Source organism: Cryptomeria japonica, chromosome 11 (genome assembly GCF_030272615.1).
Source record: "Cryptomeria japonica chromosome 11, Sugi_1.0, whole genome shotgun sequence".
Classification (NCBI taxonomy): Eukaryota; Viridiplantae; Streptophyta; class Pinopsida; order Cupressales; family Cupressaceae; genus Cryptomeria; species Cryptomeria japonica.
Genome location: NC_081415.1, coordinates 558135686 through 558279864, shown reverse-complemented (window position 1 = coordinate 558279864; position 144179 = coordinate 558135686).

Genomic DNA, 144179 nt, shown 5'->3' with positions numbered 1-144179 from the left:
AATTTAAAAATGGAAAATGCAAAATCATGAATAGAACTGGTTTGGAAATTGCAACCGGTAATCAGACTATAGGTAATATCTTTCATTTGAATAACAGTGAAAAGGCATGCTTAATTGCACATATAGATGAAAGTTGGCTATGGCATAAAAGACTATGTCATGTAAATTTTGATTGCATGGTAAAAATTAGTACTTCTAAGGGAGTTAGAGATCTACCTAAAATTGTGAAACCTCAGAATACAATTTGCAAGGAATGTCAATTTGGAAAACAAGTTAGAGCTAGTTTCAAAAGTATTCTAGAAAAAACCAATAATGCTCTTGATTTAATTCACATTGATTTATGTGGTCCAGCTAGAACTAAAAGCTTACAAGGTGATAGATATTTCATGCTAATTATTGATGATTATTCTAGAATGTGTTGGGTTACTTTTCTCAGAGAAAAATCAGAAGCACTTGGGAAGTTCAAACTATTCAAGACAATGGTTGAAAATGAAACCGGTAAGAAATTTAAATGTTTAAGATCAGATCAAGGAGGAGAATTCACAACTAGAGATTTTAATACATTATGTGAAGTGAATGGAATCAAAAGACAGTTATCAGCACCTCGAACACCACAATAGAATGGAGTTATTGAAAGGAAAAATAGAACTATTTTGGATGCAGCAAGAAGTAAGTCATCAGAAGCAAATCTACCACATGTGTACTGGAGAGAGGCAGTAAGCACTATTGTCTATACATTCAACAAAGTTCACATCAAAGGTGAAACCGGTAAGACCCCTCATGAACTATGGTTTGGTAATACTCCTACTCTTAAGTATTTTAGAATTTTTGGAAGTAAATGTTATATTAGAAGAGATGAGTATATTGGCAAGTTTGATCCTAGAAGTGATGAAGGAATATTTCTTAGTTATTCATCTAAGAGTAAAGCATACAGATGTTTTAATAAAAGATTACAGAAAATTGTTGAGAGTACAAATGTAAAGATTGATGAACAATTCAGAGGAACTTCAAGGTATATAGACTCTGAACCGGTAACTGAAATTATGACAAATGAACTGACAATAAATCCACCAGTACAGAATGATGATCCAGTTACTCCGGTATCATCAGAAGATTCCATAGTAAATGAAGAACAACAATAGACTAAGACACCCTAGTATGTAAGATTGAATCATTCTGAAGATCAGATAATTGGAAGCAAATTTAAAGGAGTCATGACAAGAGGAAGATTGGAAAATGAAGAGGTATGTCTTATTTCTCAAATTGAACCATTATCTGTCAATGAGGCATGTGAAGATAGATTTTGGATTAAAGCTATGCAAGAAGAATTAGGACAAATTGAGAAAAATAATACTTGGACATTAGTTCCCCGGCCTAAAAAAAAAAATGTAATTGGAACCAAATGGGTATTTAGAAACAAACTCAATGAAGATGGTAAGGTTGTCAGAAATAAAGCAAGACTAGTGTGTAAGGGATATTCTCAGACAGAAGGAGTTGATTACAATGAAACCTTTGCACCGGTAGCCAGAATTGAGGTAGTTGGATTATTCTTGGCCTTTGCAGCTCACAAGGATTACAAAGTTTATCAAATGGATATCAAATGTGCATTTTTGAATGGAGATCTTGAAGAGGAAGTCTATATTGAACAACTTGATAGAATTTCCTTGACAGATGACAATGATATGGTTTGCAGATTAAGAAAAGCTCTGTATGGATTAAAACAAGCTCCAAGAGCTTGGTATGCAAGATTGAATAAGTATCTTTTAAAGATTGGTTTTACTAAAGGAAATGCAGATAGCAATTTATATTACAAAGTAACTAATGATGACATCTTGATTATTAAAGTATTTGTTGATGATATAATCTTTGGAGGAGAAGATGAATTATGCAAAGAATTTTCTTTTAAAATGCAGCATGAATTTGAAATGTCTATGATAGAAGAAATAAAATTCTTTTTAGGATTGCAGATTTTATAGACTGATAAAGGCATATTTTTGAGTCAATCTAAGTACTTGAAAGAACTACTTAAGAAATTTGGGATGGAAAACTCTAAACCAGTAAGCACACCTATGACTACAAATGACAAATTATCTCAAAGGGATGAATCTACACCTGTCAATCCAACTAGATACAAATCTATGATAGGAGGTTTACTGTATTTGAAACAAACCAGACCTAATATTATGAATGTAGTATGTATAGTTTCTAGATTTTAGAGTAATCCTAGGGAAAATCATGAATCAACAGTAAAAAGGATTTTCCAGTACTTACAAGGCATAGCAAATCTTGGATTATGGTACCATAAAGATGAAAATTTTGATTTATATGCATATATAGATGCAAATTGGGCAGGAGATGTGGATGATAGAAAAAGCACCAATGGAGGAGCTTTCTTTCTTGGAAAGAGATTAGTTTCTTGGTTAAGTAAGAAATAGAGTTGTACATCTTTATCAATAGCAGAATCAGAATATGTTGCAGCAGCAACAAAGTGTACACAACTACTCTAGCTTAAGCAAATGTTGAAAGACATAAAGGTAAAATGCAAGGAACCTATTACAATATATTGTGATAACACTGTAGCAATTGATATATCCAAAAATTTAGTATTACATTCTAAAACAAAACATGTTTCTATCAAACTAAATTTTCTAAGGGAAAAAGTTGAAGAAAAGGAGATAAAACTAGTTTATGTGAATACTAAAGAACATCTTGCAGATATTTTCACAAAACCTTTGCCTAAGGAAACTTTTGAGTATCTCAGAGATCAGCTCAGAGTCTTACCTCCACCGGTAGAGACTTAGATAGTTGATGATTGTCATCAACCGGCAAAATTAAATGGACAAATCTTTTATTCTGGTATTTGATGAGGAAGCTACTTCTCAGGGGGAGTAGTTGGTATATTGAATTGGTTGGTATTTTGTATGAACTTGACCTTTTATGACTTTGGCATTTGATGTCAAAGGGGGAGAGATATATGGAAAAATATTGGGGAGAGATATATGAAAAACAATGGGGAGAGATTGGTATTGAAAATAAATCTTTGGATAAACACATGTTACTCCCAGGGGGAGAAATGGAGATTGTTGGTTTTTGTACTTGGCATTTCTATTTTGGCACTTTGATGGTTTTTTGATTTTGTGTCGCCATCAATGCCAAAGGGGGAGATTGTTGGTATTTTGGTATGGTTTTGTCATTGATGTCAACACCTACTAAATACACCTACTTTGGAGATCCAGCAACATTCACTGACAAATAGTAAACTATGAAACAATTACCAGTATATGGTTCACCGGTAGGATATAATGTTCACCGGTACCTGAAATGACATGGAAGACACTTGGTAATGTCAAAGACATCATGTGGACACTTTATTTTGAAGTAATAATCATTGGTATACTCTTATTTGCATATTTGCTTTTACCGGCAAATAAGTCCAGGTTATCTAGGGTTTCACCGGTAGGCTTATCTTTTCCAGATTAGCATGGCACGCTATGGAGATGATTTATTATTGTTGTAAATGCATTTAGCCGACATGTTCAATCGGTTATTGCATCGGATATTATATTATTTGTAAAATGTTTTTATTATAATATCTTGTAGAGCCGACCTACTAAAATTGGTCTTAGGGTATGGTATAAATGTAAGATCTTATTTGTAAGATCAAGTGTAGAATGCAAGAAAGAATTGTGTGAAGGTATATGCGAGATCAAGCAGAGGAATACACGAAGACATCATTCAAAGGTGAAGTTAGGTTTTTGAAGAAGCATATCAGCATTACACCGGTACTGAATCCAACATATGAAGATGTTATTTTGTGCAGTACATTCTTATTGGATTTAACCATCCAACTATAGTCAGTGTGACTCCCATTTGTGATTAAGTAGTGAGCTCTAGGCTATTGTCCTTTCTGCATGTGCAGACCCCTCTTTGTACACTTACTATCTGTAGTAGTATCATCTGATTGTGGGTAAGGTTTCCCACCATGGTTTTTCCCCTTACAGGGTTTCCACATACAAATATTGGTGTCATATGTTGTGGATGACTTTGTGCTTATGTTTCATGCATTAATTCTTACCAGTATAGCAATTTTCTGTTAACACTGTTTACCGACATACTTAACTGTCCACATGACATATACTCCCCCTTAGTTGTTGCATGCCATTACAAAAATTTGACTCTCTACTACTACTCCCCATTATGAATACAAATTTTTTTTGATTGACTCTTCAACTACTATTCCCCCTTGGACAACAATGCCAAACAAAGAAGTAAAAACATGAAAGATAAATACATATTACATCGAAATTGCATCCAAATTGCATAGCATATATATAGATGTAGGAGTTCAAAATGTTTTTACAATGCAATTTTGGAAAAATTTGTTAGGAACCGGGAAGGATAACTGAGAGGTGGGGGGGGTGAATCAGTTGTCAATAAGTTACAACCCAAAACCAATTATTCCAACTTAAAACTTAGTGCTAGTAAAATAAAATTAATGCCTGTAAAATAGATTAACACAGATTAAGAGTTATAGCAGTACCGGTATAACTTAATGCATGAAACAAAAAGAGAAACAACATCCACAACACATGACACAGAGATTTTGACGTGGAAACCCTGTAAGGGGAAAAACCATGGTGGGAAACCTTACCCACAATCAGATGATACTACTGTAGAGATAGTAAGTGAATACAATAATGGGGCCTACACATGCAAAAAGGCCAACCGCCTAGAGCTCACTGCTCAATCACAAAATGGGAGTCACATTGACTACAATTGGATGATTAAATCCAATAAACAATGTACTCCTTCAGTATAGCATCTACAATGCTGGATTCAGTACTGGTTTAAGCTCTGACCATGAGTGCCAAACACCTTCATAACCTTTCCTTCAACATTCAGATAATATCTGTGTGATTCGCACAAGGATTGTCTGTTACAATGATCCTCAATATTTGCACACACTCATTCACATATATGATCTTCAAATAAGATCTTACAATTATTTATACAAAACCCTAAGACCTTATGATGAGGTCAGCTCCCTAAAGATATTACATTTAAATCAATTACAAAATAAGTCTTGATGCGATACAATATGTCGGCTCAATACATTTACACATTATCCAATCAATAAACATTTCCAAGACGTGTCGTGCTGATCTAGAACATGATATCTTGTACCGATGCATAACCTGGACCTATCTATTGGTAGAGGCAAATATGTGAACCCAATCAGACCAATAAGAAAAACACCAAATCCAAACATCCAATCCATGTCTTCGACATAACCAAATGATCTCTAGATGATAACAAGTCATCGTGAACTTCCCGAGCTGCTGGTGAAACATATATCCTGTCGGTGAAGCATATGTCGGTGACTGTGCATAAGCCAATATCCATGCCAGGACCACAATATACCAGTTCAACAATAAACCAATATAACTAGAGTGCCAAATCAACAATGTGAACCTCCCAAAAGATAAGTGTTGACATCAATGACAAAACCAATACAACACATGACGAAGTCATCCATAATACCAACAATCTCCGCCTTTCGCATTGTTGGTTACACTAGATGGGAAAAACATCTAAGTGCCAAAAAGAGAATGCCAAATACCAACAATCTCCCAAAATAGATCAATACAAAGTTCTGTACCAAAAAACCAGAAACAATATAACCAAAACCAAAATACATCTCTCCCCAATCTTCAAAGTACAACAACGTTTTTCCATAAACATCTCTCCCCTTTGACATCAAATGCCAAAGTAGTCAAGAATCAAAAATCAGAACATACAACTAACTACTCCCCCTGAGCAATAGCTCTCCTTCATCAAAGCCAGAAAAAGATTTTTCTGTTAGTCCCTGTCGGTTTGATGCCAATCTTCATCATTCAAGTCTCTGCCGGTGGGGAAATTACCCCAAGCTGCTCTCTGAGATATTCAAATGTTTCCTTAGGAAAAGGCTTTGTAAAGATATCTACAATTTGCTCTTTAGTATTCACATAAACCAATCTCACTTCATTTGCTTCAACATTTTCTTTCAGAAAATTATACTTAATAGAAACATGTTTTGTTTTAGAGTGAAATACCAAATTCTTTAATATATCAATTGTTGCTGAGTTATGAGAGTAAATAATTACCAGTTCCTTGCATTTTACCTTTATATCCTTCAACATTTGCTTGATCCATAATACTTGAGTGCAATTAGTTGCTACTACAACATATTTTGCTTCTATTGTATATAATGATATACAAGTCTGCTTCCTATTGATCCATGAAATTAACCTTCTACCAAGAAAGAATGCTCCACCAGTGGTACTCTTTCTATCATCCACATCTCCTACCCAATTTGCATCTGTATATGCACATAACTCAAAATTGTCATTCTTAGGATACCATAAAACAAGATTTGTTGTGCCTTGTAGGTGCCGTAAAATCCTTTTTACTGCAGTTTCATGATTTTCTTTAGGATTTCTTTGAAATCTTGATACAATACACACTGCATTCATTATATCAGGTCCGGTTTGTGTCAAATACAGTAATCCTCTAATCATAGATTTGTACCTTGTCGGATTAATAGGAGTTGAATCATCCTTTAATGTCAATTTATCTGTTGTAGTCATAGGAGTGCTTACCAGTTTTGAGTTTTCCATACCAAATTTCTTCAAAAGTTCCGTCAAGTATTTTGTTTGACATATGAATATACCTTTATCTATTTGTGAAATCTGCAAACCTAGAAATTTTTTTATCTCTCCAATCATAGACATTTCAAACTCTTCCTGCATCTTGTTAGAAAAGTCTTTACATAACTCTTCTTCACCTCAAAAAATGATATCATCCACAAATAATTCAATAACCAAAATGTCATCATTGGTAACTTTGTAATACAAATTACTGTCAGCATTACCATTAGTATAACCAAGCTTTAAAAGATATTTATCCAGTCTAGCATACCAAGCTCTGGGAACTTGCTTCAATCCATATAAATCTTTCCTTAACCTGCAAGTCATATCCTTATCATCTGTTAATGAAAATCCATTAGGTTGTTCAGTGTAAACTTCTTCTTCAAGATCTCCATTCAACAATGCACATTTTACATCCATCTGATAAATCTTGTAGTTCTTATGAGCTGCAAATGTAGGAAATAGTCTAACTACTTCAATTCTGGCTACCGGTGCAAAAGTTTCATTATAATCAATTCCTTCTTTTTGAGAATAAACTTTACAAACTAATCTTGCTTTGTTTTTGATTACTTAACCATCCTAATTAAGTATATTTATAAATACCCATTTAGTTCAAATTACATTTTTGTCTTTAGGTCGGGGAACTAATGTCCAAGTATTATTCTTTTCAATCTGTTCTAATTCATCTTCCATTGTTTTTATCCAATGTTTATCTTGACAGGCTTCAACAACTGATGCTAGTTCAACTTGAGAAATTAAACATACCTCTTCATTTGCCAATTTTCGTCTTGTCATGACACCTTGATTTTTATTTCCAATTATCTGATTTTCTGAATGATTCAATCTTACATACCTGGGTTTATTCTGATTTCCATTCATAGGCTATTGATCTTTAGTCACAGTTGAGTTCTCTGATGATGCCAGTGTGATTGGTTCTTCACTCTATTCCAGTGCAATCTATGCTAGTTTATTTATAATCATTTCTACTACTGGTTCAAAACCTACAGATCTTTATTCTCCTCTAAAATGTTCATCTATCTTCACATTAGTACTCTCAATGATTTTCTACAATCTTTTCTTATAACATCTATATGCCCTGCTTTAGGTTGAATAACCAAGAAATATTCCTTCATCACTTCTAGGATCAAATTTTCCAATAGACTCATCTCTCCTAATATAGCATTTGCTTCCAAATATTCAGAAGTATTTAAGAGTAGGAGTATGACCGAAACATAGCACATAAGGGGTCTTACCGGTTTCACCTTTGATGTGAACTCTATTGAAAGTATAAACCATTGTATTCACTACTTCTCTCCAATATATATGAGGTAGATTTGCCTCCATCATCATGGTTCTTGTTGCATCTAGTAAAGTTCTATTCTTTCTTTCCACAACTTCATTCTGCTAAGGTGTCCGGTGTGCTGATAGTTGTCTTTTGATTCCATTCTCCTCACAAAATGCATTGAATTCCCTAGATGTAAATTCTCCTCCTTGATCAGATCTCAAACATTTGATTTTCTTGCCGATTTCATTCTCTACCATTGCCTTGTATATCTTGAATCTCCCAAAAGCTTCTGACTTCTCCTTGAGAAAAGTAACCCAACACATTCTAGAATAATCATCAATTATTAGCATAAAGTATTTATCAACTTGATGACTCCTTGTTCTTGCTGGACCACATAAATCAGTATGAATTAAATCAAGAATATAATTGGATTTCTCAGAAATACTCAAGATAAAAGTTGTTCTAACTTGCTTTCCCATTTGACATTCCTTACATACCAGATTATGAGGTTTCACAATCTTAGGTAAATCCCTTATTGCCTTGGTTGAACTAATCTTTACAATGCAATCAAAATTCACATGACAGATTCTTTTATGCCATAACCAACTTTCATCAATCTGTGTAATCAAACATGTCTTATCGCTGGTATTCAAATGAAAGATATTACCTTTAGTCTGATTACTGGTTGTAATCTCCAATCCAGTTCTATTTATGATTTTGCATTTTCCATTCTTGAATTGTAATTGAAATCCTTTTTCCGCCAACTGACCAATACTCAAAATATTATGCTTTAAACCTTCAACATAATAAACATTGTCAGTAGTGTGCTTACCATCCAAAGATATAGTGCCTCTTCCTTTGATTAAACATGCTTTGTCATCTCCAAATATTACTAGACCTCTATGAATTTCCTATAATGATAAGAATTTTCTTTTATCACCGGTCATATGATGCGACCAACCACTATCAATGATGCATTCATCATTTTCTTTAATTTTTGTTGCAAATGCCTGCTCTACCGGTTTGACAATAGGTGCTGGTTGATCTTCTTTTATTGCAAAAAATGCCCATCCACTACCTACTGGATCTTCATCGGAATCATCTGTTACACCTTCATCTGCATAGTAACATGACTTATCTCTGTTTTTCTTAAATCTATATCTCTGATATTCAAGGTTAGGCTTATATGTTCTCTTAGCTTCATCTCTTAGTCTTGCATGTCTATCAGGACACCTAGACACCATATGACCAACTTTATTGAAATTAAAACATTTGAAAGGTGCTTTACCTTCATACTTACTTCCTGTTGGACCTTTAGGCATCTTCCTTGCAAATAGTACTTCAAGTTCTTCAAGTTATTCATTTTCTCTTCTAATATCTTCAACTTCTTTTGCATAAAGTGCTTTCCAATAAGATTTGTCAGATGATGATGATGATGATGATGCGTTGAAAGCTATATCAATTTTGACTGTAGCAACAAGACCAAATTCTTCAAGCTCAAATGCTGAAAGTTTTCCAACCAAAGTATCTCTAGATACTGATGTATTAGGCATTGTTCTCAACTCATTAATAGCTATCACTTTCATTTTTTAAGCCGGTGGCAAAGCTCTTAAAACTTTAGAAACAATTTCATCTTTACTTAAAGATCCTCCACAACATTGTATTCCTAAAACAATTTCATTAACTCTTTCCATAAATGCAGAAATTCTTTCATCTTCTTCTATTTTTAAATTTTCATACCTAACCCGGTAGCATTCTAATTTTGCAATTTTGACAGTGGTATCTCCTTCATTCAATATTTCCAATTTATCCCAAATAGCTTTTGTAGTAGATCTGTCTGATAATCCCATGATTTGCTGATCAGATAATGTGCTTAGAAGTGCTTCTCTTGCTTTGCAATCATTCTTCAAGTCTTTAGCCAATGTTGGTGGATTAGGGTTATTCTGAGTAGGACCAACATAGCCATTCTTTGTAACATCCCATATATCTCTTCCAATGTAGTTCAGATGCATTTTCATTTTGATCTTCCATATACAGTAGTTAATTCCATCAAGTTTAGGACTCTCCTTCCTAAAGATATTTTCTGCCATAGGATCTCCTCAAGCTGTTAGGATTCTGCAAAAAGAGGACTAGGCTTTGATACCAATTGTTAGGGACCAGGAAGGACAACTGAGAGGGGGGGTGAATTAGTTGTTAATAAATTACAACCCAAAACCAATTATTCCAACTTAAATCTTAGTGTCGGTAAAACAAACATAATGCCGGTAAAAAATATTAACAATTATAGTAGTACTGGTATAACTTAATGCATGAAATAGAAAGAGAAACAACATCGACAACACATGACACATAGATTTTGATGTGGAAACCCTGTAAGGGGAAAAACCATGGTGGGAAACCTTACCCACAATTAGATGATACTTCTACAGATAGTAAGTGAATACAATAATGGGGTCTGCACATGCAAAAAGGCCAACTGCCTAGAGCTCACTGGTCACTAGTTTTCTTTCCTATATGTCATTGCTATTCTCAAATCCACGTCTATGGCAGATTGCATGGCTAGAGTTTCTATCTTTGGAGCCTATGTGTGGCTTATTAGAGGTTCAACTCTTGTTGTGAGTTTGTATTTTTTCCCCAAGCCTTTTTTTAACCTCCTCCTCCTTGCCTCTTACTCATCAATGTCATTGTTTTTGGGGGCGAGGGATCTAGGTTCTTAAGTAGTATTGATCTTTATGCTCTTTGCAATCTTCCATCTTACTAATTTTCCTATTGAGGTGAGGAGTTTTAGTTTTCACACTCCTTCAACCTTTGGTGGCCCCTTTGCGGTGGGCAAGGCTTGTCTCTTGGTTATGTATGGGCCTATAGAGGTGGTTCTTTTGGTTGTGTGTAGTATTTTTTGTGGTTGAGGGTCTTGTTGCTCTTCTTTTTGTGGGTTTTGGTGAGTTCTATTATTTTTTCTCTAGGGATTGGAGGGCTACTTGGTCACTTCTTTCGAACCTTCCTTTTGGTTTCCTTCAAAGGTTGAGTACCTTGTAGGTAAGACCTTTGATGCAGCCATAATTTTTTGTTTATGGTTTCTTATTTGAAGTGGTGTTTCATTAAAGAGGCTTTCTTTTCCCTTTCTATGTTCTTTTCTTTGGTCTCTCTTATTTAGGTAGACAGGATTTGGTCGAGTGGCTTGGTAATTTAGTTTCAGCATCGTTGATTTTCTTGAGATCTTCTTATAGAGGTGGTGCCATTTTCTATTGAGGTGAAGATGGATTTTGCTAGAGAAATCATGTGGTGTTGCTTGGGGGTGTTAGTGCCCTATTTTTGGCCTGTGAAGAAGTTGTTGCTGTAACTTTTTCTTCCATCTCTATTTTGTATCCTTTTGAGGTTGCATATTGAATGAAAAAGGGAGCTCCGTGTTATACTTTCTCAAGATTAAGGTTTTGGGGACCTTGTTAAAACCCACTAGTTAGATTGAGGGAGCCTAGAAAAACCCTACACTCATGTTTGTTTGAGTTGTCTATTATGTTGGCTTTGGCCTACTTGTTCTATAATCCATTCCTCAATATTTAATAGTTGTTGTTAGGTTGTGGTTGGACTATTAGTTTTTATTGCATCTTGTTGCAACTTTCTTTTCAATGGTTTCTAGATTCATGTAAAATCTGAGAGTTTTACGTCCCTTCAAAACCAAATGTAAAGGGTTTTAGGTCCCTTCAAAACCTATTTTATCCTTAATAAAAAAAACAACACAAAAATACTAAAAACCAGACCCCTAAAATACCATCCTAGCAAAGGAAACCAAAAAACCTAGTAGAGATTTTATAGGGATTCAATAACCTCAGCTTCCATCTAGTTAAGGTTCTAAGCCAAGTTTGTCAGATCATACAATTAATTGTTTGGTTTCTCTCTAGTCTTCTCTCTGTGCCCATGGGTTCACAACAATGGACCACCACTTTCACCCCTTATTAGCTTACCCTTATCTACCAAGTTGATATTAATAACAATAGTATCCCCAAAATTCATTCCCTAGACATTCTTCTAATGGTTCACAAGGTTTTTAATCCCCTCTACACTAGTGTTAATTGTTTGATAACTCATGTTAACCATATTAAATAAATTACCATTAATTCACTTCATCTTGGCTTCAAGAACCTCCAACCTACCTTCATAGTCAATTTTAAGGAGATCAACATCTTTGGCCATAGTTTCCAAGATAGACAGCATTCTTGTTTTCTCCTCATTAGAAATCACATTGTAAACAAGAGCCTCAGAGGCTACCTAACCATCTTCCTACTCCAAAGTAGCCATCTTTTAATGGACTAGATATTAATAGTAATTTAATTTAATTCAAGAAACAACCATTTAGAAATCCTAAATTGATACAATGTAGCATCAACATTGAGAAGATTTAGGGGGTTTTATTGGTAGATATAAAATTATGTATTTAAAAACATTTTATTGTTTTGCTAATCATTTTTATTAAGAAAAAAATAGGTTTTGAAGGGGGCCTAAAAAAATTACTACTGTGGAGGCAAAAAAAGCGAGATCGAGTGACTAGGACCTAATTCTACTTTTGCCAACACATTGGGAAATCAAAAGAGCCTAGATTGATAGATCACTTTGGATACTTCTTGTGAGAAAGAGAGAGCCAAGGATTACCTCTTAGGGTTTCTATTCCTCTTGTTGTAAATGATGAGAAAAATTATTGTTTGATTGATCAACTAGACTAGGAGATGAAGAATGAAGCATAAATGAACTTGAAATTGCACAAACTTGCAGATCTAAAAAAGAGATACTGAAAGCATAAAAGGGGGAGGATTTTGGATGTGTACCTGATGCTGCAAATTAAATAGAACTGACCAGGACTACAGTGCCACGCCACTATCCTTTTTCTATAGATAGAAGGCTACAACTGAGACCCTGCAAACTGAAGGTCCTGAGTCTACAACCTGTCAAATTTTATTGCAAAATGGAGGGACCAGGGTGCCATGCCCCTATCTTGGGCAAAACCAGAGTGCCACTACCCTTGTCCTTGAAATATTTATGCACTTTTGAGACTTCTGAGTGGTTCTGATGCCTTTTCCAGATTTGAAACTGCCTTTGGATGTCTATTTCTGCACCTGCAACCTAAAAGGGAAGGTTTGGGTAGCTATATGGGTGTTGCCTCAGTCAAACCCCTATGTTGGTGATTTCCACCTCCACAAATAACCAATGATGTACTAAAAATGTGTGCTAGAACCTTGTGTGTATGCAAGATCCTAAAATGATAAGAAACTAGAGCTACCCTACGCATGAGAGTAAACCCTAAATGTAAATGTGAATGTAAATGATAATGCCTCAAACCAAATATGCTCAATGATCTAGAGAATGAATGTAAATATGGAAATTGATGTAAATAAGCTCATACAAAGACATGAAAATAACATGAAATCATACCAATCTCCAAGCGAGAGATATTGCCACAAGATCTCCTATTACTCTTCAATGTCTTCAAGGCTCCTAATTGATGATGAATGCTTGATGAAATGTTGTTGAATATTGTTGAATATTGTTAAATGTTGTTGAAGACTCCACATAGGCTTCTCTTTCACTACATAGAAGGCTCCTTATGCTGTTTTTGCTAAAAGCTCCCTTAGATTAGATAGATTTTAGTTGCCTTCAAATGAAGAAAGAGAGCTCTTATGTATGAAACCCTAGATCTTAATTTTGAATTGATTCTGCCTTTAGGCTGACCTAGGAATTGAATTTCCCACCAATCTTTTGGGGTTAAGCATTATAATATCATAGGATTATGCTCCCTTAGATTAGATAGATATTAGTTGCCTTCAAATGAAGAAAGAGAGCTCTTATGTATGAAATCCTAGATCTTAATTTTGAATTTATTCTGCCTTTAGGCTAACCTAGGAATTGAATTTCCCGCCAATCTTTTGGGGTTAAGCATTATAATAGCATAGGATTATGCTCCTGAAATTTCAGGAAAATAGCCGAGGACCATATGCATTCCTACCATGGTCCAACCAACTTTTCACCAAATTTTCAAGGTCGTTAGATATGATGATATTAGAGTGAATCCCAAAGTTACAACTGATTTCGAGGCATTTTGATATGTGAAATCGAGCCTTAAAGGTCGAAATAGGACATAATTAGGGTTTATGATTAAATGATTTATTAGAGAAATAAAATAAAAAGGGGACACTTAGGATAAAGCGCCCAATTTTATGATGTGAGGAGTGATGAAATATGACTTTAGATTTAATTAAAATTAATTAATTATATGCTTACAGGCAAATAATAATGCAAGATGCAAACCCACTAAGGCAGGTACTATACTAAGTATGAAATTATACCACCCTAGCAAGGGTTTACAATTTATGACATTACAAGTACAATGAGATGCAAACAGAAAAAAACACAACCAACCCACAACTCAACAACAATACAAAAAAAAAAAGATAATAATTTTAATGGAGAGTGCACGTGGAGGAGGATCTAGGGTTGCAGGAGGGGATGCAGATGCTGGGGAAGATGGAGATCTAGATAGAGATGAGAATTCTCCCCATCGGGATTTTGTCATTTGTAGTATGTTCTAGGTTTTCCTATTTTAGGCCCTTGTTTAGTGGCTCTGGGTTTTTTTGTGCATGGGGTCTTTCTCTCATCTCTGGTCTCTAGTGATGATTCCCAAGGGTAGCCCTTTGTTGCACTGGTCGTGGTTTGGTTTCTTGTATATCATTGCTATTCTCAAATCGATGTCTGTCGCAGATTATATGGCTGGAGTTTTTGTCTTTAGAGCCTATGTGTGGCTTATTCGAGGTTCAAATCTTGGTGTGAGTCTCTATTTTTTCCCAAACCCTTTGTTTGACCTACTCCTCCTTGCCTCTTACTCATTGGTGTCATTGTTTTCGAGGGAGAGGGTTCTTGGTTATAAAGTAGTATCATTCTTTGTGCTCTTTAGGATGTGCTATCTTACTAATTTCCCTATTGAGGTGGGGTATTTTAGTTTTCACACTCCTTCGATCTTTGGTGACCCCTTTGTTGTGGGCATGACCTATCTCTTGGCTATTTATGGGCCTATAGAGGTGGTTTTGTTTCTTTTGAGTGTAGTATTTTTCATAGTTGAGGGTCTTGTTGCCCTTCTTTATGTGGGTTTTGGTGAGTTCTACTCTTTTTTCTCTAGGGTTTGGAGGACTTCTTGGTCATTTCTTTGGAAGCTTGCTTTGGGTTTCCTTTAGAGGCTGAGTGCCATACTTTAACATGTTTGCGTGACCTTCTTTTAGGGTTTTTGCATCTTATTGACATTTCCTCTATGTCACGCATTCGATCTTCATTGTTTGTCGACATTGCGTCTTCCCTCAACATTTCTTTCCAATTTAAGTCTAATCTCTCGCATTTTGAACTATGTGTTGTTGGTATCATTTATGAATTGCTATCATTGGTCGCGATCAATTTTGTCATGTCAATTGGACATTGTCAATCCTAATTTATGTTGAGTTATGATTTTGTTCTAGATTTCAATTAGTTTCAATCAATTTTCAATCATCTTCAATCAATTTTGATCATTTAGGATCCTCTTACAATTGTCAATTATCAGTCAATTTCGTCCATCTGTGATCAATTCATCATCAGTCTTTGTCAATCTGAGTATCATGTCAACCTTCATCAAGTCAACCTTTTATCAATCTTTGATCAATTCATCATCGATCTCAATCAGTCATCAATGTGCATCAATTTTAAATCGATTAGTCATTGATCCTTTATCAATTTTCATCTATCAATTTGATTCTTTTGTCAATCTTGATCAATTTGTCATTGATCTTCATCAGTCAATCAATATCGCTTTCTTTTCATTATCAAATCTTTGTCATTTATCCCTTTGATTCCAATCTTTATCATTTATTGGCTTCAATTTTGTCTTGACCTAATTTCATTTCTAAACTATCCATTGGGGTTTAATTATTTATTCATTTAATACTACTAAGTTTTCTCTTTAGGTTAAATGAATTATTTTCATTTATCCTAAGTCTCTCATGTCACAATTAAATGAATTATTTAATTGGCTAATTATTTCCCTTTTTATGAGTTAATTAATAAATGTGAATTTATTAATTAACGTCACCTAATTTGTTAATTTTTGAATTTTAATTTCCCACTAATTATTTTCCCCTAATTTCTCTTATTTTCATGCTTCATTTTTTCATAAGTTGAAAGTTAATTTCATGGCTAATTTTGTCATTAAGGGACATAGCAATTTGTCATAATTCTTGCATAGAAACATTTCATAATTTTTGACATAGAAATGTGTCAATAATTTGTCATAATCATGCCTCTTTCAAATCAATTTGCCAATTTCAAATGAGGTTGCTTCTTTCATCATCTTTCATGCTATTTTCATGATTTCATCAATTTCTCTATAAATTGGTCTCTTTCATCAATTATTTTCAGCCACACTTTGAGTTTCCTTATGCTGTGCAATTTGCTATGATTTTGTCATCAACTTGTTTTCATTTGCACTTGCAATGTGTGGAGCGAAACCGAATTGGGTTGCAATTGATTCCCATGACTTACGAATTCTTGATCGATGTTGCTTTATCCTTGTTCGATGTTCTCGAAGGACTGCATGAAGTTCTAAGCATTTTGGTGATGTTCTTGGTGATTTGGGCTGACGTGTTATAGTTTACATGCTTCATCATGAACCGGTTGCTCTTTGGCCAACTTGATCGAGTTGTTATTGCTTGCGGATGGTTTAAAGGAAAAGTTTAGTGATTCATCTAAGGAAAGAAGACAAAAGATAGAGGACAAAGCTTAGAGATCGAGTGAAGATGTAGATACTGGTTGGATTCTAGTCCGGTAGGGTTGAGGTCCGGTTTAGTGCAGAATAGTGGAAGCTATTACCAGATGATGATTTATTGAAAGGATGATTTGCGGATCTTAGATATAAGTTGTAAGAGTTGTTTGCAATCCTAGGCTATGGTCCAACATGTGGCATATATAATTCATTAAACTGATATGGGAATTATTCATTATATTTACTGGTTGTCTACATTGTGCTGTTACTGGTTGCTCTTTTTTTCTTTATTTGTGTTGTGTTATTGATTACCGGTATTTCTTGCATGATGTTTTTGTTTAGGCTGCAAGGCGGGGATGTCCCTCATTAGATCTCCCCATCTTGACTGCATCAAATGGGATTAGAGCTAGTTTGTGAACCTGTTGTTGGAGAGAGTGTTGATTGTGTATCAATTGGCTGGAAAGGAAGTTGAGGTAACTTGTGGACTTGTTCAGATCGCTGAACATGAGGCAAAGAAAGGCTTGCAGGTAGACCACCGAACCTAGAGCTTGAGCTTAAGGTAGTTCGTGGGTGGAGACTTGAACAGATTACCGATTGGGAAGGTTGCAGAGTGGACCGGTAGATCACCGTGGAGAGGCAACCAGAAGCTATAGTCAAATCACTGAATTCCTACGACAGTTGCAACTACCTACTGACCAATCATTAACCCAGATCAAGTGATGGGACTCACTTTTCAATTAACCCTGAGATTCTGATGAAGGAGCACCAGAGTAGTTCAAACTAGTTGGGGCAGTTAACTATGAAATTTCTTCGAGATCATGGCATTTTTTCATGTTTTAGAATTTTGTGTTGTGGATTAGGATTTATCACCTTGAGTTTGATGCCTTTATCATATTTGAGATTTTTGTCATTTGGATTTGATTCTAGTGAGATATCGATTTTGGTACTGGCTCAGTGTTGATATGTTCTTATTGCTTAGTCTTGTGGTGTGTGGAGCGAAACTGAATTGCATTGCAATTGATTCACATGACTTGTGGATCATTCATCGATGTTGCTTTAGCCTTGTCGGATGTTCCTAGAGGACCACGTGAAGTTCTAAGAATTTTGGTGATGTTCTTGGTGATTTGGGCTGATGTGTTATTGTTTACACATTTCATCATGTATCGATTGGTCTTTGGCTGACTTGATTGAGTTGTTATTTCTTGCGAATGGTATAAAGGGAAATTTTAGTGATTCATTTTAAGAGAGAAGATGGAAGATAGAGGACAAAGGTTAGAGTTTGAGCAAAGATGTAGATACCGGTTAGATTCTAGTCTGGTAGGACTGAGGTTCGAATCAGTGCAAATTAGTGGAAGTTGTTACTAGTTGATGATTTGTTGAGAGGATGATCTACGGATCATAGATCTAAGTTGTAAGAGTTGTTTTGTAATCTTGGGTTGCGGTCTAGCATGTGGTATATGTAATTCATTAAACTGTTATGGGAATTGTTCTTACTATTTACTGGTTGTGTACTCTATGATGTTACCAATTTCTCTTTCTACTTTATCTATGTTGTGTTACCGGTTACCGGCATATCTTACATGGTGTTTGTGTTTAGGCTACAAGGCAGGGATGTCATTTATTGGATCTCCCTACCTTGACTACATCAATAGTCACATTCTTTAAGATGGTCACTCTTTGTATTTCAATCTCAATAACTTGAGAATTTTATAAATGATGTCAGCTATACCAATGTTCAATGGTTAGAATTTCTTTAAACCACTTTACACATGCTTGTTATTGGAATACAATATACTTTGAAAGGGGTTAACTCTTTCTCTATTTAATATGTCATTCATTTATTCATGAACAACCAACCAACTAGTAAATAGGTAGTGATGAATACCAATGATGATGAAATTAAATCCTTTTAGTCAAGGTGAATATTATCATTATTTTGGTCCATCTAGAATTTAAAGTTTCCTAAATGAATACCCAAATTTCCATAGTAGAGATGAATATAGGACTAAATAGTAAATGATAACCATATATGAATTTTATAATCATAGCCTTCCCTTATAATGTGAATCCTCAAATGATAATGCATATAAAAGTGTGTAGCGTATGTAATCTTGCATTTGAAGTAAATATTTATGGAACCTACAATTTGTGATCATTCATATATGTCTTTTACATGAAATTTAGGATCCTACAATTTAAAGGAAAGTCATGCCATAAGGCATAAAATAAGAAATATCTTTACTGGATAAAAAATTAAGAAAAGATGAAACTAGTAAGGTTAAAAAATTCTAGTTATTGAAATAAAGGCAACGTTGTGATTGTTTCAAAGACCGTGTTAAGAAAAGGCATGTGAATTACATGGTATCATGTAATGATGATTTATCTTTTCATAATCATGATTCATTAAAGTTACTATCACTAGTTTAAATCTTATAAAGGATTCTTTTTTATAATATATATCCCCTCAATTTGGTTATAATGATAGCATGCAAGGAATTGAATTAGAGGGAAAATGTTAGGTGAATAATTATATAATATATATAGATATACATTTAAGCATGGATTCATGTAAACCGATAGTAATAATGGATACACGAGTAATAACCATGTAAACATATATAATGATAAAAAATGGCAAGCATATGTAGGATAGAGATATCACTAAAGAAAGTAGAGTCTCACCCTACATTTATAAGTAAATAAATAGTGATGTGGCTCTCAAAGAGAAAAAATGTACATGTTATTAGACAGATAAATAAATTAGCATATGACCTATAATGTCACCAAAGTGTATTGGTGGGTGAAAAATACGTGAATGAGAGATCAAGAGGAAAACTACCCTTTCCCTCCAAGGAGAGATGAGAGTTTCACTACAGATTTCCCTTCAAACACATTTCACCTAATTACATTGGAAGAGGAGAGGAAAATTCACTAGATTCAACCTCCCAAGAAGAAGATAGAATTTTGAATGAAATGGAAATGATAAGTTGATCCCCTCTTCCTATTTGAAATGGAAAGGAATTGATTGAATTATGTAGTGCAAAAGTGACAAAGAACTTATTATAACTTGAGATCAAAGTATGGGATGAAGTTGTGCACCTGGATCTTGTAGTAATATGTCAAGATGAAGTCGCCCTATGAATTTGAGGACAACTAAAAGTTGTCCAAACCATGGTTGGAATGTAAATGGTCCTCCGAAAAAATCCATGAAACGAAAAGGGTTTTTCCACCTTGGCAAATGGAGCCAGAATCCAAAAGTACAGTTGTGCACTTGCAACCTACACATAGAAAAGAGGGGAAAATGGGTTGGGAATGGGTGTTTTCCTTCAGGTCAAACCCCAGTTTTGGAATTAACCAAGTAATGAAAGAAAGTACTTGCAAGTGAATGTAAATGAAAGACTGAATTGTAAATCACCTCAAGGGAGGTCATAGATAGAATATTGATATATATGCTTATGTGTAATTGAATGTTGGAATCAATCTCCTCTTCAATGGTTGAATCCTTGACTTCAATGTAGCACCTAGCCTTGAAGGGAGACTTAAGAATGCTCAATGCTTGGAAAGAATGCTTCAATGCTTCAATGCATGATCTCATGTATCTATCTTATCTCTTAACCAAAACTTATGCAAATGAGATGGAAAATACAACTTAAATACTTGTCAATTAGGGTTTAATTGACAAATTTTCATCCCAAGCCAACATCGAGGAAGTTTCCAACCCAATGCCCAACCTACAATGTAGGCCTAGGAAGGATCCTGCCCCAAAATAGGGCAGGGACATGGGTGCCATGCCCTTGTCTTGGGAGGAAAAGGGCATCATGCCCCTATCCTAGGAGGGATAGGGGCACCATGCCACTATCCTAACCCTTTCTCTAGGGTAGAGTGAAGATAGGGTGGTGCAAAGGCCAAGGAAGAAGCAAATTCTGAGGGTTGAGCAATCTTTGGTCTCCAATCAGGTTAGAGGATTCGATCTCACATGCTTGAGGACCCTAATGCGGTTGAAAATTGCTAGGCTCACAATTTTATGACACTAAATTGAGCCCCCACTTTAGTGGGAGTATGAGCATATGCTAATATTGTCAGTAAAGTACAAGGAAACAAGATTGAAAAACTTTTACCATGTCAAGGAGGCAAGATGCACAAAGCCCCTAGTGGACTTAGGACCTTACTGTTGGGAAAAATGGTGTCTCAACCTTGCATTTATGTGAGGTTACTATTTATAGTAAGTTTTCATTTGAGCACGAAATGGTGCGAAACTCTCCCTGAAGCTTCTGGTTGGTTAGATAAGCATTCCGGTAAAGTTGCGTCGCAAGGTCACAGCTAGTTTTGAAGATATTAAAGTTTTCGTCTTGGAGGGGTGCAATAAAATGTTTAAACTTAATTTTGGGGACTTTAGAGGCTCCGAAATGCCCTGAAAAGTGGTCGTAACCGGCGAAGCCGGTTATGAGGTGATAGAGCACTTCGCGAGCTTTTCGGCGCTTCAAACGGTTCGTCAATCGGACACCCGATTCTCAAGTTATGGCCTCCGGAAGTTTGTACTCCTGAAATAGGAAAAATAATTTGTATCGAATACATAAATGAGCTGTAAAAAGGGAACGACACGTGTTGATGTGTGCTTTAACATGTCATAGGGCATCTAGAAGGGAGATAAGGTCGGCTACACCTTATTGGGTGGTTTTAGCCCATGGTTTTGTAATACCGTTTGACGGTTTCTTGTATTGTATCTCCTATTTATGAGGTGTGTGAGATAGAGGTTATGTGTAAGAGTCTTATGGCTATTGAGTTGCCTCTGAATCTCTGATTAATGGTACTCCTATGAAGAGCTTGCTCTGCAAGTATTTTGTAATCTATTTTTAATTGCTGAATAAAATATTGAGCTGCTTTTGGAGGGTGGGGTTTTTCTCCCGAAAGGGTTTTCCCCACATAAATCGCTATGTTGTGGTATGAATGCTATTATGTCTATTTCTATTTTCTGTAACTGTTGTAACAATCTGAAAAATTTTTGCATTACCCTCCTCTCAAGGTTAGTGTAGGAAGTTGTTTCCACTACTTTACTTCCTTACAAGTGGTATCAGAGCCTGATCACCTTTGGTTTCAATTGTGGGCAGTTGGGTTTTTTGAACTAATCCAGATTTGATTGGGAGCTTGTGCAGAAGACACTCTTTGATCTTGTTGCAGGAACAGATGGCGAGTTTGTCAGGGAGAATAGAGGTGGAGAAATTTAACGGAAGTAATTTTGAGATGTGGAAGCTGAAGATGGAAGATCTGCTAATAGATCGAGATCTTTGGGATGCTGTTGATGCGAATGTCCAAAGGCCCTCAGATCCTACTGCGGCAGCTCAGTATGATGTTATGGACTGAAAAGCCAAGGGACTAATCAGACTATGCCTGGCAGACTCTGTTCTAATCAATGTCCATGAAGAGAACTCTATAAAGAAGCTATGGACTAAGCTTGGTGAGATGTATCAAGTGAAATCTTTATTAAATCAAATTTTCTTAAGAAAGAAATTGTATTCCTTGAAGATGGAAGAGGGTGGACAAATTGCAGACCACCTAGAAGCATTCAATATGATTGTGGCTCAATTAGTATCCGTCGGTGTTAAGATGGACGAGGAGGAAAAATGTCAGATCTTGCTTTGCTCTTTGCCTGATTCGTGGGATTCTCTTGTTATGGCTATCGGTAGTACTTCTATTGTTTGAAATCTGAAGATGTGGTGGGTGCCCTACTCGGTGAAGAGATGCGAAGGAAGGTATCCATCAGTTCAAAGGAAGCCCTAACTGTTCGTGGAAGACCTAAGGAGAAAGGCAAGAAGAATGAGAAGCGCGGCAAGTCCAAATCCAAAGGGAGATCGAAATCTCCTGGAAAGTCCAAAGTCATTTGCTGGAATTGCGGTAAACTGGGTCACATCCGTAAGGACTGCAAAGAAGAAAAGAAGAAGAAAAAGAAAAAGTTCGATTCTGATTCTGAGTCCGACAAGGAAGATGGCGATGCATTTATTGCGGCTTTGGCGACTCATGCAGGTAATGATGCCTGGCTAATTGACTCAGGTGCATCTTTTCATATGACTTCCAATAGAGATTGGTTTTCTGAATATGAAGGATTTAATGGAGGTAAGGTGTACTTGGGTGATGATTCACATCTAGACATTGTTGGTCGAGGTAAAGTTAGAATCAGGTTTTCTGATGGTAGAATAAAAAGGATTAATGGTGTGCTGCATATCCCTGGATTAAAACGAAACCTGTTATCTGTGAGCAAACTGATAGATGTAGGTGTGCAGGTAGTCTTTTCTGAAGCAGGATGTAAGATGATTAAGGGTGCTATGGTAGTTGCTAGAGGTGTCAGGTTTGGCACTTTGTATAAGCTTGAAGCATACACTATTGAGTGTAATAGCACTTCTGTAAAAAGTAAATCTGCGGATACTTCACTGGAAGATTTGAAGGTTTCACCTTCAGCAGATGGAAATGGTTTTTGGGTACCTAAGGGTGCTCTTTCGTCTGAAGCAAAGTTACCTACAGAGAAGACTATGTTATGGCACCAGAGACTTGGCCACATTGGAGAAAAGGGTCTAAGGACCTTGAAAAATAAAAATCTTGTTGAAGGTTTGAATGACTGTAATCTTGACTTTGATTTCTGTGAGCATTGCATTTATGGAAAACAAAACCGCGTTCAGTTTTACTCGAGTTCTCATAAAACTTGTGGTGTTTTGGATCTTATCCATTCTGATGTGTTTGGTCCAGTAGATGTCTCTTCGATTGGAAAATCCACATATTATGTTTCATTTATTGATGATTTTAGTAGAAGGACATGGGTTTATTTTCTAAAGAGTAAATCTGAAGTTTTTAGTCGTTTTAAAGAATTTAAAGCAATGGTTGAGTTGCAGACTGGAAAGAAAATAAAATGTTTGAGAACTGATAATGGCGGTGAGTTTTGCTCTAATGATTTTGATAGATTCTGTAAAGACTGTGGAATTAACAGGCAGAAGACAACTCTGTATTCTCCACAGCAGAATGGAGTTGCAGAAAGAATGAACAAGACACTGATGGAGAAGGCTAGGAGTATGTTGAGTGGTGCTGGTCTTGAACAAAAGTTTTGGGCTGAAGCTGTTGCCACTGCTTGCTACCTGATTAACAGGTCTCCTACATCAGCTCTTGTTGATAAAATGCCTATGGAAGCATGGTCAGGTCACAAGCCTTCATTGAGACATCTTAGAGTTTTTGGTTGCGAGGCATATGCACATGTGCCAAAGGAGAAGCGAACAAAGTTGGAGAACAAGGCTGTGAAATGTATCTTCATCGGGTATAGTTATGGTGTGAAAGGATACAAGCTTTGGGACCCTGTTGCACAAAAGGTAATTCACAGTAGAAGTGTTATTTTTAGAGAAATTAAGTCTCCTTCTATTACATTGCAGCCAGAACAGACTAAAAAAGAAGATGTGATTCAACTTCCTTCTACACCTGAAAGAGTTGAATCGAGACCCCTAGATAGGCAAGAATTTGAGGAGAGCTCGTCTAGCTCTGAATCTTCAGAAGAGGAGGACGAACCTCCAACTCAGCTTGTTCGAAGGTCTACAGGACATAGACAACCACCTGAAAGGTATTCACCTGATGATTGGAGATGTATTTTTGCTCTGAATACTAGTGTGGATGAACCAAAATCTGTAGAAGAGGCATTAGGTATGAATGATGCAGAATCCTGGAAGATTGCTATGGAGGAAGAAATGGCAGCTTTGAAAAAGAATGATACATGGGATCTTGTACCATTGCCTGAAGGACGAAAACCTGTTGGTTGTAAATGGGTGTTCAAGAAAAAGATTGGTTCAGATGGAAGCATTGAGAAGTATAAAGCAAGGTTGGTTGCAAAAGGCTACTCTCAGGTTGAGGGTGTTGATTACGGTGAGATATTTTCTCCTGTTGCAAAAATGACGTCCATTAGATTTTTGCTTTCTATTGCTACTGCTTATGATTTAGAGGTTGAGCAAATGGATGTGAAAACTGCTTTCCTTCATGGTGATTTGGAGGAAGATATTTATATGACACAGCCAGAGCACTATGTGGTGAAAGGCAAAAGTAATTTGGTCTGTAAATTGAAGAAATCTTTGTATGGCCTCAAACAAAGTCCTAGGATGTGGTATCAAAAATTTGATACATATGTGTTGAGTTTGGGATTTGAGCGTTCTAAATTAGATCACTGTGTTTATTATAAATCTTATGGTGATCATTTCTTATTCATTGCATTGTATGTTGATGATATGTTATTCATTGGTAAAGGGAAAGGTATGATTTCAGAACTGAAGTCTCAGCTCGCTGCTAAATTTGAAATGAAAGATCTTGGTGCAGCAAAGCACATTCTTGGGATGGAAATTAGAAGAGATAGGGTGAACAGAAAGCTATGGCTAGGCCAGAGTAAGTATGTGAATTCAGTGTTACAGAGGTTCAACATGCAGAATTGTAGACCATTGAGTGTTCCTTTTACAGTTGGAATGAAACTATCTATTTCAAATTGTCCTACATCCCCATTGGAGATGGAAGACATGAGCAGAGTGCCTTACTAGAGTGCGGTTGGAAGCTTGATGTATGCTATGGTCTGTACTAGACCAGATATTGCCCAAGCAGTGGGAGTACTTTCTAGATATATGTCTAATCCTGGTAGAGTTCATTGGGATGCAGTCAAAAGAGTCTTCAGATATTTGAAGGGTACTTCAGAGTATTCTTTGTGTTATCATGGTAATTTAGTTGGAGACATGACTTCCCTTGATATCCATGGTTATGTGGATTCAGATTGGGCAGGTGATATTGATAGCAGAAGATCCACCAGTGCTTATGTGTTTACTTTGTTTGGTGGTGCAATTAGTTGGATGAGTAAGCGACAGGCTGTGGTTGCTTTATCCACTACTGAAGCAGAGTATATGGCAGCTACTCATGCTTGTAAAGAGGCCATTTGGCTTAAGAGACTGTGTTTGGATATTGGAATAAAACAAGGTACAGTGACAGTTTACTCTGACAGTCAGAGTGCAATTAGCCTAGCTAAGAACCCGACATTTCATGCCCGGACCAAACATATTGATGTTCAGTATCATTTTGTTAGAGATATGGTCGAAGATGGTAGGGTGAAGCTGGTTAAGGTGGAAACTTTGATGAATGTTGCAGATGCTTTAACTAAGGCTGTGAGCACAGAGAAGTTCAGATGGTGTTCAGATTCTATGGGCCTTATGGCCCCTAGCAATTGATTCATTGTGTTGGCATTCCCTTCCGCTCATGCAAGGTGTTCGACAAGTGGGAGATTTGTTGGGAAAAATGGTGTCTCAACCTTGCATTTATGTGAGGTTACTATTTATAGTAAGTTTTCATTTGAGCACAAAATGGTGCGAAACTCTCCTTGAAGCTTCTGGTTGGTTAGATAAGCATTCCGGTAAAGTTGCGTCGCAAGGTCACAACTAGTTTTGAAGATATTAAAGTTTTCGTCTTGGAGGGGTGCAATAAAATGTTTAAACTTAATTTTGGGGACTTTAGAGGCTCCAAAACGCCCTGAAAAATGGCCATAACCGGTGAAGCCGATTACGAGGTGATAGATCACTTCGCGAGCTTTCCGGCGCTTCAAACGGTTCGTCAATCGGACACCCGGTTCTCAAGTTATGGCCTCCGGAAGTTTGTACTCCTGAAATAGGAAAAATAATTTGTATCGAATACATAAATGAGCTATAAAAAGGGAGCGACACGTGTTGATGTGTGCTTTAACATGTCATAGGGCATCTAGAAGGGAGATAAGGTCGGCTACACCTTATTGGGTGGTTTTAGCCCATGGTTTTGTAATACCGTTTGACGGTTTCTTATATTGTATCTCCTATTTATGAGGTGTGTGAGATAGAGGTTATGTGTAAGAGTCTTATGGCTATTGAGTTGCCTCTGAATCTCTGATTAATGGTACTCCTGTGAAGAGCTTGCTCTGCAAGTATTTTGTAATCTGTTTTTGATTGCTGAATAAAATATTGAGCTGCTTTTGGAGGGTGGGGTTTTTCTCCCGAAAGGGTTTTCCCCACGTAAATCGCTGTGTAGGAAGTTTTGCATTACCCTCCTCTCAAGGTTAGTGTAGGAAGTTGTTTCCGCTACTTTACTTCCTTACACTTACGACTTTGACTGACAAAGTAAAAGAGAAGATCAAGAAGGGGAGAACCATGACTGCAAGTAGCAAAGTTCCCTTCACTATGAGTCATGAAAGCAAGGATACCAAAGATTACAAAACAACAAAGTTCACTAAGTCTAATTATCAAGAATAAAAATATGAGTAGAGTGTATGCCCCCATGTTAAAGTGATCACACATGCCTTATTGGGAGCGATTTCTTTTAGGTAGGATACACTCAAGAGAGATGGAAGAGAGGTAGCATGTTATCACAAGGATTTAGTCCCCAATCGAGGAATAAACCCAAGGATAATGAACATAAAACATGAGGTACGAGGTAGTTTCACTTTCCTCGGGGTCAGTGTGTTGTATGGTAACTCATGTATATCATATATGTATGTGCATATAATAATCATCATTCCCAAAAGAAAGGACACTACATGACCCTAATGTGATATCTAGGAGAATAACAAAGTAAAGTTGTAGTAAAGGAAATAGGTTTCTCATATATATAAGGAGGAAATAATAGTTGTGTGTGTGTATGTGTTGGCATCTGACACTCATCCGGTGATCTTTGATGCCTGACTTATGGATTAGGGTTGTCATTGATGGCAAATATTCTTGGAGATTTGATCTGGTGGTTGTGATTCATCTTATCCAGAAGCTAGAGTTAACCAATAGGCAGTTAATCGATAAAACAGGGTATCTCAATAATGTTTTGGTTCGGAATGATTTCTGATGATTGCAGTGTTTTTGGTGATTATCTTTGTGATATCAATGAATGGGAAGGTCTTTAGAAAGTGTGTGACTATAATCTTTTGGTCAGGTGCTATGTTTATGTTCGAGATTGAAGCCAACTTGAAGCTACACATTACACTTCTTTAAGGCGACTTGAAGGAGATTGCTTTTATGTTAAGATTGGATATATAAGATCGAATTGGTGATTGACATTTGGTGTATTAGTGTTGTGGTGATTAGTTTTGGTGTGATTGAGTGTAGTTTCACATTCGCACTTTGCTTTCAGACAATCTGGTAGCTAACTAAGATAGTAATAGTGTATTTAGCAAAGCAAAGACAGTCAGAGATTTAATGCTTAACCGAAACTTATTCTAGCATAGTCAGATTCTACTTGATAGTTCATTTTATTGTATTTTCTCATTGTAATCAAATTGTAAGTCAACGAGACTTCTGTGAAGGTTGTAGCCTTCTGGGAAACTGTATTTGAGTAGTGAGCTCTAGGCAGTGAGCTTGAATGCAAGTGCATTCCCCATCTATGTAATATGTATGTACTCTTGGCCATAGTATATGAATATTGTGGGTTCCAGCCCCACCATGGGTTTTCCCTTCCCGGGTTTGCACGTAAAAATTCCAATGTTATGGATTTGTGTATTCTTTGTTTCATGTTTATGTTCTTTTCTATTATGCATTGCTAACCAGTGGATAAAGAATAAGTTTGTGGATCTAGATTTTGGTAGATCACTGATTCACTGCTCTCTCAGTGATCTCTGATTCTAACAATTGTTATCAAAGCCTAGTTCCTTTGAGGTAGCTTAACCTCTTGAGGAAGATCTCGGATATTGATTCCATGGATTCCAGTTTTCAAAGACATCTCAATGTGGCACTTGAGGATCTTGATGCAACTAGAAATGAGATTTGTACCTTGAAGAAGAACTTGAGTGTTTCTAATGAATTCATTAGTGAGTTGAAGGATCAAGCAAGTATTTGTAGAGAAATGAGGAAGGAATTAATAGACAAGTTGAAGGAGAAAGAATATCAGATCATGAAATACTAACACAAAGCTGATGAGGCTGACAAGATTGAGAGAGAGAATGTTGCTTTGAAGAATCAGATGCAATCCATTGTGATTCAAGGCTAACTAAGGAAATAGAGGATCAGAAGAAGATTGAAGATAATCTCGCACAATCACTGAAGGAAAGAGCTGATGAATGCTTCAGGCTTACCTATGAGAATGATTGGTTGAAGCTTGAGTCGGCACAATCAAGGAATAATGGTCAAGAACTTGAAAGACAGATTGCTACCTTAAGGGATGAACTTGCAACTGCCAATTAATACAAAGAAAAATTCAAAGCTAGTTCAGTAAGGCTTGATGAGATGCTATAAAGTTAGAGACATGGAAAGGACATGCAAGGTCTAGGATTTGAGAAAGGTGAATCCTCTGGATCTAGACAAGGAAATACAAAACCTGTTAAGAAGAAGAGTAAGAATCATCCGGTAAGACAACCTAATGCTCATAAATTCAATGGTAGATGTTTTACTTGCAATAAATTTGGTCATATGGATAGTCAGTGTAGAAGTAGGATAAATAATGGAGTAAACAACATAAACAATGTTCCTACCTTTATCGATCAATGTTTCATATGCAATAATTTTGGACACAAGTCAAATGTGTGTAGAGAAGTAGTGAATAATTTTCAAAACAAGAGATGCTATGCTTGTGGAATGTTTGGACACATCTCTAATCAGTGCAGGACAAGACCCAATCAACTGAACTTCAGACCTATGCAAAATAATGTTGTTTACCGAGCATGCAACAAAATCGGTCACATTGCATAGTACTGTAGAAGCAAGAACAATGCTTTAGTAGACAAGAACAAATCAGATGAAAGAGAAAAAACAAAAGTAGAAGAGATAAAGGACAAGAATGAGAAGATGTGGGTGAGAAATGATGAATCAAGAGTTTACAATAGGTCTACACCCAAATCCGGTGCAGGATATTCAATAGGTAACTAGATCTTTATGCCTTAGGGGGAGATTTTCATGTAGATTCTAAGAACCCTTCTCTTCGATGGTCTGCAATCAATTTTGGAAGTTTGCAGAAGGACTGAATCAGATGTGTTGATGATATCTGGAAGTTTTTGAAGGATCTTGGGCTCCCTTATAAAATTTCATGAAGATCATGATAACCAGTTGCTGCATTTATTATAGTGAAAAATTAGGTTTTTGAAGGATAAAAGTGCATCTCAAGACTTCATTTGTCACAATGCGATCAAGCAAGTAACATTAGAGGAGAGAGCAAAGAAACTTGATGATCTCAACAACAATTTCAACAAATTCTAATTGTATTTTAGCACACATGTGTGAAGCAAAGTATTTTTTGCAAACCGAGGATTCTAAATGGCCTTAGTTTCTGGTATTATGACTCCTCTGGTAGTTAAAATTAAGTATAGGGCTCGTCCAATCTTTAAGAAACATCCATTTAAATTGATTTAGGATGATTTGGAAGGTGCATTCTCATCTGTGCCCTATGTGTGCTACACAATGAAGATATCAGGGCCTACATTCATTGTGACCTTAAAGAGCTTGTGAATGTAGACATGTTGGACCTATACAACAAGAATTTGGTCGACGGTTTGGGAAATCTCAAACCTGAATATAAAGTGTTGTAGGATAAGGGTTTCTCATAGTTTGTGCATTTTCTATTGTTCGGTGAGGTAGAATGGATCCGCTACATCCTTAGCCACATGCATGATGAGTTTATATGGTTTGATAGGCCTAACAAAATCACCAAGCAAGCAATCTATGCTGTAACTAGTTTAGCTGAAACCGGTGATGTGCCCAGTTTAAGAAAAGTATCAAATGACACCATCATAGCTAGCACTGGATCAAAATTTGATAGCAAAGCCATGACTATGAATGACATTTTGGAGAATGATGTGAATTTTTCTTCAATGGTAGTTGGATACAAGGTTTACCAGTCCAACCAATACAAATCTGTCATTGGTACTACTATCTACTCTGTGTACAAAATGCTCAAGGAAGATAAGAGGTATGGTCTGTGCACTGCACTTTTGAATGAATTATTGAGCAACCTGAAGAAGATTAAGTAGGATAAAAAACATACTTTTAAGTATGGTACACTCCCTATTTGACTAGCATTGTACTTCCTGAATGAGATACCGAGTATCAACGATAAGGTCCAATGGGCCTTTGATAGACCGGTGGCCATGCAGATCAAGGAAGGTCTATGTGGAGTTGGTGATGCAACCATGAGGATATTTGCTCTCTAGGGATATTTTAAAACCATCCAAGATGAAATGAAGAATAGGGAGAGGATTCCTAAGTTTTTAGTTGATAAATATGAGAAAACCATTTTCTTCATGGTCAATAAGGATCAGTGTTTGATGGAAGCAGTGGAGCCCCGGATAGTCTAGATCATGCCCATGGGGTATGAAGTTGACTCTGGTAAACTTGAGGCATATGCACAACACCTTCTGAGTCAGCTAGTGGATCCCAAGGAAGGGAGATTTGGCACATTCAAGGAGAAGGACCTTAGCTTACATATGCAGTTCACTGCTCCTACCCAGAAGAGAAAAGTCACTAAGATGGTAGAAGATGTAGCTGCTCAAATGGGTTTCACCAAGGAGGAGGTGAAGAAAGCAAGAGAAAAATATGCACAAAAGGAGGCCAAGGAGGCAACCAAGAAATCCAAGGTTGACCGGGTTCCCTCTAAGGAAAAACCTAAGGAAACTAAGTCTACTCCTGCTCTGGTGGCACATCCTACAAAACCTAGCCCATCCAGAAAAGGTGTGCTAAAATAGAAACAAAAACCCAAAAGAACCTATATTGTAGTATCTTTGGTGGCCTCAGAAACTAAATCTGAGGAAGAGGCATGAAGAGCTAAGAAAAAGGGAGATTTTTTCATATTAGTGAGAAAGCCTCAATCCAGTGGAGCACAACAAAGAAAATATACTGTCAGATCTTGCTCCTACTAGAAGATCCCAAAGAGGTACACAGGTCAAAAGTCAACTCGACAAAGACCTTGAATCTGACAACATACAAGGTAAGTACACAATCATTCCTCCACTATCAATAGATTAGTTGATAAATGAAATATTAGTGGATGGCAATTTGAAGAATCTTGAAGCAAATTTTGAGCATTTTGATGCTGGTGACCAAAGGAAAGTTGAGGAAGCAGTAGTGTTATACTTACATAATTTTAGTAAGACATTAATTGAATTAGAAAAGTTCATTCCAAATGACTTCTATAGTTTAATAGATGCTAGAAGAATGAATGAAAGTAAAATTGACAGAGAAATGAAGGAGAAAGAGCTAGTAAATGTATGTACTTGTACTACTCATGATAAAGCAAAGAGGCTAATAGAAGAGGCAAACAAAAAGGAATTCAAAAGTAAGAACAAAATCAACAAATTAATGATTGGGAATGTAGAGGAGGTGAGGAAAGAGACAAAGGAGATATGGAAAAATATTATTCAAAGTGACCCTCTGGATAAAGATGCATTTAGATCATCTTAGTCGGAAGATAAGCAAGGTGTCTTTGGAAGTCAGAATGTTGAGACCCAGTCTGAAGATCAACTAGAAGACCAAGGTAATACCAAAATTGATGTTGAGACTAGTGAAAATCCTCCAGTGATAGATAGCTCGACAACTCCTATGATTCAACAGACTAATATTGGGGACAAGGGAGAGAAGAAGGATATTGTACCAAGAGAAGCTGGGGTATCTAAGGTTGACAAAGGTAAAGGCATAGCTGATCTAGCAATTGCCACTCATCCAATTATAGGGATCCCACTTCAGATTATGATCAATTTTGATGGCTCAGTTGATCTTGGGAAAATGTCTCCCATGAAGAAGCATATGCTTGTTGCTGCAGTGTAAGCCCAAGCTAGTCAAGATCTGGTGAAATCAAAGAATGAAGACAAAAATATAATTTTAATGTGTATAGATGTTTTGTAGAAGGTGGCTTCCAATGTACAATTAGATTCAAATAACAGATCCTCTGGTAAATTATTACAGTTGATTAATAGTGTAAATACCAATTTTGATTCTTTGGAGAAGACAACTACTCATAAAGTTTTGGATAGGTTTACAGAAGTTAGAAAACAAACATTCCTGAAAATGATTGAAGATGATAAGATAACATCGAATAAGACATTGCAGACTATTTCTAATACATTGTCAGAACCCAGTAAATTGTATAAATCTTGCCTCATTTTGCCTAAGTTCAAGTTATTGATATTGATAAACAGATAGGTGTCTACTAGGGAAAGCTTGCTAGTATTTCTCAATCTTTTGACCCTAATGTAATATTAACCAAAAGTAATGAAGGACAAATTATAGCCTTAATTGATCAAATCTCAAGCCTTCAAGTAGATAAGGAGAAACATTTGAGGAAAGTGGATGAACTCTGGAACCTGATTGCCATCTGGTTAGATACTATGCTAAGTAATAAGGCAGACTGTATGAAGGAAATGGACTAGATATATACGATCTAATTGGTGATTGGTTTTCGATGTATTAGTGGTGTGGCAATCAGTTTTGGTGCGATCGAGCATAATTTCATGTGCGCACTTTGCTTTCAGACAATCTGGTAGCTGACTGAAATAGTAACAGAGTATTTAGCAGAGTGAATATAGTCAGGGATTCAGTGCTTAACCAGAACTCATTCTTGTATAGTCATATGCTACTTGAGAGTCCATTTTATTGTATTTTCTCATTGTAATCAGATTGGAAGTCAGTGAGACTACCCTAAAGGTTGTAGCCTTCCCGGAAACTATATTTGAGTAGTGAGCTCTAGGCAGTGAAGTTGAATGCAAGTGCATTCCCCATCTATGTAATATTTATGTACTCCTGGCCATAGTATATGAATATTATGGGTTCCAGCTCCACCATGGTTTCTCCATTTTTTGGGCTTCCACATAAAAATTTTGATGTTGTGGATTTGTGTATTCTTTGTTTCATGTTTATGTTCTTTTTAGTTGTGCATTGTTAATCAGTGGATAAAGAGTAAGTTTGTGGATCTAGATTCTAGTAGATCACTGATTCACCCCCCCTTCCAGGTGATCTCAGATTCTAATAGTATGTATGTATGTATGTATATATTGTTGAAAATATGGAGGAATTGATTATGTGTTGCATTGATGTTTGTCATTGATGTTAACACTAGCTTGTTTGGTTGTCTACCCAGTTCCGGTAGAGTGGTTGGATTGTGATGTTGATCTAGAGACCATCTTCGTTATTCTTTGGTACGTTTAGACTGGTGGAAATGGTTTGGTTCGGTCATTCATGTGGTTCAAATGCATGTTACATTTAGCTAGTCCAGGATTTGGTCATCTAAAAGCGATCATATGTTCTAGTAAGCCTTTTGGTTATAGGTAAGGGTTTTGCCAGCAGTTCTTTGTTGAAGATATTTTGATGGATTTGATAAGCATTATTGGTGAGGCTTCTAGAAGGTTCTTAGGATGTTGATGGTTATCATGTTCATGTTCTAGCTGATTAGTGGGTTACATTTGGCTTATGGCGACCTATTTTAGGTCCAGTGCTATTCTATGTTATTCTCCTAGGTTATGGACCAGTTTATGTAACAAGTTGGTGGATGCTCCCGATACATTACTGGTTGGATTTATTATTTGGTTAATTTTGTTTAGGTCTCTGGCCGAGTTGGGTTATCATTGGTTTGTGGGTTTATGTAATGGATTTATTGTATTATGTTTTAGGTGACTGACCTAATTGTTTAGGTCCCAGGTTTGTATAAATATGATGTAAGATCTCTTTGTAGATCATGGGTTATGGGATTATCTATGTGTGATTAAAGTTGTAATCATATGCAGAAGTTTTGGTCGATCATAGGTGATCACATTGGGTTTGAGTAAGAGGTTTAAGATCTCCAGTATTAAGCTTAACTAGAACTATACTCAAGCATAGGAGATGTTATTCTTACAGTTCAATCTTCTTTCTAGATTGTAGTTAGTGAGGCTCCTTTTTTGATGAGGAGTGCGCTCTGGGCAGTGTGCCTTCTTGCATGTGTAGGCCCCTTATTTGTAATATTTATTCATCTGATCAATGGATAGATATTGTGGGTCACCAATCCCACCGTGGTTTTTCCTCTTTGATGTTTTCCACGTATAAATCTTTTTGTTATGGTTTTGATCTTTGTGGTTGCATTATTACTTGATGTTATTTGCTTTTATGCATAACAGTTACTAAGTTGTTGTATTAATAAGGTTAAAATTAATCATACTAGGAGAACACTGATTCACTGCCCCTCTTAATGTTTTTGGCTTCCAATATGTGGAATTGAAGACCATTTGTACTAATAAATTCCTCACAAGTATCATAATTGTGGTAATGCTATTCACAAGGTCACTAGTTTCAGTAACAACTATGTCTGTATTTATAATTTTGAATAATTATAGAGGTGTAGTGATGATGGTTTTGATGTAAGTATTTTTATTAGTGGCTTGTGTAGTGTGAACTTTAGTGATTTTTTGCTAAGAACATGTCAAGACTTTAATATGTACCTCAAAGAAGTGTGCCAAGATTGTATAAGATAATAGTATATTATCGATTTATATCTTATTATTTATATTAGATGGCCTATTCTTATTATTCCTCAATGAGCTTTTGTTGGGTAGGTTTTGACCTAGTTCCCTTAGGGTAGCTTCTACTCAATCCTCTCTAATTCTAAGTTACTTGAGCATGAGAAGCTAAATGTGACCAAGGTCGAGATAATGTGAATGAGGAACCCTAGGGAATGTTGATTCACATTACCTTTGTCTAGTTGTAACATTTTGATCATTTTTCCAATTGAACATTTGTTTGTTCAAGTTTGAATGCAAAAAAATTGGTCTTGCCTTTTGATCATTTAACTCAATGTGAAGTCATATGGTGCTATACAATTGTTATATTTTTCTTTCTTTCAATATTATCTATTTATTGAATATTAATGAAATAGATATTGAACAAACTAAGCTAATATTGAATTAAAAACCAATTAATTAAACAAAATATTATTGATATATTATTTTGGTATATTTTATATTTGTATATCTTTCCAATAAAATTCATTGAAATAAATTAAATAAAATCCTATTTTTTTGTTTTATTTGTTTTATGTCCTTAGAAGAAAAAGAATGAAATAATGAACTATGACTATTTTAGGATTTTATGTTATAATCATTTCAAAGAATAAAAGATTGTAATATACTTCGATATTAAGCTACTTATAGGAATGGCACTAACAAGAATCTAAAGGTAATTCAATAGCTAAAGAACTCTTACACACAACCTCCATCTCATGTACCTAATATATAGGAGATACAATACATCAAACCATCAAACAACATTACAAAACAATGAAATAAAACCACAAAAAAGTGGTGTTCATCTTATCACCAATCCAAGATGCCAAATGATGTGCAAAAACACACACCAACATTTGTAACTACCCTTTATAGCTCATTTATGTGTCCAAAATATTTAATATTTCCCATTTAGGAGATCTAACTTCCAAAGGCCATAATTTTTTATTTGGGAGATTAATTAATCAACAATTTTAAGTATTAGACTTATCGTGAAGTTCTCTATCAACCTATAATTAGATACACATACTACTATACTTCTAGTTCTGTAAGACCAAGGAGAATTTCTCTATACAATAAGTAAGTATATAATTTTCTAACAATTGTGTTATTTTTTAACAAAAGTGCCCTCGTATTTATATGAAGAAATAACAAACTTCAAGGAAAAATTGGCATAATTTTTTGATGATGTGAATTTTTGGTCTTGAGAGAATATATGGCTATTTTAAACTAAAGGACAATACTAAAAAATAAAAGGTATTCATTTAAATTTAATAAGTAATTCTATCTAATGTAGTTGGAGGTTCTTAACTAATGGCTATCTTGGAGTACAGATTTGGATTTAGGAATAAAATAAGAACCAATACATCAATTGAATTTTAGATTACAGGGTTCTTAATTTTAATAAATTACATTATATTCTCAATAGTATCCAATTTTAAATTTTGTACTTTTTGTTCCATAGCATCTCATTCAAACCTTTATATCCTATTTAAATATATTTAATCCTCTGCTTTAGAAGATAAAAAAAATCAGATATACACCCTGCAAAGGATGTAGTACCCCCGCCCTAATCAATTTCTAATCTTGGTTTAATCTTGGTTAGTTTATCATAATATAATGATTATAGTCAGATGTGTTGATTTAGTGCATATATGTTAATGTGGTTTTTGCACTAGTTTGTATGCAAGTTGTTTAGTGTTCCTATTTTGTGGTATTAATATGGAGCTAACGCTTTCATTAAGTTAGATATGTATGCATGTCTGACTCTTGGTTGCAGGAGATTTCAGGTACAACGCCGCATGAGTGCGAGGTTCATCTTCACCTGGATTTGCATGTTTGAGTGTACCTCTTTAATCCTTAGAGCTAGATTAGGTGGTCGTAAGACCCTAGTTGACCATAGTCATGCTCAAGTAAGCATCGTCAGTTGTCGTCAGTATTCCCTTTTTGTTGGGGTTTGCGAGTCATCTATCTGGTTGACCTTCTTGGTTTGCATGTTTGGTGTGTATGGTTAAATTGATTAATTAGTCCGTAGTATTTAATTTGATTAAATATGTGTTTGTGCATTAAAGATTATGGACTAGTTTTAACAGGGTTTCGTTATGTGATTATCGTTAATATTGAATTGCTTGAGTCAGTTTTGGAGCAAGTTAAATTACATGGCTGATTTTAAATATTAAATGCATTTTGTATATGCTGTTGAAAAAGAAAGTTTTGAATTTTATTGCAATAGAATTAATTGTATTCTATTGGCTTTTTAAATTAGAAAGGTTAAATTGAATTCATTGAGAAAATCAATTTTAAATTTGAAAGGCAACTTTAATTTGTTGATATAGTTTAAAAGAATCATTTTTGTGAATTATTTTAAATAAAAAAAATTTTAATTCCAAAAATGAAATTTTTTTGGTCAACCTTTCCCATATAACCTAGACTTTTGGAAATATTGGGGAGGGAATTTTTGTTGGAAGAAAAAAAATATTTTGGAGGAATAATTTGGGGGTTTTGGGAGAAAGAAGGTTTTTGGAGCTTGCAGGTTGGGCTCTCCTTCAACTCTCTTCCAGGAATGCGTATGGAGGTAGGGAGTATCTTATTTGTCTTCCTTGTTGCCATAGAAATGGTCTGTTGGTTGAATGAAAAATGCTTGTCGTTAAAGATCCAATCTTTTAAAATTGATTTTAGATTTAATTTGGATATGTGATTTTAAAACTATGCATATGACTGGTGTTCTTGCAAAAATAGTTGAATGATTGTGTTAAAAAAATGGTTCTTTTTGCCCATATATGGATTTTTGTTAAAAAAAATTATTTGGGGTTTTGATATTCCTCAATTTGTTTTAGGTGTTTGAAACCCATTTGTGTTTGGAAGGAAGAATACCCATCAAAAAAAAATAAAAAATATGAAACCAAATCATATTTCATACCAAACTGTTTTTCATGGCAAATCAAAATTATGGTTTAAAAAAAAAAGCAAAAAAAACCAGTGTTATTTGTTTATTTTGAATTTTTAAATCAAAGTTTTTTAAACAAAAAAAATGTGGTTGGGGTTGGAGGGTGGGGAGTGGAGCTCCACTCGCCTCCTCCCCACGCACAGGTTGTAGCTCGCGGTGGCCGCAGGGCATCGCGGGACCTACATCCACTGCGGTGGCGCTGCCCGCGTTAGGGTTTTCGAGGCTGGGGTTTGGGTCGTCCAACCCTTGCGTTGGGAGGTGGGCTCGGCCTTCACCACTGTTGGTGTAAATAATTATTCATCATGGATATTATTACACTTACTTAAGTTTACTTAGGATAATGCATTTCATAGTAGTTTGGATATGAAACACTTGGGTGTTTGTGTCACATTGGGATAGTGTGTGTAAGAGAAATTCCACCTCCTATGGTGTTGATCTTGTTATTACACTATCATATCCACTTATTGTGGAGTGATAATTCCACCTTCGGTGGGTGATCCACCTCATGTGGAATATTATATTATTTCTCTTACCTACCCACACCTATTTCCTACCTACCCTTATTTCTTATTGAGCCACATGTCATGTTTGTGTGCTCATACATATCCCTAGCCTTGCCTATATAAGCAGGCTCATCTACATTGTATGTAACAACAGGTTGTTGATCATTTTCTATTGATGAGAATACAGTTTATTCTTGTCCCATATTATGTCTCTATCTTGTACATTTCAATGACTTCTTGATCTTGGCAAAATCCAACATGGTATCAGAGCTATTGGAGTCTCATTGATTCGTCTTGAAGAGGCATTATTGTGACGTCAAGAGGCATATCTGAGGAGCATCGTCATTTGGAGGCGTCCTAGACCAGATCCGACCTCGCCATTTCGTCCGGAAGGCCATTTCCATGAATTTTGGTTATAAAGTTGGCCTATTTTGGTGAGGAAAAATTTTTTCCCCAATTTTGCTAATCGTACGGATTTTTCGAATATTCATTATTTTTTCAAAAAAAAAAATTTCTGCATTTTGTTTTGAAAAATCAAAAATCAAAAAAATTGAAAAAAAATTCGAAAAAAAAAAAAGATCAAAAAAATTCTGAAAAGTGAAAAATCAAAAAAAAAAAAAAAAAAAATCATTTTTGGGGGGTCCGCAGACCCCCCCCTGCACTCGCCGTACCCGTTTTGCAAGTTGCGCCGCCGTCTGCAGACCTGTCTCCCGGCACGTCCATCGCCGCCAGTGCCGTACCCTGTCTGCGCGTTGAAGCCCGCGCCACGCTCCCGGCAGTCCTCCGAGCGCCTCCTTCCATCCCTGCTCCGCTCGACGGTGGCTGCACCCGCTCTGCCTCCCGTGCAGCTCTCGGCGTCCCCATCTGCCGCTCCGGCTGTGCCATCCCCTGCAGACAAACGTACTCTGCGCCCACGATCCCTCCTCCGCTTCGGCGCCATCCGCCCTCCATCCGCAGCTCCACCCGCGCTGCACCGGCAGCGCCTCCTCTCCTGCGCCACGTAAGCGAAGACAGGTGGACCACGCCCGCCACGTGGCAGGCGGCCACTAGCCCGTGGATAAACACATCCATACGACATGCAGATCACCGTACGCACAGTCAGCAGTACGGACAGCCAATCACCCTACATAGTCAGCAATTTCCGTACACTACGGAACGTACAGTCAGCTTGCCACGCAGTCTGTCCGTACGGTACGGACGCTCAGTCAGCCAGGCAGCGAAGTTTTGGTGACGATCATACGGCCATCAAATTTAACACAGTGTTTTGCTGATGTCAGTGCCACATCAGCAGGGTTTGAAAATTTTTTGACCCCCTCTCATTTGCATTTTTGATTTTGCAGTTCAACTTCAAATGGCGGCCATAACTTGCTCATTTTTGCTCCTTTTTGGGTGCAATTTTTTTTGAAATGGGCTATAATTTCGTGCTCTCCGCAGTGGTGAAAGAATTTTTTGATTTTGATGCACGGATTTTTCATAAAATGCAGTTTTTGGTGACTGTCCCTGAGTAATCCTAGTTTTTGCAACTTCGGAGGCTTCGTTTGGGGTCATCCGACCTCGTTTTCAGGTGCCGTTTTTTTTGAAAGTGCGTATTTTTTCATCTACTTTCACATGATGCTATCAGATTGATGTCATTGTAAGTAGAAATTGTACTTTTAGATTTAGGCCATTTTTGGCTCTCTTGGTACTTGTATATTTGCTTGAATCTCAGTTAGATTCATTGCACTATTGATTGAAGTCTCTTGTATCTCATTTGAGAAGTTGTAAAATTTGCATCATAAGCCCACTTTGCCTTGTTTTGCAAGTGGCTCATTGTAATCGCACTAAGTATAAAGTGCCAAAAATCATCACTTTTGGGGGGGTACTTTGATTGATTGAATTTGGGGGGTGTCTCTTGTGCTTTTGTGCTCTTGTGTTCTTTCCTTTTTGCTGCTATGGGTTCTTCTAAGTTTCCTCTCTTAACTCCACATAATTATGCTACTTGGAAAATTGATGCATGGAGTAAACTTATGGAAAAAGGACTCACTCATTACATTGATGGAACTATTGTTGCTCCAGCTGATCCTAAGGCTGATCCAGTTGGTCACTTAGATTGGCTCACTAAAAATATCATGGCAATTGGTACCTTAAGAAAGTATGTATCAAAGGATCTCATTTTTCATATTGAAAAATGCACTCTAATCAAAGATGCTTGGCAAAAGTTTCAAGACTTGTATGGTCAAGTTGATGAGATTAGGGGATATCAAATTGATAGTGATCTCACCATGTTAGATCCCAAGAACTTTGATACTATACAAGATTATGTCACTAAGGCAAATGAGTTGAGGGCACAACTCAAAGATTGTGGCATTGATAAAAAGGATACTCAATTGATATTCAACTTGATAGGGAAGCTTCCACAAGAATATGCAGCATTTGTTTCTAGTTTCCAAACTCATAGAATGACAATGGGTTCAAGCTACAAAATGCCTACATTTGATGCTTTCAATGAAATGTTGATGATGGAACAAACTAAGTTGATAAGCATGGGCATTCTTAAGGCTTCTTCTAAGTCTCAAGCATTAGTGGCAAATCAAGGAAACAAAGGAAATCAAGGAAAGGACAACTCAAACAAGAAGAAATGGCAATCAAAACCTAAAGACAAAGCATCATCTTCTCCACAACAAGGAGATTCATCTTCTTCCAAGAAAGATAATTCACCAAAGAGAGAGAGACCTACTTGTGCTTATTGTAAAAAGATTGGTCATGAGGAACATCGTTGCCATACTAAGAAGATTGATGAGCTCACACATATCATCAAAAAGCATAACATTGATTTGCCTAAAGTCTACAAGAAGGATGATTCATCAACTTCCACTTCCTCACATTCAAAAGGAAAAGGGCAAGCATTCATGGCTTCTACAAGTGGAAAGACTCACTCTTTTGGAACAAGAAAAGGAAAAGCTCTATGTGCTACAACAAATCATACTTCAGAGAGATGGCTTCTAGATTCAGGGGCTTCTCATCATATGGCATCTTCACAGTCTATGTTCTCTACATTTGAGCCTTGCACCATGCCTCAGATTTTGATGGGCAATCATACATACATGGATGTGATTGGGAAAGGATCTATTGACATTGGGGATAACTCCTTCAATGATGTGTTGTGTGTACCCCACTTGACAAACAATCTCCTTTCTATCTATCAAATCACACATGGCGCAACTAAGAGAGTTGTGGAGTTCACACCTGACTCAGTTTTTATTAGAGACATGGAGACTAGAGCTATCATTGCAATTGGGGTGGTTGATCATGCATCTCGGTTATACTCCTTTTCATATTTTGTTGATGATGATGATTTCACATTTAATGATTCTACACATGATGATCACACTTATTGTGATGATTCAGATTTTGAGGAGAACTTTGGACACTTGAACATGGGGATTCTCACATGTAACCCCGTTCTTGAGTCTTCTATTTCATCTCCTCATATTGATATCACATCACCTATTGTACCTGATGATTCAGATAGTGCGACAGTTTTGCCTTCATGTGATTCAGTGCAGCAGGATATACATTGTCTTCCAGCTTTAGATTCATGGGATGATTACATGACAGATATTGCAGGTTTGTTTGTGGAATCCTACATTGCAGATTTGGGAGACATCATTGATGACATACATCTTCTCTTTGATGAAGATGATCCTTCTTCGATTGTTGCGAGGGCACACTCTGACCCTCTTGTTCATTCTCTACATGATCATTCTTTCGAGGTTGACATGATTGTGGATACTTATGTACAGCAGTTGGAGGAGGTCTCTTTATGCTTTGAGGAGACACATGAGTCTTTGGACATTGTTCTACATCCATCTTCACTAGATGTTGGAGTTCCTTTTTCAGCAGTATGGCACAGTTTACCATCTTTGGCAGGGGTATCTTTCAGCATCGACATGGGGACACTTGAGCAGTTTTCAGAGATTCCTTTCATGATGAGTTTTCTTCATTCATCTTCCCTTCATGATTGCGGAGACTTCATGGATACACCTTTGGTTTTGTTTCTTCCTAAGGGGAGGAATGTTGTTCGACGTTCGTGGAGCAGTTTCTTCATACATCGAGCTTCTATCATTGGTGCAGATTCTTCATTGAGGGATGATCACAGTTTGACTTCTCTTCTTCTTTCATATGGGGGGGACTTTTTCCTCACATGGGGTTTTGTTCCTCACATACTTCTTTGAGAGTTCTTTTGTATAGCTTTCATCTCTCTTTTGGGGGAGGGTTTTTTCCCATTGGGTTTTTCTCTCTTTCCCCACTTTGTGAGAGATTTCATTGCATTGGTTTTGCATGCATTTGCATTTGTGCATGGGTACCTAACATGGCCTCGTAGCTGGGACCCATCTTGCATTGCTTAGTTGCATTGTAGACTTAAGTGCATTCCCCTAAGTTGCACTTAAGGGGGGGTGTTGGTGTAAATAATTATTCATCATGGATATTATTACACTTACTTAAGTTTACTTAGGATAATGCATTTCATAGTAGTTTGGATATGAGACACTTGGGTGTTTGTGTCACATTGGGATAGTGTGTGTAGGAGAAATTCCACCTTCTATGGTGTTGATCTTGTTATTACACTATCATATCCACTTATTGTGGAGTGATAATTCCACCTTCGGTGGGTGATCCACCTCATGTGGAATATTATATTATTTCTCCTACCTACCCACACCTATTTCCTACCTACCCTTGTTTCTTATTGAGCCACATGTCATGTTTGTGTGCTCATACATATCCCTAGCCTTGCCTATATAAGCAGGCTCATCTACATTGTATGTAACAACAGGTTGTTGATCATTTTCTATTGATGAGAATACAGTTTATTCTTGTCCCATATTATGTCTCTATCTTGTACATTTCAATGACTTCTTGATCTTGGCAAAATCCAACAACCACCCCCATATAAATTGTTGTTTTTTTTTAAAAGAAAATCATTTTTTTTAATATTTTTTTTATAAAAAATATATATATATATTATAATAAATTAATAATATTAAATGTAATTTTAAATTAAGTTTTTTTAATTATGTTTAATATTTTAATTAATTTTTTTGATTATTAATAAATATTGGCATTAAATAATAATTCAAGTATGATTTGTTATTAATTTATTGTATAATGTTAAAAAAAATACAATAATTAATATTCAAAACTCATGTTATTATTAATGCATATTTTGGTAATTAAATACTTAATTTGTTACTTTAGTATTAATTATTAATTTGTTATATTTAATTAATCGAGGATTAATAAATATATTCCTTAATTAATAGTTAATTTTAGTAATTTTCTTTATATGCTCAAGGAAACATTCTGTTAATCTGGGAATGGATTTTCTTTATTTGGCTTCCCTAAATATGTATATTTTCTTGATATGTATAGTGTAAATTGGTTCTGGAAAAGACATGTGTAGGATTTATTTTGAACTAGTACGCCAATGATGTTTTAATTGAAGATTAAATATCTTATTTAATTGGTTAATGGTTGTCTGATTATATTCATGTGAAATTGGTTTAAGAACTCATTATGGCTTATTATGTGTGTTCGATGCAATCAACCTTAGAGAGTTAGAAAACCAAGAACAACCTATACCTAGATGAGGTAGATAACTGCAATCTAATATAGATCATGTAGAAAACTTGATTGACTTTTAACGTTTAGATCAATTCGGAAAAGATTGTATCTACTGAATATTACCTATGCGAGTTTAATTTCTATATTCGCTTTTGCTTATGTAATGGCAAGTCATGCTTTGTTTGATAGGACCCTGTCGTATGGATTGATTTGGGGTACCTATTTCAGTCCTCAGTTCCGAGTTGACTGTTGTTTTGTGGTAGTGTCGTAATTGGTCATATCCTTTGTGTGGGTGTCGAATGATGATTCGTGGTTGACCATAGTTGGTCAGGTCTCTGGTTAGAGTACCGTCAGTAAGTGTACCTCTTTTGAGTCGCATTTGACCAAATGGATGTTCCCCTCCTTCTTAAACTTCGTTCGTCTGACCATGTCTATTTCCTTGGTTTTTGAGTTCGTCTGAGTATAGTCTAGTGTCATATGGGAAAGTGGCTTTCGATTGGGGGCCGCACCCAAAGTGGTTGCTAGGTAACCCATTGAAAGTGAGTCTAATAAGTGATAACCTAATAGTAGATTAGAATGTTAATCTCTAAGTAAGATAAATTTGCCTCACACATGGGATGAGTGCTAACATAGACTCGACATGCTGTGAAAAGGCCTAAAATGGCAAACCATCATTCTTGTCTTCATGAAAGGATGTGTGGGTCCACATGAGGCTTGGATGGGCTGGAGGCTCAGATTAGGTTGCCAGGGTAACCTAGTATATGGGGCCAGAGCCTATGAATACCTACCATGGTAACCGTACCAGGTTGTGTGATGACATTTGTCCCTACATTCGCTAGTGTGTTGTCATTTTGTCCTGTTAGGAGAACATTTGTGGGTCATCCTTTTGTCTATGCCCTTGTGAGTACCTGGTTTCATGTTAGACCTTGGGTGGTGATGACTCAGTTTTGTGGATACTCTAATGGACCTTTGTATTAGCTTTGATTATGTTTAGCTGGATCCTTTCCTTTTCAGGGATCATTTATGTATTTATTGACTGATGTGGTCATTTGTATATTAGTTATATTTTGCCTTGATGGCAGGATTGTAAATTATGAGAACCTCATGCATTCTTAACTTTATTAATTATCAGAGGGGTCTTGTAGTTCAGCAGACCCAGAGATGTAGCCCTTTAGGGGTGAACTCCGAGATCATTATGGTGTTATGTGATGTTCTTCTCTTATGTTTCCCTTATTCAATTTTATCATGTATGAATAGCTTATGTTAGAATATATAAGTGGATAAGATGGAATTAACTTTAAATGCTTATATGCAGTCCTTTCTTGAATGCAACATATTGGAATATGAAAGAATGTAGCTTAGGACAATGGATTATATTCAATCATTATTAAAGAAATTAAGTGTGTATAGAAGATCTCATATGTTTATGATGAAATTCTTGTGTGTTAGAATATTAGATGCATGGCTTTTATTTTAATGAAAAGTATGAATGAAGGATATAGATCAATCTCTATGGATGAACCTTATCTTGTGAATTATATATTTCCATCTTTTGAAAGAAATTATCTTGATTAAGAATTATCTCGTTATTAAGATAATTAGCTTATTGGATTAATTGTGTGAGTCAAGTGAATTGTGAAATTTAAGTAATCTCATTGGAAAACTCTTTAGGTGTTAGTTAATGTCTTCCGCTATGTAATCTAAATCTTTGATATCTTGATGTATCTTAATGTTGTGTATCTTTAAAAAAAAAAAAAAAAACTATTGCACTATATTCTTGTGTTATGGCTTAATCCCTTCGGGGTTTCCTGGCGGGGCATTACAAAGGACACATATATGAAATTAATAAAACTTTCTTATTAATTTTAATAGAGTTTGAATAAAATATTAAGGAGACAAGTTAATCATAAATTATATATTTGTTTTCTCATGTTTCTTAAAATTTGATCTACAACTATTATAAGAAAGACTAAAAATTCATCTATATTTCCTATAAATGACACCTTACAAAACTAGACCAAAACTCCTAAGACTTAGGCTTTAAATCCTTTGAAAAATGGCTTTGATTTCTTTTTTATAGAAACAAGAGAGAAACAAGCTTCAAGCCATGTACATGTGTCACATTTTAATCTAATAATCACTCACCTTGCAATATGAAAAAATATTTAAATGCCCACCAAAAGGAATGTTGGAGATAAAAAAAATGTTGATGAAGAGCTCGCGATTCAAGGAAGATATTCCACTATCTAAACTGAAAATAAATTGACATTAGTGACATTGAAACTGCAAAAAGAAGCACATGATTACAAGACTGATGATTTGGGAAAACTTGTCCTTGAGGATGAATGATTGAAATACAAGTCAATTTTGATTTTCTTCATTTATTTCAAATTTCAGAAGATCTCCATGGGTTGATGATGTAACAAGGCGGGCCTCTTTCTGATGGTTAAGTTGACATGAATATTGAACTTGCATAGCTCTTCATTTTAGAGTCCAAAAATATGATGATATGATGAAAGAATAAGTATCCAGTAGAATACTAAGAGGGGGGGGTGAATCAGTATACTAAAAAACTGATAGAAACTCCCAAACTCAAAATCAAACTCACAAAGTAAACTTTCACTTGTCAAGATCAATACTCAAAGATTATCAACATCAACTAGTTTGACTATTAGACCAACTTAAAAGGTAAATAACTTAAATCTTGTCAACATCTAAATGCTTAATAAAATATCAACATATTCCATCTCTCAATGCTTCCAGTTATGATGCCATATCAGAATAGTTAAGTAGTTAATCAAATCAACAAATAAGATCATAACCGCAAAATCATTCACCACTTGACACAAATATTTATACGTGGAAAACCCAAATAGGTAAAAACCATGGTGAGATGAGACTCGCAATGATAGCTATCTGAACTCTTCTGAAGTTTGCCTTGTTAGGAGCCAAGCCTATTAAAGCTTTTACAATAAGTCCTATTCAGAACTAATTTTGATTAGGAATCACCTGGATAAGGGATTTACAAATATGCCTTGATGAAAAGCAGAATACCCTATTAGGAGTAACCTTGTTGGAGGATTTGAGAATCCAAACTAATGGGCCACCTTGTTAGAGGATTCTATCAGTAACCAAGCTTGGTAGAGCTTACTCAATTAGGGGATTTCAATTCTACTATAATTGTTAGAAAACAATAGGTTTTCTTGATTTGTCTAAATAGAACTACATTTTCTTGATCAAATCCTTCTTAAGCTTCAATATGCCTTTACTCAAACTATAGATCCATTCACTGGTTTGCCAACCATACACTCAACTAGATTCTGCCAATTTTGCCAACTCTTTTTCAAACAACTTCATCGATCTCAAATAGAAATCAACTAGGTTGGTAACACAACAAAAACCTAATTCTCATCATCGAGATTACAAACAAGTCGATACAATCTTGACCGTTAAAAATCATAACAATCTCTTAACATTCTTCAAGAAAATTCTAACTGCTCCATGATCACCATTTCATCGAACTTGTAACTCATCACGTACTATGCATTTGATGCAATCCACTTTGGTCATTCCCAAGATAATCAAACATGCTAAAATAACTTGAGCTCATCCTCATACAATGATCACACGTGTCTCCATCTATACCACTCAACATTAGATCTTAAACCAACAAAGTTTGATTAGTTAGGATTTAACACAAAACAACTGCTAGGGTTTACCAGTTACATATCATAGAAATGTTTAACCTTATACACTGGTTCAACTTACAAACTACCATATTCTGGTTTATAACATCTTCCACAAAGTTTATTATACCAGTTACAACACAAAAGCAATATCAACAATAACATTAGCAATATCATGAATACCACTACCGGTTCAATTGACATCAATGACAACATAACATATCATTAATGCAATCTTCATGTAAGTGCCAAGAATCTCCCCCTTTGGCATTGATGGCAATACAAATATCAATGCCTTTGATTATTTTTGTGGATGGGTGAATAAGAATCCTAGTTTACATTACCAAGTATTCACCATGCTCTGTCTGTCTTTAGCCTGTTGTTGGATTCCCTTTGCTAGTCACATAATTCTTCTCATCAATGACATAATTCTTCTCCCCCTTTTACAGCAATTCCAAAATTAAAGTAAAACATGTGATGTTGAATTTTCACTGTGCATCAACAACATACTACAACTTGTAATTAAAGGACTGATGCAATCAACATCATGTTCAACTGACTTCATGAAGAGGGACAACCCCCAACTGACTTCTAAGATACTCAAAAGTGGTCTTACGCAGAGGTTTGGTAAAGATATCTGCAAGTTGCTCCTTGGTAGAAACATGCTCTAAGATAACATCTTTACTTTGAACTGTTTCCCTCAAAAAGTGATACTTTAATTCAATGTGCTTAGTCCTTGCATGCAAAACATGATTCTTACAAATATTTATGGCACTTGTATTATCATATAAAATCCTTATAGGTTCTGAGATCTTCATCTTTAAACCTTCCAAAATGTGCCTCATCCAAATATCTTGTGTGCAATTCATATAAGAGGCTACATACTCAGCTTTAGTAGTAGATTGTGAAGTACAACTCTACCTTTTACTACTCCATGAAACTAACCTTCCTCCTATAAAGGACGATCCTTCAGTAGTACTTTTTCGGTCATTAATATTTTCTGCCCAATCAACATCAGTGTATGCCTTCAAGTCAAAATTACCTCCATATACATACCATAATCCATAGTCAACTGTGCCTTTCAGATATCTAAAAATTCTCTTGGTTGCTATCAAATGTGCTTCCTTTGGATTTTTTTTGAAATCTAGCAACAATACCAACTACATGGGCAATATTTGGTCAACTGTGAACAACATAATGTAATTTCCCAATCATTGACCTGTACTCCTTCTCATCTATAGACTTAGATTCATCTTTCTTGGACAATTTACAACCTATAACCATTAGGGTTCCAACTGGTTTACAGTCACTTATGCAAAAAGTCTTCAAAACCTCTTTCACATACTTATATTAAGTAATGAAAGTACCATTCTTCATTTGTTGTATCTACAAGCCTATGAAATTTTTTATTTCCCCTACTAATGAAATTTAAAACTCATTCTTCATTTCATCTGCAAAATTGTTGCTCATGACATCATTACCTCCAAATATAATGTCATCAACAAATACTTCATTGACCAGTATTTCATTTCCCTCATACCTGAGATAAATGTTGCTTTGATCACATGTTCTTGAAAAGCCTATCTTCATCAGATTTGTATGAAGCCTTTCATACCATGCTCTGGGTGCTTGCTTTAATTCATATAAACCCTTATGCAATCTACATAGCATGTCTTCATTATCTGTCAATGCATAACCATCAGACTGCTCTATATAAACCTCTTCTTCAAATATCCCATTCAAAAATGAAGACTTAACATCTATCTGATATACCTTGAACTTCTTATGATCTACAAATACAAGTAATGTTCTAACTCCTTCCAGTCTTGCTATTGGTGCAAATGTTTCTCCATAATCCTCTACTTCTTCTTGTGCATATCCTTTGCAAACTAATCTTGGCTTATTGCAAACTACAACACCATCCACATTTAACTTATTTTTAAACACCCATTTAGTACTTATGACATTTTTGTTTACCTATCAGGGTACGAGGGTCCAAGTGTTGGTCTTCTCAATCAAATTCTTATTCAATTGCCTTAACCGAATGATCATCAATAAATGCCTCCTTAGCACTTCTAGGTTCAATGGTGGATATCATGCAAGAGTTCTATCTTATTCTCCTTCTAGTAAGTACTCCAGCATCCTCCGCAATAATCTACTCAGGACTGTGATTCAGTCTCACATATCTAGGAATAACATGATTATTCTCCTTAGGTTTAGCTTCTTCATTATCTTCTTCTTCTAAATTCATCTGTTCTAGTTCAACAAGTGCATCACAATTTGCTTTATTGGTTTCAGATTTAACTGTTTCAAGTTCCAAAAGCAAAATGCAAGGATCTTCATCCTTTTCCATGAACTAGTTTCTTCTAAAATTTTAGGACATTCATCTACTCGAACATTAGCACTCTCAACAATTTTATGTGTTTGATTGTTGAATCATTTGTAGGCCTTACTCTTGCTGGAATAGCCAAGAAATATGCCTTCATCAATTTTAGCTTCAAACTTGCTTACATAATCACCTCTTTTAATGAAACATTTAGTACCAAAGATCTTAAAATAACTAACATCCGGTGATGTTCCATACCAATATTCATAAGGTGTCTTTTCCTTACCTCTTTTCACTAGAACCCGGTTTATTGTGTAGACCATTGTACTTACAGCTTCTCTCCAAAATGTTTTTGCAACACCTCCTTATATCAACATATTTCTAGTTGCTTCAACCACTGACCATTTGTTTCTTTCAACTATACCATTCTATTGTGGTGTCCTTGGTGCAGACAGCTGCCGCTTGATACCATTCTCATCATAATACTTAGTGAACTCTGCAGAAGTGAATTCACCACCTTGATCTGTTCTCAAACATTTTATCTTTTTGCCACTCTCTTTCTCTACTAAGGCTCTAAATGCCTTGAATTTACCAAAAGCTTCATTCTTATCCTTCAAGAATGTGACCCACATCATCCTTGAATAGGCATCAATGAAGATCATGAAATATCTATCACCTGAAATGCTTCTAGTTCTTATTGGTCCACATAGATCTATATGAACCAAATCTAACAAGTGCTCTGCTGAGAAAGACTTTCTCTTGAAAGTTGAAGAAGTCATCTTTCCCAATTGACATTCTTTGCAAAGAGCATTAACCGGTTTGTCTATCTGAGCTAGACCTATTACTATCTTAGACTTACTCACTTTAACAATGTTGTAAAAGTTTATATGAAAAAATCTCCTATGGCAAAGCCAGCTATCATCTATTTTTGCAATCAAATAGTCGCTAACTTTAGGATTAAGATAAAATAGATTACCTCTGGTCTATTTACTGATTACAATCAATTCACCTTTATTGTTAAAGATTTTGCACATACCATTTCTAAACTCCAGTGGATATCCTTTGTCATTCAGTTGTGCCACACTCAAAAGATTATGCTTTAGACCTTCAACCCAATAGAAATCTTTAGTATTTCTCTTCCCATTCAGAGAAATAACTCCCTTTCCTTTAACAATATAGGGTGATTCATTACCAAATCTGACAACACCGCCATCAAATTCCTTCAGGGAAAGAAATTTGCTTCGATCACTAGTCATGTGGTGTGAACAACCACTATCAATGATCCAATCATCAAAGTTATCCATCTTAGACACTAGTACTTTCTGATCAGATATCTCTTCTTTAATAGCCACAAACATAATATCTTCACTAGTTTCATCATCAGATTCATCATCAATAATACCACTATGAACAGCTATAAGACAATCTCTTTTGCCTTTACTCTTATACTTCATAAATTTGTCTCTCTTGTATTCATTTTCACTATTAGGGCAATTTGCTGCTACATGACCAATCTTATTACTTGCAAAACATTTTAACAGTAGCTTACCTCTATATTTGCTAGTGCCTCTAGGTAGTCATTTTGCCAATAATGCTTCAAGCTCCACTAAACTGTCTTCATCATCAGCATCTCTATTGGATCTGGATTCATAGCTATGGCCAATATCTCTACTTCTTCTCACATATGGGTTAGAGACAGAAGCTCAAAATGTAGATTCGGATTTCTGTACACTACCATCATAGCCATTTAACTCAAAATTAGTAGGTTTGCCAATAATAGAGTCAAGAGTTACCTTAGTTTTGTCAATGAATTTCAGCTCCTGAATAGCTATGACTCGGATAGCATAGACCGGTAACAGGGTTCTCAGTACCTTACTAATCTCTGTGGCATCTTCCACTTTCCCTCCTGCACTCTTTATTTCACCAACTATCTCTTTTATCCTTTGACCATACTACTAGATATTCTCATCTTTAGACATTCTCATGTCATCAAACTTTCCTCTTAAACTCTCTTCTCTAGCAATCTTAACATGTTCATCACCACTATAAATCTCTTTAAGATTTTTCCATACTTCATATGTAGTTTCAAGACCATGAACATCTACATATTCAGCATCAGACAAGGAACTTATAATAGCCTCTAATGCTTGATGATTCTCTTGTTGTTCTTTCTTATGATCATCAGTCAGGATACTAGTAGGTGTAACATACTTAGTTTTTATATGATCCCAATACTGACTACCAAGACTCTTAATGTAAATCTTCATTTTGTCACTCCAGATTCTATAGCTCTCTTTGTTGAGCTTAGGACCTTCTTCCTTCATCATGATCTACAAGATCTTTTCCTCAAGCTATTAGGCTTTTAGGTAAAGAGGACCTGAGACGCTCTGATACCAATTGATGATATGATGAAAGAATAAGTATCAGGTAGAATACTTTGATGGGGGGTGAATCAGTATACTGAAAAACTGATACAAACTCCCAAACTCAAAATCAAACTCACAAAGTAAACTTTCACTTGTCAAGATCAATACTCAAAGATTATCAACACCAACCGGTTGACTGTTAAACTAAATTAACAGTAAACAACTTCAATCTTGTAAACATCTAAATGCTTAATCAAATATCAACATATTCCATCTCTCAATGCCTCCATTTATCATGCCATATCAGAATAGTTAAGTAGTTAATCAAATCAACAAATAAGATCATAACCACAAAAGTAATCACCACTTGATACAAATATTTATACGTGGAAAACCCAAATAGGTAAAAACCACAGTGACATGAGACTCACAAGGATAGCTATCTGAACTCTTCTGAAGTTCACCCTATTAGGAGACATGCTTGTTAAAGCTTTTACAATAAGTCCTGTTAAGAACTACTTCTAGTTAGGAATCACCTGACTAAGGGATTTACAGATATGCCTTGATGAAAAGCACAATACCCTGTTAGGAGTAACCTCACTGGAGGATTTCAGAATCCAAACTAATGGACCACCTTGTTAGAGGATTTAATCAGTAACCAAGCTTGTTAGAGGTTACCCTATTAGGGGATTTCAATTTTGTTGTAATTGTTAGAAAACAACAGGTTTTCTTCATCTATCTAAATAGCACTACATTTGTTTGATCAGATCCTTCTTAAGCTTCAATCTACCTTTACTCAAACTACAAATCCATTCACTGATTTGGCAACCATACACATAATTGGTTTTTACCAATTTTGCCAACTCTTTTTCAAACAGCTTCATCGACCTTAAATACAAATCGACTAGGTCAGTAACACAATAAAAACCTAATTCTCATCATCAAGATTACAAACAAGTTGGTACAATCTTGACCATTAGAAATCATAAAAATCTCTTCACATTCTTCAAGAAAATTCCAACTGCTCCATGATCACCACTTCATTGGACTTGTAACTCATCACGCGCTATGCATTTGATGCAATCCACTTTGGTCATTCCCAAGACAATCAAACATGCCAAAATAACTTGAAATTATCCTCATACAATGATCACATGTGTCTCCATCTATACCGCTCAACATTAGATCTTAAACCAACAAACTTTGATCGGTAAGGGTTTAACACAAAACAACAGGTAGGGTTTACTGGTTACATATCATGGAAATGTTTAATCTTATACACTAGTTCAACTTACAAATTACCATATACCGGTTTACAACATCTTCCACAAAGTTTATCATACCGGTTACAACACAAAAGCAATATCAACAATAACATCAGCAATCATAAATACCATTACCGGCTCAAATGATATCAATGACAACATAACATATCATTAATGCAATCTTCATTCAAATGCCAACAAATTGATTACTATATTTTTTATTAGGGGTAAAATAGGTTTTTTAAGGGACCCGAAACCTCTTACAAATAGATTTTGTAGGGGTTTGAAAATGATTAAGAATAATGTTTCACAAAGGTACCGCGCAGATGAATAGCAGGTAACCATCAACCACTCAACAAAAAGTAAGCATCAAAGAGAAAGTGTTTTTATTAAAATGTTGAAACCATTAGACAAGATAACTTAGAGACTCATTATCAAAGGGTTTTACAATGCGCCCATAACCTACAAGTACAATTGAAACAATCTTTGAATACTATATTTAGTCTCCACCTCAATAGAAGAGAAAAATAGATAAATAGAAAGAAATGTAGTAACAACCTTCTTACAACCAATAAACTGCTCATCAAGATCATCCTTAGGATTAGGAACAACTTCCTTTTACAACAGTTTGTCTCCTCTAACTATGAAAATCTCCAACTCCATAGGACATAACTCCACACCTATAGGAGAATTCGAAGAAGATGAAAGATGCATAATTAATGAAGCAACCCAATACACCAAAGAATTCCTCAACTCTATAGGAGACAATTGAGTTATGTCAAGAGAAAGGGCAATAAAAACTCTCTTATAGCTGCTCCAAATCTTAGTAAAAATTATATACATTAAGGCAACCCACCAAAGGAATAGAGTTACAAGATAATCTTTACTCATGCAAAACTCCACCCTAATAGGAGTCATAAGAGTATAAAAAGGACATACCCCTAACAAAAAATAAACACCAAAAAATGGCCCAAAATTATTAGAGGCCACATAAGTATAAACAATTGACAATTCCACAAAAACCCTACCAATAGAAATTCTTCAAAGCATATCACATGTAGAAGCAACATCTTGCCAAAAGCTATAAGAAATGTAAAAAAATAAAATAGGGAATAGAATGAAATGAGCATAAGAACACCATATCCAACATGTCCAGACTCCCAAACTAGGGAGATCTACCTAAAACCAGGAGAGAAATATCCACTCTAATAGAAGTAGCAAGAAAAAAACTTAGGGAATATAAGAGGGTATTGCAAGGTCTGTGCCCTTGGTTTGTGACATGTCTTAACTACCTCCTATGGATTCTATAAGTCTAGTGGTTGTATCAAGCATTAACAAGCCAATCTTTTGGCTTAACGACAACTACACTTATAAAAAGTGGTATGAGAGCTTGGTAATAGGTTCAAACCCCTTGCTTGAGCTAGGGAGGGATTGTTGCGAAGTGTTAGTCCTTGGTCTCCTTGTGTTGTGCAGTGCAACACTCAGGTTTGTGACATGGCTTAACCACCTCATGTGGATTCTATAGGTCTAGTGGTTGCATCAGGCATTAACAGGTCGATCTTTTGGTGCAACAACAACCGCACTTGTAATAGAGGGCTCGTAGACTAGAGAAAACACTATACACCACAACCAACCTCCTTCCTAGATCCATAGGGGACCCAACACCAACTCTAGTTAGTAAAATTAAAACCACAACCCTTATAACAATGGCCTGAAGCTCCCAAAGTAAATAAGTACCAAGATCACATCTACACAAAACATACATCCAAAAGCAACAAACCCCCATCACAGTAAAGAATAGAAACCCCCAAAGAAAAGCAAAGAAAATAGAGCCCAAGTCTGCAACTACTATGTTATTGACTATATTTGTTATTCTATTTTAGATTATACCTTCAAAACATGCGGGGTAAGTGTGTTAGACCCAATATGGAAAGCTAATGTACTGAGAGGGGGGGGGGGTGAATCAGTACTTCAAAACTTTTCTTCAACAATAACTTTACTTTTAAGCATAAACCAAAAACTATTGTAACATAATATAATGCTAAAACAAATAAATAACAATCATACATGATTCACTACATAACACATATATTTTGGTTACACAGTAAGTCTTGGTTAGAGAGAAAAACTGCGGTGGGGATGGCACCCACAACTTCACTACTACAATAATAAAGGTTGCTCGGTTAGAGCTACATGTTCAGCTATTTCTGATAGCTTACCCTATTAGGAGTATGAAGATCATTAGATCTACCTTGCTAAAGGATTTTACAACACTTATTCTAAATGCTACACCTAGTTAAAGGCTTTACAATTTATAGACTTTGTTAGAGTATTTTACCCTGTTAAAGGTTTCTCTTACAACTCAAAATATTACAATCAATATTACAAATATCTGCAACTTCACATCTGGAATGTTATAGCAGATTCTATGTGCTCAAAATGAGATTACCTTGCTTATAGAATACCTTGGTAATCCATAAAGTAACTTAGTAAACCCTTTTGTTTACTCCGTTCCTTGACTGTTCTTTGAAATCCTTCTCGATAACCTCTGTGTCTTTGAGAGTCACAATACTCAGTGCTTCCTTATGTCTTGCTTCACACACATATCTGTCCCTCTTTTTGATCCTCAATTCATGTTGTATAAATAGATCTCTTGTGTAAGTGATCTTGTTCATTGCTTCGATCTTACAAACATGATTCATTAAATGAATAACCATGCAAAATATTTCATTGGATAGATAACCTCAAAATCATACAAAATCTTTAAGGTACAATTTCCTAAGCGATAAAGATTCCCTGTTCCTCGATCTTGTAACATGTTTCCCATATGTGTCTAGGTTCAATGAATCTGGTAACACATTTCACTCGGTGTGGGTTAACTCGGTATATAATTTTTGCTGCTCAGTAGACATAGAGTGTTACTCGGTAGACATCTTGGTGTAAACTAGGCTCTGTGACTACTTTCTTCTATAACTGACTGCTCTATGCTTACCGACTGTTCTATTCTTACTGACTGAATGATTTGGTAGTAATAATCGACTAGAGTATATAGAATGACTTGAATCTAAAACTAATGACAACTTAGTAAATAGTAACAATCTCCCCTTTTGACATTAGTTGAGATGTTTGTGTTGGATTTTGCCAAGATCAAGAGGTCAATGAAATGTACAAGATAGAGACATAATAAGGGACAAGAATAAACTGTATTCTCATCAATAGAAAATGATCAATAATTGTTGTTCAATAGTTGTTGTTGTTACATACAATGTAGATGAGCCTACTTATATATGCAAGGCTAGGGATATGTATGAGCACACAAATATGACATGTGGCTCAATAAGAAACAAGGGTAGGTAGGAAATATGTGTGGGTAGGTAGGAGAAATAATATAATATTCCACATGAGGTGGATCACCCACCGAAGGTGGAATTATCACTCCACAATAAGTGGATATGATAGTGTAATAACAAGATCAACACCATAAGAGGTGGAATTTCTCCTACACACACTATCCCAATGTGGCACAAACACCCAAGTGTCTCATATCCAAACTACTATGAAATGCATTATCCTAAGTAAACTTAAGTAAGTGTAATGATATCCATGATGAATAATTATTTACACCAACACCCCCCCTTAAGTGCAACTTAGGGGAATGCACTTAAGTCTACAATGCAACTAAGCAATGCAAGATGTGTCCTGGCTACGAGGCCATGTTAGGTACCCATGCACAAATGCAAATGCATGCAAACCAATGCAATGAAATCTCTCACAAAGTGGGGAAAGAGAGAAAAACCCAATGGGAAAAAACCCTCCCCCAAAAGAGAGATGAAAAAAATAAAAGAGAACTCTCATAGAAGAATGGGAGGAACAAAACCCCATGTGAGGAAAAAGTCCCACCCATATGAGAGAAGAAGAGAAGTCAAACTGTGATCCTCCCTCAATGAAGAATCTGCACCAATGATAGAAGCTTGATGTATGAAGAAACTTCTCCATGAACGTCGAACAACATTCCTCCCCTTAGGAAGAAACAAAACCAAAGGTGTATCCATGAAGTCTCCCCAATCATGAAGGGAAGATGTATGAAGAAAACTCATGATGAAAGGAATCTCTAAAAACTGCTCAAGTATCCCCATGTCGATGCTGAAAGATACCCCCTCCAAAGGTGGTAAACTGTGCCACACTGCTGAAAAAGGCACTCCAATATCTAGTGGAGACGGATGTAGAACAATATCCAAAGACTCATGTGTCTCCTCAAAGAATAAAGAGACCTCCTCCAACTGTTGTACACAAGTATCCACAATCATGTCAACCTCGAAAGAATGATCATGTAGAGAATGAACAAGAGGGTCAGAGTGTGCCCTCGCAACAATCGAAGAAGAATCACCTTCATCAAAGAGAAGATGAATGTCATCAATGATGTCTCCCAAATCTGCAATGTAGGATTCCATAAACAAACCTGTAATATCTGTCATGTAATCATCCCATGAATCTGAAGCTGGAAGACAATGTATATCCTGCTGCACTGAATCACATGAAGGCAAAACTGTCGCACTATCTGCATCATCAGGTGCAATAGGTGATGTGATATCAATACGAGGAGATGAAATACAAGACTCAAGAACGGGGTCACGTGTGAGAATCCCCATGTTCAAGTGTCCAAAGTTCTCCTCAAAATCTGAATCATCACAATAAGTGTGATCAACATGTGTAGAATCATCAAATGTGAAATCATCATCATCAACAAAATCTGAAAAGGAGTATAACCGAGATGCATGATCAACCACCCCAGTTGCAATGATAGCTCTAGTCTCCATGTCTCTAATAAAAATTGAGTCAGGTGTGAACTCCACAACTCTCTTAGTTGCGCCATGTGTGATTTGATAGATAGAAAGGAGATTGTTTGTCAAGTGGGGTACACACAACACATCATTGAAGGAGTTATCCCCAATGTCAATAGATCCTTTCCCAATCACATCCATGTATGTATGATTGCCCATCAAAATCTGTGGCATGGTGCAAGGCTCAAATGTAGAGAACATAGATTGTGAAGATGCCATATGATGAGAAGCCCCTGAATCTAGAAGCCATCTCTCTGAAGTATGATTTGTTGTAGCACATAGAGCTTTTCCTTTTCTTGTTCTAAAAGAGTGAGTCTTTCCACTTGTAGAAGCCATGAATGCTTGCCCTTTTCCTTTTGAATGTGAGGAAGTGGAAGTTGATGAATCATCCTTCTTGTAGACTTTAGGCAAATCAATGTTATGCTTTTTGATGATATGTGTAAGCTCATCAATCTTCTTAGTATGGCAACGATGTTCCTCATGACCAATCTTTTTACAATAAGCACAAGTAGGTCTCTCTCTCTTTGGTGAATTATCTCTCTTGGAAGAGGATGAATCTCCTTGTTTTGGAGAAGATGGTGCTTTTTCCTTAGGCTTTGATTGCCATTTCTTCTTGTTTGAGTTGTCCTTTCCTTGATTTCCTTTGTTCCCTTGATTTGCCACTAATGCTTGAGACTTAGAAGAAGCCTTAAGAATGCCCATGCTTATCAACTTAGTTTGTTCCATCATCAACATTTCATTGAAAGCATCAAATGTAGGCATTTTGTAGCTTGAACCCATTGTCATCCTATGAGTTTGGAAACTAGAAACAAATGCTGCATATTCTTGTGGAAGCTTCCCTATCAAGTTGAATATCAATTGAGTATCCTTCTTATCAATGCCACAATCTTTGAGTTGTGCCCTCAACTCATTTGCCTTAGTGACATAATCTTGTATAGTATCAAAGTTCTTGGGATCTAACATGGTGAGATCACTATCAATTTGATATCCCCTAATCTCATCAACTTGACCATACAAGTCTTGAAACTTTTGCCAAGCGTCCTTGATTAGAGTACATTTCTCAATATGAAAAATGAGATCCTTTGATACATACTTTCTTAAGGTACCAATTGCCATGATATTTTTAGTGAGCCAATGTAAGTGACCAACTGGATCAGCCTTAGGATCAGCTGGAGCAACAATAGTTCCATCAATGTAATGAGTGAGTCCTTTTTCCATAAGTTTACTCCATGCATCAATTTTCCAAGTAGCATAGTTATGTGGAGTTAAGAGAGGAAACTTAGAAGAACCCATAGCAGCAAAAAGGAAAGAACACAAGAGCACAAAAGCACAAGAGACACCCCCCAAATTCAATCAATCAAAGTACCCCCCCTAAAGTGATGATTTTGGCACTTTATACTTAGTGCGATTACAATGAGCCACTTGCAAAACAAGGCAAAGTGGGCTTATGATGCAAATTTTACAACTTCTCAAATGAGACACAAGAGACTTCAATCAATAGTGCAATGAATCTAACTGAGATTCAAACAAATATACAAGTACCTAGAGAGCCAAAAATGGCCAAGATCTGAAAGTACAATTTCTACTTACAATAACAGCAATCTAATAGCATCATGTGAAATTAGATTAAAAAATACGCACTTTCAAAAAAAATGGCACCTAAAAAGGAGGTTGGATGACCCCAAACGAAGCCTCTGAAGTTGCAAAAACTGGGATTACTCAGGGACAGTCACCAAAAACTGAATTTTCTGAAAAATCCATGCATCAAAATCAAAAAGTTCTTTCACCACTGTGGAGAGCACGAAATTCTAGCCCATTTCAAAAAAAATTGCACCAAAAAAGGAGCAAAAATGAGCAAGTTATGGCCATTTGAAGTTGAACTGCAAAATCAAAAATGCAAATGAGAGGGGGTCCAAAAATTTTCAAACCCTGTTGATGTGGTGCTGACGTCAGAAAAACACTGTGTTAAATTTGACGACCGTATGACCGTCACCAAAACTTCGCCCTATCTGCTGACTGTGCGTCCGTACTGTACGGACAGACTGTGTGGTGTGCTGACTGTGTATTTCCTACTGTATGGAATATTGCTGACTAGACAGGCTGATGTGGCATAGGCTTCCTACGTGGCACTGTACGAAAGAGCTGACTGTATATGGTTTGTACCGCGGGCCAGTGGCCGCCTGCCACGTGGCGGGCGCGGTCCTCCGGTCTTCGTGACTGGACGAGGATCTGTGCTACGCCGGTGGCAGACGGAGCCGAGGCGGAGGCTGTGGTTTCCGGGTGGAGGAGCCGGCTAGGCTGGCAGAGACGAGCGGCGCGGCCCGGGAGGAGGCGGAGCTGGGTGCGGAGGATGCAGTGCGGCTGAGGGGATTCGCCGGCAGCGGCGCGGGCGCTGTCTTCGGTGGTGGATGCAGAGCAGAGTGCGGCTGCCGGATGTCTGCAGCGAGGGTACGGGTACAATGCGGCGAGGGTACAGGCGTCTGCAGTACGATCGTCTACCTGCGCGACCTGCAGGTACGGCAGGTCACGGGGGGGGGTCTGCGGACCCCCCCAAAAAAAAAAATTTTTTTTGATTTCTTTTCTTTTCAATTTTTTTCAAATTTTTTTTTATTTTTGATTTTTTTGAAAACAAATTTTCAAAAAAATGAAAATTTTTTTCGAAAAAAAATAATTATATTTGGAAAATCCGTACAAATAGGGCAAAAATGGAGAAAAAAATTTTCTCACCAAAATAGGCCAACTTTATAACCAAAATTCATGGAAATGGCCTTCCGGATGCAATGGAGAGGTCGGATCTGGTCTAGGACGCCTCCAAAAGATGTTGCTCCTCAAATCTGCCTCTTGACATCACAATAATGCCTCTTCAAGACAAATCAATGAAGCCCCAATAGCTCTAATACCATGTTGGATTTTGCCAAGATCAAGAGGTCAATGAAATGTACAAGATAGAGACATAATAAGGGACAAGAATAAACTGTATTCTCATCAATAGAAAATGATCAATAATTGTTGTTCAATAGTTGTTGTTGTTACATACAAAGTAGATGAGCCTGCTTATATAGGCAAGGCTAGGGATATGTATGAGCACACAAATATGACATGTGGCTCAATAAGAAACAAGGGTAGGTAGGAAATATGTGTGGGTAGGTAGGAGAAATAATATAATATTCCACTTGAGGTGGATCACCCACCGAAGGTGGAATTATCACTCCACAATAAGTGGATATGATAGTGTAATAACAAGATCAACACCATAAGAGGTGGAATTTCTCCTACACACACTATCCCAATGTGGCACAAACACCCAAGTGTCTCATATCCAAACTACTATGAAATGCATTATCCTAAGTAAACTTAAGTAAGTGTAATAATATCCATGATGAATAATTATTTACACCAACAATTTGACAGAACTTCTTTCAAAGTCATAACTCAAAAATCTATATACTTGCAAAATTTGACTGAACTAATAGTATATACAGTTGACAATAAAATAGTATACTTAGGTATACTCCCCTTATCAATATACCGTACAAAAATCTAAGTGTCCATGCGCTGTGATCAATATTATGTATTAACTACTCGATTGTCACTACTCGGTTGTCATTGCTCCCCCTGTCAAAATTATCTATATGTTGATCTGCTTATATACATTATACTCTTATGTACACTATATACTCCCCCTTTTTGACAAACATCAAAACTTAGTTACCATTCGGTGGAGGCAACTAGTCAAAAATGGATTTGTACTTTGTTCTGGCATCGATGAGAGCAGTAGAGATGGCATCCTTGACATTGTCCATGAGTGTGTTCTGAGCTGTAATGTCAGCTAAGAATGAAATTAGTCCATCTAAGGTGCTTCCCTCTGGCTGAGTGGATAGGGAGGTAGCCTTGTTGATCTGCTCTTGGACGAAGGACAAGTGTGGAATGAATAATGTTTGAAGTGTCATAATGTCCATCCTTATTTTGTGCTCTTCATTCCAAAGTTCCAATTGTTGAGCCATGAGCTTTTGTAGCTTGGTATAGTAATTCTGAATAGAATTTGGCTCGGTGGTCAACCGTTTAGAGAGATCGGTGATCTCTTTCTCAATCACTTCTATTTTATTCACGATGTCCTTAATAAGTAAAGAAAATGTATAGAGTTTCCGAAATAATGAAAGAATGTGCTTGAGTTGAGGGGACAACTCAGTAATAAATTTGACAAGTTTTACCTTGCCAATAGCAATTGCTTTTTGTACATCTTCAATCATTTTAGTAGTGAGCTCTTTGTCCTTCAATTTGCTCAAATATTTAGATGCATCTACTCCAGATGTCTCTATCTTAGTTAGGAGTTCATCCAGTTGAACATGGATGGCTGCATCTTGTGTCACTGTAGCTTCAGGTAGCATATCAGTTAAGAGTGCTTTCACCTTCTGAAGTACTCTATTTTTCTTTTGAATAGACATTTGTTTTTCCTATCCTGCTTTGGCCTTGCATAGTTCACCGAATTCATTGAGTGCTTGGCCTTTTAATTTGGAGATGTCTACATTCGGCAACACTATTGGTTTTGACAAATCTAATTTGAAACTATGCTTTTTTATTTTATTTTCTTTAGTTTTCACTGGTTGAACTAAGACAATGGCTTGGGAGGCTTGTTGACCCTCGATAGGTTTCTTGGTAGAGGCAACACTTTTGTCAATTTCTTGAACCTCTGATGTAGCCTTCGGTGAATCCTTTCTCGGGTCTCAGTTGTAACAATTTCAGTGCTAGAAGGTGCTTGTGAAGTCTGTTCCCCTATGGCCTAAGAAGTAGCTTCTCCTTTTGTAGACTTGTGATCCTCTGTTCCTTGTTCAGTATCCTGAGGGGCCTTAGTTGAAATAGGCTGAGTGACCGGAGGATAGGGATGAACTTGTTCCAAAAATGACTCACTTGAAACCAGTTGGGCATAAGCATTCCCTTCTATCATTTCCTGTTCTTGTGCCTCGGTGTCCATGATATCCTCATTAATTTGTATAGTGTTAGTAGGGTCTTGCGCAGTGATATCAGGCTCTTGCTCAGTGACATCAACTATTTCAACTTCAACTTGTTCACCAGCATTCTTGATTCGAAAGATTTCTTGCCACTTTTCTTTGGTCTCATTTTCTACATCCAGATAAAGGCCATTCATTAATTTCAAGGCTCTTTGCTTGACAAGGAAGTTTGCATGGTAGTTTTTCAGATGTTCATTGATCTCATCTACCGACATGTCTGAGAAGAGATGTACCAGACTTCTTTCTCTCATCTATTTCTCCAAGTCCATAGCATACTTCCACTTGTTATCAATGTGCATATACAATTCTTTTCAAAGAGAATTAGATACTTCCAATGGGACCAATCAGAATTTCAGAAGTGTGCAAATGATAGGTTCTTCTATTTGTCTCTTTTCATCATCATTCCTGGATTGATACTTAACAAATCTAAATGATCCAAATCCACCATATTGTTTCAGATTTGCATAGAAATTATCAACGCTATGTACATCTTTCTGTTTACTCTTAACAATCTAAAATTTGCTTGCACCTTCAGATTTGGTGTCACTGGACTCTTTAGCCAAAATGAGTCTCCAAGTAGATTTCTTATAAGTTTTGGTTACCTTTGGTGCGGCAACATTCTTCTGTTTCTTACTCGGTGATACTGCAGATGATCTTGTGTTTGGGTGCTTTACTGAAGGAGTCGTTGACACCTTTGATGTGTCTTGTTTCTTCCTTTTCAAAATTTTCCCTTTAGGCAACTCGATGCTCAATGTAATAGCTGCCTCTTGGGCTTTAGATTCCTCCTAGGTGATGAGTAGAGTGGCCTTGATAGGTGTGGAGGAAGAACCTTCTCCAAATTTCTATGTTAATGCCTTAATCATTTTTGTTGCTTTTCTTGTAGCCTTAGGTACTACAGTGCTAATCTTAACTTTCTCTTTAACTTCTTCATATGTACCATATCTTAGCTCGGTAGCATGCCTTGGAAGTGTAAGAAAAGCATCTATCTATTGTTGTGTAATGTCAAAATCAATCTCATAACCCATAGGTGGCAAAGATTGAGTTCTCAGTTCTACAACATTAACATAGCAGTAGTCAGTGTCTACTCCAAAGCATATGTCATCCTTGTACTTCTCTACTAGCTAGGGTGGAATTCTATGCCTGTTGTGCATCTTTTCCTAAAACTTGCTAAAGTAATCATCCATAATCTCTTAAAGTTATCACCTCGCTTCTTGATGAAGTCATTGATTTGATGGGTGATTGGTCAGTGTATCTCCCAAACTACTTTACCGACTGATGGAAAGAATTTCTCAAAATAGAAAAACATGCATACCAAAAGTGATCCAAGCTTCAGTGTATTTGTCGAGTTGTTCTTCTTTGGCTTCCTTATGGTATTGAGATTCTCAAACAGGTTTTTCATCAATACTTTGCATAAATCAATTTTCATGACTTTCTTCACAATTTTATATGCTAAATCGACAGCTACACAGGGTACATTGTTTTCCCTTGCCGATTGAAAGAGACAATAGCCTATAACTCTAATTGCAAACTTCAGCTCTGGATCTGTGACATTGTTTAGTTTTAGACCTCTGTAATCAGATTCTACTCCAGTTAAATTGATCAATTCCTTCTGTGATATCATTTTTTAAGCTCGGGCATTATCAAAAATAGGGTAATCGGTGATCAAATGGATGCTTTCCTTGGTGATCTTGAATGGTTGCTCCTCTAACTACATGAAGTCATCATGAACTCTACTCAAAACAAATTTAACCCACTGGGGTTTGAAGACTCGCGGGTAGGTTAGGGCTTCGCTCAATCCCTTGACTTTAATGTGTTCATACTTGCTATCCAGTTTCCCATTGGTACACAATTCATCATATGTGTCCTTGATTTCAACATGACCTAGTTCCTCAACATGACACTTAGTAAAGAATCTCACATCCTCAACTAATAAAACCCTATCTGGAATGAGTGAAAATGTAGTTTTATCATCTGGTTCAGATGCTACTTTGGGAGTGAGAGTATTTTAGTGAGGGCTTTTCAATGTTCTCAATAACAACAGGCTTTTAGATCTTAGGTGCCATTGCAAATTTCAGATAAACACTAAACAAAAGATCCTTAGGGTTTGGAAACTTTCAAACATCAGACGCTTTCTACTTAGCAAAAAATAACAACTTGATATGATCAGTAAACTATCTCGACAATGCATTGTGATTGATGTAAATACCTTTGAATTCGCTTCCGAAGAGATTTGATCACCTTTGAATCGCTTTTCTCTGCTTTCTGAAAACTTGGTAATTGTAAAATGACCATGTAAAAGCTTTAAGTACACAATTTTACCTTATCGGGCTCCATGCAGTTAGGTAAGAAAACATTAAATGCACTCGGTTCCACTTACTTTTTATGCTTTTACCGAGTAGCTAGACTTCCTACATTTACTGACTAGACAGGCTTCCAAAAGACTTGATAAAATTTTAGATTTTCTAATGCTTCTTTAGCTATGCAGATTTTGAATTAAGTACATCATAAAATAGGAACTGTTAAGATTTAACCTTTGAGAGAATGTAGTCCCTTCATACCTTTACCGACTAATTTGGAATAGGTGCACCTAACTCGGTATGTAAGGTGCTTTCTTCATTTGACACAATTTCCTTCTTTTTCCAAATCATATGTAATTTACCTTTCATTTCCTCAGTATCTCTTCTAGGTTGATCTCTACAATCTCTAGCCAAGTGTCCAACTTTGTGACAATGAAAACATGCCATACCAGGATTTCTCCATGATCTTCGGTTGTTCATTCCAAACCTTATAAAGTAGTTGGCACTTATATGTCCATATCTTCCACAACATTCACACCATATTTTTGTATTATAATCCCATGGTACTGCAGAATACTATCGGTTAGGATCTGTGTGAGTTCGGTAGCCTCTAGTATTTGCTTGGTGTGCAGACCACATATAGTTCTTCTGCTTAAACCAACACTTCTTTGTACTATGTCCATATCTATTGCAGTTTTTACAAAATCCTATTAATTTTACCTTCTGATAATTGCTAGCAAACTTTGTCCTACATTGGTTAGATGTGTGACCATATTTATTGCAATTGTAACAATAACCATTAGACCTAGTGACATTCGGTTTCTTACCTTTTCTGATTTGGCACATGTTAGTAGTATGACCTTGTTTTCCACAGTAGTTGTAAATAGGCTTCTTTCCTTTGATATTCTTCTTATTTCCAACTTGCTTTGATGTTTCTCCTCTCTCGGTAGTGTGGATTCCCTTCTCGGTAGAGTCTTTTCCTTTGTAACCGAGTCTTGCAACTTTGTTGGGTCTTTTTGTATTCAGTTACTCATCCAACATCTTTGATGCTTCATAACTCTTTTTCAGTGTTTCTTTGGATTTCTTCTTTGTTTCAAGTTCATCGGTCAACCTTGATACTTCAAGTTTCAATGCTTGATTCTCATCATCTTTTAGGTTTGCTTCACGATGTTCATAACCCAATTGATCTGACAGATTTTGTTGAATCCCAGTCAACCTTGTGATTTCATCACTCTTTTTGGATACTAATGCTTCAAGCTATTGTTTTTCTCTTTTTAGATCTCTTACTTTATCCTTGGCTATCCTCAATGCATCCAGATTTTTAGTCATCTGTGTGCTGAAATGTTCATGTCCTCTTTTCATTGCTTTTAGCTGACTAGTCAGTGCTTTGTTATTTTCTTTCAGTTCTTCAATCATTTCTTCAGTCTCTTCAGATATGTTGTTCTTAGATGATGTCTCAATTTGTTCCAATAACTCTTGAGAGTCCTACAAATCATCAGATAATCTTCTTCTAACTTTTAGAGATTTTTGCATTTGTTTCTGCATGTCAGCAATCACTTGATTAGCATGATCTAATTCATATTGAAGATTCACAATTCTTCGAGATTGTCTGTAGCCTTCCATTGATAAGATTTTTCTCTTTAGGCAATTAAACCTTTTTCCAAGATTCAAGCTCTAATACCAATTGTTAGGCCCAATATGGAAAGCTGATGTACTAAGAGGGGAGGGATGAATCAATACTTCAAAACTTTTCTTCAACAATAACTTTACTATTAAGCATAAACCAAAAACTGTTGTAACATAATATAATGCTAAAACAAATAAATAAAAATCATACATGATTCACTCCATAGCACATATATTTTGGTTATGTAATAAGTCTTGGTTAGAGAGAAAAACTGCAATGGAGATGGCACCCACAACTTCACTACTACAATAATAAAGGTTGCTCGGTTAGAGCTACATGTTCAGCTATTTTTGATAGCTTACCCTGTTAGGAGTATCAAGATCATTAGATCTACCTTGCTATAGGATTTTACAACACTTATTCTCAATGTTGCACCTGGTTAAAGGCTTTACAATTTATAGACTTTGTTAGAGTCTTTTACCCTGTTAAAGGTTTCTCTTACAACTCAAAATATTACAATCAATATTACAAATATCTGCAACTTCACATTTGGAATGTTATAGCAGATTCTATGTGCTCAAAATGAGATTACCTTGCTTATAGCATACCTCGGTAATCCATAAAGTAACTATGTAAACCCTTTTGTTTACTCTGTTCCTTGACTGCTCTCTGAAATCCTTCTCAGTAACCTCTATGTCTCTGATAGTCACAATACTCAGTGCTTCCTTATGTCTTGCTTCACACACATATCTATCTCTCTTTCTGATCCTCATTTTGTTGTATAAATAGATCTCTTATGTCTGTGATCTTGTTCATTGCTTCGATCTTACAAACATGATTCATTAAATGAATAACCATGCAAAATATTTCATTGGATAGATAACCTCAAAATCATACAAAATCTTTAAGGTACAATTTCCTAAGTGATAAAGATTCCCTGTTCCTCAATCTTGTAACACGTTTCCCATATGTGTCTAGATTCAATGAATCTTGTAACATGTTTCACTCGGTGTGTGTTAATGTAGTATATCATTTTTACTGCTTGGTAGACATAGAGTGTTACTCGGTAGACAGCTCGATGTAAACTAGGCTCTGTGACTACTTTCTTCTATAACCGACTACTCTGTGCTTACCGATTGAATGATTTGGTAGTAATAACCGCGTAGAGTATATAGAATGAATTGAACCTAAAACTAATGACAACTTAGTAAATAGTAACAAAGTGTTAATACATGGATGGTGCAATACTTTAATTAGAAGGCTATCTTATTTTGTTTGCTTGAATCAAAGGGACAAAATACAGAAGTAACTCTTGAAAAATTAATTTGTCTTTGAAGATTTATGGAAAACTTCAAACTGGATATGTGTAAAACTACACCTTACTATATGATAATTAAATTAATTTTATTCTTCTCAAAGAATATTATTTCTAAAAAAAAAAAGAACATTGAAGATCATAGTCACCTCAATAAAGTGAATAAATTTCTCTCTAGTTCTATCAAAAAAACACATTGATTATCATTGGTACATGCTATGTATTGGATTATTAGTCGTCACTTTCTAAAGCCTCTATGCATTGATTGACTTTTAGGTGATGCCATTTAGGGGGAATGTACATGATACCATCTAGTGGCTAAATCCTTGATTTACGATCTGAAAGACATAATATAAGAACTTTACGCATTATATGCTTTGAATTCAATTTAATACTTGGCCACAAGGAATTATCATTGAGGGAGAGTATGCAAAATAAAGGCACCTCTAGACATAATAACCCAAGCATAAAATAAGATCCATGGGCATATTAACACTTAAGGATGGCTAAGTCCTTTGTTTCGAGTCCCATGAGCATATTTTATTGTCCTACAGGCACATCTTTTAATTCCTACAAGCATTTTTTCAATTCTTCTCCTTGTAAATATTCCACTTGTAAAAATAATGTATTAAGTCTCGTAGGCATCTTATATTAAGACCTACAAGCTCTATGTAATGAACTTAGGGAGAGTAAAATTTAATATGAATGTAGCTCCAATATAATATGCTGTAAGACCTCATGGTAATATTTTTAAAACATTATGGGGTGGTGAAAGATAACTCGGGTTTAGGTAGTTGAGGGAGAGTTTTGAGGGATGAATATGGTGGGTTTATTTTGATGGTGGTGCTTCCTTTGTGAAGTTAGAAAAATCACCTAGCTGAAGCTATTGCTGCCTACCATGTTTTGAGCCTAGCCTCTCAATTGAATTACAAAAGGTCTAGCTTGAAGATGATTATAATAATACAATTTGATATCTTAAGGGGTCTCAATGTACCTCTTAGACTATCCAAAGTTGAATAAGGGGTGCTATCAAAATTACTAATTTATTTTATAGTTGTGTCATTTTTTGTGCTTATAGGGAGGCCAATTGTGTTGTTGACTATTTTTCTAACATGGTAGTCCAAAGCAATGCTAAAAAATTATGGGCTAAAGAGGATATGTTACCATTAAATGTCTTGAATTTGATGGCATATGAAATACTACACACTCATGTATGGAGCATTTATTAATCATTATAATGAACTCTTTGCATCATGCTTGTCATGCCATGTTGCCCAACTCCCATGATTTTTGGGTGTTTTTCTTGCTTTCAAGGACTTGGATTCTTTTTTTTCCTGGGTCTCTAGTTGCTGGTATGTGGTGCAGGGTCTCTAAAATGTGGAGTGAAAGGATCTATTTGGAGCCAATTAACTATGAAGGGGTGAAGAAGAATGCCACTATCTAGCAGATTCTATAAAAAGGGGATGCTACTCCTTACTAGGAAAGGCTACATGGTTATGGTCATAGATTATCCAAACTTGTTGTCAATGGGCTGGAAGGAGACTTATGTCTTAGTGTATTGAAAGAATGTAGACCTCATAGAATATCTCATTTATGAGATTACAACAATGCTGATGGATGGGAAGGTCTTTAGAGACAAAAAGAATTTGAAAGAAGTGGCCTAGAAATTACCCAAAGGTAAAGAAAGGAAGTGTCTAGTTAAGAAGCAGTTTGGTTGAATATCGTGTATATTGTAGATGAGCTAATGCAAATTAAAGGGTTTCTGGTATGTTGTCTGTAGATGATCCATTCCTATTTTCAATGGTCCATGTGATGTTCTGATTGAGTAATGAGATCCAATACTAAGATTGATATTCAGTTTTTCACGTTATTCTTTATTCTAGTTTGTCCTCCGAATTGCTCCAGAATTTCTATATCTTTAGTTGCATATGTATGGGATGTATAGATGTTGATGTGTATCCTCAGTTCAATTGGCTCTAGTGGAGAGATGATGATGGTTCTAATATTTTGAGTTGTTGCGGTTGTTGTGGTCAAATCCATGTTGCTTGTGAATATCTCTAGATCATGTTCTATGCGTATTTGTGGTCTGCATTGATTGTTTTGTGCATTATTGAAGATTTATTTGGTTCGGTTATGTTCTTAGTGTTATGTGACATTCTTGGTGATTGAGGCATAACTGTTGGAGGTGTTACATGTTTGTGGTGTTGGTTTGGGTCCAAACTATGTCTTATTTGACATTGTTTTGGTCCGCATATGTAGTTGTATCTTGTGAGGTTATTATTTTTAAATTTGTATTGAGGGTTTAGTCAACCTTGAAATATAGGTTGATATCTTGTATAAATAAATGTAATAATCATGTAAGATGTAAGTTCTGTGATCCTTGAGTAATTGTATGATTGATTTGTATGTGCAAACAAGTAATTTCATCTTTCAAATGTGTAAAGAATAGAAGAGAAGTGTTTCACATTAGACTGTGTGCTTAACCGAAACTATATCCAGGAATATGGAGATGTTATTTGCACAATTCGTGTAATCCAGATTGTTGTTTGAATGCTTTTGTAAGTCAATGAGAATTTCTTTAAGTCAGTGAGCCTTCCCTTAAGGTGATAAACTTATAAGACACTAAGAGGGGGGGTGAATCAATGCAAACAAAAATAATATGAATCTAATCACCAACTTAAAAAACTTAAAACTTAACAACCATTAGAGGAATATCACCACATAATCTAATGCCTAATAAAATAGATTCCACATAAGACAAGAGATTTATATGTGGAAACCCAAAGGGGAAAAACCACGGTGGGAGTTAAAACCTACAAGATTCATTATCTACATAATAGAAATCTTGACTGGTTAAGGTCTCACAAATATGCCCTGTTAGGAGAAGACCCAATAAGGAGTCACCTGGTTAAGGGAATTAAATGATGAGCCCTGCTAAGAGCTTTGACCTATTAGGATCAACCTCACAAGAGTATTCAAGACTCTAATATAGAGCTACCCTGTTAAGGGATTTACAATGTAAGGCCTGTCATGACCTACTCAATTAAGGGATTTTGCTTTTGTAACTATTAGGATAGCAACAATTCAAATGATCTTCATATAACACCTCTGTGTCTGGTAAGATCTACTTTAGATCCTCAAAACCTCAACAACACATGAATATAGAGATTCACTAATCACCGCACAATCAGAATCTCAATATTCACCTTTGATCTCATTAACATACGCATATCTATCTCATAACTCATCACATTTTTTATAGACATCAACTTAGTTGGCTATAACCTTGGAACAATTTCCTAGGTTCAATGAATCTAGCCAAACTAACATTACACACCAAACTTATGTAGGCCACCGACATAACAAACTAAAAATATGCCAAAACTTGTGTCGATTTATCGATTTAAGTGATTGTATCACTACCGGTTAAGTGTTCATCAGAATACCTACTCTGTACATCAAATCTTGCTTGTTTGGTTGAATCTACCAATGTGGTCACTAACATAGCTCTAAATACCTATCTCCATCACTCCTATAAAACTGCATCATTCAACTCTTCATCAATCACCTGTACTAGTTTCATGAATACAAATATGTTCCTATTTACCAGTTGAGGATGTAATTGTCGCTTCACTGGTAAATTGTCATCTTTGTTGGTTAAGATTTACTGGTTGGCTTACAAGACTTAGATGACTACAAAATTTTTTTTTCCATCAATGACAACAAAAGACTTACTCATCAAACATGAATCTCAATCTCTTCATCACATTCACCAATCAATCATTTACCAGTTCAGTCAAAATCCAACATTCTCCCCCTTTGGCATTGATGGCAACACTTACGAAAAAAAATTTCAACTAAGTGTGCAAACTAAAAATTGACTACATGACATATACTCCCCCTTAGTTGTTGCATGTTATTACAAAAATTTGACTCTCTACTACTACTCCCCATTATGAATACAATTTTTTTTTGATTGACTCTTCAACTACTATTCCCTCTTTGACAACAATGCCAAACAAAGAAGTAAAAACATGAAAGATAAATACATGTTACATCTAAATTGCATCCAAATTGCATAGCATATATATAGATGTAGGAGTTCAAAATGTTTTTACAATGCAATTTTGGAAAAAGTTGTTAGGAACCAGGAAGGATAACTGAGAGGGGGGGGGAGGGGGGCGGGGGCTTAGTGCCGGTAAAATAAAATTAATTCCTATAAAATAGATTAACAGTTATAGTAGTACCGGTATAAATTAATGCATGAAACAAAAAGAGAAACAACATCCACAACACATGACACAGAGATTTTGATGTGGAAACCCTGTAAGGGAAAAAACCATGGTGGGAAACCTTACCCACAATCAGATGATACTACTGCATATAGTAAGTGAATACAATAATGGGGCCTACACATGCAAAAAGTCCAACCACCTAGAGCTCACTGCTCAATCACAAAATGGGAGTGACATTGACTACAATTGGATGATTAAATCCAATAAACAATGTACTCCTTCAGTATAGCATCTACAATGCTAGATTCAGTACTGGTTTAAGCTCTGACCATGAGTGCCAAACACTTTCATAACCTTTCCTTCAACCTTCTGATAATATCTGCATGATTTGCACAAGGATCTTTTGTTACAATGATCCTCAATATTCGCACACACTCATACACATATATGATCTTCAAATAAGATCTTATAATTATTTATACAAAACCCTAAGACCTTATGATGAGGTTAGCTCCCTAAAGATATTACATTTAAATCAGTTACAAAATAAGTCTTGATGCGATACAATATGTCGGCTCAATACATTTACACATTATCCAATCAATAAACCATTTCCAAGACATGTCGTGCTGATCTAGAACATGATATCTTGTATCGGTGCATAACCTAGACCTATTTGTCGGTAAAGGCAAATATGTGAACCCAATCAGACCAATAAGAAAAACACCAAATCCAAACATCCAATCCATGTCTTCGACATAACCAAATGATCTCCAGATGATAACAAGTCATCATCAACTTCCTGAGCTACTGGTGAAACATATATCCTGTCGGTGTAATGTTCATATTACCAAGAAATATTCCTTCATCGCTTCTAGGATCAAATTTCCCAATAGACTCATCTCTCCTAATATAGCATTTGCTTCCAAATATTCAGAAGTAATTAAGAGTAGGAGTATGATCGAACCATAGCACATAAGGGGTCTTACTGGTTTCACCTTTGATGTGAACTTTGTTGAAAGTATAAATCATTGTATTTATACTTTGTTGAAAGTATAAATTGTTGTATTCACTACTTCAAAATGTTTTTACAATGCAATTTTGGAAAAAGTTGTTAGGAACCGGGAAGGATAACTGAGAGGGGGGGGGGGGGGGCAGGGGCTTAGTGCCGGTAAAATAAAATTAATTCCTATAAAAGAGATTAACAGTTATAGTAGTACCGGTATAACTTAATGCATGAAACAAAAAGAGAAACAACATCCACAACACATGACACAGAGATTTTGATGTGGAAACCCTGTAAGGGAAAAAACCATGGTGGGAAACCTTACCCACAATCAGATGATACTACTGCATATAGTAAGTGAATACAATAATGGGGCCTACACATGCAAAAAGGCCAACCACCTAGAGCTCACTGCTCAATCACAAAATGGGAGTGACATTGACTACAATTGGATGATTAAATCCAATAAACAATGTAATCCTTCAGTATAGCATCTACAATGCTAGATTCAGTACTGGTTTAAGCTCTGACCATGAGTGCCAGACACTTTCATAACCTTTCCTTCAACCTTCTGATAATATCTGCATGATTTGCACAAGGATCTTCTGTTACAATGATCCTCAATATTCGCACACACTCATACACATATATGATCTTCAAATAAGATCTTATAATTATTTATACAAAACCCTAAGACCTTATGATGAGGTCAGCTCCCTAAAGATATTACATTTAAATCAGTTACAAAATAAGTCTTGATGCGATACAATATGTCGGCTCAATACATTTACACATTATCCAATCAATAAACCATTTCCAAGACATGTCGTGCTGATCTAGAACATGATAGCTTGTATCGGTGCATAACCTAGACCTATTTGTCGGTAAAGGCAAATATGTGAACCCAATCAGACCAATAAGAAAAACACCAAATCCAAACATCCAATCCATGTCTTCGACATAACCAAATGATCTCCAGATGATAACAAGTCATCATCAACTTCCTGAGCTACTGGTGAAACATATATCCTGTCGGTGTAATGTTCATATTACCAAGAAATATTCCTTCATCACTTCTAGGATCAAATTTCCCAATAGACTCATCTCTCCTTATATAGCATTTGCTTCCAAATATTCAGAAGTAATTAAGAGTAGGAGTATGATCGAACCATAGCACATAAGGGGTCTTACCGGTTTCACCTTTGATGTGAACTTTGTTGAAAGTATAAATCGTTGTATTTATACTTTGTTGAAAGTATAAATCGTTGTATTCACTACTTCAAAATGTTTTTACAATGCAATTTTGGAAAAAGTTGTTAGGAACCAGGAAGGATAACCGAGAGGGGGGGGGGGGGGCGGGGGCTTAGTGCCGGTAAAATAAAATTAATTCCTATAAAATAGATTAACAGTTATAGTAGTACCGGTATAACTTAATGCATGAAACAAAAAGAGAAACAACATCCACAACACATGACACAGAGCTTTTGATGTGGAAACCCTGTAAGGGAAAAAACCATGGTGGGAAACCTTACCCACAATCAGATGATACTACTGCATATAGTAAGTGAATACAATAATGGGGCCTACACATGCAAAAAGGCAAACCACCTAGAGCTCACTGCTCAATCACAAAATGGGAGTGACATTGACTACAATTGGATGATTAAATCCAATAAACAATGTACTCCTTCAGTATAGCATCTACAATGCTAGATTCAGTACTAGTTTAAGCTTTGACCATGAGTGCCAAACACTTTCATAACCTTTCCTTCAACCTTCTAATAATATCTGTGTGATTTGCACAAGGATCTTCTGTTACAATGATCCTCAATATTCGCACACACTCATACACATATATGATCTTCAAATAAGATCTTATAATTATTTATACAAAACCCTAAGACCTTATGATGAGGTTAGCTCCCTAAAGATATTACATTTAAATCAGTTACAAAATAAGTCTTGATGCGATACAATATGTCGGCTCAATACATTTACACATTATCCAATCAATAAACCATTTCCAAGACATGTCGTGCTGATCTAGAACATGATATCTTGTATCGGTGCATAACCTAGACCTATTTGTCAATAAAGGCAAATATGTGAACCCAATCAGACCAATAAGAAAAACACCAAATCCAAACATCCAATCCATGTCTTCGACATAACCAAATGATCTCTAGATGATAACAAGTCACCATCAACTTCCTGAGCTACTGGTGAAACATATATCCTGGTGGTGTAATGTTCATATTACCAAGAAATATTCCTTCATCACTTCTAGGATCAAATTTCCCAATAGACTCATCTCTCCTAATATAGCATTTGCTTCCAAATATTCAGAAGTAATTAAGAGTAGGAGTATGATCGAACCATAGCACATAAGGGGTCTTACCGGTTTCACCTTTGATGTGAACTTTGTTGAAAGTATAAATCGTTGTATTCACTACTTCTCTGCAGTGTATATGAGGTAGATTTGCTTCCATCATCATGGTTCTTGCTGCATCCAGTAAAGTTTTGTTCTTTCTTTCCACAACTCCATTCTGCTGAGGTGTCTAGGGTGCTGATAGTTGTCTTTTGATTCCATTCTCCTCACAAAATGCATTGAATTCCCTAGATGTAAATTCTCCTCCTTGATCAGATCTCAAACATTTTATTTTCTTGTCAATTTCATTCTCTACCATTCCCTTGTATATCTTGAATCTCCCAAAAGCTTATGATTTCTCCCTGAGAAAAGTAACCCAACACATTCTAGAATAATCATCAATTATTAGCATAAAGTATTTATCACCCTGATGACTCCTTGTTCTTGCTAGACCACATAAATCAGTATGAATTAAATCAAGAATATAATTGGATTTCTCAGAAATGCTCAAGATAAAAGTTGTTCTAACTTGCTTTCCCATTTGACATTCCTTACATACCAGATTATGGGGTTTCACAATCTTAGGTAAATCACTTACTACCTTGGTTGAACTAATCTTTACAATGCAATCAAAATTCACATGACAGATTCTTTTGTGCCATAACCAACTTTCATCAATCTGTGCAATCAAACATGTCTCATCGCTGGTATTCAAATCAAAGACATTACCTTTAGTCTGATTATCGGTTGCAATGTCCAATCTAGTTCTATTTATGATTTTGCATTTTCCATTCTTGAATTGTAATTGAAATCCTTTTTCCGCTAACTGACCAATACTCAAAATATTATGCTTTAAACCTTCAACATAATAAACATTGTCAGTAGTGTGCTTACCATCCAAAGATATAGTGCCTCTTCCTTTGACTAAACAAGCTTTGTCATCTCCAAATATTACTAGACCTCTATGAATTTCCTGTAATGATAAGAATTTTCTTTTATCACCAGTCATATGATGCGACCAACCACTATCAATGATCCATTCATCATTTTCTTCAATTTTTGTTGCTAATGCCTACTCTACCAGCTTGACAATAGGTGCCAGTTGATCTTCTTTTATTGCAAAAAATGCCCATCCACTACCTACTGGATCTTCATCTGAATCATCTGTAACACCTTCATCTGCATAGTAACATGACTTATCTCTATTTTTCTTAAATCTATATCTCTGATATTCAGGGTTAGGCTTATATGTTCTCTTAGCTTCATCTCTTAGTCTTGCATGTCTATCAGGACACCTAGACACCATATGACCAACTTTATTGAAATTAAAACATTTGAAAGGTGCTTTACCTTCATACTTACTTCCTACTGGACCTTTAGGCATCTTCCTTGCAAATAGTGCTTCAAGTTCTTCATTTTCTCTTCTAATATCTTCAAGTTCTTTTGCATAAAGTGCTTTCCAATCAGATTTGTTAGATGATGATGATGATGATGATGATGATGATGATGATGATGATGATGATGATGATGATGATGATGATGCTGCTTTCAAAGCTATATCAATTTCGACTGTAGCAACAAGACCAAATTCTTCAAGCTCAAATGCTGAAAGTTTTCCAACCAAAGTATCTCTAGATACTGATGTATTAGGCATTTTTCTCAACTCATTAATAGCTATCACTTTCATTTTGTAAGCTGGTGGTAAAGCTCTTAAAAATTTAGAAACAATTTCATCTTTACTTAAAGATCCTCCACAACATTGTATTCTTGAAACAATTTCATTACCTCTTTCCATAAATGCAGAAATTCTTTCATCTTCTTCTATTTTTAAATTTTCATACCTAACCCAGTAACATTCCAATTGTGCAATTTTGACAGTGGTATCTCCTTCTTTCAATATTTCCAATTTATCCCAAATAGCTTTTGTAGTAGATCTATCTGATAATCCCATGATTTGCTAATCAGATAATGCTCTTAGAAGTTCTTCTCTTGCTTTGCAATCATTCTTCAAGTCTTTAGCCAATGTCGGTGGATTAGGGTTATTCTGAGTAGGACCAACATAGACAATCTTTGTAACATCCCATATATCTCTTCCAATGTAGTTCAGATGTCTTTTCATTTTGATCTTCCATATACCATAGTTAGTTCCATCAAGTTTAAGACTGTCCTTCCTAAAGATATTTTCTGCCATAGGATCTCCTCAAGCTGTTAGGATTTTGCAAAAAGAGGACTAGGCTCTGATACCAATTGTTAGGAACTGGGAAGGATAACTGAGAGGGGGGGTGAATTAGTTGTTAATAAATTACAACCCAAAACCAATTATTCCAACTTAAATCTTAGTGTCTGTAAAACAAACTTAATGCCGGTAAAAAATATTAACAATTATAGCAGTACTGGTATAACTTAATGCATGAAACAGAAAGAGAAATAACATCGACAACACATGACATATAGATTTTGATGTGGAAACCCTGTAAGGGGAAAAAACATGGTGGGAAACCTTACCCACAATTAGATGATACTACTACAGATAGTAAGTGAATACAATAATGGTGTCTACACATGCAAAAAGGCCAACCGCCTAGAGCTCATTGCTCAATCACAAAATAGGAGTCACACTGACTACAATTGGATGGTTAAATCCAATAAACAATGTACTCCTTTTGTATAGCATCTATAATGCTAGATTCAGTACTGGTTTAAGCTCTAACCATGAGTGCCAAACACCTTCATAACCTTTCCTTCAACCTTCAGATAATATCTGTGTGATTCGCACAAGGATCTTCTCTTACAATGATCCTCAATATTCACACACACTCATACACATATATGATCTTCAAATAAGATCTTACAATTATTTATACAAAACCCTAAGACCTTATGATGAGGTCGGCTCCCTAAAGATATTACATTTAAATCAATTACAAAATAAGTCTCTATGCGATAGAATATGTCGGCTCAATACATTTACACATTATCCAATCAATAAACCATTTCCAAGACATGACATGCTGATCTAGAACATGATATCTTGTACCAGTGCATAACCTAGACCTATCTGTCAGTAAAGGCAAACATGTGAACCCAATTAGACCAATAAGAAAAACACCAAATCCAAACATCCAATCCATGTCTTTGACATAACCAAATGATCTCCAGATGATAACAAGTTATCATCAACTTCCCGATCTGCTGGTGAAACATATATCCTGTCGATGAAGCATATGTCGATGATTGTGCATATGCCAATATCCATGTTGGGACCACAATATGCCAGTTCAACAATAAACCAATATAACCAGAGTGCCAAATCAACAATGTAAACCTCCAGAAAGATAAGTGTTGACATCATTGACAAAACCAATGCATCACATGATGAAGCCATCCATAATACCAACAAAAGCATCACTAAAATGTGATTTAAACTACATCAAATCATTATGTCATGTCTCCAGAATACTGTCGGTTATCTCAACATGTATCTTTATCTTCCAAGAAAACTCCTCCATGGCATCTACGGTACTCATCTCCTATGTTGCAAGGATGGCTTTAGTTTCTTTATAAGCTCTCTACAAGATTTCCACCTTTGATACCAGTTGTGTCTGTAATTCCTGCAGTGATATGATCCTCTTAACTTGTTCATTTTCATAAGCTTTCAGCTTATGCTGAAGCTGAACAACCGATCTTCTAAACTTGATGGTAGAATCATTAAGGGGCTTGAATGACTCACTAAGAACTTCAAGTTCTTTCTCAGCTTCCTCCTTCTTCTTAAAATCATCACAAAATAATGAAAATTTAGAAACACTTGAGAGTATTTTACCTCCGGTCTCATGTCCTTCTTTCAAATAGTCCTTATTTACAATAAGAGCAACTTTCCCTTTATCAATTTTAGTCATTAAGTGCTCTGTTCAATTCTTATTGTAATGTTTCTCAAGAGTGACGTAAGTTGCATTCTCAAAAGATTTCATCTGTTATCCAACATCATTAATAAGTTGACCAAGCTTGTGAATAGGAGTAACAACATTATCAGTATCAATCTCCGATAGGAGACTTGACAAAATCTCAACAACATTCTTTATTGTTTCTGCCTCCTTCTATTGTTCTATCATCCTCTTCTTCTTGGCCTAGGATTGCATGGAAGTTGCAATCTCCATCAACTCAGTTGAGCTCAAATTATCCATGTCTAGGGGTCCTTTGATTCTTATAGCATCATCATCATCTTCATGAATAATTTTCTTTTCAGAATCAAGTGACAAAGGTGTCACTTTAGGTTCAATCTTCTCTGACTTCTTCTCCTCTATTTTCTCTATCTTTAGTTTTCTCCTCTTCCTTGTTCTTTTCTTTTTCTTATATATTCTTCTCTTTATCTTCAAGCTTATCTTTTGTTACTTCCTCTTTCTTTTCACTTTCCTCATCCTTCTTTTCTTCTTCATATTTCTTTTCTTCCTGTCCTTGTTCATGTTCATGTAGCTCAGACATTTGAACATCAACATCCTATACATTTACATTGCTAGTAGCACCAACATCATCATTATTACCAGTATCATCATCATCAAGGATAATCACAGGTTCAGTTTGTATGTTCACCAATTGATCTCCCATCACTATTTCATTTTGCTCAAAATTAGTTATCTTGACACCTTCATGAAGATCTTCAGCCTCAAACCTTTCTGGTTCATCTTCCTTAACTTCTTCCTCTTCATCCAAAATCAGACCCATTACCTTCTTCAAAATTTCTTTAGTCTCCTCATGGACTGATTGGGTCTCACCAATTAACATTCTTGTCAACCTTTTCTTTGACCTAAAAGATGACTTTGCCTTAGCAAAAATTTCATCTAGCTTTTCCCTAGTAGCTTTAGGTAGCAAATTTTTCAAAAAATATTCAATGATTTCTCTATCTTGTCTCATGGCCGCCTGCCATCTAGCATCAATTATATTATACAATGAATTTGGAATTTTTCCTTGCAATTTAATAAGGTCCTTGTTGTATTTATTCATCATATAAACAATTTCATCGTCTATCTACCTTTGTTCATGTTTACTATACTTATCATAGAGTTTCTTCGCACCAGTCAATAAACCATACTCTTTAATGTTTATTATTAAATTTTCAAGAGGTGTGAACTTGGTTACTGGTTTCTTTGAAGATTTCACAGTTGAAGTACTAGCACCCTTTGACCTTTTTCCACTAGCCCTTAGGGATTTCTTTTCTCCTTCGGACTTAGTCTCTACTTCATCAACATCTACCAGTTTCTATGCTTGTTGGTTTTTCATTTTCCCAGTCTTAACCAATGCAGTAGGTGGTTCAACAATATTACCTTTTCTTTGGAACTGAATCTTTGATGGTTTTTCCTTCTTTTTTGCTACTAGTTTCTCCTTCTTAAAAACTATTGGTTTTTCTTTCTCTGCAGCTTTCTGCTTTCTAGCTCTAGTCTTTACACCAGTGGGGGTACCGGTTGGTGCACTTGATGTTTTGGCCTATTGAGTAGCATGCTTTGCTCTTGCTTCAACAATGACTACCTTTGTGAATCTTGCTTTCTCTACAAATGCTTCAACTTCCTTTCTAACTTTCTTTGCTATTACCGGTTTGTTAAGTTCTGAATGCACTTGAAGGGATTTCTACTTGTAAGTTCCAAAACATTTTGTTGTTGTATCGATCGGTTGGGAAAGAAAATGATCAGCATATGCAATTAGAAGATCCTTGTCCACTTCATATCCCATGGGAATAACCCATGTAGTCCAGGGCACAATTTACTTGATCATGCAAGTATATGTATCAACCATAAAGAAAATTTTGTTTTCATACCGATTGAAAACCTCTGTAGGTATCCTTTCCCTTCCATGCATTTTCTTTTGAAAATCTTTAAAATATCTCCATGAAATATTGTCAAAACCATTACCCAACATTCTAATTTTGTTCTTCATTTGCACCAATGTTGGAGTCCCATCTATCCATTGGATATCACCAATACTGGGGAAATAATTCTGAAAGTGAAAGAATAAACCAAGAATTAATTGACCAAATTTGAACCTTAACATCTTATCCTTCTTGACGGATTCTAGGTTTAACATCAATTGACTCCTCAATGCCTCTAACAAGTCATAATCAACATCCTCTTTTATCATCCGGTTGGCAGTGTGAATAGCAGCACCAGGGATGTTGTTCATCCTACTAGAGTAATAGATCTGGTAACTGATAACCATTGAGGCATATTTTACGACCATATCATTGATATTAACCACCATCATTGCTCTTCCATCCCATATAGATCCTATTATATTTCCTACATCATTATTAGGAATGGATCTGAATACTAGAAACTCACCAGTGGCACAAAGTCTGGTGACTGCATGAATAGATTCCTTAGAAATCTTATGTGGTCGGTCGAGCCACATATATTGGTCATGAATTCTGCTAAGCACATATCTCACAAGTTCATCATCAAAATCATTAATGAAATTCAGGGCATGGTGAAACCCTTTCTCGATAACCCTTTTGAATTGTTCCTTTATCACTCTGTTCTTATCACAGAATGCTTTATACTGATAAAAAATAACAACAATACCAAGATCCTCCAGTTTACAATGATAAAACAATCTAACATCTTCAATATGTAAGACACCATAAGGAACTATGGATAGGGCTCCAGTGGGATCAATTGCTTCAGACTTAAATGGGCCCTTCTTAAATTCAGGAGGGGATCTATCGATAACATCAAATAGATGTGGGGTTTCCATCTTCAATGCTTTAGAAAGGTAAGTAGATAAAAAGATTTCTGGGTAAATACCTTTTGTCACTTCTGCACTAGGGTTCCAAAACACCAACAAAGCTTTCCAACCGATTGTCGATTGTGAATCACACCAAATCACTTCAAATATCTATCAATACTACAAACACAAACTCTGCTCTGCTCTATTCTCTCTCCATGTGCTCAAAAGAATGCAATGTGACAAATAAAATTTAAAAAGTTCCTTTTATTTTCCCATCATCTACCGCATTAAATGTCATTACCAGTAAAACCCTAAAATATCTTATAACATACTACCAGTTCTCATAACACATCAAACCTACCCGTTTCATCACAAAAACACTTCACAATATCATAATACAACAAAGTATGCAGATTTAACATACCTTATGGTCTGTCAGGGGGTTCTGAAATAGATCTTACATTAAGATCCCCTTAATCTTTTTAACAACATAGTTTGTCGGTGAAGGGATCCCCACACTAGATGAAGGAATAGGATCTTCATATGGTTTGTCTTCGATTTTCTCATCATCCTTCTTTTTCCAGATTCTATTCATTTTAGCTCTAGTCTCCTCCACATCAACTTTCATCTTTCTTTTCTAGTCAGTAGATTGATTTATCAATTGGTTCACCTTAGCTCTACAAAACTTTGCAATATGTCAAGCATTGCCTCTACCAGTCCTTCTTCTATGGTTCATAGCTACATGACCGTAGTTATGATAGATTGTGCAAACCACATTCATCCTCTTTTCCATCTCATAGGGACTAAATGAGTTAGCATAGGGTCTTTTCCAGTTAGGACTTCTTCGGTCATTGAAGGTTCTTTGCCAACCACCACCAGACCTCTGACACATGTGAGGTGTAGGATTATTTTCTCCATACCTGTACTCAATATCTCTATGTCCATGGATGTTGCAAGTGAAACAATAACCATTAAAGGTTCTAGGCTTATACCCTTGATAAGTATTAGGTCTATAACCATTAGTAACATCAGATCTTCTTCTACAAACATTAGAAGTATGTCTTGGTTTATGACAATTGAAACAAACAGGCTTATAGGATTTCTTACTAGTGGGTTTCTGAATCTTAGGCACAAATTTACCTTCATGCATGTTGTCCTTTATACTAGAAGGCTCCTGTTTCTCAAATATATTGTAACCCAATCCAGTTGTATCACCGTTCATCCATTGAGATTGGATTTGTTTATCAAGCATGGTAGAACTTTTGTTAAATTTTGCAAGCTTCTCATTAGCATAAGCAAGTTCTTTTGAAAGGTCTTCATTCCTTTTCATAAGAGTCTCTCTAAGAGACATTGCCATATCTAGTTCTGCCTTTATTTCTTCTTTTTCTTCTTTCTCCTCATGCCAATGTGCATATAGAGTGTTACTTTCTTGATTTATTGTAAAGATCTCATGTTCTTTCTCTTTGATCTTGTCTTCTATTTCCCTCCTTGCTATAAGTTCCTTACTCATCCAGATAGTTAGGGCTTCTAGCTCTCTCCTCAAGTTAGTCTTCTCATCATTCAGTTTCTCCACCTCATCAACCAATGCACCTATATTTTCTTCATTAGAAGAACTGCTCTCAGAAACATCCAATAGTTGTTCATTTAGCACTCTTCTCTTAGCAAGTGAAGCTTTATACTTGCCTCTCAATGTTTCTAGATCTTCCTCAGTTTCTGCAACTTTATTAGACATCTCTCTATAACTCATGTCCCCCATGTCTGCCTTAGGAATCCTTCTCAAGCGGGGGGGGGGGGGGGGGGTTGAACCAGTGCAAATAAAAATAATATGAATCTGATTACCAACTTAAACAACTTAAAACATAACCAACATAAGAGAAATATCACCACGTAAGCTAATAGCCAATAAAATAAATTCCACATAACACAAGAGATTTATATGTGGAAACCCAAAAGAGAAAAACCATGGTGGGAGTTAATACCCACAAGATTCACTATCTTCAAAATAGAAATCTTGACCGGTTAAGGTCTTACAAATATGCCCTATTAGGAGAAAACGTGGTTAGGAGTCACCCAGTTAAGGGATTTAAATGATGAGCCCTATTAGGAGCTTTGACCTATTAGGATCAACCTTGCAAGAGGATTTAAGACTCTGATATAGAGCTACCCTTTTAAGGGATTTACAATATAAGGCCTGTCATGACCTAACCAGTTAAGGGATTTTGTTGCTATAACTATTAGGATAACAACAGTTCAAATGATCTTCATATAACACCTCTAGTCTGATAAGATCCTCTTCAGATCCCCAAAAATTCAACAACACATCAATACAAAGCTTCACTAATCACCGCACAATCAGAATCTCAATATTCGCCTTCGATCTCATTAACATACACATATCTATCTCATAACTCATCACATTTTTTATACACATAAACTTAGTGGGCTAAAACCTTGGAACAATTTTCTAGGTTTAATTAATCTAAAGAAATAAAAATAAACCAAAACCTGTGTCGGTTTGTCAATTTAAGTGACTGTATCACTAACAGTTAAGTATTCATCATAATAGCTACTTTGTCCATCAAATCTCGCTTGTCCGGTTGAATCTGCCAATGCAGTCATGAACATAGCTCCAAATACCTATCTCCATCACTCCTGTAAAACAACATCATTCAACTCCTCATCAATTGCCTATACCGGTTGCATGAATGCAACTTTATTCCTATTTACTAGTTGAAGACCTAATTGCTAGTTCACTGGTAAACTATTATCTCTGTTAGTTAAACTTTACCAGTTGGCTTACAAGACTTAGATGACTACAAAAACATTATTGCCATCAATGAAAAGACAAGACTTAGTCATCAACCATGAATCTCAATCTCTTCATCACATTCACCAATCAATCATTTACCAGTTCAATCAAATGCCAACATAAGGTTGTAGCATTTATGGGTTTCTTGTTTGAGCAGTGAGCTCTAGCCAATGTGCTTGAATGCATGTGCATTCCCCATTCTAATATTTCTTTTAATCCTAACCAGGTATTATCTCATTGTGGGTAGATTCCCACTGTGGTTTTTCCCTTAACCAGGTTTTCCACGTCAAAAATCTTGGTGTTATGTGTGATATTGATGTGGTGCTATTTCATGTTTTAATTGTTAATCATCATATTTGATTTGTGGTATAAGTTGCAGAATGTTTTTGTGCAAACCGATTCACCCCCCCTCTCAGTTTGCTAATTGTTGCCAACACCCTTTTGTTTCCCAAAACACCTATGAGCTTTCTCCACCACTCACCATAATTTTCCACATACCTAGACCCTAAAGTCCTTTCCAATTGACCATAAAATTCAAAATTTTCAATAACCATTTAAATTATTGACACTATCATTAAACAATTATTATAAAAAATATCTTATTATAACAACAATTAGCCAACAGAAGCCAAACACAATCCCAATGAACTCTTCCTTCATGTTGCACAAATAGCTTCCCACAACACATACAAGCACCACACTTTAAGAAATACAATGGGGAAGGTGATCATAACACTCATGTGGAGACATTTACTACATTATGGGTTGATTTCATTCTTGAAGATGCCCTTGTTTACAAAAACTATCCGAGATCCTTAATTTTTTTTTCTTTGGATGAGTTTTTCTCTTTACCTAACAACCTTATTAATATTTTGTCACACTTAATTAGTCAATTTTTACACCATTTCCAAAATAATATTGTTGTACATCAAATATTGATTGTTTTTGTGCATTGTAAACAATCTGTGATATAGAAAGTGGCTGGTTTTACTAGTAGATATCAAACTATATTTAAAAAAACTTGTTGTATTGCTAATCTTTTTTCTTAGGAAAAAAATAGGTTTTGAAGGGGCCTTGAAAAAATAAGTACAATGAGCTACAAATATAAAAACACACAACCAAACAATAACTCAACAACAATAGAAAAAAAAATGATAATAATTTGAATGGAGCATGCACGTGGAGGAGGATCTAGGGTTGCAGGAGGGAATGCAGATGCTGGGGAAGATGGAGATATAAATAGAGATGAGGATTCTCTCTATTGGGATTTTGTCATGTATATTATGTTCTAGGTTTCCTTATTTTAGGCCCTTGTTTAGTTGTGCTTGGTTTTGCTATGCATGGGGTTTTCTCTCTTCTCTTATCTCTGGTGATGATTCCTAAGGGTGGCCCTTTGTTGCACTAGTCATGGTTTTCTTTCTTGTATGCCATTGCTATTCTCAAATCCACGTCTATGGCAGATTGCATGGCTAGAGTTTCTATCTTTGGAGCCTGTGCGTGGCTTATTAGAGGTTCAACTCTTGCTGTGAGTTTGTATTTTTTCCCCAAGCCTTTTTTTAACCTCCTCCTCCTTGCCTCTTACTCATCAGTGTCATTAGTTTTGGGGGCAAGGGTTCTAGGTTCTGAAGTAGTATTGATCTTTATGCTCTTTGGGATGTGCTATCTTACTAATTTTCCTATTGAGGTGGGGAGTTTTAGTTTTCACACTCCTTCAACCTTTGGTGACCCCTTTGTGGTGGGCAAGGCTTGTCTCCTAGTTATGCATGGGCCTATAGAGGTGGTTATTTTGCTTGTGTGTAGTATTTTTCGTGGTTGAGGGTCTTGTTGCTCTTCTTTTTGTGGGTTTTGGTGAGTTCTGTTATTTTTTCTCTAGGGATTGGAAGGCTACTTGGTCACTTCTTTCGAACCTTCTTTTTGGTTTCCTTTAGAGGTTGAGTACCTTGTGGGTAAGACCTTTGATGCACCCATAGTTTTTTGTTTATGGTTTCTTATTTGAAGTGGTGTTTCATTAAAGAGGCATTATTTTCCCTTTCTATGTTCTTTTCTTTGGTCTCTCTTATTTAGGTAGAGAGGATTTGGTCGAGTGGCTTGGTAATTTAGTTTCAGCATCGTTGATTTTCTCCAAATCTTCTTATAGAGGTGGTGCCATTTTCTGTTGAGGTGAAGATGGATTGTGCTAGAGAAATCATGTGTTGTTGCTTGGGGGTTGTCAGTGCCCTATTTTTGGCCTGCGAGGAAGTTGTTGCTATCACTTTTTCTTCCATCTCTATTTTGTATCCTTTTGAGGTTGTATATTGAATTAAAAAGGGAGCTCCATGTTATACTTTCTCAAGATTAAGGTTTTGGGAACCTTGTTAAAACCCACTAGTTAGATTGAGGGAGCCTAGAAAAACCCTACACTCATGTTTGTTTGAGTTGTCTATTATGTTGGTTTTGGCCTAATTGTTCTATAGTTAATTCCTCAATATTTAATATTTGTTGTTAGGTTGTGGTTGGACTATTAGTTTTTATTGCATCTTGTTGCAACTTTCTTTTCAATGGTTTCTAGATTCATGTAAAATCTGAGAGTTTTACATCCCTTCAAAACCTACTGTAAAGGGTTCTAGGTCCCTTCAAAACCTATTTTATCCTTAATAAAAAAAACAACACAAAAATACTAAGCCAAGTTAAGGTTCATCTGGTTAAGGTTCTAAGCAAAGTTTGTTAGATAATGCAATTAATTGTTTGGTTTCTCTCTAGTCTTCTCTATGTGCCCATGGGTTGACAACAATGGACCACCACTTTCACCCCTTATTAGCTTACCCTTATCTACCAAGTTCATATTAATAACAATAGTATCCCCAAAATTCATTGCCTAAACATTCTTCCAATGGTTCACAAGGGTTTTAACCCCCTCTGCACTGGTGTTAATTGTTTGATAACTCATGTTAACCATATTAAATGAATTACCATTAATTTGCTTCATCTTGGCTTCAAGAACCTACAACCTACCTTCATAGTCAATTTTAAGGAGACAAACATCTTTGGCCATAGTTTCCAAGATAGAGAGCATTCTTGTTTTCTCCTCATTAGAAATCACATTGTAAACAAGAGCCTCAGAGGCTACCTAACCATCCTCCTACTCAAAAGTAGCCATCTTTTAATGGACTAGATATTAACATTAATTTAATTTAATTCAAGAAAGAAACCATTTAGAAATCCTAAATTGATACAATGCAGCATCCACATTGAGAAGATTTAGGGGGTTTTTCTGGTAGATATAAAATTATGTGTTTAAAACAATTTATTGTATTGCTAATCTTTTTTATTATGAAAAAAATAGGCTTTGAAGGGGGCTTGAAAAAATTAGTACTGTGGAGGCAGAAAAAGCGAGATCAAGTGACTAGGACCTAATTCTACTTTTGCCAACACATTGGGAATACGAAAGAGCCTAGAGTGATCGATCACTTTGGATACTTCTTGTGAGAAAGAGAGAGCCAAGGATTACCTCTTAGGTTTTCTATTCCTCTTATTGTAAATGATGAGAAAAATTATGGTTTGATTGATCAACTAGACTAGGAGATGAAGAATGAAGCATAAATGAACTTGAAATTGCACAAACTTGTAGATCTGAAAAAGAGATACTGAAAGCATAAAAGGGGGAGGATTTTGGATATGTACCTCATGCTGCAAATTAAACAAAACCGACCAAGACTACGAAAAAGGGGGTTGGAGGTCCTGAGTGTGCAAAACTATCAAATTTTACTACAAAATGGAGGGACCAGGGTGCCATGCCCCTATCCTAGGCAAGACCAGAGCACCATTGCCCTTGTCATTGAAGTATTTATGCACTTTTGAGACTTCTGAGTGGTTCTGATGCATTTTCCAGATTTGAAATTGCCTCTGGATGTTTGTTTCTGCACCTGCAACTAAAAAGGGAAGCTCTAGCTGGCTATATAGGGTGTTGCCTCAGTCAAACCCCTTTGTTGGTGATTTCCACCTCCACAAATAACCAATAATGTACTAAAAATGTGTGTGCTAGAACCTTGTGTGTATGCAAGATCCTAAAATGATAAGAAACTAGAGCTACACTACACATGAGAGTAAACCCTAAATGTAAATGTGAATGTAAATGATAATGCCTCAAACCAAATATGCTCAATGATCTAGAGCATGAATGTAAATATGCAAATTGATGTAAATAAGCTCATACAAAGACATGAAAATAACATGAAATCATACCAATCTCCAAGGGAGAGATATTGCCACAAGATCTCCTATTACTCTTCAATGTCTTCAAGGCTCCTAATTGATGATGAAAGCTTGATGAAATGTTGTTGAATATTGTTGAATATTGTTAAATGTTGTTGAAGACTCCACACAGGCTTCTCTTTCACTACATAGAAGGCTCCTTATGCTTGTTTTGCTAAAAGCTCCCTTAGATTAGATAGATCTTAGTTGCCTTCAAATGAAGAAAGAGAGCTCTTATGTATGAAACCCTAGATCTTAATTTCAAATTGATTCTGCCTTTAGGCTGACCTAGGAAGTGAATTTCCTGCCAATCTTTTGGGGTTAAGCAATATAATATCATAGGATTATGCTCCCAAAATTTTGGGAAAATAGCCGAGGACCATGTGCATTCCTGCCATGGTCCATCCAACTTTTCACCAAATTTTCAAGGTCGTTAGATATGATGATATTAGAGTGAATCCCAAAGTTACAACTAATTTCAAGGCATTTTGATATGCGAAATCGAGCCTTAAAGGTCGAAATAGGACATAATTAGGGTTTATGATTAAATTATTTATTAGAGAAATAAAATAAAAAGGGCACACTTAGGGTAAAGGGCCCAATTTTATGATGTGAGGAGTGATGAAATATGACTTTAGATTTAATTAAATTAATTAATTATATGCTTACAGGGAAATAATAATGCAAGATGCAAACCCACTAAGGAAGGTACTAAACTAAGTATGAAATTATACCACCCTAGCAAGGGTTTACAATTTATGACATTACAAGTACAATGAGATGCAAATAGGAAAAAACACAACCAACCCACAACTCAACAACAATACAAAAAACAAAAGATAATAATTTTAATGGAGCATGCATGTGGAGGAGGATCTAGGGTTGCAGGAGGGGATGCAGATGCTAGGGAAGATGGAGATCTAGATACAGAGGAGAATTCTCCCCATTGGGCTTTTGTCATTTGTAGTATGTTCTAGGTTTCCCTATTTTAGGCCCTTGCTTAGTGGCTCTTGATTTCTCTATGCATGGGGTCTTTCTCTCATCTTTGGTCTCTTGTGATGATTCCTAAGGGTGGCCCTTTGTTGCACTGGTTGTGGTTTGCTTTCTTGTATATCATTACTATTCTCAAATCCATGTCTATCATAGATTACATGGCTGGAGTTTTTGTCTATGGAGCCTGTGCATGGCTTATTAGAATTTCAAATCTTGGTGTGAGTCTTTGTTTTTTCCCAAACCCTTTGTTTGACCTCCTCCTCCTTGCCTCTTACTCATTGGTGTCATTGTTTTCGAGGGAGAGGGTTCTTGGTTATAAAGTAGTATCATTCTTTGTGCTCTTTAGGATGTGCTATCTTACTAATTTCCCTATTGAGGTGGGGTATTTTAGTTTTCACACTCCTTCGACCTTTGGTGACCCCTTTGTTGTGGGCATGACCTATCTCTTGGCTATTTGTGGGCCTATAGAGGTGGTTTTGTTTCTTTTGAGTGTAGTATTTTTGATAGTTGAGGGTCTTGTTGCCCTTCTTAATGTGGGGTTTGGTGAGTTCTACTCTTTTTTCTCTAGGGCTTGGAGGACTTCTTGTTCATTTCTTTGGAAGCTTGCTTTAGGTTTCCTTTAGAGGCTGAGTGCCTTGTGGGTATGACCATTGGTGTACCCATAGTTTTTTGGTTATGGTTTCTTATTTGAAATGGTGTTGCATTAAGGGGGCTTTATTTTCCCTTTCTATCCTCTTTTCTCTGGTCTCTCTTATTGACGTAGAGAGTATTTGGTCAAGTGGCTTGGTAATTTAGTTACAACATCACTGATTTTCTTCAAATCTTCCTATAGAGGTGGTGCCATTTTCTATTGAGGTGAACATGGATTGTGCTGGAGAAATTATGTGATGCTGCTTGGGGGCTATAAGTACCCTATTTTGGCCTGGGAGGAAGTTTTTCTTGTCAATTTTTCTTCCCTCTCTCTTTTGTATCCTTTTGAGGTTGAGATCTTGAATGAAAAAGGGAGCTCCGTGTTGTACTTTCTCAAGATGAAGGTTGTGGGAACCTTGTTAAAACTCACTAGTAAGATTGAGGGAGCCAAAAAAACCCTACACTCATGTTTGTTTGAGTTGTCTGTAATGTTGGCTTTGGCCTACTTGTTTTAGAGTCCATTCCTCAATGTTTAATATTTATTGCTAGGTTGTGGTTAGACTATTGTTTGTTATTTCATCTTGTTACAATTTTCTTTTCTATAGTTTCTAGATTATTGTAAAATCTAAGAGTTTTAGGTCCCTTCAAAACATGTACTATAAAGGGTTTTAGGTTCCCTCAAAACCTATTTGATCCTTAATAAGAAAACAACACAAAAACACTAAAAACTAGACCCCTAAAATAGCATGCTAGCAAATTAGAAAAAGAAAACCTAGCAGAGATTTTATAGGGATTCAACAACCTTAGCTTCCATTTGGTTAAGGTTCTAATCCAATTTTGTCAAATTATGCAATTCAATCTTTGGTTTTTCTCTAGTCTTCTCTATGTGCCCATGGGTTTACAACAATGGACCACCACTTTCACCCCTTATTAGCTTAGCCTTCTCTACCAAGTCCATATTAATAACAATAGTATCCCCTTAATTCATTGCCTACACATTTTTCCAATGGTTCGCAAGGCTTTTAACCCCCTCCACATTGGTGTGAATTTTGTGAGAACTCATGTTAACCATATTAGATGACTTACCATTTATTCGCTTCATCTTGTCTTCAAGAACCCCCAACCTACCTTCATAGTCAATTTTAACGAGATCAACATCTTTAGCCATATTTTCCAGGATAGAGAGCATTCTTGTTTTCTCCTCATTAGAAATCATATTGTCAACAAGAGCCTCAGAGGCTACCTAACCATCTTCCTACTCCAAATTAGCCATCTTACTTTTAATCACCTAGATATTAACTTTAATTTGTTTCAAGAAACAACCATTTAGAAACCTTAAATTGGTCCAAGGTAGCAACCCCTGCAACACCGAGAAGATTAAGGGGGTTCTTGGGATCACACTTGAGGAAGGTGGAATCCCTAACTAAATCCTCGAGAAAGGGAGTGCTATTAGCTATATCCTCATTAGTAAGATTAGATAATGGAGGGGAAGGGGCTTCTCCCAAGGATCCTTCCCTTCACCCATAAGGTTTGCTTGTTCATCCATACAAGTTTGCCATTTCACATTCTAATTATCACTAGTCTCCTCAGTATTCAACTCCACATCAGCTTGACTAGAACACACCTGCATCACTTTCTTTCTCTTCACAAATCTCCTTTTCTCATCCCTAAGAGGGTGGTTTTCATTTTTTCCTCCTTCGAGACAAATTTTTTCTCTGGAATGAAGCCACATCCTCTATTTCCTAGTCATCATCCTTTAAAACATCCTTTCCCTCCCCAAAATCCATCCCCATAAGATTGATGTTGATGTTCAAATATTTTTTATTACAAATTTACAACCACAACTTAGAGATAAGATTTTTTTCATGACTTTTAGATTTCCATCATTCATATACTTGTGTACAACAATTCGTGGTTATCAACTTTTTATTAGTCAATATGAAGGCCCTTCATCTATCACTCTTGTTTAAAAATATGACGAGTCTCCTCAAACTTAACAACATTTAAGAAACAAAATAATAACTTTATTAAGACAAATACATATTCTTCCAATAACATCAAAACTCAAGTTGCAACTACAACACCTTTTATTGTATCTCACTATTCTTGTAGACCAAATGATCAACACTTTATATAGGTTTTTGAGGACCCCTACATTCAATTATGCTTCTATTGCTAAAAAATAAATGATTATGCTTCCTCCCATCCATCTTGCAGATACTTCCAAATTTTTAGATTTTTTTAATCTGAATGCCTTTTGTCAATATCATCTTTCTCCTAGACATGATACTAAGTGATGTATGTGTTTAAAACATGATGTCCAAGACCTCACTAAATCTAATATCATTTAGGTGGATGACGTAGATGAAAGAGGGAATAAATTTGTATCACCTCCTAATCAGAACATAATTTTTCACTAATCCTCTTTCTTCCCATTCCACATATTTTGTTTACCCTAGTTCTAGTTGCATACACATGGATTATCAAACCAACCAAGCTAAACATCTAGTGAATATAATCCCTAAACAAGTGAAAACTAAACTCAACCTTACACCTAGTATCACCTTTAGCTATTGGGATAATTCAATGCATGCACACATGATGGACCACTATAAATTATTGCTAGAATTAATGACAAACCCACACATGTGGTGCTTATTGATCAAGTATGTATTGCAGAGAGTCATTAATTGTACTTCTTAATTATGAACCCAATCTCAAGGTCTCCTTAGCTAAACTACCATACACAATTTTTGGTGGCATTTTGAGTTTGTTTGGAATTTTGCATAGAGATTGCATTAATGATATGTTGTCATTGATATCAATTGAACCAGTAAATGCTATTCATGTTATTGCTGATATTGTTGCTTTTGATATTGGCTAGTAACCGGTAAGAAGAGAGTTGTAGAAGATGTTGTAATCGATGTATGTAAAGTTTGTAAGTTGAACCGGTGAACCGATGTAAAGGGTTAAACCTTTCTATGAAATGTAACTGATAAACCCTATCAGCTGTTATACCCTAACCGATCAAGTTTGTTGGTTTATTATCTGATGAGCGGTAATGATGGAGACACATGTGATCATTGTATAAGGATAAATTCAAATTGGTTTGGCGCATTTGCTTATTATCTAGGGAAGGAGCAAAGTGGATTGCATTTAATGCATAGCATGTGATGAGTTACAAAGTCCAATGGAGCGGTTGGAATTGTCTTGAAGAATGTGAAGAGATTGTCATGATTTCTAATGGTCAAGATTGAACCGACTTGTTTGTAATCTCGATGATGAGAATTAGGTTTTTGCTATGTTACTGACCTAGTTGATTTGTATTTAAGGTTGATGAAGTTGTTTGTAAAGGTTGTTGGCAAGGTTGATAGAAAACCTATTGTGTGTGTGGTTGCCCAACTAGTGAATGGATCTACACTTTGAGTGAAGGTAGATTGAAGCTTAGAACAATCTGATCAAGCAAAAATAGTGCTACTTAGACAGATCAAGAAAACTTGTTGTTTTCTAACAATTACAGGAGATGTAAAATCCCTTAACCGGGTAAGCTCTAACAAGCTTGGTTACTCATTAAATCCTCTAACAAGGTGGTCCATTAGCTTGGATTCTTAAATCCTCCAGTGAGGTTACTCCTAATAGGTTATTGTGCTTCTAACAAGGCATATTTGTAAATCTCTTAATTGGGTGATTCCTAATCGGAATTAGTTCTTAACAGGACTTATTGTAAATCTCTAACAGGCTTTGGCTCCTAACAAGGCAAAATTTGAAAGAGTTTAGATAGCTATCCTTGTGAGTCCCCTGTCACCGTGGTTTTTACCTATTTGGGTTTTCCATGTATAAATATTTGTGTCAAGCGGTGAATGCTTTTGTGGCTATGATCTTATTTGTTGATTTGATTAACTTCTGATAAGGCATGTTAAGTATAAGCATTGAGAGATGAATATGTTGAGTTATGATTAAGCATTGTTGATGTTTACAATATTGAAGGTGTTTACTGTTAAAGTTGTCATAACAATTAAACTGGTTAATGTCAAGTATTCCTATGAATATTGATCTTCACTGAGATATGTTTACTTTGTTTAACTTAGTTTGAGTTTGGGAACTTTGTATCAGTTTTTCAATATACTGATTCACTCCCCCTCTCAGTATTCTACTAGATACTTATTATTTCATCATACCATCAATTTTAGGATCATTTTTAGCCTTCAATCCCAACTCAAGGAGATGTGTCCTATTCCATTTTAAATTTTAATTATGACTGTATTACTATTATTAAAGATTTTTGCAGGGATTGTAGGTGAGGCTACCCCACTATTGTTCTTTTCTTTCATTTCTTTACCACGATGACGTAGATTATTTGACTCCATTTATTAAATTTCTGAAGTCTAGTACGATAAAATAATGAACTCCTTAATAAGTGACAGAAAGAGAAAGAAATAAGATGTTGCTAGATTCGATTATCTAGGAATTGATGTTAAAAAAAATCTAAAAGCAGCACATTTTTGTGGAGTACGAAAATTTGATAGCGTTAAAAGCATATGAGTTTTTTCATGCTATTCAAGATATTTTTTGTCAAAGATATTTTTGGTTGATCATCTAGTGTTTTTAACTACTCTTTACTAAGATAATGAGTCGATAATTTGGAAACTATAAAAGGTAAATAAAAATGTGTTTTCCATGAACTTTCAACATTTTTTTTCAATTAATATTGTGATTTCTTGTTAATTGAATACCTCAATTTTGCGATGATCATGTGTGTTGCTATTGATTGACTTTGGTAGTCTATGTAGATCCATGATCATAGATTCATCCTCCTGATTAGGAATTAGACTCTCTCAATATATTGTCCAACTATATTGTTTGTGTAATAAATCTTTTTTGGCTTTGGTTTTTTTGTTAATTTCAAGATTGGTGGAATCAGCAAAATATACAAAAAGATAAGAAAATAATAGTATCATTATTGATAATTAAAAATATATGTTGTTAATTATATAAGAAGAGAGAAGGGCCTAAACCTATGAAATAACAAGATCACCAAACAACAACATTATCCCACATTTTACTCATCAAGATTTTGATAATTAAAAATATATTTTACTGATCAAGATTTTAGAATTTTTTTAATGATATAACATGTGACTTATTAGTATAGGTATCTAAAAATGGTCCACTTGTGGTGCCATACTTTAACATGTCTGCGTGACCTACTTTTAGGGTTTTCGCATCTTATTGACATTTCATCTATGTCACGCATTCGATCTTCATTGTTTGTTGACATTGCGTCTTCCCTCAGCATTTCTTTCCAATTTAAGTCTAATCTCTCACATTTTGAACTATGTCTTGTTCCTATCATTTATGAACTGCAATCATTGGTCATGATCAATTTTGTCATGTCAATTGGACATTGTCAATCCTAATTTATGTCGAATTATGGTTTTGTTCTAGATTTCAATTACTTTCAATCAATTTTCAATCATCTTCAATCAATTTCGATCATTTAGGATCTTCTTTCAATTGTCAATTATCAGTCAATTTTGTCCATTTGTGATCAATTCATCATAGGTCTTTGTCAATCTGAGTATCATGTCAACCTTCATCAAGTCAACCTTTTATCAATCTTTGATCGATTCATCATCGATCTCAATCAATCATCAATGTTCGTCAATTTTAAATTGATTAGTCATTGATCCTTTATCAATTTTCATCTATCAATTTGATTCTTTTGTCAATCTTGATCAATTTGTCATTGATCTTCATCAGTCAATCAATATCGGTTTCTTGTCATTATCAAATCTTTGTCATTTGTCCCTTTGATTGCAATCTTTATCATTTGTTGGCTTCAATTTTGTCTTGACCTAATTTCATTTCTAAACTATCCATTGGGGTTTAACTATTTATTCATTTAATACTACTAAGATTTCTCTTTAGGTTAAATGAATTAATTTCATTTATCCTAAGTCTCTCATGTCACAATTAAATGAATTATTTAATTGGCTAATTGTTTCCCTTTTTATGAGTTATTTAATAAATATGAATTTATTAATTAATGTCACCTAATTTGTTAATTTTTGAATTTTAATTTCCCACTAATTATTTTCCCCTAATTTCTCTTATTTTCATGCTTCATTTTTTCATAAGTTGAAAGTTAATTTCATGGATAATTTTATCATTAAGGGACATAGCAATTTGTCATAATTCTTGCATAGAAACATTTCATAATTTTTGACATAGAAATGTGTCAATAATTTGTGATAATCATGCCTCTTTCAAATCAGTTTGCCAATTTCGAATGAGGTTGCTTCTTTCATCATCTTTCATGCTTTGGTAGACAAGAATAAATAAGATGAGAGAGAAAAAACAAAAGTAGAAGAGATCAAGGATAAGAATGAGAAGATGTGGGTGAGAAATGATGATTCTAGAGCTGACAATAGGTCTGCATCCGAATCTGGTGCAGGATCTTCAATAGGTAAGTAGGTCTTTATGCCTTAGGGGGAGATTTTCATGTAGATTCTAAGAACCCTTCCCTTCGATGGTCTGCAATCGATTCTGGAAGTTTGTAGAAGGACTAAATCATATGTGTCGATGATATCTGGAAGTTTCTGAAGGATCTTGGGCTCCCTTATAAAATTTCATGAAGATCATGATAACCAGTTGCTGCATTTATTATAGTGAAAAATTAGGTTTTTGAAGGAGAAAAGTGCATCTCAAGACTTCATTTGTCACAATGCGATCAAGCAAGTAATAATAGAGGAGAGAGAAAAGAAGCTTGATGATCTCAACAACAATTTCAACAACTTCTAATTGTATTTTAGCGCACAGTTGTGAAGCAAGGTATTTTTTGCAAACCCTAGGATTCTAAATGGCCTTAGTTTCTGGTATTATGACTCCTCTGGTAGTTAAAATTAAGGATAGGGCTCATCTAATCTTTAAGAAACATCCATTTAAATTGATCGAGGATGATTTGGAAGGTGCATTCTCATCTGTGCCCTACGATGTGCTACAGAATGAAGATATCAGGGCCTACATTCATTGTGACCTTAAAGAGCTTATGAATGCAAACATGTTGGACCTATACAACAAGAATTTGGTCAACGGTTTGGGAAATCTCAAACCTGAATATAAAGTGTTGTAGGATAAGGGTTTCTCACAGTTTGTGCATTTTCTATTGTTGGGTGTGGCAGAATGGATCCGCTACATCCTTAGCCACATGCATGATGAGTTTATATGGCTTGATAGGCCTCACAAAAACACCAAGCAAGCAATCTATGTTGTAACTAGTTTAGCTGAAACCGGTGATGTGCCCAGTTTAAGAAAAGTATAAATGACACCATCATAACTACCACTGGATCCAAATTTGATAGCAGAGCCGTGACTATGAATGACATTTTGGAGAATGATGTGAATTTTTCTTCAATGGTAGTCAGATACAAGGTTTACTAGTCCAACTAGTACAAATCTATCTTTGGTACTACTATCTACTCTGCATACAAAATGCTCAAGGAAGATAAGAGGTATGGTCTGTGCACTGCACTTCTGAATGAATTATTGAGCAACCCGAAGAAGATTAAGCAGGATAAAAAACATACTTTTAAATATGGTACACTCCCTATTTGACTAGCATTGTACTTCCTGAATGAGATAGCGAGTATCAACGGTAAGGTCCAATGGGCCTTTGATAGACCGGTGGCCATGCAGATCAAGGAAGGTCTATGTGGAGTTGGTGATGCAACCATGAGGATATCTACTCTCTAGGGATGTTTTAAAACCTTCCAAGATGCAATGAAGAATAGGGAGAGGATTCCTAAGGAGGTAGTTGATAAATATGAGAAAACCATTTTCTTCATGGTCGATAAGGATCAGTGTTTGATGGAAGCAGTGGAGCCCTAGATAGTCTGGATCATGCCCATGGGGTATGAAGTTGACTCTGGTACACTTGAGGTATATGTACAACACCTTTTGAGTCAACTGGTGGATCCCAAGGAAGGGAGATTTGGCACATTCAAGGAGAAGAACCTTAGTTTACATATGCAATTCACTGCTCCTGCCTAGAAGAGAAAAGTCACTAAGATGGTAGAAGATGTAGCTGCTCAAATGGGTTTCACCAAGGAGGAGGTGAAGAAAGAAAGAGAAAAATATGTACAAAAGGAGGCCAAGGAGGCAACCAAGAAATCCAAGGTTGATCGGGTTCCCTCTAAGGAAAAACCTAAGGAAACTAAGTCTACTCCTACTCTAGTGGCACATACTGCAAAACCCAGCCCATCCAGAAAAGGTGTGCTGAAATAGAAAGAAAAACCCAACAGAACCTATATTGCAGTATCTCTGGTGGCCTCAAAAACTAAATCTGAGGAAGAGGCATGAAGAGCTAAGAAAAAGGGAGAGTTTTTCATATTAGTGAGAAAGCCTCAATCCAGTGGAGCACAACAAAGAAAATATACTGTCAGATCTTGCTCCTACTAGAAGATCCCAAAGAGGTATGCAAGTCAAAAGTCAACTTGACAAAGACCTTGAGTCTGACAACATACAAGGTAAGTACACAATCATTCCTCCACTATCAATAGACTAGTTGATAAATGAAATATTAGTGGATGGCAATTTGAAGAATCTTGAAGCAAATTTTGAGCATTTTGATGATGGTGACCAAAGGAAAGTTGAGGAAGCAGTAGTATTATACCTACATAATTTTAGTAAGACATTAATTGAATTAGAAAAGTTCATTCCAAATGACTTCTACAATTTAATAGATGCTAGAAGAATGAATGCAAGTAAAATTAATAGAGAAATGAAGGAGAAAGAGCTAGTAAATGTATGTACTTGTACTACTCATGATAAAGCAAAGAGGCTAATAGAAGAGGCAAACAAAAAGGAATTCAAAAGTAAGAACAAATCAACAAATTAATGATTGGGAATGTAGAGGAGGTGAGGAAAGAGACAAAGGAGATATGGAAAAATATTATTCAAAGTGACCCTTTGTATAAAGATGCATTTAGATCATCTTAGTCAGAAGATAAGCAAGGTGCCTCTGGAAGTTAGAATGTTGAGACCTAGTTTGAAGATCAACCAGAAGACCAAGGTAATACCACAATTGATGCTGAGACTGGTAACAATCCTTCGGTGATAGATAGCTCGACAACTCCTATGATTCAACAGACTAATATTGGGGACAAGGGAGAGAAGAAGGATACTGTACCAGGAGAGGTTGGGGTAGCTGAGGTTGACAAAGGCATAGCTGATCTAGCAATTGCCACTCATCTAGTTACGGGGATCCTACTTCAGATTACGGTCAATTTTGATGGCTCAGTTGATCTTGGGAAAATGTCTCCTGTCAAGAAGCATATTCTTGCTGCTGCAGTGTAAGCCCAAGCTAGTCAAGATCTGGTGAAATCAAAGAATAAACACCAAAATATAATTTTAATGTGTATAGATGTTTTGTAGAAGGTGGCTTCCAATGTACAGTTAGATTCAAATAACAGATCCTCTCGTAAATTATTACAGTTGATTAATAGTGTAAATACCAATTTTGATTCTTTGGAGAAGACAACTACTCAAAAAATTTTGGATAGGTTTACAGAAGTTAGAAAACAAACATTCCTAAAAATGATTGAAGATGATAAGGTAACATTGAATAAGAGATTGCAGACTATTTCTGACACATTGTCAGAAGCCAGTAAATTGTATAAATCTTGCCTCATTTTGCCTAAGTTCAAGTTATTGATATTGATAAACAGATAGGTGTCTACTAGGGAAATCTTGCTAGTATTTCTCAATCTTTTGACCCTAATGTAATATTAACCAGAAGTAATGAAGGACAAATTATAGCCTTAATTGATCAAATCTCAAGCCTTCAAGTAGATAAGGAGAAACATTTGAGGAAAGTGGATGAACTCTGGAACTTGATTGCCATCTGGTTAGATACTATGCTAAGTAATAAGGCAGACTATATGAAGGAAATGGCCTAGCCTGTATCATTAGATTTGAGAGAATTATAAATTCATGCTACTATACTTAATGCATTTATCACAATTTTGGATAACCTAAAGAGTGGGTGGGATACTCAATTGGGATTTTTTTAGACTCTTTATGCTGACCTTTTCAAATATTTGTAAAATGATTGTCATTTGTATATCAATTTTGGGCAGCACCCTATCTTTGGCATTTTTGTCAAAGCGGGAGAGCTAAGGTGAAAAATGTATAGACTAACTGTGTATAGAGTGTACAATTTGGTGATGCATATTTTGGGATTGTTGATCTAAGGGGGAGCCTTAGAATTCTTTCATTCTCGATCTGATGTACAAGTTTCACAAGTTTCTACACTTAGTCATTTTTAACAGGTGTTGCCATCAATGCCAAAGGGTGAGATTGTTAGCAATTGGTACTCATCTGGTGATCTTTGATGCTTGATTTATGGTTTAGGGTTGTCATGTTAATGGCAACTTTTCTAGGAGATTTGATCCTATAGTCATGATTCATCTTATCTAGAAGCTAGAGTTAATCCGTAAACCAAGGTATCTCGGTAATGTTTTGGTCTAAAATGATTTATGATGATTGCAGTGTTTTTGGTGATTATTTTTGTGATCTTGGTGAATGGGAAGATCATTATGAAGCGTGTGATTATAATATTTTGGTCCGGTGCTATGTCTATGTTTGAGATTGAAGCCGACTTGAAGCTACACATTACACTTCTTGAAGCCAACTTGAAGGAGATTTCATTTATGTTAAGACTAGATATATACGATCTAATTGGTGATTGAATTTCGATGTATTAGTGGTGTGGCAATCAGTTTTGGTGCGATTGAGCATAATTTCATGTGCGCACTTTGCTTTCAGACAATCCGATAGCTGACTGAAACAGTAACAGAGTATTTAGCAGAGCGAAGATAGTAAGGGATTCAGTGCTTAACCGAAACTCATTCTTATATAGTCATATGCTACTTGAGAGTCCATTTTATTGTATTTTGTCATTGTAATCAGATTGGAAGTTAGTGAGACTACCCTAAAGGTTGTAGCCTTCTAGGAAACTATATTTGAGCAATGAGCTCTAGGGAGTGAAGCTGAATGCAAGTGCATTCCCCATCTATGTAACATTTATGTACTCCTAGCCATAGTATATGAATATTATGGGTTCCAGCCCCACCATGGTTTTTCCATTTTTTGGGCTTCCACGTAAAAAATTTGATGTTGTGGATTTGTGTATTCTTTGTTTCATGTTTATGTTCTTTTCAGTTCTGCATTGTTAATCAGTGGATAAAGAGTAAGTTTGTGGATTTGGATTCTGGTAGATCACTTATTCACCCCCCCCCCCTCTTAGTGATCTCTGATTCTAATAGTATGTATGCATGTATGTATGTATATATTGTTGAAAATATGGAGGAATTGATTATGTGTTGCATTGATGTTTGTCATTGATGTTAACACTAGCTTGTTTGGTTGTCTACCAAATTCTGGTAGAGTGGTTGGATTGTGATGTTGATCTGGAGACCATCTTTGTTATTGTCGGGTATGTTCAGATTGGTGGAAATGGTTTGGTTCGATCATTCATGTGGTTCAAATGTGTGTTACATTTAGTTGGTTCAGGATTTGGTCATCTGAAAGCAATCATATGTTCTAGTAAGCCTTTTGGTTATAGGTAAGGGTTTTGCTGCAGTTCTTTGCTGAAGATCTTTTGATGGATTTGATAAGCGTTGTTGGTGCAGCTTCTAGAAGGTTCTTAGGATGTTGATGGTTATCATGTTCATGTTCCAGCTGATCAGTGGGTTACATTTCTCTTATGGAGACCTATTTTAGGTCCAGTGCTATTCTATGTTATTCTCCTAGGTTATGGACCAGTTTATGTAACATGTTGGTGGATGCTCCCGATACATTATTGGTTGGATTTATTATTTGGTTAATGTTGTTTAGGTCTCTGGCCAACTTGGGTTATCATTGGTATGTGGATTTATGTAATGGATTTATTGTATTATGTTTTAGGTGACTGACCTAATTGTTTAGGTCCCAGGTTTGTATAAATATGATGTAATATCTCTTTGTAGATCATGGGTTATGGAATTATCTATGTGTGATTAAAGTTGTAATCATATGCAGAGGTTTTGGTCAATCATAGGTGATCAAATTGGGTTTGAGTAAGAGGTTTAAGACCTCCGGTATTAAGCTTAACTAGAACTATACTCAGGCATAGGAGATGTTATTCTTATAGTTCAATCTTCTTTCTGGATTGTAGTCAGTGAGGCTCCTTTTCTGATGAGCAGTGCGCTCTAGGTAGTGTGCCTTCCTGCATGTACAGGCCCCTTATTTGTAATATTTATTCATCTGTTCAATGGATAGATATTGTGGGTCACCAATCCCACTGTGGTTTTTCCTCTTTGAGGTTTTCCAAGTATAAATCTTTGTGTTATGGTGTTGATCTTTGTGGTTGCATTATTACTTGATGTTATTTTCTTTTATGCATAACAGTTACTAAGTTGTTGTGCTAATAAGGTTAAAATTAATCATACCGGGAGAACACTGATTCACCCCCCCTCTTAAAGTTTTTGGATTCCAACATATATGTGGAATTGAAGACCATTTGTACTAATAAATTCCTCACAAGTATCATAATTATGGTAATGCTATTCACAAGGTCACTAGTTTTAGTAACAACTATGTCTGTATTTATAATTTTGAATAATTATAGAGGTGTAGTGATGATGGTTTTGATGTAAGTATTTTTATTAGTGGCTTGTGTAGTGTGAACTTTAGTGATTTTTTGCTAAGAACATGTCAAGACTTTAATATGTACCTCAAAGAAGTGTGCCAAGATTGTATAAGATAATAGTATATTATCAATTTATATCTTATTATTTATATCAGATGGCCTATTCTTATTATTCCTCAATGAGCTTTTGTTGGGTAGGTTTTGACCTAGTTCCCTTAGAGTAGCTTCTACTCAATCCTCTCTAATTCTAAGTTACTTGAGCATGAGAAGCTAAATGTGACCAAGGTTGAGATAATGTGAATGGGGAACCCTAGGGAATGTTGATTCACATTACTTTGGTCTAGTTGTAACATTTTGATAATTTTTCTAGTTGAACATTTGTTTGTTCAAGTTTGAGTGCAAAAAAGTTGGTCTTGCCTTTTGATCATTTAACTCAATGTGAAGTCATATGGTGCTATACAATTGTTATGTTTTTTCTTTGTTTCAATATTATCAATTTATTGAATATTAACGAAATAGATATTGAACAAACTAAGCTAATATTGAATTAAAAACCAATTAATTAAACAAAATATTATTGATATATTATTTTGGTATATTTTATATTTGTATCTCTTTCCAATAAAATTCATTGAAATAAATTAAATAAACTACTATTTTTTTGTTTTATTTGTTTTGTGTCCTTAGAAAAAAAAGAATGAAATAATGAACTATGACTATTTTAGGATTCTATGTTATAATCATTTCAAAGAATAAAAGATTGTAATATACTTCGATATTAAGCTACTTATAGGAATGGCACTAACAAGAATCTAGAGGTAATTCAATAGCTATAGAACTCTTACACACAACCTCCATCTCATGTACCTAATATATAGGAGATACAATACATCAAACCATCAAACAACATTACAGAACAATGAAATAAAACCACAAAAAAGTGGTGTTCATCTTATCACCAATCCAAGATGCCAAATGATGTGCAAAAACACACACCAACATTTGTAACTACCCTTTATAGCTCATTCATGTGTCCAACATATTTAATATTTCCCATTTAGGAGATCCAACTTCCAAAGGCCATAATTTTTTATTTGGGAGATTAATTAATGAACCATTTTAAGTATTAGACTTATCGTGAAGTTCTCTATCAACCTATAATTAGATACACATAATACTATACTTCTAGTTCTATAAGACCAAGGAGAATTTCTCTATACAATAAGTAAGTATATAATTTTCTAACAATTATGTTATTTTTTAACAAAAGTGCCCTCGTATTTACATGAAGAAATAACAAACTTCAAGGAAAAATTGGCATAATTTTTTGATGATGTGAATTTTTGGTCTTGAGAGAATATATGGCTATTTTAAACTAAAGGACAATACTAAAAAATAAAAGGTATTCATTTAAATTTAATAAGTAATTCTATCTAATGTAGTTGGAGGTTCTTAACTGATGGCTATCTTGGAGTACAGATTTGGATTTAGGAATAAAATAAGAACCAATACATCAATTGAATTTTAGATTATAGGGTTCTTAATTTTAATAAATTACATTATATTCTCAATTGTATCCAATTTTAAATTTTGTACTTTTTGTTCCATAGCATCTCATTCAATCCTTTATATCCTATTTAAATATATTTAATCCTCTGCTTTAGAAGATTAAAAAAAATAGATATACACCCTGCAAAGGACACATATATGAAATTAATAAAACTTTCTTATTAATTTTAATAGAGTTTGAATAAAATATTAAGGAGACAAGTTAATCATAAATTATATATTTGTTTTCTCATGTTTCTTAAAATTTGATCTACAACTATTATAAGAAAGACTAAAAATTCATCTATATTTCCTATAAATGACACCTTACAAAACTAGACCAAAACTCCTAAGACTTAGACTTTAAATCCTTTGAAAAATGGCTTTGATTTCTTTTTTATAGAAACAAGAGAGAAACAAGCTTCAAGCCATGTACATGTGTCACATTTTAATCTAATAATCACTCACCTTGCAATATGAAAAAATATTTAAATGCCCACCAAAAGGAATGTTGGAGATAAAAAAAAGGTTGATGAAGAGCTCCCGATTCAAGGAAGATATTCCACTATCTAAACTGAAAATAAATTGACATTAGTGACATTGAAACTGCATAAAGAAGCACATGATTACAAGACTGATGATTTGGGAAAACTTGTCCTTGAGGATGAATGATTGAAATACAAGTCAATTTTGATTTTCTTCATTTATTTAAAATTTCAGAAGATCTCCATGTGTTGATGATGTAACAAGGCGGGCCTCTTTCTGATGGTTAAGTTGACATGAATATTGAACATGCATAGCTCTTCATTTTAGAGTCCAAAAATATAATCCATTATAATGCAATTGACTAGTGCCAGATTCTTGTGGAATTGATCTCGGAATAGTTTACCTCTAATAGTGGTGATAAAAATCATTCCTTGATCAAGTTGATATAATTTATCAAGATAAGATATTAACTTTTTAAAACTTGCTTCCTCATCAACATTAATTCCTATAAATATTGTAAAAATAATATATGTAAAAAGTGCCTTATATTCTATATTGTATTTCAAGTATCCATCTTCTTTGCATCGAACAAACATATGGTAGATAATAATTTCTTCAAATGCAAACAATTCCCTTCTAATCATTTGTTTATAAGTACCATGGACATTAAGCAATTGTACCATCTTCTCATATTTGTGGTGCATATCACACATGTCTTGTTATGTTACATTTTCCACATCCACATTTTCCATTGGAACATAAAAATCCTCAATTCTTGGCCTTAAATACTTCTCAACACATTGAAGATGAATTCTAACCCTAGCATGGTTTCTATAAATTCCTTTAATGGTATTGTACGACTGCCATGCTTTATCTACATGTCCTAAGAGTGAATTAATCTATTTCCATAGAATGAGTCAACTATATCATCTCTTATTTTTGTTTTCATTTATTTTGTTTCTTCTCCTCTCTTCACACTTTTTTAAAAATATTTTGTAGATTTATGTCTTTTTTTTTTGTCATCTCTAACTCTTCCCTTAACTGTATTATTTATTCTAGTGTGAGAACTTATTAAGGAGGAAGGAGAAAAGATATTGAGTTGTAATTTTTTCTCTGAATAATTAATTTTCCTCTATTACCTTATCCATATTTACTTCATGTCTTTAAGTAGGAGATTCTATAAACATGGTTGAATGTGAGGTCAATTGTGTAGCCTGAGAAACTATGGTGTTAGTAAGCCTCCTAATAAACAAATGGTAACATAGTTCATTTTTGTCTTTTATCATGTGAGGATTATCTATTAAAAATAAAAATGACCAAATAGCTAAGACATCATGTCTTCAGTCAAATCTTGACCCAAAATAGAAAGCTTTTGCATTTTCTTTTTTTTTTTAGCTTCAATTCTCTCTTGCTTTCCTAAAGAATAAAAATTAATGTTATAGTAAATGTACCAACCTTCAAGTAGTAAGATACCACTTTATTTAACTATCTATCTTAGTTACCCAAGGCTCATTTCATTCATTTCCTCCCTCACCATATTCTATGCTTCTTCAACAATTTATTTTCTATTCTCATCTAGCATATATTGTATTTTTCCTTCCCTATTATACTTCTCTCCTCTATCTTTTATGATAATTTTTTTAAGAAAAATTTATCTATATGAAGCTTTGATCATCCATGAACAAAGTGCAAGCCAATTCTCTAATATCATTAACAATCTCCCCTCCTTATCTATAAGTAACCATTTTTTTGTCTACATGGGAAACCTTTTTGTGAACCTTCTTATGAGTGTTAAATTCATTATTTTTATCTTGGCCAACTGTGTTGATGTCAAATCCACTTTTGAGGAAGTTTATTGTAGGATTTTTCCCAGGAGACAGTTTGTGAATTGGAATCATTGGTCTAGGACTCTCTAGGATTTATACTTGTGATGATGATTATGGGTGTGGTGATGAAGGCACTAAAGTAGAAGAAGTTGATGGGGCACAAGGTGCAACTGAAGTTCTTGATGCCAAGATTAGAAGCTTGATCCTATCCAAATCATATTGATAGACATTGAGAATCATTTTCATTCTTAAGAGAGAATATTTTCTTTCCACCCATGATCCACTATATGCAATATTTTACCCCTTTATCTCTCCCACAACATATTTATCCTTTAGCCACTCTTCTCTTCTCTTTGTGACTTTTTCTTAAGGTTGACAGTTCTTTATTACATCTTTCGATTCTTTATAATGATGGGAAAAGGTTAGCATCTTGTATGAGGCTCTCACCTCTCTAATTCAATACTTGGGATCAAAAGGCCAAGGAAAATCTTATTTCAATATATATGGTGTTAATATATTCATTATAAGTTCAAGGACCTCTTTAGCTAGTATTTTGAAAATCTAAAAAGTATAATATAACATGTAAAAATGAACCTTCCTTTAAATTGTTTCTAGTGGTGAGTTTTACTTACCTCAGTCATGTGCCAAATAATCTCAAGAAAAAGTAATTTTGTTAAGAATAAATTTTGGGATCATGTGCGGTCCCACTAGTGACCTTTAAACCTAGATTATTATAGAATATTTATATAAAAAACTAGTCTCCCTAGTTATGAGTGGTCTTTGATTTGGGTACAAGCGCCTTAGGTTTCAAAAGAATTCTAATATTTTATGACGACCTCCAATCTACCTACTCAATAAGATGGTGTATCATTTTCTTGACAACATTTTCTTCGAATAGTACATAATCTTGGGATGGATGAAAATGGGATCGTGTACACTAAGACCTAATCACACTCTCATTCACACATTTGAATATGAAATAGCCTAATGAAATGATTCACTTTGACTTTCTCTTATAAAAGAGAATCAAGGAATATCTTTAGGGTTTATATTCCTTTGCTACTAATAAGTCAAATGTAAACAATAAATTAAGTAAACTAGAGAGATGAATAGAAATGACTAGATATAAATTACAATAATAGAGAGATACAGATTACAAAACAATAAATGAAATCCATATGTACACATGTCTCCCAAAACTCATCCTAATAGAGCCAAACTAGGGCGTCGAGCACTCTTGTATCCGTTATTCTACTAAGTTGAATGACTAAAATCTACAAATTCAAGATCTTTAAGCCTGAACTACCAAAGTCTAATAGAAAATGAAAAGGACCTGGGTGTTGGGTGCCTTGGTCCTAGGCATCTGGGGCCTTCCTATGAATCTAGGCATTTGTCTATGACTTCTATGTTCCTAAAAGATCACAACTTCGTCGAAAACATGTACCTACACTTGCAACTTCAAAAGTGGTGTTTAGGTGGCTATATAGGGTTTTTCCTTCGTCATACCCCTTATCTTGGTGATTCCACCTCCAAAAATAGCTGATGCAATATTGAAAAGTTTGTGCACCCTATAATCTCATGTGTTTGTAAGATCCTAAATGAGCTAGAATACAAATTAAGAGTTCTACCCTATGTTTTGAGTAAAAATCCTATATGAATATAATGTAAATGTTAATGCTTCAAGTCACAAATGCAATATGGATCAAAAGTAATAATTTAAATCTAAAAATGATTGAGGTGAAGCTCACATAGAGATATGAAAAGAACATGAAACCATACGAAACCCTAAGAGAGAGGTACAAGCTAATCAACACTCGATGATGTCCTTATTATTATTCATATCTACAAAGATTCAATAGATGATACAAAGGTTGATAAAGACTTGATAAATGCTTGGTTTGTTGATTGTGCACTTCACATAAACCTATACTTTCACTTCACAAGAGGCTCTTCAATTGCTAAAGTCATTGGATCCTTCAAATGAGGAAAGCAAAGGCTATATATGAAATCCTAGCTTTATTTTTTATGATAGGCCAACCTAGAATGGATATATTTTCAAATAAAGAAAGATTTAAACATTGTAATAATGCCACAACATGTTCCTAAATTGTAAGGGGAAAAAGTTGGGACCAAATTTTTTCCAAATTTTTAGGGATGCAAGATTTCATGATTACAAAGCTAATCCTAGCTCGATGCGACAATGCAAGGTGTTTAGATATGCAAAATTGGGCCTTGAAAGTTGAAATAGGACATGATCAAAACTTAATGATTAATTGATTAAAGAAGATTAAATAAAAAGTGGCACACTTATGGTTAAGAGTCCAATTTTTATATTATGTGGAATGATAAGGGAGGACTTTAGGTTTAATTAAATTAATAATTAAATTCCTAAAGGAATATTGAAAATGAAAAATGCAACACACTAAAGCGAGTGCCAACCTAAGCGTGGAATTGTACAACCCTAATTAGGGGTGTACAATTTGTGAGACTACAAATGTAAGGCATCATGGTGAATATTATATGATCTTTGACAAATAAAAACTACATAATGTTATGTTTCTTCATTGAAACAAGAATAAATTTTAATTGTGATGATATGATGAAAGAATAAGTATCCGGTAGAATACTGAGAGGGGGTGGGTGAATCAGTATACTAAAAAACTGATAGAAACTCCCAAACTCAAAATCAAACTCACAAAGTAAACTTTCACTTGTCAAGATCAATACTCAAAGATTATCAACATCAACCGGTTTGACTATTAGACCAACTTAAAAGGTAAATAACTTCAATCTTTTCAACATCTAAATGCTTAATAAAATATCAACACATTCCATCTCTCAATGCTTCCAGTTATGATGCCATATCAGAATAGTTAAGTAGTAAATCAAATCAACAAATAAGATCATAACTGCAAAATCATTCACCACATGACACAAATATTTATATGTGGAAAACCCAAATAGGTAAAAACAATGGTGAGATGATTAGGAATCACCCGGTTAAGGGATTTACAAATATGCCTTGATGAAAAGCACAATACCCTGTTAGGAGTAACCTCGCTGGAGGATTTGAGAATCCAAATTAATAGGCCACCTTTTTAGAGGATTTAATCAGTAACCAAGCTTGGTAGAGCTTACTCAATTAGGGGATTTCAATTCTACTGTAATTGTTAGAAAACAATAGGTTTTCTTGATCTGTCTGAATAGAACTACATTTTCTTGATCAAATCCTTCTTAAGCTTCAATATGCCAATTTTGCCAATTTTGCGAACTCTTTTTCAATCAACTTCATTGACCTCAAATAGAAATCAACTAGGTTGATAACACAACAAAAACCTAATTCTCATCATTGAGATTACAAACAAGTCGATACAATCTTAACCGTTAAAAATCATAACAATCTCTTCACATTCTTCAAGAAAATTCCAACCACTCCATGATCACCATTTCATCGGACTTGTAACTCATCACATACTATGCATTTGATGCAATCCACTTTGGTCATTTGCAGGATAATCAAACATGCCAAAATAACTTGAACTTATCCTCATACAATGATCATACGTGTCTCCATCTATACCACTCAACATTAGATCTTAAACCAACAAACTTTGATCGGTTAGGGTTTAACAAAAAACAACTGCTAGGGTTTACCAGTTAAATATCATAGAAATGTTTAACCTTATACACTGGTTCAACTTACAAACAACCATATTCTGGTTTATAACATCCTCCACAAAGTTTATTATACCAGTTACAACACAAAAGCAATATCAACAATAACATTAGCAATATCATGAATACCACTACCGGTTCAATTGACATCAATGAGAACATAACATATCATTAATGAAATCTTCATGCAAGTGCCAAGAATATCCCCCTTTGGCATTGATGGCAATACAAATATCAATGCCTCTGATTATTGTTGTGGATGGGTGAATAAGAATCCTAGTTTACATTGCCAAGTATTCACCATGCTCTGTCTGTCTTCAGCCTGCCGTTGGATTCCCTTTGCCAGTCACATAATTCTTCTCATCAATGACATAATTCTTCTCCCCCTTTCACAACAATTCCAAAATTAAAGTAAAACATGTGATGTTGAATTTTCACTGTGCATCAATAACATACTACAACTTGTAATTCAAGGACTGATGCAATCAACATCATGTTCAACTGACTTCATGAAGAGGGACAACCCCCAATTGACTTCTAAGATACTCAAAAGTGGTCTTACGCAGAGGTTTGGTAAAGATATCTGGAAGTTGCTCCTTGGTAGAAACATGCTCTAAGATAACATCTTTACTTTGAACTTTTTCCCTCAAAAAGTGATACTTTAATTCAATGTGCTTAGTCCTTGCATGCAAAACATGATTCTTTGAAATATTTATGGCACTCGTATTATCATATAAAATCTTTATAGGTTCTGAGATCTTCATCTTTAAACCTTCCAAAATGTGCCTCATCCAAATATCTTGTGTGCAATTCATATAAGCTGGTACATACTCAACGTTAGTAGTAGATTGTGAAGTACAACTCTGCCTTTTACTACTCCATGAAACTAACCTTCCTCCTATAAAGAATGATCCTTCAGTAGTACTTTTTCGGTCATCAATATTTATTTCCCAATCAGCATCAGTGTATGCCTTCAAGTCAAAATTTCCTCCATATAGATACCATAATCCATAGTCAACTGTGCCTTTCAGATATCTAAAAATTCTCTTGGTTGCTATCAAATGTGCTTCCTTTGGATTTTTTTTGAAATCTAGCAACAATACCAACTACATGGGCAATATCTGGTCAACTGTGAACAACATAATGTAATTTCCCAATCATTGACCTGTACTCCTTCTCATCTACAGACTTAGATTCATCTTCCTTGGACAATTTACAACCTTTAACCATTGGGGTTCCAACTGGTTTACAGTCACTCATGCCAAAAGTCTTCAAAACCTCTTTCACATACTTAGATTGAGTAATGAAAATACCATTCTTCATTTGTTGTATCTACAAGCCTATGAAATTTTTTATTTCCGCTACTAATGAAATTTGAAACTCATTCTTCATTTCATCTGCAAAATTGTTGATCATGACATCATTACCTCCAAATATAATGTCATCAACAAATACTTCATTAACCAGTATTTCATCTCCCTCATACTTGAGATAAATGTTGCTTTCATCACTGGTTCTTGCAAAGCCTATGTTCATCAGATGTGTATGAAGCCTTTCATACCATGCTCTAGGTGCCTACTTTAATTCATATAAAGCCTTATGCAATCTACATACCATGTCTTCATTATCTGTCAATGCATAACCATCAGACTGCTCTATATAAAACTCTTCTTCAAATATCCCATTCAAAAATGAAGACTTAACATCCATCTAATATACCTTGAACTTCTTATGAGCTGCAAATACAAGTAATGTTCTAACTCCTTCCAGTCTTGCTACTAGTGCAAATGTTTCTCCATAATCCTCTCCTTCTTCTTGTGCATATCCTTTGCAAACTAATCTTGGCTTATTGCGAACTACAACACCATCCTCATTTAACTTATTTCTAAACACCCATTTAGTACCTATGACATTTTTGTTTACCTATCGGGGTACGAAGGTCCAAGTGTTGGTCTTCTCAATCCAATTCTTATTCAATTGCCTTAACCCAATGATCATCACCAAATGCCTCCTTAGCACTTCTAGGTTCAATGGTGGATATCATGCAAGAGTTCTCTCTTATTCTCCTTCTAGTAAGTACTCCAGCATCCTTCTCCCCAATAATCTACTCAGGACTATGATTCAGTCTCACATATCTAGGAATAACTTGATTATTCTCCTCAGGTTCAGCTTCTTCATTATCTTCTTCTTCTAAATTCATCTGTTCTGGTTCAACAAGTGCATCACAATTTGCTTTACTGGTTTCAGATTTAACTATTTCAAGTTCCAAAAGCAAAATGCAAGGATCTTCATCCTTTTCCATGAATTGGTTTCTTCTAAAATTTTAGGACATTCATCTACTCGAACATCAGCACTCTCAACAATTTTATGTGTCCAATTGTTGAATCATTTGTAGGCCTTACTCTTGGTGGAATAGCCAAGAAATATGCCTTCATCACTTTTAGCTTCAAACTTGCTTATATAATCACCTCTTTTAATGAAACATTTACTACCAAAGATCTTAAAATAACTAACATCTGGTGATGTTCCATACCAATATTCATAAGGTGTCTTTTCCTTACCTCTTTTCAACAGAACCCAGTTTATTGTGTAGACCGTTGTACTTATAGCTTCTCTCCAAAATGTTTTCACAACACCTCCTTGTATCAACATATTTCTAGTTGCTTCAACCACTGACCATTTGTTTCTTTCAGCTATACCATTCTATTGTGGTGCCCTTGGTGTAGATAGCTTCCGCTTGATACCATTCTCATCATAATACTTAGTGAACTCTATAGAAGTGAATTCACCACCTTGATTTGTTCTCAAACATTTTATCTTTTTGCCACTCTCTTTCTCTACTAAGGCTCTAAATGCCTTGAATTTACCAAAAGCTTCATTCTTATCCTTCAAGAATGTGACCCACATCATCCTTGAATAGTCATCAATGAAGATCATGAAATATCTATCACCTGAAATGCTTCTAGTTCTTATTGGTCAACATAGATCTATATGAACCAAATCTAACAAGTGCTCCACTGAGAAAGACTTGCTCTTGAAAGTTGAAGAAGTCATCTTTCCCAATTTACATTATTTGCAAAGAGCATTAACTGGTTTGTGTATTTGAGGTAGACCTCTTACTATCTTAGACTTACTCACTTTAACAATGTTGTCAAAGTTTATATGAAAAAATCTCCTATGGCAAAGGCAGCTATCATCTATTTTTGCTATCAAATAGTTGCTAACTTTAGGATTAAGATAAAATAGATTACCTCTGGTCTGTTTACCGATTGCAATCAATTCACCTTTGTTGTCAAAGATTTTTCCCATACCATTTCTAAACTCCAGTGGATATCCTTTGTCATTCAGTTGTGCCACACTCAGAAGATTATGCTTTCAACCTTCAACCTAATAGACATCGTCAGTATTTCTCTTCCCATTCAAAGAAAATAACTCCCTTTCCTTTAACAGTACAGGGTGATTCATTGCCAAATCTGACAACACCACCATCAAATTCCTTCAGGGAAAGAAATTCGCTTTGATCACTAGTCATGTGATGTGAACAACCACTATCAATGATCCACTCATTAGAGTTATCCATCTTAGACACTAGTACTTTCTAATCAGATATCTCTTCCTTAATAGCCACAAACACAATATCTTCACTAGTTTCATCATCAGATTCATCATCAATAATACCACTATCAATAGCTATAAGACAATCTCTTTTGCCTTTACCCTTATACTTCTTAAATTTATCTCTCTTGTATTCATTTTCACTATTAGGGAAATTTGCTGCTACATGACCAATCTTATTACAAGCAAAACATTTTAACGGTAGCTTACCTCTGTATTTGCTAGTGCCTCTAGGTAGTCCTTTTGCCAATAATGCTTCAAGCTCCACTAAACTGTCTTCATCATCAGCATCTCTGTTGGATCTGGATTCATAGCTATGGCTGGTATCTCTACTTCTTCTCACAGATGGGTTAGAGATAGAAGCTTGAAATGCAGATTTAGATTTCTTGACACTACCATCATAGCCATTTAACTCAAAAGCAGTAAGTTTGCCAATAATAGAGTCAAGAGTTACCTTAGTTTTGTCAATGAATTTCAGCTCCTGAATAGCTATGACTCAGATAGCATAGACCGGTAACAGGGTTCTCAGTACCTTACTGATCACTATGGCATCTTCCACTTTCCCTCCTGCACTCTTTATTTCACCAACTATCTCTTTTATCCTTTGACCATACTACTAGCTATTCTCATCTTCAGACATTCTCATGTCATGAAACTTTCCTCTTAAACTCTCCTTTCTAGCAATCTTAACATGTTCATCACCGCTATAAATCCCTTTAAGATTTTTCCATACTTCATACACAATTTCATGACCATGAACATCTACATATTCAGCATCAAACAAGGAACTTATAATAGCCTCTAATGCTTGATGATTCTCTTGTTGTTCTTTCTTATGATCATCAGTTGGGATACCAGTAGGTGCAACATACTTAGTTTTTATATGATCCCAATACTGACTACCAAGACTCTTAATGTAAATCTTCATTTTGTCACTCTAGATTCTATAGCTCTCTTTGTTGAACTTAGGACCTTCTTCCTTTGTCATGATCTACAAGATCTTTTCCTCAAGCTATTAGGCTTTTAGGTAAAGAGGACCTGAGACACTCTGATACCAATTGATGATATGATGAAAGAATAAGTATCAGGTAGAATACTTTGATGATGGGTGAATCAGTATACTGAAAAACTGATACAAACTCCCAAACTCAAAATCAAACTCACAAAGTAAACTTTTACTTGTCAAGATCAATACTCAAAGATTATCAACACCAACTGGTTGACTGTTAAACCAAATTAATAGTAAACAACTTCAATCTTGTAAACATCTAAATGCTTAATCAAATATCAACATATTCCATCTCTCAATGCCTCCATTTATCATGCCATATCAGAATAGTTAAGTAGCTAATCAAATCAACAAATAAGATCATAACCACAAAAGTAATCACCACTTGATACAAATATTTATATGTGGAAAACCCAAATAGGTAAAAACCACAGTGATATGAGACTCACAAAGATAGCTATCTGAACTCTTCTGAAGTTCACCCTGTTAGGAGACATGCTTGTTAAAGCTTTTACAATAAGTCCTGTTAAGAACTACTTCTAGTTAGGAATCACTCGATTAAGGGATCTACTGATATGCCTTGATGAAAAGCACAATACCCTGTTAGGAGTAACCTCACTGGAGGATTTGAGAATCCAAACTAATGGACCACCTTGTTAGAGGATTTAATCAGTAACCAAGCTTGTTAGAGGTTACCCTGCTAGGGGATTTCAATTTTGTTGTAATTGTTAGAAAACAACAGGTTTTCTTCATCTATCTAAATAACACTACATTTGTTTGATCAGATCCTTCTTAAGCTTCAATCTGCCTTTACTCAAACTGCAGATCCATTCACTGATTTGGCAACCATACACGTAATTGGTTTTTACCAATTTTGCCAACTCTTTTTCAAACAACATCATTGACCTTAAATACAAATCGACTAGGTCAGTAACACAATAAAAACCTAATTCTCATCTTCAAGATTACAAACAAGTCAGTACAATCTTGACCGTTAGAAATCATAACAATCTCTTCACATTATTCAAGAAAATTCCAACCACTCCATGATAACCGCTTCATTGGACTTGTAACTCATCACACACTATGCATTTGATGCAATCCACTTTGGTCATTCCCAAGACAATCAAACATGCCAAAATAACTTGAACTTATCCTCATACAATGATCACACGTGTATCCATCTATACCACTCAACATTAGATCTTAAATCAGTAAACTTTGATTGGTAAGGGTTTAACACAAAACAATAGGTAGGATTTACCGGTTACATATCATAGAAATGTTTAATCTTATACACCGGTTCAACTTACAAATTACCATATACTGGTTTACAAAATCTTCCACAAAGTTTATCATATCGGTTACAACACAAAAGCAATATCAACAATAACATCAGCAATCATGAATACCATTACCAGCTCAATTGACATCAATGACAACATAACATATCATTAATGCAATCTTCATTCAAATGCCAACAAATTGATTACTATATTTTTTATTAGGGGTAAAATAGGTTTTTTAAGGGACTTGAAACCTCTTACAAATAGATTTTGTAGGGGTTTGAAAATGATTAAGAATAATGTTTCACAAAGGTACCGCACAGATGAATAGCAGCTAACCATCAACCACTCAACAAAAAGTAAGCATCGAAGAGAGTGTTTTTATTAAAATGTTGAAACCATTAGACAAGATAACTTAGAGACTCCTTATCAAAGGGTTTTACAATGCTCCCATAACCTACAAGTACAATTGAAACAATCATTGAATACTATATTTAGTGTCCACCTTAATAGAAGAGGAAAAGAGATAAATAGAAAGAAATGTAGTAATAACCTCCTTACAACCAATAAAATGCTCATCAAGATCATCTTTAGGATTAGGAACAACTTCCTTGTACAACAGTTTGTCTCCTCTAACTATGAAAATCTCCACCTCCATAGGACATAACTCCACATCTATAGGAGAATTTGAAGAAGATGAAAGATGCATAATTAATGAAGCAACCCAATACACCAAAGAATTCCCCAACTCTATAAGAGACAATTGAGTTATGTCAAGAGAAAGGGCAATAAAATCTCCCTTATAGCTACTCCAAATCTTAGTAAAAATTATATACATTAAGGCAACCCACCAAAGGAACATAGTTACAAGATAATCTTTACTCATGCAAAACTCCACCCCAATAAGAGTCATAAGAGTATAAAAAGGACATACCCCTAACAAAAACCCTACCAATAGAAATTCTTCAAAGCATATCACATGTAGAAGCAACATCTTGCCAAAAGCTATAAGAAATGTAAAAAAATAAAATAGGAAATAGAATGAAATGAGCATAAGAATACCATATCCAACATGTCCACACTCCCAAACTAGGGAGATCTACCTAAAACCAAGAGAGAAATATCCTCCCCAATAGAAGCAGTAAGAAAAAAACTTAGGGAATGTAAGAGGGTATTGCAAGGTGTGTGCCCTTGGTCTCCTTGTGTTGTGTAGTGCAACACTTGGGTTTGTGACATGGCTTAACTACCTCCTATGGATTCTATAAGTCTAGTGGTTGTATCGAGCATTAACAAGCAAATCTTTTGGTTTATCGACAACCACACTTATAAAAAGTGGTATCAGAGCTTGGTCACAGGTTCAAACCCCTTGCTTGAGCTGGGGAGGGATTGTTGCAATGTGTTAGTCCTTGGTCTCCTTGTGTTGTGCAGTGTAACACTCAGGTTTGTGACATGGCTTAACCACCTCATGTCGATTCTATAGGTCTAGTGGTTGCATCGGGCATTAACAGGTCGATCTTTTGGTGCAATGACAACCGCACTTGTAACAGAGGGCCCGTAGACTAGAGAAAACACTATACACCACAACCAACCTCCTTCCTAGATCCATAGGGGACCCAACACCAACTCTAGTTAGTAAAATTAAAACCACAACCCTTATAACAATGGCCTGAAGCTCCCAAACAAAATAAGTGCCAAGATCACATCTACACAAAACATACATCCAAAAGCAACAAACTCCCATCATAGTAAAGAATAGAAACCCCCAAAGAAAAGAAAAGCAAATAGGGCCCAAGTCCGCAACTACTATGTTACTGACTATATTTGTTATTCTATTTTAGATTATACCTTCAAAACATGCGGGGTAAGTGTGTTAGACCCAATATGGAAAGCTAATGTACTGAGAGGGGAGGGGTGAATCAGTACTTCAAAACTTTTCTTCAAGAATAACTTTATTGTTAAGCATAAACCAAAAACTATTGTAACATAATATAATGCTAAAACAAATAAATAACAATCATACATGATTCACTCCATAACACATATATTTTGGTTACACAGTAAGTCTTGGTTAGAGAGAAAAACTGTGGTGGGGGTGGCACCCACAACTTCACTACTGCAATAATAAAGGTTTCTCGGTTAGAGCTACATGTTCAGCTATTCTGATAGCTTACCCTATTAGGAGTATCAAGATCATTAGATCTACCTTGCTAAAGGATTTTACAAAACTTATTCTAAATGCTGCACCTAGTTAAAGGCTTTACAATTTATAGACTTTGATAGAGTCTTTTACCCTGTTAAAGGTTTCTCTTACAACTCAATATATTACAATCAATATTACAAATATCTGCAACTTCACATCTGGAATGTTATAGCAGATTCTATGTGCTCAAAATGAGATTACCTTGCTTATAGCATACCTCGGTAATCCATAAAGTAACTCGGTAAACCCTTCTGTTTACTCTGTTCCTTAACTATTCTTTGAAATCCTTCTTGGTAACCTCTATGTCTTTGACAGTCACAATACTCAGTGCTTCCTTATGTCTTGCTTCACACACATATCTGTCTCTCTTTATGATCCTCAATTCATGTTGTATAAATAGATCTCTTGTGTCGGTGATCTTGTTCATTGCTTTGATCTTACAAACATGATTCATTAAATGAATAACCATGCAAAATATTTCATTGGATAGATAACCTCAAAATCATACAAAATCTTTAAGGTACAATTTCCTAAGCGATAAAGATTCCATGTTCCTTGATCTGGTAACACGTTTCACTTGGTGTGTCTTAACTCGGTATATCATTTTTGCTGCTCGGTAGACATAAAGTGTTACTTGGTAGACAACTCGGTGTAAACTAGGCTCTGTGACTACTTTCTTCTATAACCAACTGCTCTGTGCTTACCGACTGTTCTGTTCTTACTGACTGAATGATTTGGTAGTAATAATCGACTAGAGTATATAGAATGACTTGAACCTAAAACTAATGACAACTTAGTAAATACTAACAATCTCCCCTTTTGACATTAGTTGAGATTTTTGACAAAACTTCTTTCAAAGTCATAACTCAAAAATCTATATACTTGCAAAATTTGACTGAATTGGCAGTATATACAACTAATAATAAAATAGTATACTCAAGTATACTCCCCTTATCAATATACTGTACAAAACTCTGAGTGTGCATGCGCTATGATCAATATTATGTATTAACTACTCAGTTGTCACAGCTCGGTTGTCACTGCTCCCCCTGTCAAAATTATCTGTATGTTGATGTGCTTATATACATTATACTCTTATGTACATTATATACTCCTCCTTTTTGTCAAACATCAAAACTTAGTTACCTTTCAGTGGAGGCAACTGGTCAAAAAATGATTTGTACTTTGTTCTAGCATCAGTGAGAGTGGTAGAGAGGACATCCTTGACATTGTCTATGAGTGTGTTCTGAGTTGTAATGTCAGCTAACAATGAAATTAGTCCATTTAAGGTGCTTCCCTCTGGCTGAGTGGATAGGGAGGTAGCCTTGTTGATATGCTCTTGGACGGAGGACAAGTGTGGAATGAATAATGTTTGAAGTGTCATAATGTCCATCCTTATTTTGTGCTCTTCATTCCGAAGTTCCAATTGTTGATCCATGAGCTTTTGTAGCTTGGTATAGTAATTCTGAATAGAATTTGGCTCGGTGGTCAACTATTTAGAGAGATCAGTGATATCGGGCTCTTTCTCGGTGACATCAACTATTTCAACTTCAACTTGTTCACTAGCATTCTTGATTCAAAAGATTTCCTACCACTTTTCTTTGGTCTCATTTTCTACATCCAGATAAAGGCCATTCATTAATTTCAAGGCTCTTTGCTTGACAAGGAAGTTTGCATGGTAGTTTTTCAGATGTTCATTGATCTCATCTACCGACATGTTTGAGAAGAGATCTACCAGACTTCTTTCTCTCATCTATTTCTCCAAGTCCATAGCATACTTCCACCTATTATCAATGTGCATATACAATTCTTTTCGAAGACAATTAGATACTTCCAATGGGACCAATTAGAATTTCAGAAGTGTGCAAATGACAGCTTCTTCTATTTGTCTCTTTTCATCATCATTTCTGGATTCATACTTAACAAATCTAAATGATCCAAATCCACCATATTGTCTCAGATTTGCATAGAAATTATCAACTCTATGTACATCTTTCTGTTTACTCTTAACAATTTGAAATTTGCTTGCACCTTAAAATTCAGTGTCACTGGACTCTTTAGCCAAAATGAGTCTCCGAGTAGATTTCTTATAAGTTTTGGTTACCTTTGGTGCAACAACATTCTTTTGTTTCTTACTCGATGATACTGCAGATGATCTTGTGTTTGGGTGCTTTACTGAAGGAGTCGGTGATACCTTTGATGTGTTTTGTTTCTTCCTTTTCAAAATTTTCCCTTTAGGCAACTCGGTGCTCAATGTAATAGCTGCCTCTTGGGCTTTAGATTCCTCCTAGGTGATGACTAGAGTGCCCTTGATAGGTGTGGAGGAAGAACCTTCTCCAAATTTCTCTATTAATGCCTTAATCATTTTTGTTGCTTTTCTTGTAGCCTTAGGTACTACAATGCTCATCTTAACTTTCTCTTTAACTTCTTCATATGTACCATATCTTAGCTCGGTTGCATGCCTTGGAAGTGTAAGAAAAGCATCTATCTGTTGTTTTGTAATGTCAAAACCAATCTCATAACCCATAGGTGGCAAAGATTGAGTTCTCGGTTCTACAACATTAACATAGCAGTAGTCAGTGTCTACTTCAAAGCATATGTCATCCTTGTACTTCTCTACTAGCTGGGGTGGAATTCGATGCCTGTTGTGCATCTTTTACTAAAACTTGCTAAAGTAATCATCCATAATCTCATTAAAGTTATCACCTAGCTTCTTGACGAAGTCATTGATTTGATGGGTGATCTGTCAGTGTAGCTCCCAAACTACTTTACTGACTGATGGAAAGAATTTCTCAAAATAGAAAAACATGCATACCAAAAGTGATCCAAACTTCAGTCTATTTGCCAAGTTGTTCTTCTTTGGCTTCCTTATGGTATTGAGATTCTCAAACAGGTTTTTCATCAATACTTCGCATAAATCAATTTTCATGACTTTCTTCATAATTTTATATGCTAAATCGACAGCTACATAGGGTACATTGTTTTCCCTTGCCGATTGAAAGAAACAATAGCCTATAACTCTAATTGCAAACTTCAGCTTTGGATCTGTGACATTGTTCAGTTTTAGACCTCTGTAATCAGATTCTACTCTAGTTAAATTGATCAATTCCTTCTGTGATATCATTTTCTAAGCTCGGTTATGATCAAAAATAGGGTAATCGGTGATCAAATGGATGATTTCCTTGGTGATCTTGAATGGTTGCTCCTCTAACTACATGAAGTCATCATGAACTGTGCTCAAAACAACTTTAACCCACTAGGGTTTGAAGACTCACAGGTAGGTTAGGGCTTCGGTCAATCCCTTGACTTTAATGTGTTCATACTTGCTATCCAGTTTCCCATCGGTACACAATTCATCATATGTGTCCTTGATTTCAACATGACCTAGTTCCTCAACACAACACTTAGTAAAGAATCTCACATCCTCAACTAATAAAACCCTATTTGGAATGAGTGAAAATGCAGTTTTATCATCTGGTTCAGATGCTACTTTGGGAGTGAGTATTTTAGTGAGGGCTTTTCAATGTTCTCAACAACAACAGGCTTCTGGATCTTAGGTGCCATTGCAGATTTCGGATAAACACTAAACAAAAGATCCTTAGGGTTTGAGGACTTTTAAACATCAAACGCTTTCTACTTAGCAAAAAATAACAACTTGATATGATCGGTAAACTATCTCGACAATGCATTGTGACTGATGTAAATACCTTTGAATTCACTTCCGAAGAGATTTGATCGCCTTTGAATTGCTTTTCTCTGCTTTCTGAAAACTTGGTAATTGTAAAATGACCGTGTAAAAGCTTTAAGTACATAATTTTACTTTATCGGGTTCCATGCAGTTAGGTAAGAAAACATTAAATGCACTCGGTTCCACTTACTTTTTATGCTTTTACCAAGTAGCTAGACTTCCTGCATTTACCGACTAGATAGGCTTCCAAAAGACTTAATAAAATTTCAGATTTTCTAATGCATCTTTAGCTATGCAGATTTTGAGTTAAGTACATGATAAAATAGGAACTGTTAAGATTTAACCTTTGAGAGAATGCAGTCCCTTCATACCTTTACCGACTAATCTGGAATAGGTGCACCTAACTCGGTAGGTAAGGTGCTTTCTTCATTTGACACAATGTCCTTCTTTTTCCAAATCATATGTAATTTACCTTTTATTTCCTCAGTATCTCTTCGAGGTTGATCTCTACAATCTCTAGCCAAGTGTCCAACTTTGTGACAATGAAAACATGCCATACCAGGATTTCTCCATGATCTTCAGTTGTTCATTCAAAATCTTATAAAGTAGTTGGCACTTATATGTCCATATCTTCCACAACATTCACACCATATTCTTGTATTATAATCCCATGGTACTGCAGAATACTATCGGTTAGGATCTGTGTGAGTTCGGTAGCCTCTAGTATTTGCTCGGTGTGCAGACCACATATAGTTCTTCTGCTTAAACCAACACTTCTCTGTACTATGTCCATATCTATTGCAGTTTATACAAAATCCTATTAATTTTACATTCTAATAATTGCTAGCAGACTTTGTCCTACATTGGTTAGATGTGTGACCATATTTATTGCAATTGTAACAATAACCATTAGACCTAGTGACATTCAGTTTCTTACCTTTTCTGATTTGGCACATGTTAGTAGTATGACCTTGTTTTCCATAGTAGTTGCAAATAGGCTTCTTTCCTTTGATGTTCTTCTTATTTCCAGCTTGCTTTGATGATTCTCCTCTCTTGATAGTGTGGATTCCCTTCTCGGTAGAGTTTTTTCCTTTGTAACCGAGTCTTGCAACTTTGTTGGGTCTTTTTGTATTCAGTTGCTCATCCAACATCTTTGATGCTTCATAACTCTTTTTCAGTGTTCCTTTGGATTTCTTCTCTATTTCAAGTTCATCGGTCAACCTTGATACTTCAAGTTTCAATGCTTGATTCTCATCATCTTTCAGTTTTGCTTCAGGATGTTCATAACCCAATTGATCTGACAGATTTTTTTGAATCCCAGTCAACCTTGTGATTTCATCTCTCTTTTCAAATACTAATGCTTCAACTTGTTGTTTTTCTCTTTTTAGATATCTTACTTTATCCTCGACTATCCTCAATGCATCCAGATTTTCAGTCATCTATGTGTTGAAATGTTCATGTCCTCTTTTCATTGCTTTTAGCTGATCAGTCAGTGATTTGTTCTTTTCTTTTAGTTCTTCAATTATTTCTTCAGTTTCTTTAGATATGCTATTCTCAGATGATGTCTCAATTTGTTCCACTAACTCTTGAGAGTCCTGCAAATCATCAGATAATCTTCTTCTAACTTTCAGAGATTTTTGCATTTGTTTCTGCATGTCAGCAATCACTTGATTAGCATGTTCTAATTCATTTTGAAGATTCACAATTCTCCAAGATTTCCTATAGCCGTCCATTGATAAGATCTTTCTCTTTAGGCAGTTAAACCTTTTTCCAAGATTCAAGCTTTGATACCAATTGTTAGGCCCAATATAGAAAGCTAATGTACTGAGAGGGGAGGGATGAATCAGTACTTCAAAACTTTTCTTCAACAATAACTTTACTGTTAAGCATAAACCAAAAACTGCTATAACATAATATAATGCTAAAACAAATAAATAACAATCGTGCATGATTCACTCCATAACACATATATTTTGGTTATGTAGTAAGTCTTGGTTAGAGAGAAAAAACTGCAGTGGAGATGGCACCCACAACTTCACTACTGCAATAATAAAGGTTGCTCGGTTAGAGCTACATGTTCAGCTATTTTTGATAGCTTACCCTATTAGGAGTATCAAGATCGTTAGATCTACCTTGCTAAAGTATTTTAGAACACTTATTCTTAATGTTGCACCTGGTTAAAGGCTTTACAATTTATAGACTTTGTTAGAGTCTTTTACCTTTTTAAAGGTTTCTCTTAAAACTCAAAATATTACAATCAATATTACAAATATCTGCAACTTCACATCTGGAATGTTATAGCAGATTCTATGTGCTCAAAATGAGATTACCTTGCTTATAGCATACCTCAATAATCCATAAAGTAACTTGGCAAACCCTTTTGTTTACTCTGTTCCTTGACTGCTCTCTGAAATCCTTCTCAGTAACCTCTGTGTCTCTGACAGTCACAATACTCAGTGCTTCCTTATCTCTTGCTTCACACACATATCTATCTCTCTTTCTGATCCTCAACTTGCTGTATAAATAGATCTCTTATGTCTGTGATCTTGTTCATTGCTTCGATCTTACAAACATGATTCATTAAATGAATAACCATGCAAAATATTTCATTGGATAGATAACCTCAAAATCATACAAAATCTTTAAGGTACAATTTCCTAAGCAATAAAGATACCCTATTCCTCAATCTTGTAACACGTTTCCCATATGTGTCTAGGTTCAATGAATCTGGTAACACATTTCACTCGGTGTGTGTTAACGCGGTATATCATTTTTGTTCCTCGGTAGACATAGAGTGTTACTCAGTAGATAGCTCGGTGTAAACTAGGCTCTGTGACTACTTTCTTCTATAACCGACTGCTTTGTGCTTACCGACTGTTCTGTTGTTACTGACTAAATGATTTGGTAGTAATAACTAACTAGAGTATATAGAATGAATTGAACCTAAAACTAATGAAAACCTAGTAAATAGTAACAAATTGTTAATACATGGATGGTGCAATACTTTAATTAGAAGGCTATCTTATTTTGTTTGCTTGCATCAAAGGGATAGAATACAGAAGTAACTCTTGAAGAATTAATTTGTCTTTGAAGATTTATGGAAAACTTCAAACTGGATATGCATAAAACTAAAACCTTACTATATGATAATTAAATTAATTTTATTCTTCTCAAAGAATAGTATTTCTAAATAAAAAAAGAACATTGAAGATCATAGACACCTCAATAAAGTGAATAAATTTCTCTCTAGTTCTATCAAAAAAACACATTGATTATCATTGGTACATGCTATGTATTGGATTATTAGTCGTCACTTTCTAAAGCCTCTATGCATTGATTGACTTTTAGGTGATTCCATTTAGGGGGAATGTACATGATACCATCTAGTGGCTAAATCCTTGATGTACGATCTGAAAGGCATAATATAAGAACTTTACACATTATATGCTTTGAATTCAATTTAATGCTTGGCCACAAGGAATTATCATTGAGGGAGAGTATGCAAAATAAAGGCACCTCTAGACATAATAACCCAAGCATAAAATAAGATCCATGGGCATATTAACACTTAAGGATGGCTAAATCTTTTGTTTTGAGTCCCACGAGCATATTTTATTGTCCTACAAGCACATGTTTTAATTCCTACAAGCATTTTTTCAATTCTTCTCCTTCTAAATATTCCACTTGTAAAAATATTGTAATAAGTCTCGTAGGCATCTTATATTATGACCTACAAGCTCTATGTAATGAACTTAGGGAGAGGAAAATTTAATATGAATGTAGCTCCAATATAATATGCTGTAAGAACTCATAGTAATATTTTTAAAACATTATGGGGTGGTGAAAGATAACTCAAGTTCAGGTAGTTGAGGGAGAGTGTTGAGGGATGAAAATGGTGGGTTTATTTTGATGGTGGTGCTTCCTTTGGGAAGTCAGAAAAATCTCCTAGCTGAAGCTATTGCTGCCTACCATGTTTTGAGCCTAGCCTCTCAATTGAATTACAAAAGGTCTAGCTTGAAGATGATTATAATAATATAATCTGATATCTTAAGGGGTCTCAATGTACTTCTTAGACTATCCAAAGTTGAATAAGGGGTGCTATCAAAATTACTGATTTATTTTATAGTTGTGTCATTTTTCGTGCTTATAGGGAGGCCAATTGTGTTGTTGACTATTTTTCTAACATGGTAGTCCAAAGCAATGCTAAAAAATTATGGGCTAAAGAGGATATGTTACCATTAAATGTCTTGAATTTGATGGCATATGAAATACTACACACTCATGTATGGAGCATTTATTAATCATTATAATGAACTCTTTGCATCGTGCTTGTCATCCCATGTTGCCTAGCTCCCATTATTTTTGGGTGTTTTTCTTGCTTTCAAGGACTTGGATTCTTTTTTTCCTTGGGTCTCTAGTTGATGGTATGTGGTGCAGGGTCTCTAAAATGTGGAGTGAAAGGATCTATTTGGAGCCAATTAACTATGAAGGGGTGAAGAAGAATGCTACTATCTAGCAGATTCTATAAAAAGGGGATGCTACTCCTTATTAGGAAAGGCTGCATTGTTATGATCATAGATTATCCAAACTTGTTGTCAATGGGCTGGAAGGAGACTTATGTCTTAGTGTATTGAAAGAATGTAGACCTCATAGAATATCTTATTTATGAGATTATGACAATGCTGATGGATGGGAAGGTCTTTAGAGACAAAAAGAATTTGAAAGAAGTGGCCTAGAAATTACCCAAAGGTAAAGAAAGGAAGTGTCTAGTTAAGAAGCAATTTGGTTGAATAGCGTGTATATTGTACATGAGCTGATGCAAATTAAAGGGTTTCTAGTATGTTGTCTATAGATGATCCATTCATATTTTCAATGGTCCATGTGATGTTCTGATTGAGTAATGAGATCCAATACTAAGATTGATATTCAGTTTTTCATGTTATTCTTTATTCTAGTTTGTCCTCCGAATTGCTCTAGAATTTCTATATCTTTAGTTGCATATGTATGGGATGTATAGATGTTGATGTGTATCCTCAATTTGATTGGCTCATGATTTAGATGTCCACAAGCATATTTCATGTTGATAGTCAATTTTGGTGTTGTTCTTTAGCTCCAGTGGAGAGATGATGATGGTTCTAATATTCTGAGTTGTTGCGGTTGTTGTGGTGAAATCCATGTTGCTTGTGAATATCTCTAGATCGTGTTCTATGCGTATTTGTGGTCCGCATTGATTATTCTATGCATTATTAAAGATTTATTTGGTTTGGTTATGTTCTTCATGTTATGCGACATTCTTGGTTATTCTAGCATGTTGCAGATGATTGAGGCATAACTGTTGGAGGTGTTACATGTTTGTGGTGTTGGTTTGGGTCCAGACTATGTCTTATTTGACATTGTTTTGGTCCACATATGTAGTTGTATCTTGTGAGGTTATTATTTTTAAATTTTTATTGAGGGTTTAGTCAACCTTGAAATATAGGTTGATGTCTTGTATAAATAAATGTAATAATCATGTAAGACGTAAGTTCTGCCATCCTTGAGTAATTGTATGATTGATTTGTATGTGCAAACAAGTAATTTCATCTTTCAAATGTGTAAAGAATAGAAGAGAAGTGTTTCACATTATACTGTGTGCTTAACCGAAACTATATCCAGGCATATGGAGATGTTATTTGCACAATTCATGTAATCCGGATTGTTGTCTGAATGCTTTTGTAAGTCAATGAGAATTTATTTAAGGCAGTGAGCCTTCCCTTAAGGTGATAAACATAACAAGCATTAGAGGAATATCATGACATAAGCTAATGCCTAATAAAATAGATTCCACATAACACAAGAGATTTATACATGGAAACCCAAAAGGGAAAAACCACGGTGGGAGTTAATACCTACAAGATTCATTATCTACAGAATAGAAATCTTGACTGGTTAAGGTCTCACAAATATACCCTGTTAGGAGCAGACCCAATAAGGAGTCACCTGGTTAAGGGAATTAAATGATGAGCCCTGCTAAGAGCTTTGACCTGTTAGGATGAACCTCGCAAGAGTATTCAAGACTCTGATATAGAGCTACCCTGTTAAGGGATTTACAATGTAAGGCCTATCATGACCTACTCAATTAAGGGATTTTGCTTTTGTAACTATTAGGATAACAACAATTCAAATGATCTTCATATAACACCACTGTGTCTGGTAAGATCTACTTTAGATCCTAAAAACTTCAACAGCACATGAATACAGAGCTTCACTAATCACCGCACAATCAGAATCTCAATATTCACCTTGATCTCATTAACATATGCATATCTATCTCATAACTCATCACATTTTATATAGACATCAACTTAGTTGGCTATAACCTTGGAACAATTTCCTAGGTTCAATGAATCTAGCCAAACTAACATTACACACCAAACTTATGTAGGCCACCGACATAACAAACTAAAAATATGCCAAAACTTGTGTCGATTTATCGATTTAAGTGATTGTATCACTACCGGTTAAGTGTTCATCAGAATACCTACTCTGTACATCAAATCTCGCTTGTTTGGTTGAATCTACCAATGCGGTCATGAACATAGCTCTAAATACCTATCTCCATCACTCCTATAAAACTGCATCATTCAACTCTTCATCAATCACCTGTACCAGTTTCATGAATACAACTATGTTCCTATTTACCAGTTGAGGACGTAATTGTCACTTCACTGGTAAATTGTCATCTCTGCTGGTTGAGATTTATCGGTTGGCTTACAAGACTTAGATGACTACAAAAACATTTTTTCCATCAATGACAACAAAAGACTTAGTCATCAAACATGAGTCTCAATCTCTTCATCACATTCACCAATCAATCATTTATCGGTTCAGTGAAATGCCAACATTCTCCCCCTTTGGCATTGATGGCAACACTTACGAAAAAAAATTTCAACTAAGTGTGCAAAATAAAAATTGACTACATGACATATACTCCCCCTTAGTTGTTTCATGCTATTACAAAAATTTGACTCTCTACTACTACTCCCCATTATGAATACAATTTTTTTTTGATTGACTCTTCAACTACTATTCCCTTTTTGACAACAATGCCAAACAAAGAGGTAAAAACATGAAAGATAAATACATGTTACATCAAAATTGCATCCAAATTTCATAGCATATATATAGATGTAGGAGTTCAAAATGTTTTTATAATGCAATTTTGGAAAAAGTTGTTAGGAACCAGGAACGATAACTGAGAGGGGGGGGGGGGGTGAATCAGTTGTCAATAAGTTACAACCCAAAACCAATTATTCCAACTTAAAACTTAGTGCCGGTAAAACAAAATTAATGCCTATAAAATAGATTCACACAGATTAACAATTATAGCAGTACTGGTATAACTTAATGCATGAAACAAATAGAGAAACAACATCCACAACACATGACACAGAGATTTTGACGTGGAAACCCTGTAAGGGGAAAAACCATGGTGGGAAACCTTACCCACAATCAGATGATACTACTGCATATAGTAAGTAAATACAATAATGGGGCCTACACATGCAAAAAGGCCAACCACCTAGAGCTCACTGCTCAATCACAAAATGGGAGTCACATTGACTACAATTGGATGATTAAATCCAATAAACAATGTACTCCTTGAATATAGCATCTACAATGCTGGATTCAGTACTGGTTTAAGCTTTGACCATGAGTGCCAAACACTTTCATAACCTTTCCTTCAACCTTCTGATAATATCTACGTGATTTGCACAAGGATCTTCTATTATAATGATCCTCAATATTTGCACACACTCATACACATATATGATCTTCAAATAAGATCTTATAATTATTTATACAAAACCCTAAGACCTTATGATGAGGTCAACTCCCTAAAGATATTACATTTAAATCAGTTAAAAAATAAGTCTTGATGCGATACAATATGTCAGCTCAATACATTTACACATTATCCAATCAATAAACCATTTCCAAGACATGTCGTGCTGATCTAGAACATGATATCTTGTACCGATGCATAACCTGGACCTATCTGTCGATAAAGGCAAATATGTGAACCCAATCAAACCAATAAGAAAAACACCAAATCCAAACATCCAATCCATGTCTTCGACATAACGAAATGATCTCCAGATGATATGTCGGTGACTATGCATAAGCCAATATCGGTGCCAGGACAACAATATGCCAGTTCAACAATAAACCAATATAACCAGAGTGCCAAATCAACAATGTAAACCTCCTGAAAGATAAGTGTTGACCTCAATGATAAAACCAATGCAACACATGATGAAGTCATCCATAATACCAACAATCTCTGCCTTTGGCATTGTTGGTAACACTAGATGGGAAAAACATCTAAGTGCCAAAAAGAGAATACCAAATACCAACAATCTCCCAAAATAGATCAATACAAAGTTCTGTACCAAAAAACCAGAAACAATATAACCAAAACCAAAATACATCTCTCCCCAATCTTCACAGTACAACAATGTCTTTCCATAAACATCTCTCCCCTTTGACATCAAATGCCAAAGTAGTCAAGAATAAAAAATCAGAACATATAGCTAACTACTCCCCCTGAGCAATAGCTCTCCTTCATCAAAGCTAGAAAAAGATTTTTCTATTAGTCCTTATCGGTTTGATGCCAATCTTCATCATTCAAGTCTCTGCCAGTGGGGAAATTACCCCAAGCTGCTCTCTAAGATATTCAAATGTTTCCTTAGTGCAAAGGCTTTGTAAAGATATCTACAATTTTCTCTTTAGTACTCACATAAACTAATCTCACTTCATTTGCTTCAACATTTTCTTTCAGAAAATTATACTTATAGAAACATGTTTCGTTTTAGAGTGAAATAACGGATTCTTTAATATATCAATTGCTGCTAAGTTATCAGAGTAAATAATTACCGGTTCCTTGCATTTTACCTTTATATCCTTCAACATTTGCTTGATCCATAATACCTGAGTGCAATTAGTTGCTGCTGCAACATATTTTGCTTCTATTGTAGATAATGATATACAAGTCTGCTTCTTGTTGATCCATGAAATTAACCTTCTGCCAAGAAAGAATGCTCCACCAGTGGTATTCTTTCTGTCATCCACATCTCCTACCCAATTTGCATCTGTATATGCACATAACTCAAAATTGTCATTCTTAGGATACCATAAAACAAGATTTGTTGTGCCTTGTAGGTACCGGAAAATCCTTTTTACTGCAGTTTCATGATTTTCTTTAGGATTTCTTTGAAATCTTGATACAATACACATTGCATTCATTATATCTGGTCTAGTTTGTGTCAAATATAGTAATCCTCTAATTGTAGATTTGTACCTTCTCAGATTAATATGAGTTGAATCATCCTTTAATGTCATTTTATCTGTTGTAGTCATAGGAGTGCTTACCGGTTTGGAGTTTTCCATACCAAATTTCTTCAAAAGTTCCTTCAAGTATTTTGTTTGACATATGAATATACCTTTATCTGTTTGTGAAATCTACAAACCTAGAAATTTTTTTATCTCTCCAATCATAGACATTTCAAACTCTTCCTGCATCTTGTTAGTAAAGTCTTTACATAACTCTTCTTCACCTCAAGAAATGATATCATCCACAAATACTTCAATAACCAAAATGTCATCATTGGTAACTTTGTAATACAAATTACTATCAGCATTACCATTAGTATAACCAAGCTTTAAAAGATATTTATCCAATCTAGCATACCAAGCTCTGGGAACTTGCTTCAATCCATATAAATCTTTCCTTAACCTACAAGTCATATCCTTATCATCTGTTAATGAAAATCCATCAGGTTGTTCAGTGTAAACTTCTTCTTCAAGATCTCAATTCAAAAATGCACATTTTACATCCATCTGATAAACCTTGTAGTTCTTATGAGCTGCAAATGTAGGAAATAGTCTAACTGCTTCAACTCTGGCTACCGGTGCAAAAGTTTCATTATATTCGTTCCTTCTTTCTGAGAATAACCTTTACAAACTAATCTTGCTTTGTTTTTGATTACTTAACCATCCTCATTAAGTATATTTCTAAATACCCATTTAGTTCAAATTACATTTTTGTCTTTAGGTCGGGGAACTACTGTCCAAGTATTATTGTTTTCAATCTATTCTAATTCATCTTCCATTGCTTTTATCCAATGTTTATCTTGACATGCTTCAACAACTAATGCTGGTTCAACTTGAGAAATTAAACATACCTCTTCATTTGCCAATCTTCCTCTTGTCATGACACCTTGATTTTTATTTCCAATTATCTTATTTTCTGAATGATTCAATCTTACATACCTGGGTTTATTCTGATTTCCATTCATAGGTTGTTGATCTTCAGTCATAGTTGAGTTCTCTGATGATGCCAGTGTGACTAGTTCTTCACTCTGTTCCAGTGCAATCTATGCCAGTTTATTTATAATCATTTCTACTACCAGTTCAGAACCTACAAATCTTTATTCTCCTCTAAAATGTTCATCTATCTTCACATTAGTACTCTCAATGATTTTCTGCAATCTTTTCTTATAACTTCTATATGCCTTGATTCTAGTTGAATAACCAAGAAATATTCCTTCATCACTTCTAGGATCAAATTTTCCAATAGACTCATCTCTCCTAATATAGCATTTGCTTCCAAATATTCAGAAGTATTTAAGAGTAGGAGTATGATCGAACCATAGCACATAAGGGGTCTTACTAGTTTCACCTTTCATGTGAACTCTGTCGAAAGTATAAACCATTGTATTCACTACTTCTCTCCAGTATATATGAGGTAGATTTTCTTCCATCATCATGGTTCTTGCTGCATCCAGTAAAGTTATGTTCTTTCTTTCCACAACTCCATTCTGCTGAGGTGTCCGGGGTGCTGATAGTTGTCTTTTGATTCCATTCTCCTCACAAAATGCATTGAATTCCCTAGATGTAAATTCTCCTCCTTGATCAGATCTCAAACTTTTGATTTTCTTGCCAATTTCATTCTCTACCATTGCCTTGTATATCTTGAATCTCCCAAAAGCTTCTGATTTCTCCCTGAGAAAAGTAACCCAACACATTCTAGAATAATCATCAATTATTAGCATAAAGTATTTATCACCCTGATGACTCCTTGTTCTTGCTAGACCACATAAATCAGTATGAATTAAATCAAGAATATAATTAGATTTCTCAGAAATGCTCAAGATAAAAGTTGTTCTAGCTTGCTTTCCCATTTGACATTCCTTACATACCAGATTATGGAGTTTCACAATCTTAGGTAAATCCCTTACTGCCTTGGTTGAACTAATCTTTACAATGCAATCAAAATTCACATGATAGATTCTTTTATGCCATAACCAACTTTCATCAATTTGTGCAATCAAACATGTCTTATCGCTGGTATTCAAATGAAAGATATTAGCTTTAATCTGATTACAGGTTGCAATCTCCAATCCAGTTCTATTTATGATTTATGATTTTCCATTCTTGAATTGTAATTGAAATCCTTTTTCCGCTAACTGACCAATACTCAAAATATTATGCTTTAAACCTTCAACATAATAAACATTGTCAGTAGTGTTCTTACCATCCAAAGATATAGTGCCTCTTCCTTTGATTAAACAAACTTTGTCATCTCCAAATATTACTAGACCTCTATGAATTTCCTGTAATGATAAGAATTTTCTTTTATCACCAGTCATATGATGCGACCAACCACTATCAATGATCCATTCATCATTTTCTTCAATTTTTGTTGCTAATACCTGCTCTACCAGTTTGACAATAGGTGTTGGTTGATCTTCTTTTATTGCAAAAAATGCCCATCCACTACCCACTGGATCTTCATCTGAATCATCTGTAACACCTTCATCTACATAGTAACATGACTTATCTTTGTTTTTCTTAAATCTATATCTCTGATATTCAAGGTTAGGCTTATATGTTCTCTTAGCTTCATCTCTTAGTCTTGCATGTCTATCAGGACACCTAGACACCATATGATCAACTTTATTGAAATTAAAACATTTGACAGGTGCTTTACCTTCATACTTACTTCCTACTGGACCTTTAGGCATCTTCCTTGCAAATAGTGCTTCAAGTTCTTCAAGTTCTTCATTTTCTCTTCTGATATTTTCAAGTTCTTTTGCATAAAGTGCTTTCCAATTAGATTTGTCAGATGATGATGATGATGATGATGATGATGATGCTTTGAAAGCTATATCTATTTTGACTGTAGCAACAAGACCGAATTCTTCAAGCTCAAATGCTAAAGTTTTCCAACCAAAGTATCTCTAGATACTGATGTATTAGGCATTTTTCTCAACTCATTAATAGCTATCACTTTCATTTTGTAAGCCGGTGGCAAAGCTCTTAAAACTTTAGAAATAATTTTATCTTTACTTAAAGATCCTCCACAACATTGTATTGCTAAAACAATTTCATTAACTCTTTCCGTAAATGCAGAAATTCTTTCATCTTCTTCTATTTTTAAATTTTCATACCTAACCCCGTAACATTCCAATTTTGCAATTTCGACAGTGGTATCTCCTTCATTCAATATTTCCAGTTTATCCCAAATAGCTTTTGTAGTAGATCTGTCTGATAATCCCATGATTTGCTGATCAGATAATGCGCTTAGAAGTGCTTCTCTTGCTTTGCAATCATTCTTCAAGTCTTTAGCCAATGTATGTGGATTAGGGTTATTCTGAGTAGGACCAACATAGCCATTCTTTGTAGCATCCCATATATCTCTTCCAATGTAGTTCAGATGTGTTTTCATTTTGATCTTCCATATACCATAGTTAGTTCCATCAAGTTTAGGACTGTCCTTCCTAAAGATATTTTTTGCCATAGGATCTCCTCAAGCTGTTAGGATTCTGCAAAAAGAGGACTAGGCTCTGATACCAATTGTTAGGAACTGGGAAGGATAACTGAGAGGGGGAGTGAATTAGTTGTTAATAAATTACAACCCAAAACCAATTATTCCAACTTAAATCTTAGTGTTTGTTAAACAAACTTAATGCCAGTAAAAAATATTAACAATTATAGCAGTACTGGTATAACTTAATGCATGAAAGAAAAAGAGAAACAACATCGACAACACATGACACATAGATTTTGATGTGGAAACCCTGTAAGGGGAAAAACCATGGTGGGAAACCTTACCCACAATAAGATGATACTACTGCAGATAGTAAGTGAATACAATAATGGGGTCTACACATGCAAAAAGGCCAACCACCTAGAGCTCACTGCTCAATCACAAAATAGGAGTCAAACTAACTACAATTGGATGGTTAAATCCAATAAACAATGTACTCCTTCAGTATAGCATCTACAATGCTAGTTTCAGTACTAGTTTAAGCTCTAACCATGAGTGCCAAACACCTTCATAACCTTTCCTTCAACCTTCAGATAATATCTATGTGATTCACACAAGGATCTTCTCTTACAATGATCCTCAATATTCACACACACTCATACACATATATGATCTTTAAATAAGATATTACAATTATTTATACAAAACCCTAAGACCTTATGATGTTGTCGGCTCCCTAAAGATATTACATTTAAATCAATTACAAAATAAGTCTCTATGCGATAGAATATGTCGGCTCAATACATTTACACATTATCCAATCAATAAACCATTTCCAAGACATGACATGCTGATCTAGAACATGATATATTGTACCAGTGCATAACCTAGACCTATCTATCGGTAAAGGCAAACATGTGAACCCAATCAGACCAATAAGAAAAACACCAAATCCAAACATCCAATCCATGTCTTCGAAATAACCAAATGATCTCCATATGATAACAAGTTATCATCAACTTCCCGATCTACTGGTGAAACATATATCCTGTCGATGAAGCATATGTCCATTACTGTGCATAAGCCAATATCCATGCTGGAACCACAATATGTCAGTTCAACAATAAACCAATATAACCAGAGTGCCAAATCAACAATGTGAACCTCTAGAAAGATAAGTGTTGACATCAATGACAAAACTAATGCATCACATGATGAAGTCATACATAATACCTACAAAAGCATCACTAAAATGTGATTTAAACTGCATCAAATGATTATGCCAAGTCTCCAGAATACTGTCAGTTATCTCAACATGTATCTTTATCTGCCAAGAAAACTCCTCCATGGCATCTACGGTACTCATCTCCTGTGTTGCAAGGATGGCTTCAGTTTCTTTATAATCTCTCTATAAGATTTCCACCTTCGATACTAGTTGTGTCTGTAATTCCTGCAGTGATATGATCCTCTTAACCTGTTCATTTTCATAAGCTTTCAGCTTATGCTAAAGCTGAACAATCGATCTTCCAAACTTGATGGTAGAGTCATTAAGGGACTTGAATGACTCACTAAGAACTTCAAGTTCTTGCTCAGCTTCCTCCTTCTTCTTCTTAAAATCATCACAAAACAATGAAAATTTAGAAACACTTGAGAGTATTTTACCTCCGGTCTCATGTCCTTCTTTCAAATAGTCCTTATTTACAATAAGAGCAACTTTCTGTTTATCAATTTCAGTCATTAAGTGCTCTGTTCAATTCTTCTTGTAATCTTTCTCAAGAGTGACATAAGCTGCATCCTCAAAAGATTTCATCTGTTATCCAGCATGATTAATAAGTTGACCAAGCTTGTCAATAGGAGTAACAACATTATCAGTATCAATCTCCGATAGGAGACTTGACAAAATCTCAACAAGATTCTTTATTGTTTCTGCCTCCTTCTATTGTTCTATCATCCTCTTCTTCTTGGCCTAGGATTGCATGGTAGTTGCAATCTGCATCAACTTAGTTCAGCTCAAATTATCCATGTCTAGGGGTCCTTTGATTCTTATAGCATCATCATCATCTTCATGAATAATTTTCTTTTCAAAATCAAGTGACAAAGGTGTCACTTTAGGTTCAGTCTTCTCTCACTTCTCCTCTATTTTCTCTATCTTTAGTTTTCTCCTCTTCCTTTTTCTTTTCTTTTTCTTATATATTCTTCTCTCTATCTTCAAGCTTATCTTTTGTTACTTCCTCTTTCTTTTCAATTTCCTTATCATTTTCAATTAAGTTACTACCAGTGGCTCCTCATCCTTCTTTTCTTCTTCATATTTCTTTTCTTCCTATCCTTGTTCATGTTCATGTAGCTCAAACATTTGGACATCAACATCCTATACATTTACATTGCTAGTAGCACCAGCATCATCATTATTACCAGTATCATCATCATCAGGGATAATCACAGGTTCAATTTGTATGTTCACCAATTGATCTCCCATCACTATTTCATCTTGCTCAAAATTAGTTATCTTGACACCTTGATGAAGATCTTCAGCCTCAAACCTTTCCAGTTCATCTTCCTTAACTTCTTCCTCTTCATCCGAAATCAGACCCAGTACCTTCTTCAAAATTTGTTCAGTCTCCTCATGGACTGATTGGGTCTCACCAATTAACATTCTTGTCAACCTTTTCTTTGACCTAAAATATGACTTTGCCTTAGCAAAAATTTCATCTAGCTCTTCCCTAGTAGCTTTAGGTAGCAAATTTTTTAGAAAATATTCAATGATTTCTCTTTCTTGTCTCATGGCTGCCTGCCATCTAGCATCAATTATATTATACAGTGAATTTGGAATTTTTCCTTGCAATTTAATAAGGGCCTTGTTTTATTTATTCATCATATAAACAATTTCATCTTCTATCTACCTTTGTTCATCTTCACTAAACTTATCATAGAGTTTCTTCACACCAGCCAATAAACCATACTCTTTAATGTTTATTATTAAATTTTCAAGAGGTGTGAGCTTGGTTACCAATTTCTTTGAAGATTCCACAGTTGAAGTACCAGCACCCTCTTACCTTTTTCCACTGGCCCTTAGGGCTTTCTTTTCTCCTTTGGATTTAGTCTCTTCTTCATCAGCATCTACCAATTTCTATGCTTGTTGGTTTTTCATTTTCCCAGTCTTAACTAATGCAGTAGGTGGTTCAACAATCTTACCTTTTCTTTGGAACTGAATCTTTGATGGTTTTTCCCTCTTTTTTGCCACTGGTTTCTCCTTCTCAAAAATTGTTGGTTTTTCTTTCTCTGCAGCTTTCTCCTTTCCAGCTCTAGTGTTTACACCAATGGGGGTACCGGTTGGTGCACTTGATGTTTCGGCTTGTTGAGTAGCATGCTTTTCTCTTGCTTTAGCAATGACTACCTTTGTGAATTCTTCTTTCTCTGTAAATGCTTCAACTTCCTTTCTAACTTTCTTTGCTATTACCGGTTTGTTAAGTTCTGAATGCACTTGAAGGGATTTCTACTTGTAAGTTCCAAAACATTTTGTTGTTGTATTGATCGGTTGGGAAAGAAAATGATCAGCATATGCAATTAGAAGATCCTTGTCCACTCCATATCCCATGGGTATAACCCATTTAGTTCATGGCACAACTACCTCGATCATGCAAGTATATGTATTAACCATAAAGAAAATTGTGTTTTCATACCGATTGAAAACCTCTGCCGGTATCCTTTCCCTTCCATGCATTTTCTTTTGAAAATATTTAAAATATTTCCATGAAATATTGTCAAAACTGTTACCCAACATTCTAATGTTGTTCTTCATTTGCACCAATGCTAGAGTCCCATCTATCCATTGGATATCACCAATACTGTGGAAATAATTCTGAAAATGAAAGAATAAACCAAGAATTAATTGACCAAATTTGAACCTTAACATCTTATCCCTCTTGATGGATTCTAGGTTTAACATCAATTGACTCCTCAATGCCTCTAACAAGTCATAATCAACGTCCTCTTTTATCATCTAGTGGGCAGTGTGAATATCAGCACCGGGGATGTTGTTCATCCTACTAGAGTAATAGATCTAGTAATCGATAACCATTGAGGCATATTTTACTACCATATCATTGATATTAATCACCGTCATTGCTCTTCCATCCCATATAGATCCTGTTAAATTTCCTACATCATTATTAGGAATGGATCTGAATACTAGAAACTCACTAGTGGCACAAAGTCTGGTGACTGTGTGAATAGATTCCTTAGAAATCTTATGTGGTCAGTCGAGCCACATAAACTGGTCATGAATTCTGCTAAGCACATATCTCACAAGTTCATCATCAAAATCATTAATGAAATTTAGGGCATGGTGAAACCCTTCCTTGGTAACCCTTTTGAATTGTTCCTTTATCACTCTGTTCTTATCACAGAATGCTTTATACTAATAAAAAATAACAGCAATACCAAGATCCTCCAGTTTATAATGATAAAACAACATCTAACATCTTCAATATGTAAGACACCATAAGGAACTCCGGATAGGGCTTCGGTGGGATCAATTGCCTCAGACTTAAATGGGCCCTTCTTAAATTTAGGAGGGGATCTATTAATAACATCAAATAGACATGGGGTTTCCATCTTCAATGCTTCAGAAAGATAAGCAGATAAAAAGATTTCTGGGTAAATACCTTTTGTCACTTCTGCACTAGGGTTCCAAAACACCAACAAAGCTTTCCAACCGATTGTTGATCGTAAATTACACTAGATCACTTCAAATATCTATCAATACTACAAACACAAACTCTGCTCTACTCTATTCTCTCTCCATGAGCTCACAAGAATGCAATGTGACAAATAAAATTTAAAAAGTTCCTTTTATTTTCCCATCATCTACTGCATTAAATGTCATTACCAGTAAAACCCTAAAATATCTTACAACATACTACCAGTTCTCATAACACATCAAACCTGCCTGTTTGATCACAAAAACAGTTCACAATATCATTATACAACAAAGTATGCAGATTTAACATACCTTATGGTCTGTCAGGGGTTTCTGAAATAGATCTTACATTAAGATCCCCTTAATCTTTTTAACAACTTAGTTTGTCGGTGAAGGGATCTCCACACTAGGTGAAGGAATAGGATCTTCATATGGTTTGTCTTCGGTTTTCTCATCATCCTTCTTTTTCCAGATTCTATTCATTTCAGCTCTAGTCTCCTCCACATCAACTTTCATCTTTCCTTTCTGGTCAGTAGGTTGATTTACCAATTGGTTCACCTTAGCTTTGCAAAACTTTGCAATATGTCTTGGCTTATAACAATGATAAAAATCCATACCAGATGCTCTCCAATGTCAAGCATTGCCTCTACCAGTCCTTCTTCTGTGGTTCATAGCTACATGACCGTAGTTATGACAGATTGTGCAAACCACATTCATCCTCTTTTCCATCTCATAGGGACTAGATGAGTTAGCATAGGGTCTTTTCCAGTTAGGACTTCTCCGGTCATTAAAGGTTCTTTGCCAACCACCACCAGACCTCTGACTCATGTGAGGTGTAGGATTATTTTCTCCATACCTGCACTTAATAGATCTATGTCCATGGATGTTGCAAGTGAAACAATAACCATTAAAGGTTCTAGGCTTATACCCTTTATAAGTATTAGGTGTATAACCATTAGTAACATTAGATCTTCTTCTACAAACATTAGCAGTATGTCTTGGTTTATGACAATTGAAACAAACAGGCTTATAGGATTTCTTACTAGTGGGTTTTTGAATCTTAGGCACAAATTTACCTTCATGCATGTTGTCCTTTGTACCGGAAGGCTCCTGTTTCTCAAATATATTGTAACCCAATCTAGTTGTATCACCGTTCATCCTTTGAGATTGGATTTGTTTATCAAGCATGGTAGAACTTTTGTTAAACTTTGCAAGCTTCTCATTAGCATAAGCAAGTTCTTGTGTAAGGTCTTCATTCCTTTTCATAAGAGTCTCTCTAAGAGACATTGCCATATCCAGTTCTGCCTTTATTTCTTCTTTTTCTTCTTTCTCCTCATGCCAATGTGCATATAGAGTGTCACTTTCTTGATTTATCGTAAAGATCTCATGTTCTTTCTCTTTGATCTTGTCTTCTATTTCCCTCCTTGCTATAAGTTCCTGACTCATCCGAATAGTTAGGGCTTCTAGCTCTCTCCTCAAGTTAGTCTTCACATCATTCAGTTTCTCCACCTCATCAACCAATGCACCTATATTTTATTCATTAGAAGAACTACTCTCAGAAACATCCAATAGTTGTTCATTTAGCTCTCTTCTCTTAGCAAGTGAAGCTTTATACTTGCCTCTCAATGTTTCTAGAGCTTCCTTAGTTTCTACAACTTTATTAGACATCTCTCTATAACTCATGTCCCCCATGTCTGCCTTAGGAATCCTTCTCAAGTGGTTAAGCCTCAAAGAAGGTTGGCTTTGATACCAATTGATAAACTTATAAGGCACTGAGAGGGGGGGGGGGGGTTGAACCAGTGCAAACAAAAACAATATGAATCTGATTACCAACTTAAACAACTTAAAACTTAACAAGCATAAGAGGAATATCACCACATAAGCTAATAGCCAATAAAATAAATTCCACATAACACAAGAGATTTATATGTGGAAACCCAAAAGAGAAAAACCATGGTGGGAGTTAATACCCACAAGATTCACTATCTTCAAAATAGAAATCTTGACTAGTTAAGGTCTTACAAATATGCCCTGTTAGGAGCAGACATGGTTAGGAGTCACCCAGTTAAGGGATTTAAATGATGAGCCCTGTTAGGATCTTTGACCTATTAGGATCAACCTTGCAAGAGGATTTAAGACTCTAATATAGAGCTACCCTGTTAAGGGATTTACAATATAAGGCCTGTCATGACCTAACCAGTTAAGGGATTTTGTTGCTATAACTATTAGGATAAAACAGTTCAAATGATCTTCATATAACACCTCTGGTCTTATAAGATCCTCTTCAAATCCTCAAAAATTCAACAACACATCAATACAAAGCTTCACTAATCACCACACAATCAAAATCTCAATATTCGCCTTCGATCTCATTAACATATGCATTTCTATCTCATAACTCATCACATTTTTTATACACATAAACTTAGTGGGCTAAAACCTTGGAACAATTTTTTAGTTTTAATGAATCTAAAGAAACTAAAAATAAACCAAAACCTATGTCGGTTTGTCAATTTAAGTGACTGTATCACTACCGGTTAAGTGTTCATCAAAATAGCTACTTTGTCCATCAAATCTCACTTGCCCGGTTGAATCTGCCAATGCAGTCATGAACACAGCTCCAAATACCTATCTCCATCACTCTTGTAAAACAACATCATTCAAATCTTCATCAATCGCCTA